At 41.2% G+C, this 128,311-nt stretch overlaps 4 protein-coding genes across 8 annotated transcripts; all 4 read right to left on the reverse strand.

Moving 5' to 3' along the window:
* Window positions 1–30,215: 30,215 nt before the first annotated feature.
* LOC139755408 (uncharacterized) lies at window positions 30,216–93,711 on the reverse strand. 5 transcript variants are annotated; one of them, XM_071673691.1, is made up of 7 exons: window positions 93,582–93,700; window positions 85,493–85,786; window positions 80,832–80,914; window positions 74,979–75,108; window positions 59,832–59,914; window positions 50,335–50,535; window positions 30,216–32,443 (listed from the first exon to the last, which is right to left on the reverse strand). In XM_071673691.1, exons 3-7 carry the CDS (start codon window positions 80,901–80,903, stop codon window positions 32,306–32,308), a joined length of 624 nt encoding a protein of 207 aa, XP_071529792.1. In that variant the 5' UTR covers window positions 80,904–80,914; window positions 85,493–85,786; window positions 93,582–93,700; the 3' UTR covers window positions 30,216–32,305. The 5 variants fall into 5 exon arrangements, with proteins under 5 accessions (XP_071529792.1, XP_071529793.1, XP_071529790.1 ...); XM_071673692.1 differs by having other exon boundaries at window positions 85,493–85,723; window positions 93,582–93,691; XM_071673689.1 differs by lacking the exon at window positions 85,493–85,786 and having other exon boundaries at window positions 93,582–93,711.
* Window positions 93,712–110,107: 16,396 nt separating this feature from the next.
* Window positions 110,108–111,748, reverse strand: LOC139755252 (uncharacterized). The gene is made up of 2 exons (XM_071673372.1): window positions 111,649–111,748; window positions 110,108–111,077 (listed from the first exon to the last, which is right to left on the reverse strand). Exons 1-2 carry the CDS (start codon window positions 111,658–111,660, stop codon window positions 110,520–110,522), a joined length of 570 nt encoding a protein of 189 aa, XP_071529473.1. The 5' UTR covers window positions 111,661–111,748; the 3' UTR covers window positions 110,108–110,519.
* Window positions 111,749–119,847: 8,099 nt separating this feature from the next.
* Window positions 119,848–121,484, reverse strand: LOC139755410 (uncharacterized). The gene is made up of 2 exons (XM_071673694.1): window positions 121,463–121,484; window positions 119,848–120,830 (listed from the first exon to the last, which is right to left on the reverse strand). The coding sequence occupies exons 1-2, from the start codon at window positions 121,472–121,474 to the stop codon at window positions 120,273–120,275; spliced, it is 570 nt and encodes a 189-aa protein (XP_071529795.1). The 5' UTR covers window positions 121,475–121,484; the 3' UTR covers window positions 119,848–120,272.
* A 3,281-nt stretch (window positions 121,485–124,765) lies between these two features.
* LOC139755253 (uncharacterized) lies at window positions 124,766–126,396 on the reverse strand. Its single transcript, XM_071673373.1, has 2 exons — window positions 126,340–126,396; window positions 124,766–125,727 (listed from the first exon to the last, which is right to left on the reverse strand). Exons 1-2 carry the CDS (start codon window positions 126,349–126,351, stop codon window positions 125,209–125,211), a joined length of 531 nt encoding a protein of 176 aa, XP_071529474.1. The 5' UTR covers window positions 126,352–126,396; the 3' UTR covers window positions 124,766–125,208.
* Between the last annotated feature and the right edge of the window lie 1,915 nt (window positions 126,397–128,311).

The following is a 128,311-nucleotide window of genomic DNA, read 5'->3' on the forward strand; positions in this document are numbered from 1 at the left end:
ATCCATAAACAAATTAAACAACCATGGAGACATCACGCACCCCTGCCGCAAACCTACATTCACTGGAAACCAATCACTTTGTTCCTACTCGCACACATGCCTTATATCCTATGTAAAAACGTTTCACTGCCTCTAGCAACTTGCCTTCCACAAAGCATCTCTCAACCCTATCATACGCCTCCTTCAGATCTATAAATGCCACATACAAATCCGTCTGTTTTTCTAAGTATTTCTTACATAGATTCTTCAAAGCAAACACCTGATCCACACATCCTCTACCACTTCTGAAATCACACTGCTCTTCCCCAATATGATGCTGTGTACATGCCTGTACCCTCTCAATCAATACCCTCACATATGATTTCCTAGGAATACTAAAAAACCTTATCCCCCTATAATTTGAACGCTCACCTTTATCCCCTATGCCTTTGTAATGCCCCTGTAATTTGAACGCTCACCTTTATCCCCTTTGCCTTTGTACAATGTCACCATGCATGCATTCAGCCAATCCTCACGCACTTCACTATGATTCGTACATATATTGAATATTCTTAACAACCAGTCAACAACACATTCATCCTCTTTTTTAATAAATTCCACTGCAAAACCATCCAAACGTGCCGCCTTGCCAGCTTTCATCTTCCTCAACGCTTTCACCGCCTCTTCTCTGTTTACCAAACCATTCTCGCTGACCCTCTCACTTCGCACACCACCCTGACCAAAACGCCCTATATCTGCCACTCTAACATCAGACACATTCAACAAACCTTCAAAATACTCACTCCATCTCCTCAATTCATCATTAGTTATTATCTCCCCATTTGCCCCCTCCAACGATGTTCTCATGTGTCCTCTTTTTTGTCTTATGCACGTTATTTACCTCCTCCCAAAACATCTTTGTTTTCCTCCTAAAATTTAATGATACTCTCTCATCCCAACTCTCATTTGCCCTCTTTTTCACCTTTTGCACCTTTCTCTTGACCTGCTGCCGCTTTCTTTTATACATCTCCCAGTCATTTGCACTATTTCCCTGCAAAAATCATCCAAACGCCTCTCTTTTCTTTCACTAACAATCTTACTACTTCATCCCACCACTCACTTCCCTTTGTGATCTGCCCACTTCCCACCTTTCTCATGCCACATGCATCTTTTGCGCACACCATCATTCCTTCCCTAAATACATCCCATTCCTTCCATACTCCCCTTTCATCATTCGCCTTCACCTTTTGCCAATCTACACAATCTCTCCCGGTACTTCCTCACGCAAGCCTCCTTTCCAAGCTCACTTACTCTCACCACTTTCTTCTCCCCATCATTCTCTCTTCTTTTTTGAAAACATGTACAATTCTTCACCTTCGCCTACACAAGATAGTGATCGGACATCCCCTCTCAGCACATTAACATCCAAAAGTGTCTCTTTTAAACACCTGTCAAATAACATGCAATCCAACAAAACCCTCTGACCATCTCTTCTACAGACATATGTATACTTATGTACATCTGTCTTTTCAGACCAGATATTCCCAATCACCAGTCCTTTTCTAGCATATAAATCCACAAGCTCTTCCCAGTTCCATTTACAACACTGAACATCCCATGTACATCAGTTATACCCTCAACTGCCACATCACTAACCTTCGCATTCAAATCACCCATCACTATAACCCGGTCTCGTGCATCAAAGTAGCTAAAACAATTGCTCAGCTGCTCCCAAAACACTTGCCTCATAATCTTTCTTCTCATGACCAGGTGCATAGGCACCAGTGATCACCCATCTCTCTCCATCCACTTTCAGTTTATTCCACATTAATCTAGAATTTACCTTTTTACATTTTATCACATATTCCCACATCTCCTGCTTCAGGAGTAGTGCTAATACATCTGCCAATTCCCGTGTCAGCGATGTAGCGTTAAGAACAGAGGACTGAGCCTAAGAGGGAAAATCCTTACTTGGCCCTCTTTTGTGTTTTTTCTTTTGGAAAAGTCAAAACTGGAGGGGAGGAATTCCCAACCCCCGCTCCCATATATATATATATATATATATATATATATATATATATATATATATATACAGAGAGAGAGAGAGAGAGAGTCTGTGTGTAAACGGAAAAGTCAAAACTGGAGGGGGTGGATTTCCAGAACCCCTCCCCGTCCCATATATATATATATATATATATATATAGGGGAGTGGGGGAGGAATGGGATTTATTTAGGGAAGCAGTGATGGTTTGCGCAAAAGATGCTTGTGGCATGGGAACCATGAGAGGTGGGCAGATTAGAAAGGGTAGTGAATGGTGGGATGAAGATCTAAGATTATTAGTGAAAGAGAAGAGTGAGGCATTTGGACGATTTTTGCAGGGAAATAATGCAAATGAGTGGGAGATGTATAAAAGAAAGAGGCAGGAGGTCAAGAGAAAGGTGCAAGAGGTGAAAAAAAGGGCAAATGAGAGTTGGGGTGAGAGAGTATCATTAAATTTTAGGGAGAATAAAAAGATGCTTTAGAAGGAGGTTAATAAAGTGCGTAAGACAAGGGAACAAATGGGAACCTCAGTGAAGGGGGCTAATGGGGAAGTGATAACAAGGAGTGGTGATGTGAGAAGGAGATGGAATGAGTATTTTGAAGGTTTGCTGAATGTGTTTGATGATAGAGTGGCAGATATAGGGTGTTTTGGTCGAGGTGGTGTGCAAAGTGAGAGGGTTAGGGAAAATGATTTGGTAAACAGAGAAGAGGTAGTAAAAGCTTTGCGGAAGATGAAAGCCGGCAAGGCAGCGGGGTTGGATGGTATTGCTGTGGAATTTATCAAAAAAGAGGGTGACTGTATTGTTGACTGGTTGATAAGGTTATTTAATATATGTATGACTCATGGTGAGGTGCCTGAGGATTGGCGGAATGCCTGCATAGTGCCGCTGTACAAAGGCAAAGGGGACAAAGGAGAGTGCTCGTATTACAGAGGTATAAGTTTGTTGAGTATTCCTGGTAAATTATGTAGGAGGGTATTGATTGAGAGGGTGAAGGCATGTAAAGAGCATCAGATTGGGGAAGAGCAGTGTGGTTTCAGAAGTGGTAGAGGATGTGTGGATTCGGTGTTTGCTTTGAAGAATGTATGTGAGAAATACTTAGAAGAGCAAATGGATTTGTATGTAGCATTTTTGGATCTGGAGAAGGCACATGATAAAGTTGATAGAGATGCTCTGTGGAAGGTATTAAGAATATATGGCGTGGGAGGCAAGTTGTTAGAAGCAGTGAAAAGTTTTTGTTGAGGATGTAAGGCATGTGTACGTGTAGGAAGAGAGGAAAGTGATTGGTTCTCAGTGAATGTAGGTTTGCGGCAGGGGTGTGTGATGTCTCCATGGTTGTTTAATTTGTTTATTTGATGGGGTTGTTAGGGAGGTGAATGCAAAAGTTTTGGAAAGAGGGGCAAGTATGCAGTCTGTTGTGGATGAGAGAGCGTGGGAAGTGAGTCAGTTGTTCGCTGATGATACAGCGCTGGTGGCTGATTCATGTGAGAAACTGCAGAAGCTGGTGACTGAGTTTGGTAAAGTGTGTGAGAGAAGAAAGTTGAGAGTAAATGTGAATAAGAGCAAGGTTATTAGGTGCAGTAGGGTTGAGGGTCAAGTGAATTGGGAGATAAGTTTGAATGGAGAAAGACTGGAGGAAGTGAAGTGTTTTAGATATCTGGGAGTGGATTTGGCAGCGGATGGAACCATGGAAGCGGAAGTGAATCACAGGGTGGGGGAGGGGGCGAAAATTCTGGGAGCGTTGAAGAATGTGTGGAAGTCGAGAACATTATCTTGGAAAGCAAAAATGAGTATGTTTGAAGGAATAGTGGTTCCAACAATGCTGTATGGTTGCGAGGCGTAGGCTATGGATAAAGTTGTGCGCAGGAGGGTGGATGTGCTGGAAATGAGATGTTTGAGGACAATATGTGGTGTGAGGTGGTTTGATCGAGTAAGTAATGTAAGGGTAAGAGAGATGTGTGGTAATAAAGAGTGTGGTTGAGAGAGCAAAGAGGGTGTTTTGAAATGGTTTGGTCACATGGAGAGAATGAGTGAGGAAAGATTGACCAAGAGGATATATGTGTCAGAGGTGGAGGGAACAAGGAGAAGTGGGAGACCAAATTGGAGGTGGAAAGATGGAGTGAAAAAGATTTTGAGTGATCGGGGCCTGAACATGCAGGAGGGTGAAAAGCATGCAAGGAATAGAGTGAATTGGAACGATGTGGTATACCGGGGTCGATGTGCTGTCAATGGATTGAACCAGGGCATGTGAAGCGTCTAGGATAAACCATGGAAAGTTGTGTGGGGCCTGGATGTGGAAAGGGAGCTGTGGTTTCGGTGCATTATTACATGACAGCTAGAGACTGAATGTGAACGATTGGTGCCTTTGTTGTCTTTTCCTAGCACTACCTCGCACACATGAGGGGGGAGAAGGTTGTTATTTCATGTGTGGCGGGGTGGCGATGGGAATGAGTAAGGGCAGACTATGAATTATTTACACGTGTATATATGTATATGTCTGTGTGTGTATATACATTTATACGTTGAGATGTATAGGTATGTATATTTGCGTGTGTGAACGTGTATGTATATACATGTGTATGTGGGTGGGTTGGGCCATTCTTTCGTCTGTTTCCTTGCGCTACCTCGCTAATGCGGGAGACAGCAAGAGAGCAAAATATATAAATAAAACTATATATGAATAAGTACAGGTGAGGATATTCCCTCAAAGGCCCAGTCCTCTGTTCTTAACGCTACCTCGCTAATGCGGGAAATGGCGAATAGTTTGAAAGATATATATATATATATATATATATATATATATATATATATATATATATATATATATATATATATATATATATATATATTTTGTCGCTGTCTCCCGCATTTGCGAGGTAGCGCAAGGAAACAGACGAAAGAAATGGCCCAACCCACCCCCATACACATGTATATACATACGTCCACACACGCAAATATACATACCTACACAGCTTTCCATGGTTTACCCCAGATGCTTCACATGCCCTGATTCAATCCACTGACAGCATGTCAACCCTGGTATACCACATCGATCCAATTCACTCTATTCCTTGCACTCCTTTCACCCTCCTGCATGTTCAGGCCCCGATCACACAAAATCTTTTTCACTCCATCTTTCCACCTCCAATTTGGTCTCCCACTTCTCCTCGTTCCCTCCACCTCCGACACATATATCCTCTTGGTCAATCTTTCCTCACTCATTCTCTCCATGTGCCCAAACCATTTCAAAACACCCTCTTCTGCTCTCTCAACCACGCTCTTTTTATTTCCACACATCTCTCTTCCCCTTACGTTACTTACTCGATCAAACCACCTCACACCACACATTGTCCTCAAACATCTCATTTCCAGCACATCCATCCTCTTGCACACAACTCTATCCATAGCCCACGCCTCGCAACCATACAACATTGTTGGAACCACTATTCCTTCAAACATACCCATTTTCGCTTTCCGAGATAATGTTCTCGACTTCCACACATTCTTCAAGGCTCCCAGAATTTTCGCCCCCTCCCCCACCCTATGATCCACTTCCGCTTCCATGGTTCCATCCGCTGCCAGATCCACTCCCAGATATCTAAAACACTTTACTTCCTCCAGTTTTTCTCCATTCAAACTTACCTCCCAATTGACTTGACCCTCAATCCTACTGTACCTAATAACCTTGCTCTTATTCACATTTACTCTTAACTTTCTTCTTTCACACACTTTACCAAAGTCAGTCACCAGCTTCTGCAGTTTCTCACATGAATCAGCCACCAGCGCTGTATCATCAGCGAACAACAACTGACTCGCTTCCCAAGCTCTCTCATAACCCAACAGACTTCATACTTGCCCCTCTTTCCAAAACTTTTGCATTCACCTCCCTAACAACCCCATCAAATAAACAAATTAAACAACCATGGAGACATCACACACCCCTGCCGCAAACCTACATTAACTGAGAACCAATCACTTTCCTCTCTTCCTACACGTACACATGCCTTACATCCTCGATAAAAACTTTTCACTGCTTCTAACAACTTGCCTACCACATCATATATTCTTAATACCTTCCACAGAGCATCTCTATCAACTCTACCATATCCCTTCTCCAGATCCATAAATGCTACATACAAATCCATTTGCTTTTCTAAGTATTTCTCACATACATTCTTCAAAGCAAACACCTGATCCACACATCCTCTACCACTTCTGAAACCACACTGCTCTTCCCCAATCTGATGCTCTGTACATGCCTTCACCCTCTCAGTCAATACCCTCCCATATAATTTACCAGGAATACTCAACAAACTTATACCTCTGTAATTTGAGAACTCACTCTTATCCCCTTTGCCTTTGTACAATGGCACTATGCACGCATTCCGCCAATCCTCAGGCACCTCACCATGAGTCATACATACATTAAATAACCTTACCAACCAGTCAATAATACAGTCACCCCTTTTTTAATAAATTCCACTGCAATAGCATATATATATATATATATATATATATATATATATATATATATATATATATATGGTTGTTTAATTTGTTTACGGATGGGGTTGTTAGGGAGGTGAATGCAAGAGTTTTGGAAAGAGGGGCAAGTATGCAGTCTGTTGTGGATGAGAGAGCTTGGGAAGTGAGTCAGTTGTTGTTCGCTGATGATACAGCGCTGGTGGCTGATTCATGTAAGAAACTGCAGAAGCTGGTGACTGAGTTTGGTAAAGTGTGTGAAAGAAGAAAGTTAAGAATAAATGTGAATAAGAGCAAGGTTATTAGGTACAGTAGGGTTGAGGGTCAAGTCAATTGGAAGGTAAGTTTGAATGGAGAAAAGCTGGAGGAAGTGAAGTGTTTTAGATATCTGGGAGTGGATCTGGCAGCGGATGGAACCATGGAAGCGGAAGTGGATCATAGGGTGGGGGAGGGGGCGAAAATTCTGGGAGCCTTGAGGAATGTTTGGATGTCGAGAACATTATCTCGGAAAGCAAAAATGGGTATGTTTGAAGGAATAGTGGTTCCAACAATGTTGTATGGTTGCGAGGCGTGGGCTATGGATAGAGTTGTGCGCAGGAGGGTGGATGTGCTGGAAATGAGATGTTTGAGGACAATATGTGGTGTGAGGTGGTTTGATCGAGTAAGTAATGTAAGGGTGAGAGAGAGGTGTGGAAATAAAAAGAGTGTGGTTGAGAGAGCAAAGAGGGTGTTTTGAAATGGTTTGGTCACATGGAGAGAATGAGTGAGGAAAGATTGATCAAGAGGATATATGTGTCAGAGGTGGAGGGAACAAGGAGAAGTGGGAGACCAAATTGGAGGTGGAAAGATGGAGTGAAAAAGATTTTGAGTGATTGGGGCCTGAACATGCAGGAGGGTGAAAAGCATGCAAGGAATAGAGTGAATTGGAGATGTGGTATACCGGGGTCGATGTGCTGTCAATGGATTGAACCAGGGCATGTGAAGCGTCTGGGATAAACCATGGAAACTTCTGTGGGGCCTGGATGTGGAAAGGGAGCTGTGGTTTCGGTGCATTATTACATGACAGCTAGAGACTGAATGTGAACGATTGGGGCCTTTGTTGTCTTTTCCTAGCACTACCTCGCACACATGAGGGGGGAAGGGGGTTGTTATTTCATGTGTGGCGGGGTGGCGATGGGAATGAGTAAGGGCAGACTATGAATTATGTACACGTGTATATATGTATATGTCTGTGTGTGTATATACATTTATACGTTGAGATGTATAGTTATGTATATTTGCGTGTGTGGACGTGTATGTATATACATGTATATGTGGGTGGGTTGGGCCATTCTTTCGTCTGTTTCCTTGTGCTACCTCGCTAATGCGGGAGACAGCAACAAAGCAAATTAAATAAATAAAAGTATATATGAATAAGTACAGGTGAGGATATTCCCTCAAAGGCCCAATCCTCTGTTCTTAACGCTACCTCGCTAATGCGGGAAATGGCGAATAGTTTGAAAGAAAGAAAGATATATATATATATATATATATATATATATATATATATATATATATATATATATATATATATATATATATATATATATATATTTTTTTTTTTTGTTGCTGTCTCCCGCGTTTGCGAGGTAGCGCAAGGAATCAAGACGAAAGAAATGGCCCAACCCACCCCCAAACACATGTATATACATACGTCCACACACGCAAATATACATACCTACACAGCTTTCCATGGTTTACCCCAGACGCTTCACATGCCCTGATTCAATCCACTGACAGCACGTCAACCTCGGTATACCACATCGATCCAATTCACTCTATTCGTTGCCCTCCTTTCACCCTCCTGCATGTTCAGGCCCCGATCACACAAAATCTTTTTCACTCCATCTTTCCACCTCCAATTTGGTCTCCCACTTCTCCTCATTCCCTCCACCTCCGACACATATATCCTCTTGGTTAATCTTTCCTCACTCATTCTCTACATGTGCCCAAACCATTTCAAAACACCCTCTTCTGCTCTCTCAACCACGCTCTTTTTATTTCCACACATCTCTCTTCCCCTTACGTTACTTACTCGATCAAACCACCTCACACCACACATTGTCCTCAAACATCTCATTTCCAGCACATCCATCCTCCTGCGCACAACTCTATCCATAGCCCACACCTCGCAACCATACAACATTGTTGGAACCACTATTCCTTCAAACATACCCATTTTTGCTTTCCGAGATAATGTTCTCGACTTCCACACATTCTTCAAGGCTCCCAGAATTTTCGCCCCCTCCCCCACCCTATGATCCACTTCCGCTTCCATGGTTCCATCCGCTGCCAGATCCACTCCCAGATATCTAAAACACTTTACTTCCTCCAGTTTTTCTCCATTCAAACTTGCCTCCCAATTGACTTGACCCTCAACCCTACTGTACCTAATAACCTTGCTCTTATTCACATTTACTCTTAACTTTCTTCTTTCACACACTTTACCAAACTCAGTCACCAGCTTCTGCAGTTTCTCACATGAATCAGCCACCAGCGCTGTATCATCAGCGAACAACAACTGACTCGCTTCCCAAGCTCTCTCATCCCCAACAGACTTCATACTTGCCCCTCTTTCCAAAACTCTTGCATTCACCTCCCTAACAACCCCATCCATAAACAAATTAAACAACCATGGAGACGTCACACACCCCTGCCGCAAACCTACATTCACTGAGAACCAATCACTTTCCTCTCTTCCTACATGTACACATGCCTTACATCCTCGATAAAAACTTTTCACTGCTTCTAACAACTTTCCTCCCACACCATATATTCTTAATACCTTCCACACAGCATCTCTATCAGCTCTATCATATGCCTTCTCCAGATCCATAAATGCTACATACAAATCCATTTGCTTTTCTAAGTATTTCTCACATACATTCTTCAAAGCAAACACCTGATCCACACATCCTCTACCGCTTCTGAAACCACACTGCTCTTCCCCAATCTGATGCTCTGTACATGCCTTCACCCTCTCAATCAATACCCTCCCATATAATTTACCAGGAATACTCAACAAACTTATACCTCTGTAATTTGAGCACTCACTCTTATCCCCTTTGCCTTTGTACAATGGCACTATGCACGCATTCCGCCAATCCTCAGGCACCTCACCATGAGTCATAAATACATTAAATAACCTTACCAACCAGTCAATAATACAGTCACCCCCTTTTTTAATAAATTCCACTGCAATACCATCCAAACCTGCTGCCTTGCCAGCTTTCATCTTACGCAAAGCTTTTGCTACCTCTTCTCTGTTTACCAAATCATTTTCCCTAACCCTCTCACTTTGCACACCACCTCGACCAAAACACCCTATATCTGCCACTCTATCATCAAACACATTCAACAAACCTTCAAAATACTCACTCCATCTCTTTCTCACATCACCACTACTTGTTATCACCTCCCCATTTGTGCCCTTCACTGAAGTTCCCATTTCCTCCCTTGTCTTCCGCACTATATTTACCTCCTTCCAGAACATCTTTTTATTCTCCCTAAAATTTAATGATACTCTCTCACCCCAACTCTCATTTGCCCTCTTTTTCACCTCTTGCACTTTATATATATATATATATATATATATATATATATATATATATATATATATATATATAAAGTTAAGAGTAAATGTGAATAAGAGCAAGGTTATTAGGTACAGTAGGGTTGAGGGTCAAGTCAATTAGGAGGTAAGTTTGAATGGAGAAAAACTGGAGGAAGTAAAGTGTTTTAGATATCTGGGAGCGGATCTGGCAGCGGATGGAACCATGGAAGCGGAAGCGGATCATAGGGTGGGGGAGGGGGCGAAAATCCTGGGAGCCTTGAAGAATGTGTGGAAGTCGAGAACATTATCTCAGAAAGCAAAAATGGGTATGTTTGAAGGAATAGTGGTTCCAACAATGTTGTATGGTTGCGAGGTGTGGGCTATGGATAGAGTTGTGTGCAGGAGGATGGATGTGCTGGAAATGAGATGTTTGAGGACAATGTGTGGTGTGAGGTGGTTTAATCAAGTAAGTAACGTAAGGGTAAGAGGGATGTGTGGAAATAAAAAGAGCGTGGTTGAGAGAGCAGAAGAGGGTGTTTTGAAATGGTTTGGGCACATGGAGAAAATGAGCGAGGAAAGATTGACCAAGAGGATATATGTGTCGGAGGTGGAGGGAACGAGGAGAAGAGGGAGACCAAATTGGAGGTGGAAAGATGGAGTGAAAAAGATTTTGTGTGATCGGGGCCTGAACATGCAGGACGGTGAAAGGAGGGCAAGGAATAGAGTGAATTGGATCGATGTGGTATACCGGGGTTGACGTGCTGTCAGTGGATTGAATCAGGGCATGTGAAGCGTCTGGGGTAAACCATGGAAAGCTGTGTAGGTATGTATATTTGCGTGTGTGGACGTATGTATATACATGTGTATGGGGGTGGGTTGGGCCATTTCTTTCGTCTGTTTCCTTGCGCTACCTTGCAAACGCGGGAGACAGCGGCAAAAAAAAAAAAAATAAATATATATATATATATATATATATATATATATATATATATATATTTTTTTTTTTTTTTCATACTATTCGCCATTTCCCGCGATAGCGAGGTAGCATTAAGAACAGAGGACTGGGCCTTTGAGGGAATATCCTCACCTGGCCCTCTTCTCTGTTCCTTCTTTTGGAAAATTAAAAAAAAAAAGAGGGGAGGATTTCCAGCCCCCCGCTCCCTTCCCTTTTAGTCCTTCTACGACACGCAGGGAATACGTGGGAAGTATTCTTTCTCCCCTATCCCCAGGGAAAATATATATATATATATATATATATATATATATATATATATATATATATATATATATTTTTTCTTTTAAACTATTCGCCATTTCCCGCGTTAGCGAGGTAGCATTAAGAACAGAGGACTGGGCCTTTGAGGGAATACCCTCACCTGGCCCAATTCTTTGTTCCTTCTTTTGGAAAATTAAAAAAAAACGAGAGGGGAGGATTTCCAGCCCCCCGCTCCCTCCCCTTTTAGTCGCCTTCTACGACACGCAGGGAATACGTGGGAAGTATTCTTAATCCCCTATCCCTAGGGATAATATATATATATATATATATATATATATATATATATATATATATATATATATATATATATATGTATATATGTATATATATATATATATTATCCCTGGGGATAGGGGAGAAAGAATACTTCCCACGTATCCCCTGCGTGTCGTAGAAGGCGACTAAAAGGGGAGGGAGCGGGAGGCTGGAAATCCTCCCCTCTCTTTTTTTTTCCAAAAGAAGAAACAGAGAAGGGGGCCAGGTGAGGATATTCCCTCAAAGGCCCAGTCCTCATCCTCTGTTCTTAACGCTACCTCGCTAATGTGGGGAAATGGCGACTAGTATAAAAAAAATATATATATATATATATATATATATATATATATATATATATATATATAGATTGATATGGATATAACTGAAAGTGGAGGGAGAGAGATGGGTGATTATTGGTGGCTATGCACCGGTCATGAGAAGAAAGATCATGAGAGGCTATTGTTCTGGGAGCAGCTGAGTGAGTGTGTTAGCAGCTTTGATGTGCAAAACCAGGTTATAGTGATGGGTGATTTGAATACAAAGGTGAGTAATGTGGCAGTTGAGGGTATAATTGGTGTACATGGGGTGTTCAGTGTTGTAAGTGGAAATGGTGGAAAGCTTGTAGCTTTGTGTGCTGAAAAAGGACTGGTGATTTGGAATACCTGGTTTAAAAAGATATATACATAAGTATACATATGTAAGTAGGAGAGATGGCCAGAGATCATTATTGGACTACGTGTTACTTGATAGGGGGCTTGAAAGATAGACTTTTGGATGTTAATGTGCTGAGAGGGGCAACTGGAGGGATCTGATCATTATCTTGTGGAGGTGAAGGTGAAGATTTGTAGAGGTTTTCAGAAAAGAAGAGAGAATGTAGGGGTGAAGAGAGTGATGAGAGTAAGTGAACTTGGAAAGGAGACTTGTGTGAGGAAGTACCAGGAGAGACTGAGTGCAGAATGGAAAAAGGTGAGAGCAAATGATGTAAGGGGAGTGGGGTTGGAATGGGATGTAGTGATGGTTTGTGCAAATGGTGCTCTTGGCATGAGAAAGGTGGGAGGTGGGCAGATTAGAAAGGGTAGTGAGTGGTGGGATGAAGAAGTAAGATTGCTAGTAAAGAGAGGAGAGAGGCATTTGGGTGATTTTTGCAAGGAAGTGGTGCAAATGTTGGAGATGTATAAAAGAAAGAGGCAGGAGGTCAAGAGAAAGGTGCAAGAGGCAAAAAAGAGGGCAAATGAGAGTTGGGGTGAGAGAGTATCATTAAACTTTGGGGAAAAAAAAAATTGTTTTAAGGAGGTAAATAAAGTGCGTGAGATGAGAACAAATGGGAACATCGGTGAAAGGGGCTAATGGGGAGGCAGTAACAAGTAGTGGTCAAGTGAGAAGGAGATGGAGTGAGTATTTTAAAGCTTTGTTGAATGTTTGATAATAGAGTGGCAGATATAGTGTGTTTTCGTCGAGGTGGTGTGCGAAGTGAGAGGGTCTGGGAGAATGGTTTGGTAAACAGAGAAGAGGGAATGAAAGCTTTGCAGAAGATGAAAGCTGGCAAGGCATCAGGTTTGGTTGGTATTGCAGTGGACTTTATCAAAAAAGGGGGTGACTGGGTTGTTGACTGGTTGGTAAGGATATTCACTGTATGTATGGTTCATGGTGAAGTGACTGAGGATTGGCAGAATGCATGCATAGTGCCATGGTACAAAGGCAAAGGGAATAAAGGAGTGTGTTCAAATTACAGAGGTATAAGTTTGTTGAGAAGTCCTGGGAAATCATATGGAAGGATATTGATTGAGAGGGTAAAGGCATGCACAGAGCATCAGATTGGGGAGGAGCACTGTGGTTTCAGAAGTGGTAGAGGATGTGTGGATCAGGTGTTTGCTTTGAAGAATTCATGTGAGAAATACTTAGAAAAACAGATGGATTGGTATGTAGCATTTATGGATCTGGAGAAGGCATATGATAGAGTTGATAGAGATGCTCTGTGGAAGGTATTAAGAGAATATGGTGTGGGAGGCAAGTTGCTAGAAGCTAACGTGGGAGACAGCGACTAAGTATAACAAAAATATCTAATAAATATATGGGTGTTAGATAGGAGTTGTGCGGAGGAGGGTGGATGTGTTGGAAACGAGATGTTTGAGTGTATTGATGATAATAACACAAAACTAATTTTTCCACCATGATTATAGTTCACTTTCAAAGCCATAGTCACATGTTATTTATATTGCATTCAGGTTTCATTAGTATATCACTTAAGATGAATGATAAACAATTTTACTACTATTTACTCCTTTCTTAATGAATGTAGTTCTAATTTTCCTTCAACTCTCAAGTGAAAGCTGGAAAGCTGTGTAGGTATGTATATTTGCATGTGTGGACGTATGTATATACATGTGTATGGGGGGGGTTGGGCCATTTCTTTCGTCTGTTTCCTTGCGCTACCTCGCAAACGCGGGAGACAGCGACAAAGTATAAAAAAAAAAAAAAAAAATCTTTTACTAAACTAGTTGCATTATTTGACATATATATTTGCTTTAATGCTTTCACACTTATCATAAGAATAGCAGATATTAACATATACACTGACACACCAACAAAGTAGCTAGGGATATGCATCATGTGCACCTGCATATAGGTTTTTCTGTAATTATAATTCCTGCCACTTCTCAGAATCATCTTAAAAATCGTAATAATTCTAGCAGTGACATAATATATTTTTTTGTGCAAATCTTTGATACACAGTAAGCTTTGAGTATACATTTTTATACAATATAGTTATTTATTTTTCTATACTTGATCACCATTTCTCTGCATCATCAAGGTGGTACCAGAAAACAGACAAAGAATGATCCATCCATTCATACATACACATATATACATACATACATACATATATATATATATATATATATATATATATAAAAGGCGACTAAAAGGGAAGGGAGCAGGGGGCTGAAAATCCTCCCCTCTCGTTTTTTTTTTTTTTTTTTTTAAATTTTCCAAAGGAAGGAACAGAGGAGGCGGCCGGGTGAGAATGTTTCCTCAGAGGCCCAGTCTTCTGTTCTTAACGCGACCTTGCTGATGCGGGAAATGGCAAATAGTATGAAAGAAAGAAAAAAAAGATATATAAGGGGAGTGGGGGAGGAATGGGATGTATTTAGGGAGTCAGTGATGGATTGCACAAAAGATGCTTGTGGCATGAGAAGAGTGGGAGGTGGGTTGATTAGAAAGGGTAGTGAGTGGTGGGATGAAGAAGTAAGAGTATTAGTGAAAGAGAAGAGAGAGGCATTTGGACGATTTTTGCAGGGAAAAAATGCAATTGAGTGGGAGATGTATAAAAGAAAGAGACAGGAGGCCGGGTGAGAATGTTTCCTCAGAGGCCCAGTCTTCTGTTCTTAACGCGACCTTGCTGATGCGGGAAATGGCAAATAGTATGAAAGAAAGAAAAAAAAGATATATAAGGGGAGTGGGGGAGGAATGGGATGTATTTAGGGAGTCAGTGATGGATTGCACAAAAGATGCTTGTGGCATGAGAAGAGTGGGAGGTGGGTTGATTAGAAAGGGTAGTGAGTGGTGGGATGAAGAAGTAAGAGTATTAGTGAAAGAGAAGAGAGAGGCATTTGGACGATTTTTGCAGGGAAAAAATGCAATTGAGTGGGAGATGTATAAAAGAAAGAGACAGGAGGCCAAGAGAAAGGTGCAAGAGGTGAAAAAAAGGGCAAATGAGAGTTAGGGTGAGAGAGTATCATTAAATTTTAGGGAGAATAAAAAGATGTTCTGGAAGGAGGTAAATAAAGTGCGTAAGACAAGGGAGCAAATGGGAACTTCAGGGCACAAATGGGGAGGTGATAACAAGTAGTGGTGATGTGAGAAGGAGGAGTGAGTATTTTGAAGGTTTGTTGAATGTGTTTGATGATAGAGTGGCAGATATAGGGCGTTTTGGTCGAGGTGGTGTGCAAAGTGAGAGGGTTAGGGAAAATGACTTGGTAAACAGAGAAGAGGTAGTGAAAGCTTTGCGGAAGATGAAAGCCGGCAAGGCAGCAGGTTTGGATGGTATTGCAGTGGAATTTATTAAAAAAGGGGGTGACTGTATTGTTGACTGGTTGGTAAGGTTATTTAATGTATGTATGACTCATGGTGAGGTGCCTGAGGATTGGCGGAATGCGTGCATAGTGCCATTGTACAAAGGCAAAGGGGATAAGAGTGAGTGCTCAAATTACAGAGGTATAAGTTTGTTGAGTATTCCTGGTAAATTATATGGGAGGGTATTGATTGAGAGGGTGAAGGCATGAACAGAGCATCAGATTGGGGAAGAGCAGTGTGGTCTCAGAAGTGGTAGAGGATGTGTGGATCAGGTGTTTGCTTTGAAGAATGTATGTGAGAAATACTTAGAAAAGCAAATGGATTTGTATGAAGCATTTATGGATCTGGAGAAGGGATATGGTAGAGTTGATAGAGATGCTCTGTGGAAGGTATTAAGAATATATGGTGTGGGAGGAAAGTTGTTAGAAGCAGTGAAAAGTTTTTATCGAGGATGTAAGGCATGTGTACGTGTAGGAAGAGAGGAAAGTGATTGGTTCTCAGTGAATGTAGGTTTGCGGCAGGGGTGTGTGATGTCTCCATGGTTGTTTAACTTGTTTATGGATGGGGTTGTTAGGGAGGTAAATGCAAGAGTTTTGGAAAGAGGGGCAAGTATGAAGTCTGTTGGGGATGAGAGAGCTTGGGAAGTGAGTCAGTTGTTGTTCGCTGATGATACAGCGCTGGTGGCTGATTCATGTGAGAAACTGCAGAAGCTGGTGACTGAGTTTGGTAAAGTGTGGGGAAGAAGAAAGTTAAGAGTAAATGTGAATAAGAGCAAGGTTATTAGGTACAGTAGGGTTGAGGGTCAAGTCAATTGGGAGGTGAGTTTGAATGGAGAAAAACTGGAGGAAGTAAAGTGTTTTAGATATCTGGGAGTGGATCTGGCAGCGGATGGAACCATGGAAGCAGAAGTGGATCATAGGGTGGGGGAGGGGGCGAAAATTCTGGGGGCCTTGAAGAATGTGTGGAAGTCGAGAACATTATCTCGGAAAGCAAAAATGGGTATGTTTGAAGGAATAGTGGTTCCAACAATGTTGTATGGTTGCGAGGCGTGGGCTATGGATAGAGTTGTGCGCAGGAGGATGGATGTGCTGGAAATGAGATGTTTGAGGACAATGTGTGGTGTGAGGTGGTTTGATCGAGTGAGTAACGTAAGGGTAAGAGAGATGTGTGGAAATAAAAAGAGCGTGGTTGAGAGAGCAGAAGAGGGTGTTTTGAAGTGGTTTGGGCACATGGAGAGAATGAGTGAGGAAAGATTGACCAAGAGGATATATGTGTCGGAGGTGGAGGGAACGAGGAGAAGAGGGAGACCAAATTGGAGGTGGAAAGATGGAGTGAAAAAGATTTTGTGTGATCGGGGCCTGAACATGCAGGAGGGTGAAAGGAGGGCAAGGAATAGAGTGAATTGGAGCGATGTGGTATACCAGGGTTGACGTGCTGTCAGTGGATTGAATCAAGGCATGTGAAGCGTCTGGGGTAAACCATGGAAAGCTGTGTAGGTATGTATATTTGCGTGTGTGGACGTATGTATAAACATGTGTATGGGGGGGGTTGGGCCATTTCTTTCTTCTGTTTCCTTGCGCTACCTCGCAAACGCGGGAGACAGCGACAAAGTATAATAAAAAATAAATAATATATATATATATATTATATACATAGTGGTGATGTGAGGAGATGGAGTGAGTATCTTGAAGGTTTGTTGAATGTGTTTGATGATAGAGTGGCAGATATAGGGTGTTTTGGTCGAGGTGGTGTGCAAAGTGAGAGGGTTAGGGAAAATGATTTGGTAAACAGAGAAGAGGTAGTAAAAGCTTTGCGGAACATGAAAGCCGGCAAGGCAGCAGGTTTGGATGGTATTGCAGTGGAATTTATTAAAAAAGGGGGTGACTATAGTATTGACTGGTTGGTAAGGTTATTTAATGTATGTATGACTCATGGTGAGGTGCCTGAGGATTGACGGAATGCGTGCATAGTGCCATTGTACAAAGGCAAAGGGGATAAGAGTGAGTGCTCAAATTACAGAGGTATAAGTTTGTTGAGTATTCCTGGTAAATTATATGGGAGGGTATTGATTGAGAGGGTGAAGGCATGTACAGAGCATCTGATTGGGGAAGAGCAGTGTGGTTTCAGAAGTGGTAGAGGATGTGTGGATCAGGTGTTTGCTTTGAAGAATGTATGTGAGAAATACTTAGAAAAGCAAATGGATTTGTATGAAGCATTTATGGATCTGGAGAAGGGATATGGTAGAGTTGATAGAGATGCTCTGTGGAAGGTATTAAGAATATATGGTGTGGGAGGAAAGTTGTTAGAAGCAGTGAAAAGTTTTTATCGAGGATGTAAGGCATGTGTACGTGTAGGAAGAGAGGAAAGTGATTGGTTCTCAGTGAATGTAGGTTTGCGGCAGGGGTGTGTGATGTCTCCATGGTTGTTTAACTTGTTTATGGATGGGGTTGTTAGGGAGGTAAATGCAAGAGTTTTGGAAAGAGGGGCAAGTATGAAGTCTGTTGGGGATGAGAGAGCTTGGGAAGTGAGTCAGTTGTTGTTCGCTGATGATACAGCGCTGGTGGCTGATTCATGTGAGAAACTGCAGAAGCTGGTGACTGAGTTTGGTAAAGTGTGGGGAAGAAGAAAGTCAAGAGTAAATGTGAATAAGAGCAAGGTTATTAGGTACAGTAGGGTTGAGGGTCAAGTCAATTGGGAGGTGAGTTTGAATGGAGAAAAACTGGAGGAAGTAAAGTGTTTTAGATATCTGGGAGTGGATCTGGCAGCGGATGGAACCATGGAAGCAGAAGTGGATCATAGGGTGGGGGAGGGGGCGAAAATTCTGGGGGCCTTGAAGAATGTGTGGAAGTCGAGAACATTATCTCGGAAAGCAAAAATGGGTATGTTTGAAGGAATAGTGGTTCCAACAATGTTGTATGGTTGCGAGGCGTGGGCTATGGATAGAGTTGTGCGCAGGAGGATGGATGTGCTGGAAATGAGATGTTTGAGGACAATGTGTGGTGTGAGGTGGTTTGATCGAGTGAGTAACGTAAGGGTAAGAGAGATGTGTGGAAATAAAAAGAGCGTGGTTGAGAGAGCAGAAGAGGGTGTTTTGAAGTGGTTTGGGCACATGGAGAGAATGAGTGAGGAAAGATTGACCAAGAGGATATATGTGTCGGAGGTGGAGGGAACGAGGAGAAGAGGGAGACCAAATTGGAGGTGGAAAGATGGAGTGAAAAATATTTTGTGTGATCGGGGCCTGAACATGCAGGAGGGTGAAAGGAGGGCAAGGAATAGAGTGAATTGGAGCGATGTGGTATACCAGGGTTGACGTGCTGTCAGTGGATTGAATCAAGGCATGTGAAGCGTCTGGGGTAAACCATGGAAAGCTGTGTAGGTATGTATATTTGCGTGTGTGGACGTATGTATAAACATGTGTATGGGGGGGGTTGGGCCATTTCTTTCTTCTGTTTCCTTGCGCTACCTCGCAAACGCGGGAGACAGCGACAAAGTATAATAAAAAATAAATAATATATATATATATATTATATACATAGTGGTGATGTGAGGAGATGGAGTGAGTATCTTGAAGGTTTGTTGAATGTGTTTGATGATAGAGTGGCAGATATCGGGTGTTTTGGTCGAGGTGGTGTGCAAAGTGAGAGGGTTAGGGAAAATGATTTGGTAAACAGAGAAGAGGTAGTAAAAGCTTTGCGGAACATGAAAGCCGGCAAGGCAGCAGGTTTGGATGGTATTGCAGTGGAATTTATTAAAAAAGGGGGTGACTATAGTATTGACTGGTTGGTAAGGTTATTTAATGTATGTATGACTCATGGTGAGGTGCCTGAGGATTGGCGGAATGCGTGCATAGTGCCATTGTACAAAGGCAAAGGGGATAAGAGTGAGTGCTCAAATTACAGAGGTATAAGTTTGTTGAGTATTCCTGGTAAATTATATGGGAGGGTATTGATTGAGAGGGTGAAGGCATGTACAGAGCATCTGATTGGGGAAGAGCAGTGTGGTTTCAGAAGTGGTAGAGGATGTGTGGATCAGGTGTTTGCTTTGAAGAATGTATGTGAGAAATACTTAGAAAAGCAAATGGATTTGTATGTAGCATTTATGGATCCGGAGAAGGCATATGATAGAATTGATAGAGATGCTCTGTGGAAGGTATAAGAATATATGGTGTGGGAGGCAAGTTGTTAGAAGCAGTGAAAAGTTTTTATCGAGGATGTAAGGCATGTGTACGTGTAGGAAGAGAGGAAAGTGATTGGTTCTCAGTGAATGTAGGTTTGCGGCAGGGGTGTGTGATGTCTCTATGGTTGTTTAATTTGTTTATGGATGGGGTTGTTAGGGAGGTGAATGCAAGAGTTTTGGAAAGAGGGGCAAGTATGAAGTCTGTTGGGGATGAGAGAGTTTGGGAAGTGAGTCAATTGTTGTTCGCTGATGATACAGCGCTGGTGGCTGATTCATGTGAGAAACTGCAGAAGCTGGTGACTGAGTTTGGTAAAGTGTGTGAAAGAAGAAAGTTAAGAGTAAATGTGAATAAGAGCAAGGTTATTAGGTACAGAAGGGTTGAGGGTCAAGTCAATTGGGAGGTAAGTTTGAATGGAGAAAAACTGGAGGAAGTAAAGTGTTTTAGATATCTGGGAGTGGATCTGGCAGCGGATGGAACCATGGAAGCGGAAGTGGATCATAGGGTGGGGGAGGGGGCGAAAATTGTGGGAGCCTTGAAGAATGTGTGGAAGTCGAGAATATTATCTCGGAGAGCAATAATGGGTATGTTTGAAGGAATAGTGGTTCCAACAATGTTGTATGGTTGCGAGGCGTGGGCTATGGATAGAGTTGTGTGCAGGAGGATGGATATGCTGGAAATGAGATGTTTGAGGACAATGTGTGGTGTGAGGTGGTTTGATCGAGTTAGCAACATAAGGGTAAGAGAGATGTGTGGAAATAAAAAGAGCGTGGTTGAGAGAGCAGAAGAGGGTGTTTTGAAATGGTTTGGGCACATGGAGAGAATGAGTGAGGAAAGATTGACCAAGAGGATATATGTGTCGGAGGTGGAGGGAACGAGGAGAAGTGGGAGACCAAATTGGAGGTGGAAAGATGGAGTGAAAAAGATTTTGTGTGACCGGGGCCTGAACATGCAGGAGGGTGAAAGGAGGGCAAGGAATAGAGTGAATTGGATCGATGTGGTATACCGGGGTTGACGTGCTGTCAGTGTGTTGATTCAGGGCATGCGAAGTGTCTGGGGTAAACCATGGAAAGCTGTGTAGGTATGTAGGTATGTATATTTGCATGTGTGGACGTATGTATATACATGTGTATGGGGGTGGGTTGGGCCATTTCTTTCGTCTGTTTCCTTGCGCTACCTCACAAACGCGGGAGACAGCGACAAAGCAAAAAAAAATATATATATATATATATATATATATATATATATATATATATATATATATATATATATATATATATATATATATATCAACACAGACACATATACATACAAATACACAGACACACATATAAACACATGCACATATTCATATTTGCTTGCGTTCAATACATTCCTTGTACCACCCTGCCCAACAGGAAACAGCATTGCTGCCCTCTACTTCAGCGAGGTAGTACCAAGAAAGAAACAAAAAAAAGGCCACATTCGTTCACACTCAGTCTTTAGCTGTCATGTGTAATGCATCGAAACCACAGCTCCCTTTCCACATCCAGGCCTCACAGACCTTCCTATGGTTTATCCCAGATGTTTCACATGCCCTAGTTCAGTCCATTGACAGCACCTCGACCCTGGTATACCACATCATTCAAATTCACTCTATTCCTTGCACACCTCTCACCCTCCTGTATGTTCAGGGCCCAATCACTCAAAATCTTTTTCACTCCATCCTTCCACCTCCAATTTGGTCTCCTGCTTTTCCTTGTTTCCTTCACCTCTGACACGTATAATCTATATGTGAACTGTATCTTGCTCATTTTCTCTCCATATGTCCCAGCCATTTCAACACATCCTCTTCTGCTCTCTCACCCACACACTTTTTATTACTACACATGTCTCTTATCCTTTCACTGCTTACTTGATCAAACCACCTCACACCACACATTGTCCTCAAACATTTCATTTCCAGCACATTCCCTAAATACATCCCATTCCTCACCCACTTCCCTTGCATCGTTTGCTCTTACCTTTTACAGTTCTGCTCTCAATCTCTCCTGGTACTTCCTCACACAAGTCTCCTTTCCAAGCTCACTCACTCTCACCACTCTTTTCTCCTCAACATTTTCTCGTCTTTTTTGAAAACATCTACCTTTGCCTCCACAAGATAGTGATCAGACATCCCTTCAGCTGCTCCTCTCAGCACATCAACATCTAAAAGTCTCTCTTTTACACGCCTATCAATTAACTCGTGATCTAATAATGCCCTTTGACCATCTCTCCTACTCACATATGTATACTTATGCATTTCTCTCTTTTTAAACCAGGTATTCCCAGTCACCAGTCTTTTTTCAGCACACACATCCACAAGCTCTTCACCATTTCCATTCACAACACTGGATACCCCTGTACACCAATTATACCCTCAATTACTGTATTGCTCGCCTTCACATTAAAATTACCCATCACTAATACCCAGTCTCATGCATCAAGGCTGTTGACACACTCACTCACCTGCTCCCCAAACACTTGCCTCCCATGATCTTTCTTCTCATGACCAGGTGCATAAGCACCAATAATCACCCCTCTCTCTCCATCTTCTCTCAGTTTTACTCACATTAATCTAGAATTTACTTTCTTACACTATCACACACTCCCACAACTCCAGCTTCCAGAGTACTGTTACTCCTTCCTTAACTCTTGTCCTCTCACCAACCTCTGACTTTACTCCTAAGGCTTCTCCAAACCATTCTTTCCCTTTATCCTTGAGCTTCATTTCACTCAAAGAGCCAGTGCATCCAGGTTTCTTCCCTCAAACATACTACCTGTCTCTCCTTGCTTCTCATCTTGGTTACATCCACACACACATTCCAACACCCCAGTCTGAGACTTTGAGGAGGATGAGCACTCCCCGTTTGACTCCTCCTGTTTCCCTTTTCAGATGAAAGATTGAAGGATGGGAGGGCAGGTGAGGATATTACCTCTAAGGCGCATTCGTCTGTTCTCAGCGCTACCTCGCTGACGTGGGAAATGGCGAATAGTATGAAAAAAAAAATATATATATATATATATAGAGAGAGAGAGAGAGAGAGAGAGAGAGAGAGAGAGAGAGAAGTGAATGCAAGAGTTTTGGAAAGAAGGGCAAGTATGCAGTCTGTTGTGGATGAGAGAGCTTGGGAAGCGAGTCAGTTGTTGTTCGCTGATGATACAACGCTAGTGGCTGATTCGGGTGAGAAATTGCAGAAGCTGGTGACTGAGTTTGGTAAAGTGTGTGAAAGAAGAAAGCTAAGGGTAAATGTGAATAAGAGCAAGGTTATTAGGTACACTAGGGTAGAGGGACAAGTCGATTGGGAGGTAAGTTTGAATGGAGAAAAACTGGAGGAAGTGAAGTGTTTTAGATATCTGGGAGTGGATTTTGGCAGCAGATGTAAGCATGGAAGCGGAAGTGAATCATAGGGTGGGGGAGGGGGCGAAAGTTCTGGGAGCGTTGAAAAATGTGTGGAAGTCGAGAACGTTATCTTGGAAAGCAAAAATGGGTATGTTTGAAGGAATAGTGGTTCCAACACTGTTATATGGTTGCGAGGCATGGGCTTTAGATAGAGTTGTGCGAAGGAGGGTGGAGGTGCTGGAAATGAGATGTTTGAGGACAATATGTGGTTGAGGTGGTTTGATCGAGTAAGTAATGAAAGGGTAAGAGAGATGTGTGGTAATGAAAAGAGTGTGGCTGAGAGAGCAGAAGAGGGCATTTTGAAATGATTTGGTCACATGGAGAGAATGAGTGAGGAAGGATTGACAAAGAGGATATATGTCAGAGGTCGAGGGAATGAGGAGAAGTGGGAGACCAAATTGGAGGTGGAAAGGTGGAGTGAAAAAGATGTTGAGTAATTGGGGCCTGAACATGCAGGAGGGTGAAAGGCATGCAAGGAATAGAGTGAACTGGAACAAAGTGGTATACCAGGGTCGACGTGCTGTCAATGGATTGAACCAGGGCATGTGAAGCGTCTGGGTTAACCATGGAAAGTTTTGTGGGGCGTAGATGTGGAAAGATAGCTGTGGTTTTGGTGCATTACACATGACAGCTAGAGACTGAGTGTAAACAAAAGTGGCCCTTGTTGTCTTTTCCTAGCGCTACCTTGCGCACATGCGGGGGAGGGAGGTTTTCATTTCATATGTGGCAGGATGGCAATGGGAATGAATAAGGGCAGACAGTATGAATTATGTACATATATATATATATATATATGTCTGTGTGTGTATATATATGTATACGTTGAGATGTATAGGTATGTATATGTGCATGTGTATGTGTATATATGTGTATGTGGGTGGGTTGGGCCATTCTTTTGTCTGTTTCCTTGCGCTACCTCACTAACGCGGGAGACTGTGACAAAGTATAATAAATAAATATATATCCAACATCCTACCACTGCACATCTGTCTCAACTTGCCTTTTATCTACCACCTCAGCTTTCAACTTGGTGACAAAGACTGTGAGCCCTTGCCACATCTATGTCTTGGTACATCCTCCCAGACTATTCAGAAATTGACATAATATCAAGCTCTGTATCAGTAGACATTTTTCCATTACTTGAATCATGTGACAACTTGACCTATGCTCTTATCACCAATAGTCAGTGCTCAGGCATTCACTGCATCCTCATTTTACCAGCTCCACTGCGGAGTACTCATTCAAGACTCCTTTCCCAAAGACAAATCTTCGCATTCAAGCGACTGTTCAGTGACTGACCAGCCTTGGTTTTTTTCCACATTTGCCTACATATTGATGCAGAAATTGATCATTATTGAGTTTGATGCCATAGAAATTGTCTTCCTGCACTCATTTTTGATAGTGTAATATTTTTGACCATGTAATATGAAGTGTGTATTTACATTTTATCTAAGTGTATTTCAAACCAAGTTGCTGTTTTTGTTAATACCAATGACCAGTTTTATGCATATAGTTTATAAGTCTAACTAATCACTTGTGCAATTATCATATAGAAATTACTGTGGCTACAATTACTAATTGACATACTATTTACAATTATTAAGCAAATAAGCTAATTCATACTCTGCAATAAGCATCACTATAACATATGTGACAATACCTTAGGATTAAAAAACTATAACGAAAATCATTGCCCTCAATCTAAAACCGAAATGCCTGTCTCATAGGGCTAACGGTTATTCAAGATTCTCCTTCATATTTACGGTATTACATCATCCAGGACCCTTTTCATGGGGCTCCTCCAGCTTCAAGGCTGTATTACAATCAGTCACAGGGATATCATAAACTCCTTTTGAGAAAGGTCTTTGATGTGATTGTATTTCTTTTCATACTTGTGAAAAAACCTTGCCATAGGTAATTCACTTAAAGTGTAACCCCATGCAGGTACGGTCCCGTCACAAAATAATTCTTCATGCAGCATATACGTATTATATTACCAAGTTGCACTGCATATTATATTTCATTGGTTAATATCAACTACCTAAAAAGATATACCTGCTTTAAAAATAACACCAGTTGTTTATGTAAGTAGAAAATCACCTTAAAAGGTATAAAAAAATCATGAACACAATATCAGTTATTTCCTTATTCTTATATCAGGTTATAAGTAACTATAACTGATAAAACATACTAAACTAATATATCTGAAAAAGACACTATCAGGAGCAGCAATTTTTTTAAGCGCCTGTTTTATAATCATCTACAATTCAGAAGTTTCGAAAAGATACAAATGTTTTCAACATAGTATTTTAAAACAAATGTTTTCAACATAAGTTATGAGAATCACAAAAGGAGCCAGTCTTTCAGGATTGCTGTTAATATTTCATAAAAGTACATAGGTACAGTACTGAAACAGACATCTCTTAAGTATGCATATAAGTATACTTTATAAAACTTGTGTGGTATTATAGCTACAAAGTATGAATATGAAAAGAAACATAATGATTAAAAATGATATAGAATGAACATATAAAATAAGGTGCAACATGGGAGTGATGTGCGAGTTATGAGATATATTATGGAACCATGAGTAAAATTTTTTCTCAAAAATTTAACAAAAATAAGAAAGTGAATAAAAGTGGTAGGAGCTGGGGGGGCTGACAATCCTCTCTTTGGGGTTTTTACTTTTCCAAAAGAAGTCAAACAGAAAGACACCAAGTGAGGATTTTCCCTTATGGCTCAGTCCTCTATTCTTGACACCACCTTGCTAATGTGGAAAATGGCAAACATTTATGAAAAAAATAATATATATATATATATATATATATATATATATATATATATATATATATATATATATATATATATATATATATATATATATGTAATTATCCCTGGGGATAGGGGAGAAAGAATACTTCCCACATATTCCCTGCATGTCGTAGAAGGCGACTAAAAGGGAAGGGTGCGGGGGGCTGGAAATCCTCCCCTCTTTTTTTTTTGTTTTTCTCAAAGCAGGAACAGAGAAGGGGGCCAGATGAGGATATTCCCTCAAAGGCCCAGTCCTCTGTTCTTAACGCTACCTCGCTAACGCGGGAAATGGCGAATAGTATGAAAGAAAGATACATATGTAAACCATGGAAAGTTCTGTGGGGCCTGGATATGGAAAGGGAGCTGTGGTTTCGGTGCATTATTACATGGCAGCTAGAGACAGTGTGAATGAATGTGGCCTTTGTTGTCTTTTCCTAGCGCTACCTCGCACACATGAGGGGGGAGGAGGTTGTTATTTCATGTGGGGTGGAGTGGCGATGGGAATAAATAAAGGCAGACTATGAATTATCTACATGTATATATATGTATTTGTCTGTGTGTGTATATATATATGTATACATTGAGATGTATAGGTATGCATACTTGCGTGTGTGGACGTGCATGTATATACATGTGTATGTGGGTGGGTTGGGCCGTTCTTTCGTCTGTTTCCTTGCGCTACCTCGCTGACGCGGGAGACAGTGACAAAGCAAAATAATAATAATAAAATATATATTTTTCTTTCAAACTATTCGCCATTTCCCGCATTAGCGAGGTAGCGTTAAGAACAGAGGACTGGGCCTTTGAGGGAATACCCTCACCTGGCCCAATTCTCTGTTCCTTCTTTTGGGAAAAAAAAAAAAAAAAAAAACGAGAGGGGAGGATTTCCAGCAACCCCGCTCCCTCCCCTTTTAGTCGCCTTCTACGACACGCAGGGAATACGTGGGAAGTACTCTTAATCCCCTATCCCCCAGGGATAAGTTTGGTAAAGTGTGTGGAAGAAGAAAGTTAAGAGTAAATGTGAATAAGAGCAAGGTTATTAGGTACAGTAGGGTTGAGGGTCAAGTCAATTGGGAGGTGAGTTTGAATGGAGAAAAACTGGAGGAAGTGAAGTGTTTTAGATATCTGGGAGTGGATCTGGCAGCGGATGGAACCATGGAAGCGGAAGTGGATCATAGGGTGGGGGAGGGGGCGAAAATTCTGGGGGCCTTGAAGAATGTGTGGAAGTCGAGAACATTATCTCGGAAAGCAAAAATGGGTATGTTTGAAGGAATAGTGGTTCCAACAATGTTGTATGGTTGCGAGGCGTGGGCTATGGATAGAGTTGTGCGCAGGAGGATGGATGTGCTGGAAATGAGATGTTTGAGGACAATGTGTGGTGTGAAGTGGTTTGATCGAGTGAGTAACGTAAGAGTAAGAGAGATGTGTGGAAATAAAAAGAGCGTGGTTGAGAGAGCAGAAGAGGGTGTTTTGAAGTGGTTTGGGCACATGGAGAGGATGAGTGAGGAAAGATTGACCAAGAGGATATATGTGTCGGAGGTGGAGGGAGCAAGGAGAATAGGGAGACCAAATTGGAGGTGGAAAGATGGAGTGAAAAAGATTTTGTGTGATCGGGGCCTGAACATGCAGGAGGGTGAAAGGAGGGCAAGGAATAGAGTGAATTGGAGCGATGTGGTATACCGGGGTTGACATGCTGTCAGTGGATTGAATCAAGGCATGTGAAGCGTCTGGGATAAACCATGGAAAACTGTGTAGGTATGTATATTTGCGTGTGTGGACGTATGTATATACATGTGTATGGGGGGGGGTTGGGCCATTTCTTTCGTCTGTTTCCTTGCGCTACCTCGCAAACGCGGGAGACAGCGACAAAGTATAAAAAAAAATATATATATATATATATATATATATATATATATATATATATATATATATATATATATATATATATATATATATATATATAAAATTCTGGGAGCCTTGAAGAATGTGTGGAAGTCGAGAACATTATCACGGAAAGCAAAAATGGGTATGTTTGAAGGAATAGTGGTTCCAACAATGTTGTATGGTTGCGAGGCGTGGGCTATGGATAGAGTTGTGCGCAGGAGGATGGATGTGCTGGAAATGAGATGTTTGAGGACAATGTGTGGTGTGAGGTGGTTTGATCGAGTAAGTAACGTAAGGGTAAGAGAGATGTGTGGAAATAAAAAGAGTGTGGTTGAGAGAGCAGAAGAGGGTGTTTTGAAATGGTTCGGGCACATGGAGAGAATGAGTGAGGAAAGATTGACCAAGAGAATATATGTGTCGGAGGTGGAGGGAACGAGGAGAAGTGGGAGACCAAATTGGAGGTGGAAAGATGGAGTGAAAAAGATTTTGTGTGATCGGGGCCTGAGCATGCAGGAGGGTGAAAGGAGGGCAAGGAATAGAGTGAATTGGAGCGATGTGGTATACCGGGGTTGACGTGCTGTCAGTGGATTGAATCAAGGCATGTGAAGCGTCTGGGGTAAACCATGGAAAGCTGTGTAGGTATGTATATTTGCGTGTGTGGACGTATGTATATACATGTGTATGGGGGTGGGTTGGGCCATTTCTTTCGTCTGTTCCCTTGCGCTACCTCGCAAACGCGGGAGACAGCAAAAAAAAAAAAAATATATATATATATATTATCCTAGGGATAGGGGATTAAGAATACTTCCCACGTATTCCCTGCGTGTCGTAGAAGGCGACTAAAAGGGGAGGGAGTGGGGGGTTGGAAATCCTCCCCTCTCGTTTTTTTTTTAATTTTCCAAAAGAAGGAACAGAGGGGGCCAGGAGAGGATATTCCAAAAAAGGCCCAGTCCTCTGTTGTTAACGCTACCTAGCTAACGCAGGAAATGGCGAATAGTTTAAAAGAAAGAAAAGATATATATATATATATATATATATATATATATATATATATATATATATATATATATATATATATATATGTTTGAAGGAATAGTGGTTCCAACAATGCTGTATGGTTGCGAGGCGTGGGCTACGAATAGAGTTGTGCGCAGGAGGGTGGATGTGCTGGAAATGAGATGTTTGAGGACAATGTGTGGTGTGAGGTGGTTTGATCAAGTAAGTAATGTAAGAGAGATGTGTGGAAATAAAAAGAGCGTGGTTGAGAGAGCAGAAGAGGGTTTTTTGAAATGGTTTGGGCACATGGAGAGAATGAGTGAGGAAAGATTGACCAAGAGGATATATGTGTCGGAGGTGGAGGGAACGAGGAGAAGTGGGAGACCAAATTGGAGGTGGAAAGATGGAGTGAAAAAGGTTTTGAGTGATCGGGGCCTGAACATGCAGGAGGGTGAAAGGCGGGCAAGGAATAGAGTGAAATAGATCGATGTGGTATACTGGGGTTGACGTGCTGTCAGTGGATTGAATCAGGGCATGTAAAGCGTCTGGGGTAATGTGTGAACGAATGGGGCCTTTGTTATCTTTTCCTAGCGCTACCTCCCACACATGAGGGGGAAGGGGGATGGTATTCCATGTGTGGCGAGGTGGTGATGGGAATGAATAAAGGCAGACAGTGTGAATTGTGTGCATGGGTATATATGTATGTGTCTGTGTGTGTATATATATGTGTACATTGAGATGTATAGGTACGTATATTTGCATGTGTGGACGTGTGTATATACATGTGTATGGGGGTGGGTTGGGCCATTTCTTTCGTCTGTTTCCTTGCGCTACGTCGCAAACGCGGGAGACAGCGACAAAGCAAAAAAAAATAAATATATATATATATATATATATATATATATATATATATATATATATATATATATATATATATATATATATATATATATTTATTCATATTAATTTTTCTTTGTCACTGTCTCCCGCATCAGCGAGGTAGCACACGGAAACAGACGAAAGAATGGCCCAACCCACCCACATACACATGTATATACATACATGTGTATGTGGGTGTGTCCATTACGAAAGTTGCACCTTTGGTGTAAGAAGTTTTGTTATTTGTTTAATCAATGTTCATAGTGTGGCAGAGATGAACGAGTTTCAGAACCCACAAGAAAGCATATTTCACACAAGTTTGAGAAACGGTCTGGTGAAATGAAATTTATATATGGGTTGCTAGTTTAGAATTATGTTGCATCATTACAGAGCATACACAATTTGTCTGTCTTGTTTGTTGGTGAAGAGGATCTACGAGTACAAGTTCCTGTATCATTACATATATTACAAACATAATATTTTAAATCAGTCAAATTAAGAGTAAAATAGTCTTTATAATTTAATTCTAAATAACCTATATATTCTTCCATATTATTTTGTAACAATTTATACAGTACTCTATGATGCTACACAAAGTAAAAACATCAAAATGTCACCTCACACATACAGAAAAAGTAGTGTTTTCAACCTCGCCTGTATGAGGTTACATCACCTTTGGTGGGTTGTATCATTGTCACTGCAAAACCTAGTACAAATCTATTTGTTGAACTTCAGACCCTAAAGGGTTCCATTATTATTCTGCCACTGATCATATGAAAAATTACACAAAAATTTTCAATTCTCCTGATTCATATGGTCAAGTAAGACTGAAGCTGTAGCTTTACAGGTAATTTCTTTGAATATTGTGCACCCACATCAACAGTTGAAAACCATAAGCTGCTGTTCCAACCACTCCATTGTTGTTATTACTGTTGCAGCTGCATACCTGTTGCTTGTTTTGCTGCTGCTTGTTATGGCATTGTCTTATGTATCAAACTTAAAGTCATTAGCATAATTATAGCAAAAATTTGAATCTGGAATTGTCATAGCACTAAGGGGCCATCTCCACATTTCAGTACTTCATATAGAGTATTGAACAAGACAAAGATGGGATTCTGGTGTCTTCATATTCTTAAATATGATGCCATAATGGATGAGTCTGCTCAGTGGAAGTATAAGGACATCAACATTAGTAGCAGCACTAACAATAGCTCTCCCACATCCACTGGAATAACCTTAAAAGTCTCCAGAACTTAACTGGAGTCATCCATATCACCATCAACCAATCCAAAACCATGGTCAACTATGTAATTGCTTCCATCCATCCCCAACCCCATTTTCCTTCAGTCTCACTAGGCACCATTACACTTCTGTTGATCTGGCCACAAGGCTTCTCAATGTACCTTTGCATGATAACAAAGTGGAACATGCTAGTATCATCCTCATATCCTTCAGCTATAATCTCTGGTCTTCAACTACTCAAGACACTTGAAATCTCTACAACTGAACTCACAAATACCCCCACAATTTTCATATTTTCTGAGTTCATCTATGCCTTTCCAACTTGGTTTTCCTCCTTACCTTCCAAAGAAAAATTTCTACAAAATTTTTTGCAGAAAAAGGCATGCAAAATAATCCTTGGTCACTCTTACACCAGAAGGGACTCGATACATTGATCCTCCCAGTGCTCTCCAGTCATCATCTGACCTTTATCTGACAGATGAGAAATAAGTTTTCTTAACACTGTCAGCCCCAGTCTACTAAGATCTCTCCTCCCTGGGTTGCAGTTTAGAGAAACAACCACACTAAGTCCCACTACAAGAAAAGTCACTTTTTGTTGAAAACATCATCGGCAATCAGCAGATTATACGTTCGCTTCCAGGCTAGATTCCATGCAATGAATGTTTAAAAATGACCCTCCAGCCCTATTATGTATGTTGCACATTTTTTCTAATATCAATTATGTCTTTGGCTACAGTGAAAAGAGCATTTATAATTCATTCTTTATATCATACTTAATCTCATTTTCACAATGACTTAGAATAAACTCTATTATGCATGACAGTTCCCACACAAGGGAATAAAATCATATGCATTGTCTGATACACTGTATTTCACCTTCACATTAATTTTGCATAAAATATCAGACTGTAAAGAACCTATGAAACTAAACAACTCTTATAGAGAATTCTGACTGTAAAGTTACAGAGTAATATATTCTATTTCTAAGCTGTTAAAAGGTTCCACTCAAAACAAGTAAGGTGGATTACTCACAGCCTCGTAGACTCTAAAAATTCTTTCTTATTACAAGACTGCCAACAACATTTTACTTCTCGATTCCAGATTTAATTACTACCCTTCTAAGTACCTTGCTTTCCAGTTGTGCTCTAACACACAAGTTAACAATGCTACCAACAATACATTATGAAAATTTTAATAATTTTAGCACTGGTTAGGCTTTTCAAGAGCATTATATGTAACTGCTGTATTCTGAATAGGATAGATAGCTGAATATGGGATGGGTGTCTCCTTAGATTCTTCCTCCCAAAGCATGCGTGCTTGTGTTTTTCCTCGCCTGATCTGGAACAGTACAATTCCTTTAGAATCCAAGCTTTGATGATGACACATAATAGTTCCCAGAGAGTTGTTTCATACACAAATAACACATAAGAAGGAAATGAATGGCATTGAATATGGTCTTAAAAAATAAGTTGGTCTGGAAATTTGAAGACTTCTTTCTGTACTTGGAAAACATCAGTTATGCATAGTCATATATATGATTATTATGTCTAAGTAAGCACTGTAACTCCATTAAGTGCCCTAATTCATCTCGCTAAAAAGTATGATCGTATAAATGCTTTAATCTACTTGAGATTTTTATCCAACCTCGATAATTATGTACTACCACGTCAACTGAGGGTAAATAAAGGAAAAATTAACACTATAAAAAGTTGCATCTTGAAACTGCTATTCCTTATTTACATTACAAGCTTAAATAATATTCATGGGCCATTTATTTTTAAAAAGCTTCTCCTTCAAAAATAAATATGTATATATAGTTACACCACCGATTTTCCCGCATTCTTGGTTCCAATGCCTTGCTGGATTAACCATTTTGCTAGACTAACTGTGGTCACATAATAATAATTCATCAACACACCTCTAACCCACTAATTAATACATCTCCCATGTGTCTAAAGCATACCATGGACTGCTAGAAATTTAAATTAAGCAAATATTAAATGTCTGAGCACCCTAAGATGGTAAGTCTGTCTTTAAATTGTTTGAATCCTGTGGGGTCTTCTTCGTTTTCTGTTGTTAGTGTTTTCGTAGGTGTGCATCGCCAGAATAATGCAGTTTCATCCGCATTATACATTTGCTCAGGACTGAGGTGCTCGTCAGCTACAAGTTTTGTAAATTCATCCACATACTCGGCAGCTCCTTCTTGGTTTGCAGACCACTTTTCTCCACATACTTTATTCATGGAAATTTCATGACGCTTCTTGAATCTTTGAAGCCAGCCTTCATTATAGTCATGCTCATGTTGTAATTAAGTTCTTTATGGAACAACTAAGCCCGGTCCATTATCATGCTACCTGACAAGTCCACTCCGACTGTCAAAACCATTCCATCATCACTTGATCATGCTCAGTACTCTTATCATCTTTCCAGTGGCGTATCTAGGGTACGGCAGGTAGGGCAGGTGCCCTGGGTGCCACTTGAAGGTGGGTGCCACTCAACAGGTCTGTTTTTTGACATATGCTATGCTACCCATGAGATAAAAAAGAAACTCGCCTACTCTTCAACTATAGTTATATTTTGCTAGTAACAGTTGCATTGATGCTTCTACATTACAATTTTGATCCAATAAGTCTTTAACTTTAAGTCTTTAAGAGATTATATAAATTTAAGTTTGGCCTAACTCTTCAACACAGTGTATAATTACACTTTATAATAATGTTTTTCTATACATCTACTGTATGTACATTTTTACTACAATCAAGCCATGGGCACAATTTCAGTGCTTGCCATAAAAGCAATTTCCTCTAGATACGCCCTGCAACTTTCATAGATTTTCTAATTGTCATTTCCTTCTTGGAATTGCTGTCTGCATAGAATTTCAATATTTTCTCCCTTTGCTTCTACATATCATAAACAGTTGATGAACCAATACTGTAGATGTCAAACAGCTTACACACCGAAACACCACGGTCCATTTTTTCCAGCAGTTCTACTTTATCTTGGATCAATATGGACTGATGTTTACGTTTGACACCATGACTGACACTCCCATATGTCTTAGAAGCCATAGCTAGGGTTAAACTTAAGCAAAAGAAGCTAAGAATCTCACAGAATTGCAGTATCACCACCAAGTGCAGTGTAAAGAATGTAAATAAGCATGCCCTTCACACAATGCCATCTGTGGCAACCCAGTAAACTAGTCTGGTGGCCGCAATAATTTCAAGTTCCCTCATGTAATTTTGTCTGGACTAAAGGAAACCATGGAAAGTTTTGTGGGGCCTGGATGTGGAAAGGGAGCTATGATTTCGGTGCATTACATATGACAGCTCCAATTTGGTCTCCCACTTCTCGCTCCCTCTACCTCTGACACATATATCCTCTTTGTCAATCTTTCCTCACTCATTCTCTCCATGTGACCACACCATTTCAAAACACCCTCTTCTTCTCTCTCAAACACACTCTTTTTATTACCTCACATCTCTATTACCCTTTCATTACTTAATCGATCAAAGCACCTTACACTACATACTGTCCTCAAACATCTCATTTCCAACACATCCACCCTCCTCCCCACAACTCTACATATACCCCATGCCTCGCAACCATATAACATTGTCAGAACCACTATTCCTTCAAACATACACATTTTTGCTTTCCGAGATAACGTTCTCGCCATCCACACATTTTTCAATGCTCCTAGACTTTCGCCCCCTCCCCCACCCCATATATATATTTTTATATATTTTTTTTTTATTATACTTTGTCGGTCTCCTGCGTTACCGAAGTAGCACAAGGAAACATACAAAAGAATGGCCAAACCCACCCACATACACAAGTATATACATAAATGCCCACACACACACACATATGCATACCTATACATTTCAACGTATACATACAAATACATGCACAGACATTATTTATTTGCTTTGTCGCTGTCTCCCACATGAGAGAGGTAGCGCAAGGAAACAGACAAAAGAATGGCCCAACCCACCCACATACACATATATACATACATGTCCACACACGCAAATATACATACCTATACATCTCAAAGTACACATATATATATACACACACAGACATATACATATATACACATGCACATATTTCATACTGTCTGCCTTTATTCATTGCCAACGCCACCCCCCCCACACATGAAATAACAACCCCCACCTCCCTCATGTGCACAAGGTAGCGCTAGGAAAAGACAACCACTTTCGTTCACACTCAATCTCTAGCTGTCATGTAATAATGCACCGAAAACACAGCTCCTTTTCCACATCCAGGCCCTACAGAACTTTCCATGGTTTTCCCCAGACACTTCACATGCCCTGGTTCAATCCACTGACAGCACGTCCACCCCAGTATACTACATCGTTCCAATTCACTCTATTCCTTGCACGCCTTTCACCCTCCTGCATGTTCAGGTCCCGATCACTCAAAATCTTTTTCACTCCATCTTTCCACCTCCAATTTGGTCTCCCACTTCTCCTCGTTCCCTCCACCTCTGACACATATATCCTCTTGGTCAATCTTTCCTCACTCATTCGCTCCTTGTGACCAAGCCATTTCAAAACACCCTCTTCTGCTCTCTCAACCACACTCTATTTATTACCACACATCTCTTTTACTCTATTATTACTTACTCAATCAAACCACCTCACACCACATATTGTCCTCAAACATCTCATTTCCAGCACATCCACCATCCTCCGCACAACTCTATCTATAGCCCACGCCTCGCAACCATATAACATTGTTGGAACCACTATTCCTTCAATCATACCCATTTTTGCTTTCCGAGATAATGTTCTCGACTTCCACACATTCTTCAACACTCCCAGAATTTTCGCCCCCCCCCCCACTCTATGATTCACTTCCACTTCCATGGTTCCATCCTCTGCCAAATCCACTCCCACATTTCTAAAACACTTCACTTCCTCCAGTTTTTCTCCATTCAAACTTACCTCCCAGTTGCCTTGACCTTCAACCCTACTGTACCTAATAACCTTGCCCTTATTCACATTTACTCTCAGCTTTCTTCTTTCACATACTTTACCAAACTCAGTCACCAGCTTCTGCAGTTTCTCACAAGAATCACCCGCCAGCGCTGTATCATCAGCAAACAACAACTGACTCACTTCCCAAGCTCTCTCATCCACAACAGACTGCATACTTGCCCCTCTTTCCAAAACTCTTGCATTTAACTCCCTAACAACCCCATCCATAAACAAATTAAACAACCATGGAGACATCACACATCCCTGCCGCAAAACTACATTCAATGAGAACCAATCACTTTCCTCTCTTCCTAGTCGTACACATGCCTTACATCCTCGATAAAAACTTTTCACTGCTTCTAACAACTTGCCTCCCACACCATATATTCTTAATACCTTCCACAGAGCATCTCTATCAACTTTATCATATGCCTTCTCCAGATCCATAAATGCTACATACAAATCCATTTGTTTTTCTAAGTATTTCTCACATACATTCTTCAAAGCAGACACCTGATCCACACATCCTCTACCACTTCTGAAACCACACTGCTCTTCCCTAATCTGATGCTCTGTACATGCCTTCACCCTCTCAATCAATACACTCCCATATAATTTACCAGGAATATTCAACAAACTTATACCTCTGTAATTTGAGCACTCATTTTTATCCCCTTTGCCTTTATAGAATGGCACTATGCAAGCATTCTGCCAATCCTCAGGCACCTCACCATGAGTCATACATACATTAAATAACCTTATCAACAAGTCAACAATACAGTCACCCCCTTTTAATAAATTCCACTGCAATACCATCCAAACCCGCTGCCTTGCCGGCTTTCATCTTCCGCAAAGCTTTTACTACTTCTTCTCTGTTTACCAAATCATTTTCCCTAACCCTCTCACTTTGCACACCACCTCGACCAAAACACCCTATATCTGCTACTCTATCATCAAACACATTCCTCAAACCTTCAAAATACTCACTCCATATCCTTCTCACATCACCACTACTTGTTATCACTTCCCCATTAGCCCCTTTCACTGAAGTTCCCATTTGTTCCCTTGTCTTACGCACTTTATTTACCTCCTTCCAAAACATCTCTTTATTCTCCCTAAAATTTAATGATACTCTCTCACCCCAACTCTCACTTGCCCTCTTTTTCACATCTTGCACCTTTCTCTTGACCTCCTGCCTCTTTCTTTTATACATCTCCCACTCATTTGCATTATTTCCCTATAAAAATCGTCCAAATGCCTCTCTCTTCTCTTTCACTAATAATCTTACTTCTTCATCCCACCACTCACTACCCTTTCTAATCTGCCCACCTCCCACACTTCTCATGCCACAAGCATCCCTTGCGCAAGCCATCACTGCTTCCCTAAAATACATCCCATTCCTTCCCCACTCCCCTTACCTCCTTTGTTCTCACCTTTTTCCATTCTGTACTCAGTCTCTCCTGGTACTTCCTCACACAAGTCTCCTTCCCAAGCTCACTTACTCTCACCACTCTTTTCATCCCAACATTCTCAGTTCTTTTCTGAAAACCTCTACAAATCTTCACCTTAACCTCCACAAGATAATGATCAGACATCCCTCCAGTTGCACCTCTCAGCACATCAACATCCAAAAGTATCTCTTTCGCGCGCCTATATATTAACAAGTAATCCAATAACGCTCTCTAGCCATCTCTCCTACTTACATAGGTTATTTTTATTATTTTTTATTTTGCTTTGTCGCTGTCTCCCGCGTTTGCAAGGTAGCGCAAGGAAACAGACGAGAGAAATGGCACAACCCACCCCCATAGACAATGTACACACACACACGCCCACACACGCAAATATACATACCTATACATCTCAATGTTCACATATATATACACACACAGACACATACATATATACCCATGCACACAATTCACACTGCCTGCCCCTATTCATTCCCATCGCCACCTCGCCACACATGGAATACCATCCCCCTCCCCCCTCGTGTGTGCGAGGTAGCACTAGGGAAAGACAACAAAGGCCCCATTTGTTCACACTCAGTCTCCAGCTGTCACGCAATAATGCCCGAAACCATAGCTCCCTTTCCACATCCAGGCCCCACACAACTTTCCATGGTTTACCCCAGACGCTTCACATGCCCTGATTCAATCCACTGACAGCACGTCAACCCCGGTATACCACATCGATCCAATTCACTCTATTCCTTGCCCGCCTTTCACCCTCCTGCATGTTCAGGCCCCAATCACACAAAATTTTTTTCACTCCATCTTTCCACCTCCAATTTGGTCTCCCACTTCTCCTCGTTCCCTCCACCTCCGACACATATATCCTCTTGGTCAATCTTTCCTCACTCATTCTCTCCATGTGCCCAAACCATTTCAAAACACCCTCTTCTGCTCTCTCAACTACGCTCTTTTTATTTCCACACATCTCTCTTACCCTTACATTACTTACTCGATCAAACCACCTCACACCACACATTGTCCTCAAACATCTCATTTCCAGCACATCCACCCTCCTGCGCACAACTCTATCCATAGCCCACGCCTCGCAACCATACAACATTGTTGGAACCACTATTCCTTCAAACATACCCATTTTTGCTTTCCGAGATAATGTTCTCGACTTCCACACATTCTTCAAGGCTCACAGGATTTTCGCCCCTCCCCCACCCTATGATTCACTTCCGCTTCCATGGTTCCATCCGCTGCCAGATCCACTCCCAGATATCTAAAACACTTTACTTCCTCCAGTTTTTCTCCATTCAAACTTACCTCACAATTGACTTGATCCTCAACCCTACTGTACCTAATAACCTTGCTCTTATTCACATTTACTCTTAACTTTCTTCTTTCACACACTTTACCAAACTCAGTCACCAGCTTCTGCAGTTTCTCACATGAATCAGCCACCAGCGCTGTATCATCAGCGAACAACAACTGACTCATTTCCCAAGCTCTCTCATCCACAACAGACTTCATACTTGCCCCTCTTTCCAAAACTCTTGCATTCACCTCCCCAACAACCCCATCCATAAACAAATTAAACAGCCATGGAGACATCACACACCCCTGCCGCAAACCTACATTCACTGAGAACCAATCACTTTCCTCTTTTCCTACACGCACACATGCCTTACATCCTCGATAAAAACTTTTCACTGCTTCTAACAACTTGCCTCCCACACCATATATTCTTAATACCTTCCACATAGCATCTCTATCAACTCTATCATATGCCTTCTCCAGATCCATAAATGCTACATACAAATCCATTTGCTTTTCTAAGTATTTCTCACATACATTCTTCAAAGCAAACACCTGATCCACACATAGGTATACTTATGTATATCTCTCTTTTTAAACCAGGTATTCCCAATCACCAGCCCTTTTTCAACACATTAGTCTACAAGCTCTTCACCATTTCCATTTACAACACTGGACATCCCATGTACGCCAATTATTCCCTCAACTGCCACATTACTCACCTTTGCATTCAAATCACCAATCACTATAACCCAGTCTCGTGCATCAAAACTACTAACACACTCACTCAGCTGCTCCCAAAACACTTGTCTCTCATGATCTTTCTTCTCATGCCCAGGTGCATATGTACCAATGATCACCCATCTCTCTCCATCCACTTTCAGTTTTACCCATATGGATCTAGAGTTTACTTTCTTACACTATCACATACTCCCACCACTCCTGTTTCAGGAGTAGTGCTACTCCTTCCCTTGCTCTTGTCCTCTCACTAACCCCTGACTTTACTCCCAAGACATTCCCAAACCACTCTTCCCCTTTACCCTTGAGCTTCATTTCACTCAGAGCCAAAACATCCAGGTTCCTTTCCTCAAACATACTACCTATCTCTCCTTTTTTCTCATCTTGGTTACATCCACACACACTTAGACACCCGACACCCCAATCTGAGCCTTCGAGGTGGATAAGCACTCCCCGCGTGACTTCTTCTTCTGTTTCCCCTTTCAGAAAGTTAAAATATAGGGAGGGAGGGTTTCCAGCCCCCCGCTCCCATCCCTTTTAGTTGCCTTCTACAACACGTGAGGAATGCGTGGGAAGTATTCTTTCTCCCCTATCCCCAGGGATAAAATGGCACAGACATATATATATATATATATATATATATATATATATATATATATGTATGTATGAAGTCTGTTGGGGATGAGAGAGCTTGGGAAGTGAGTCAGTTGTTGTTCGCTGATGATACAGTGCTGGTGGCTGATTCATGTGAGAAACTGCAGAAGCTGGTGACTGAGTTTGGTAAAGTGTGTGAAAGAAGAAAATTAAGAGTAAATGTGAATAAGAGCAAGGTTATTAGGTACAGTAGGGTTGAGGGTCAATTAATTGGGAGGTGAGTTTGAATGGAGAAAAACTGGAGGAAGTGAAGTGTTTTAGATATCTGGGAGTGGATCTGGCAGCGGATGGAACCATGGAAGCGGAAGTGGATCATAGGGTGGGGGAGGGGGCGAAAATTCTGGGAGCCTTGAAGAATGTGTGGAAGTCGAGAACATTATCTCGGAAAGCAAAAATGGGTATGTTTGAAGGAATAGTGGTTCCAACAATGTTGTATGGTTGCGAGGCGTGGACTATGGATAGAGTTGTGCGCAGGAGGATGGATGTGCTGGAAATGAGATGTTTGAGGACAATGTGTGGTGTGAGGTGGTTTGATCGAGTAAGTAACGTAAGGGTAAGAGAGATGTGTGGAAATAAAAAGAGCGTGGTTGAGAGAGCAGAAGAGGGTGTTTTGAAATGGTTTGGTCACATGGAGAGAATGAGTGAGGAAAGATTGACCAAGAGGATATATGTGTCAGAGGTGGAGGGAACGAGGAGAAGAGGGAGACCAAATTGGAGGTGGAAAGATGGAGTGAAAAAGATTTTGTGTGATCGGGGCCTGAACATGCAGGAGGGTGAAAGGAGGGCAAAGAATAGAGTGAATTGGAGCGATGTGGTATACCGGGGTTGACGTGCTGTCAGTGGATTGAATCAAGGCATGTGTATGGGGGTGGGTTGGGCCATTTCTTTCGTCTGTTTCCTTGTGCTACCTCGCAAACGCGGGAGACAGCGACAAAGCAAAAAAAAAAAAAAAAAAAAAAAAAAAAAAATATATATATATATATATATATATATATATATATATATATATATATATATATATATATATATATATAAATTGTACATTTCCTTTTCCATAGCCAGAGGTTGAACCATTATGTGACGTTCATTTTTTCATTCATTTCAAGCTAAAAGTTTGTTTTCTAAATTGTTTCTTACATTTTTCATATGTATATATATGTATGTGTGTGTGTGTGTGTGCGTGTGTGTGTGTGTGTGTGTGTGTGTGTATATATATATGTATATTATCCCTGGGGATAGGGGTGAAAGAATACTTCCCACGTATTCCTCGCGTGTCGTAGAAAGCGACTAGAGGGGACGGGAGCGGGGGGCCGGAAATCCTCCCCTCCTTGTATTAACTTTCTAAAATGGGAAACAGAAGAAGGAGTCACGCGGGGAGTGCTCATCCTCCTCGAAGGCTCAGAGTGGGGTGCCTAAATGTGTGTGGATGTAACCAAGATGTGAAAAAAGGAGAGACAGGTAGTATGTTTGAGGAAAGGAACCTGGATGTTTTGGCTCTGAGTGAAACGAAGCTCAAGGGTAAAGGGGAAGAGTGGTTTGGAAATGTCTGGGGAGTGAAGTCAGGGGTTAGTGAGAGGACAAGAGCAAGGGAAGGAGTAGCAATACTCCTGAAACAGGAGTTGTGGGAGTATGTGATAGAATGTAAGAAAGTAAATTCTCGATTAATATGGGTAAAATTGAAAGTTGATGGAGAGAGGTGGGTGATTATTGGTGCATATGCACCTGGGCATGAGAAGAAAGATCATGAGAGGCTAGTGTTTTGGGAGCAGCTAAATGAGTGTGTTAGCGGTTTTGATGCACGAGACCGGGTTATAGTGATGGGTGATTTGAATGCAAAGGTGAGTAATGTGGCAGTTGAGGGAATAATTGGTATGCATGGGGTGTTCAGTGTTGTAAATGGAAATGGTGAAGAGCTTGTAGATTTATGTGCTGAAAAAGGACTGATGATTGGGAATACCTGGTTTAAAAAGCGAGATATACATAAGTATACTTATGTAAGTAGGAGAGATGGCCAGAGAGCGTTATTGGATTACGTGTTAATTGACAGGCGTGCGAAAGAGAGACTTTTGGATGTCAATGTGCTGAGAGGTGCAACTGGAGGGATGTCTGATCATTATCTTGTGGAGGCTAAGGTGAAGATTAGTATGGGTTTTCAGAAAAGAAGAGTGAATGTTGGGGTGAAGAAGGTGGTGAGAGTAAGTGAGCTTGGGAAGGAGACCTGTGTGAAGAAGTATCAGGAGAGACTGTGTACAGAATGGAAAAATGTGAGAACAATGGAAGTAAGGGGAGTGGGGGAGGAATGGGATGTATTTAGGGAATCAGTGATGGATTGCGCAAAAGATGCTTGTGGCATGAGAAGAGTGGGAGGTGGGCTGTTTAGAAAGGGTAGTGAGTGGTGGGATGAAGAAGTAAGAGTATTAGTGAAAGAGAAGAGAGAGGCATTTGGACGATTTTTGCAGGGAAAAAATGCAATTGAGTGGGAAAAGTATAAAAGAAAGAGACAGGAGGTCAAGAGAGAGGTGCAAGAGGTGAAAAAAAGGGCAAATGAGAGTTGGGGTGAGAGACTATCAGTAAATTTTAGGGAGAATAAAAAGATGTTCTGGAAGGAGGTAAATAGGGTGCGTAAGACAAGGGAGCAAATGGGAACTTCAGTGAAGGGCGTAAATGGGGAGGTGATAACAAGTAGTGGTGATGTGAGAAGGAGATGGAATGAGTATTTTGAAGGTTTGTTGAATGTGTCTGATGACAGAGTGGCAGATATAGGGTGTTTGGGTCGAGGTGGTGTGCAAAGTGAGAGGGTTAGGGAAAATGATTTGGTAAACAGAGAAGAGGTAGTAAAAGCTTTGCGGAAGATGAAAGCCGGCAAGGCAGCAGGTTTGGATGGTATTGCAGTGGAATTTATTAAAAAAGGGGGTGACTGTATTGTTGACTGGTTGGTAAGGTTATTTAATGTATGTATGACTCATGGTGAGGTGCCTGAGGATTGGCGGAATGCGTGCATAGTGCCATTGTACAAAGGCAAAGGGGATAAGAGTGAGTGCTCAAATTACAGAGGTATAAGTTTGTTGAGTATTCCTGGTAAATTATATGGGAGGGTATTGATTGAGAGAGTGAAGGCATGTACAGAGCATCAGATTGGGGAAGAGCAGTGTGGTTTCAGAAGTGGTAGAGGATGTGTGGATCAGGTGTTTGCTTTGAAGAATGTATGTGAGAAATACTTAGAAAAGCAAATGGATTTGTATGTAGCATTTATGGATCTGGAGAAGGCATATGATAGAGTTGATAGAGATGCTCTGTGGAAGGTATTAAGAATATATGGTGTGGGAGGCAAGTTGTTAGAAGCAGTGAAAAGTTTTTATCGAGGATGTAAGGCATGTGTATGTGTAGGAAGAGAGGAAAGTGATTGGTTCTCAGTGAATGTAGGTTTGTGGCAGGGGTGTGTGATGTCTCCATGGTTGTTTAATTTGTTTATGGATGGGGTTGTTAGGGAGGTAAATGCAAGAGTCTTGGAAAGAGGGGCAAGTATGAAGTCTGTTGGGGATGAGAGAGCTTGGGAAGTGAGTCAGTTGTTGTTCGCTGATGATACAGCGCTGGTGGCGGATTCATGTGAGAAACTGCAGAAGCTGGTGACGGAGTTTGGTAAAGTGTGTGGAAGAAGAAAGTTAAGAGTAAATGTGAATAAGAGCAAGGTTATTAGGTACAGTAGGGTTGAGGGTCAAGTCAATTGGGAGGTGAGTTTGAATGGAGAAAAACTGGAGGAAGTGAAGTGTTTTAGATATCTGGGAGTGGATCTGTCAGTGGATGGAACCATGGAAGCGGAAGTGGATCATAGGGTGGGGGAGGGGGCGAAAATTTTGGGAGCCTTGAAAAATGTGTGGAAGTCGAGAACATTATCCCGGAAAGCAAAAATGGGTATGTTTGAAGGAATAGTAGTTCCAACAATGTTGTATGGTTGCGAGGCGTGGGCTATGGATAGAGTTGTGCGCAGGAGGATGGATGTGCTGGAAATGAGATGTTTGAGGACAATGTGTGGTGTGAGGTGGTTTGATCGAGTAAGTAACGTAAGGGTAAGAGAGATGTGTGGAAATAAAAAGAGCGTGGTTGAGAGAGCAGAAGAGGGTGTTTTGAAATGGTTTGGGCACATGGAGAGAATGAGTGAGGAAAGATTGACCAAGAGGATATATGTGTCGGAGGTGGAGGGAACAAGGAGAAGAGGGAGACCAAATTGGAGGTGGAAAGATGGAGTGAAAAGGATTTTGTGTGATCGGGGCCTGAACATGCAGGAGGGTGAAAGGAGGGCAAGGAATAGAGTGAATTGGAGCGATGTGGTATACAGGGGTTGACGTGCTGTCAGTGGATTGAATCAAGGCATGTGAAGCGTCCGGGGTAAGCCATGGAAAGCTGTGTAGGTATGTATATTTGCGTGTGTGGACGTGTGTATGTACATGTGTATGGGGAGGGTTGGGCCATTTCTTTCGTCTGTTTCCTTGCGCTACCTCGCAAACGCGGGAGACAGCGACAAAGTATAAAAAAAAAAAAAAATATATATATATATATATATATATATGGATCTGGAGAAGGCATATGATAGACTTGATAGAGATGCTCTGTGGAAGATATTAAGAATATATGGTGTGGGAGGCAAGTTGTTAGAAGCAGTGAAAAGTTTTTATCGAGGATGTAAGGCATGTGTACATGTAGGAAGAGAGGAAAGTGATTGGTTCTCAGTGAATGTAGGTTTGCGGCAGGGGTGTGTGACGTCTCCATGGTTGTTTAATTTGTTTATGGATGGGGTTGTTAGGGAGGTGAATGCAAGAGTTTTGGAAAGAGGGGCAAGTATGAAGTCTGTTGGGGATGAGAGAGCTTGGGAAGTGAGTCAGTTGTTGTTCGCTGATGATACAGCGCTGGTGGCTGATTCATGTGAGAAACTGCAGAAGCTGGTGACTGAGTTTGGTAAAGTGTGTGAGAGAAGAAAGTTAAGAGTAAATGTGAATAAGAGCAAGGTTATTAGGTACAGTAGGGTTGAGGGTCAATTCAATTGGGAGGTGAGTTTGAATGGAGAAAAACTGGAGGAAGTGAAGTGTTTTAGATATCTGGGAGTGGATCTGGCAGCAGATGGAACCATGGAAGCGGAAGTGGATCATAGGGTGGGGGAGGGGGCGAAAATCCTGGGAGCCTTGAAGAATGTGTGGAAGTCGAGAACATTATCTCGGAAAGCAAAAATGGGTATGTTTGAAGGAATAGTGGTTCCAACAATGTTGTATGGTTGAGAGGCGTGGGCTATGGATAGAGTTGTGCGCAGGAGGATGGATGTGCTGGAAATGAGATGTTTGAGGACAATGTGTGGTGTGAGGTGGTTTGATCGAGTAAGTAACGTAAGGGTAAGAGAGATGTGTGGAAATAAAAAGAGCGTGGTTCAGAGGGTGTTTTGAAATGGTTTGGGCACATGGAGAGAATGAGTGAGGAAAGATTGACCAAGAGGATATATGTGTTGGAGGTGGAGGGAACGAGGAGAAGTGGGAGACCAAATTGGAGGTGGAAAGATGGAGTGAAAAAGATTTTGTGTGATAGGGGCCTGAACATGCAGGAGGGTGAAAGGAGGGCAAGGAATAGAGTGAATTGGATCGATGTGGTATACCTGGGTTGACGTGCTGTCAGTGGATTGAATCAGGGCATGTGAAGCGTCTGGGGTAAACCATGGAAAGCTGGGTAGGTATGTATATTTGCGTGTGTGGACGTATGTATATACATGTGTATGGGGGTGGGTTGAGCCATTTCTTTCGTCTGTTTCCTTGCGCTACCTTGCAAACGCGGGAGACAGCGACAAAGCAAAAAAAAAAAAATATATATATATATATATATATATATATATATATATCCCTGGGGATAGGGGAGAAAGAATACTTCCCACGTATTCCCTGCGTGTCGTAGAAGGCGACTAAAAGGGGAGGGAGCGGGGGGCTGGAAATCCTCCCCTCTCGTTTTTTTTTTTTCTTTTTTTTTCCAAAAGAAGGAACAGAGAAGGGGGCCAGGTGAGGATATTCCCTCAGAGGCCCAGTCCTCTGTTCTTAAAGCTACCTTGCTAACGCGGGAAATGGCGAATAGTTTGAAAGAAAGAAAGAATATATATATACAACCCCCTTCCCCCACGTGCATGCGAGGTTAAGATAGGAAAGGACATCAAAGGCCACATTCATCCACACCCAGACTCTAGCTGTCATGTATAATGCACTGAAACCACATCTCCCTTTCCACACCCAGGCCCCACAAAACTTTCCATGGTTTACCCCAGATGCTTCAAATGCCCTGGTTCAATCCATTGACAGCATGTCAACCCTGATATACCACATCGTTCCTATTCACCCTATTCCTTGTCTGTACATGCATGTGTATGTGGGTGGGTTGGGCCATTCTCTCATCTGTTTCCTTGTGCTACCTCGCTAACACGGGAGACAGCAACAAAGTACAATAATAATAATATGTTTATATTTATTTTATTATATTTCATCGCTGTCTCCCGCGTTAACGAGGTAGCACACGGAAACAAATGAAAGAATGGCCCAACCCACCCACATACACATGTATATACATACACGTCCACACATGCACATATACATACCTATACATCTCAACATATACATATATATCCACACTGAGACATATACATATATACACATGTACATAATTCATACTGTCTGCCCTTATTCATTTCAATTGCCACCCCACCACACATGAAATGACAGCCCCCTCCCCCTGCATGTGTGCAAGGTAGCGCTAGGAAAAGACAACAAATGCCACATTCGTTCACACTCAGTCTCTAGCTGTCTCTAGCACTGAAACCACAGCTCCCTTTCCACATCAAGGCCCCACAAAACTTTCCATGGTTTACCCTAGACGCTTCACAGCCCTGGTTCAATTCACTGACAGAACGTCAACCCCAGTATACCACATCGTCCCAATTCACTCTATTCTTTGCAAGTCTTTCACCCTCCTGCATGTTCAGGCCCCGATCGCTCAAAATCTTTTTCACTCCATCTTTCCACCTCCAATTTGGTCTCCCACTTCTCGTTCCCTCCACCTCTGACACATAATTTTCATATTCTTCCCATGTATGAAATGTATTTTTGTAGAGCACTGGGAATCAAAAGGTAAATCAATCCAAAATATGTCTTAAAAATTCTGCAAGCAATACAAAAGAACATGTAAGATTATAAAACTTAAAAATATTTAGAAAAATGATAAAACTGAAATACAACCAATGGAGTTTTAGAAATTCCACAGTCAGAAACCAATTTTCCACAAAAAATTATGCTAATTTTTGGGACTCCATCATACCATGATTTAATTCTCTTAAAAACAAGTGTGTAAACAGAAAACAACTCAAGCTATCATAGGCCCTTCCATGCGTCCACAGAAAAAAGTTATGGAGATCCTTCCCTGTGCCCTTAGAAATCAACAACTAAAGCTACAAAGCTCTTTTCACAGCTCACAAGGCTTGTGATACAGTGAACCCTTACTACAAAGAAAAATACTTCTGAAGAAATGAACAAATATATGAGACTTGGGGTAGCTAACATGCCAAACCTATGGGAAGGTTCAGGTAAAATTAGTCCCCTAAATCTGATACACATCTTTCATGCCTACATCCAGAGTGCAAGTGAAATAAAATTTTCCAAAGTTAAATAAATACTTCCCATTCTTTTACTTTGCTCACTAAGGTGAGATTAAGATCTCCAATCAGACCAGTTTTAAAGACAAAATGATTCCATACTATTTGCCATTTCCCGCGTTAGCGAGGTAGCATTAAGAACAGAGAACTGGGCCTTAGAGGGAATATCCTCACCTGACCCCCTTCTCTGTTCCTTCTTTGGAAAAAAAAAAAACAAGAGAGGGGAGGATTTCCAGCCACCCGCTCCCTCCCCTTTTAGTCACCTTCTACGACACACAGGGAATACGTGGGAAGTATTCTTTCTCCCCTATCACCAGGGATAACAAAATGATTCCACTGCATCTAATTCCAAATCATTCCTTAAGCATCCTCAACTGAAATATCTCTAGCTCTAATAGATTTTTTCATTATCCACTATCCACCTCCTCCATGGGATAACTCTCTACCTGTACTTTTAACTGTACAGCTACACATCTTTCTGGCCAATGTATCATATGTCATACATTCTACATGACAAAATCATCCTAAAAGACTTTTAAATATTTTCTTACCATTTTCTAAACACCGCATACCTTTCTCACATCATTCTTTATTCTATTCATCCTTCAAGTTCCAGCTACACTCTGCATGTTATCCAACATTAACATTTGTATCTAATACCTTTTTATTTTTGCCAGACTAAACTCAGGCTTCACATCCATACAGTATGGTTGGTACATGCATTCCATGTAAGCTTCTTATGCACTCTACACTTAGTTTATCTATTTTCAGTTCACTAAAGCTGTCATTGCACTTCGTTTTTCTCCCTTGCATGATTACTCTCAGCATCAGCTCTCCAGCTTCCAGTTCTTCATCATTCAATTTGAAATTCTATACTGACATCACATGTTTCAAAAACTAAAATATCCCTTTTCCTTGTACAGAATACACTTTCATTATCATCCTCTTGAAATACATTACAAAAATGATCACCATTCTATTCAGTTCCTCCTCTGATTCAGCAAACAGCACAATGGAAGAAATTGCTGACTGCTTCCCTTTTGGTTCATTATGATGTACCAATACACTGTCATTATCCCACCTGGCTATCATCCCACATAAAGCTTCATCCATAAAATCATTAAACTATCATGGTATTAACACATACACCTGATGTACTTAATTCATATTTCAAATCACTACTTCTGCTGACACATGCCATAACTCAATATTTAAGCTCTTCACAACATTCAAAAGTTTCTCTACAAAGCAAATGGTCAGAAATTCCTACAGAGCTGTCCTCTTCAGCTTATTTTGAGCTTTTCCTAAATACTTTGATGCTGTATTCACTTCCTGTTTCTAGAGAACTTTCTCCACTATCTTACAGCAAAACTCTGGTTTGTACACCCTTTTCCTTCCTAAATCACCTTGATCTTCACCTGTAAGGTTCATTAATCCTTTTCAATGACATCAATAACGATGTTGTTCTTACCATACATCTTGCCAGTTATGCTTAGAATTATTCCTTTATAATTCTTACAATCTCCATTACCTTCTTTTCCTCCCACTATGAGCTAATCCATGTTGTTCTTACCTTACATCTTGCCAATTATGCTTAGAATTATTCCTTTATAATTCTTACAATCTCCATTACCTTCTTTTCCTCCCACTATGAGCTAATCCAGTCTTCACTTACATAACTCTTCCATGCTTCCATACATGCTTTCAACATCTATTCAATGAAGGTTTAATCATCACCCTCCACCATCTCTCTCTTCCACTCTGCACTGACTCAGTCATTGCTCCATCTAAATTTCCCCATCTTTTCTTTTCCTCTAGGAGCAATACTGCTCTTCATAGTGCATCAGTTCTCTCCACTAATCTCCTAAAATCTGCTTGATTCTCTCTTAAAAAGTATCATTGATTTTCCTTCCAAGATGCTCATTTGCTTTCCTGTTAATCACACACCTCTTATAAAGTATCACAGATTCTTCTTCCAAGATGCTCAATTGCTTTCCTGTTAATCACATACACCATCTTTTTACAGCTCGTCCATTCAGAACATTGCATTCTATGCACTTTACCTTCTATTCAATACTATTTTCTTTAAAAAAAATTTGCTTTTCCTTCCAAAATACTTTTCTCTTCAACCACTTTTCTTGAATTTTAATTTCATCACTGCGTAGCTTTTTATCAAAGCTTTTACTTACAGTGCTGTTGCACACCTCAATGGCTGCCTCCAATAAGATACACTTAACCTGCCTCCACATCATTTCAACCTCATACCACACATTTTAATTCTCTACTTTTCACTTAATATTCCATTCCACAGCTTATCTACTTTCTCTATACTAAAAAAATTTACATCTGCAATACTAGTTTTACAAATTATGAGTTAGAATTAATTCCACTTACCTCCAAGTAGTTGGCTCGTACAACCAGGAGGAAGTACGTCTCTAAGAAAATGTAAAGACCACCAATAAAGATGAAGAAAAACATTCCCAGCCAAATCCGATTGAAAGCAAGTAGTCCCATTAAAATCAAGACGAGGAGCATGGCCATAATGATATAGATAAGATACATGATCATGAAAGGAACTTGCATACATGTCTTTTTCTGAAAAGAAAAATAATATCAGTTAGTTTCTGTATTAAGATAGCTTAAATCATTTAAGACATAATATACTTGGTACAAGTATAAATTTAAATTCATTCAGAAAACTAAAAATAAAGGTGTGCAAATGAGTGGATGAGACTTTCTTCGTCTGTTTCCTGGCACTACCTCACTGATGTAGGAAATGGTTATCAATAATAATAATAATAATAATGATAATAATAATAATAATAATAATAATAATAATAATAATAATAATAATGGGGATAGGGGAGAAAGAATACTTCCCACGTATCCCCTGCGTGTCATAGAAGGTGACTAAAAGGGGAGGGAGCGGGTGGATGGAAATCCTCCCCTCTCGTTTTTTTTTTTTTTTTATTTTCCAAAAGAAGGAACAGAGAAGGGGGCCAGGTAAGGATATTCCCTCTAAGGCCCAGTCCTCTGTTCTTAATGATACCTCGCTAATGCGGGAAATGGCGAATAGTATGAAAGAAAGAATAATAATAATAATAATAATAATAATAATAATAATAATAATAATAATAATAATAATTATGTGTGGAAGTCGAGAACATTATCTCGGAAAGCAAAAATGGGTATGTTTGAAGGAATAGTGGTTCCAACAATGTTGTATGGTTGCGAGGCGTGGGCTATGGATAGAGTTGTGCGCAGGAGGATGGATGTGCTGGAAATGAGATGTTTGAGGACAATGTGTGGTGTGAGGTGGTTTGATCGAGTAAGTAATGTAAGGGTAAGAGAGATGTGTGGAAATAAAAAGAGCGTGGTTGAGAGAGCAGAAGAGGGTGTTTTGAAATGGTTTGGGCACATGGAGAGAATGAGTGAGGAAAGATTGACCAAGAGGATATATGTGTCGGAGGTGGAGGGAACGAGGAGAAGAGGGAGACCAAATTGGAGGTGGAAAGATGGAGTGAAAAGGATTTTGTGTGATCGGGGCCTGAACATGCAGGAGGGTGAAAGGAGGGCAAGGAATAGAGTGAATTGGAGCGATGTGGTATACAGGGGTTGACGTGCTGCCAGTGGATTGAATCAAGGCATGTGAAGCGTCCGGGGTAAACCATGGAAAGCTGTGTAGGTATGTATATTTGCGTGTGTGGACGTGTGTATGTACATGTGTATGGGGGGGGGTTGGGCCATTTCTTTCGTCTGTTTCCTTGCGCTACCTCGCAACCGCGGGAGACAGCGACGAGGTATAAAAAAAAAAAAAAAAAAAAAAAAAAATAATAATTTATCCCTGGGATAGGGAAGAAAGAATACTTCCCACACATTCCTTGGGTGTTGTACAAGGTGACTAAAGGGAATGGGAGTGGGGGGCTAGAAACCCTCCCCTCCTTGTATTTTAACTTTCTAAAAGGGGAACAGAAGGAGTCATGTGGGGAGTGCTCATCCTCCTCGAAGGCTCAGATTGGGGTGTCTAAATGTGTTTGGATTTGACCAAGATAAGAAAAAAGGAGAGATAGGTAGTATGTTTGAGGAAAGGAAACTGGATGTTTTGGCTCTGAGTGAAACGAAGCTCAAGGGTAAAGGTGAAGAGTGGTTTGCAAATGTTTTGGGAGTAAAGAGAGGGGTTGGTGAGAGGACAAGAGCAAAGGAAGGAGTAGCACTACTCCTGAAACAGGAGTTGTGGGAGTATGTGGCAGAGTGTAAGAAAGTAAACTCTAGATTGATATGGGTAAAACTGAAAGTGGATGGAGAGAGATGGGTGATTACTGGGGCCTATGCACCTGGGCATGAGAAGAAAGATCATGAGAGGCAAGTGTTTTGGGAGCAGCTGAGTGAGTGTGTTAGCAGTTTTAATGCATGAGACTGGGTTATAGTGATGGGTGTTTTGAATGCAAAGGTGAGTATTGTGGCAGTTGAGGGAATAACAGGTGCACATGGGGTGTTCAGTGTTGTAAATGAAAATGGTGAAGAGCTTGTAGATTTGTGTGCTGAAAAAGGACTGGCGACTGGGAATACCTGGTTTAAAAAGAGAATATACACAAGTATACATACGTAAGTAGGAGAGATGGCCAGAGAGTGTTATTGGATTATGTGTTAATTGATAGGTGCATGAGAGAGAGACTTTTGGAAGTTAATGTGCTGAGAGGTGCAAATGGAGGGAGGGAGGTGCAAATGGAGGCGAAGGTGAGGATTTGTAGAGGTTTTCAGAAAAGAAGAGAGAATGTTGGGGTGAAGAGATTGGTGAGAGTAAGTGAGCTTGGAAAGGAGACTAGTGTGAGGAAGTACCTAGAGAGACTGAGTGCAGAATGGAAAAAGGTGAGAGCAAAGGACGTAAGAGGAGTGGGAGAGGAATGGGATGTAATTAGGGAAGCAGTGATGGCTTGCGCAAAAGATGCTTGTGGCATGGGAAGGCGTGGAGGTGGGCAGATTAGAAAGGGTAGAGAGTGGTGGGATGAAGAAGTAAGATTATTACTGAAAGAGAAGAGACAGGCATTTGGACGATTTTTGCAGGGAAATAGAGTAAATGACTGGGAGATGTATAAAAGAAAGAGGCAGAAGGTCAAGAAAAAAGGTGCAAGAGGTGAAAAAGATGGCAAATGAGAGTTGGGGTGAGAGAGTATCATTACATTTTAGGGAGAATAAAAAGATGTTTTGGAAGGAGGTAAAGTGTGTAAGACAAGAGAAGAAAAGGGAACATCGATGAAGGGGGCTAATAGGGAAGTAATAAAAAGTAGTAGTGATGTGAGTAGGAGATGGAGTGAGTATTTTTGAAGGATTGTTGAGTGTATTAGATGATAGAGTGGCAGATATAGGGTCTTTTGGTCGAGGTGGTGTGCGAAGTGAGAGCTCTGGTCAGGGAGAATGATTTGGTAAACAGAGAAGAGGTAGTGAAAGCTTTGCAGAAGATGAGACCTGGCAAGACTTAGTATTGCAGTGGAATTTATCAAAAAAGGGGGTGACTGTGTTGTTGACCAAATGGTGAGGATATTCAATGTATGTATGGCTCATGGTTAAGTACCTGAGGATTGGCGGAATGCATGCATAGTGCCATTGTACAAAGGCAAAGGGAATAAAGGCGAGTGTTCAAATTAAAGAGGTATAAGTTTGTTGAGTATTCCTGGGAAATCATTTGGGAGGGTATTGATTGAGAGGGTCAAGGCATGTACAGAACATCAGATTAAGGAAGAGCAGTGTGGTTTCACAAGTGGTAGAGGATGTGTGGATCAGGTGTCTGCTTTGAAGAATGAATGTAAGAAATACTTAGAAAAACAATTGGATTTGTATGTAGCATTTATGGATCTGGAGAAGGCATATGATAGAGTTGATAGAGATGCTCTGTGGAAGGTTTTTTTTTTTCTTTTTTTTTTTTTTTGCCGCTGTCTCCCGCGTTTGCGAGGTAGCGCAAGGAAACAGACAAAAGAAATGGCCCAACCCACCCCCATGCACATGCCTTGATTCAATCCACTGACAGCACGTCAACCCCGGTATACCACCTCGATCCAATTCACTCTATTCTTTGCCCTCCTTTCACCCTCCTGCATGTTCAGGCCCCGATCATACAAAATCTTTTTCACTCCATCTTTCCACCTCCAATTTGGTCTCCCTTTTCTCCTCGTTCCCTCCACCTCCGACACATATATCCTCTTGTTCAATCTGTCCTCACTCATTCTCTCCATGTGACCAAACCATTTCAAAACACCCTCTTCTGCTCTCTCAACCACGCTCTTTTTATTTCCCCACATCTCTCTTACCCTTACGTTACTTACTCGATCAAACCACCTCACACCACACATTGTCCTCAAACATCTCATTTCCAGCACATCCATCCTCCTGCGCACAACTCTATCCATAGTCCACGCCTCGCAAACATACAACATTGTTGGAACCACTATTCCTTCAAACATACCCATTTTTGCTTTCCGAGATAATGTTCTCGACTTCCACACATTCTTCAAGGCTCCCAGAATTTTCGCCCCCTCCCCCACCCTATGATCCACTTCCGCTTCCATGGTTCCATCCGCTGCCAGATCCACTCCCAGATATCTAAAATACTTCACTTCCTCCAGTTTTTCTCCATTCAAACTCACCTCCCAATTGACTTGACCCTCAACCCTACTGTACCTAATAACCTTGCTCTTATTCACATTTACTCTTAACTTTCTCCTTCCACACACTTTACCAAACTCAGTCACCAGCTTCTGCAGTTTCTCACATGAATCAGCCACCAGCGCTGTATCATCAGCGAACAACAACTGACTCACTTCCCAAGCTCTCTCATCCCCAACAGACTTCATACTTGCCCCTCTTTCCAAAACTCTTGCATTTACCTCCCTAACAACCCCATCCATAAACAAATTAAACAACCATGGAGACATCACACACCCCTGCCGCAAACCTACATTCACTGAGAACCAATCACTTTCCTCTCTTCCTACACGTACACATGCCTTACATCCTCGATAAAAACTTTTCACTGCTTCTAACAACTTGCCTCCCACACCATATATTCTTAATACCTTCCACAGAGCATCTCTATCAACTCTATCATATGCCTTCTCCAGATCCATAAATGCTACATACAAATCCATTTGCTTTTCTAAGTATTTCTCACATACATTCTTCAAAGCAAACACCTGATCCACACATCCTCTACCACTTCTGAAACCACACTGCTCTTCCCCAATCTGATGCTCTGTACATGCCTTCACCCTCTCAATCAATACCCTCCCATATAATTTGCCAGGAATACTCAACAAACTTATACCTCTGTAATTTGAGCACTCACTCTTATCCCCTTTGCCTTTATACAATGGCACTATGCATGCATTCCGCCAATCCTCAGGCACCTCACCATGAGTCATACATACATTAAATAACCTTACCAACCAGTCAACAATACAGTCACCCCCTTTTTTAATAAATTCCACTGCAATACCATCCAAACCTGCTGCCTTGCCGGCTTTCATCTTCCGCAAAGCTTTTACTACCTCTTCTCTGTTTACCAACTCATTTTCCCTAACCCTCGCACTTTGCACACCACCTCGAACAAAACGCCCTATATCTGCCACTCTATCATCAAACACATTCAACAAACTTTCAAAATACCCACTCCATCTCCTTCTCACATCACCACTACTTGTTATCACCTCCCCATTTGCGCCCTTCACTGAAGTTCCCATTTGCTCCCATGTCTTACGCACTTTATTTACCTCCTTCCAGAACATCTTTTTATTCTCCCTAAAATTTAATGATACTCTCTCACCCCAACTCTCATTTGCCCTCTTTTTCACCTCTTGCACCTTTCTCTTGACCTCCTGTCTCTTTCTTTTATACATCTCCCACTCACTTGCACTTTTTCCCTGCAAAAATCTTCCAAATGCCTCTCTCTTCTCTTTCACTAATAATCTTACTTCTTCATCCCACCACTCACTACCCTTTCTAATCAACCCACCTCCCACTCTTCTCATGCCACAAGCATCTTTTGTGCAATCCATCACTGATTCCCTAAATACATCCCATTCCTCCCCCACTCCCCTTACTTCCATTGTTCTCAACTTTTTCCATTCTGTACTCAGTCTCTCCTGGTACTTCCTCACACAAGTCTCCTTCCCAAGCTCACTTACTCTCACCACCCTCTTCACCCCAACATTCACTCTTCTTTTCTGAAAACCTATACAAATCTTCACCTTAGCCTCCACAAGATAATGATCAGACATCCCTCCACTTGCACCTCTCAGCACATTAACATCCAAAAGTCTCTCTTTCGCGCGCCTGTCAACACGTAATCCAATAACGCTCTCTGGCCATCTCTCCTCTTACATACGTATACTTATGTATATCTCACTTTTTAAACCAGGTATTCCCAATCACCAGTCCTTTTTCAGCACATAAATCTACAAGCTCTTCACCATTTCCATTTACAACACTGAACACCCCATGTATACCAATTATTCCCTCAACTGCCACATTACTCACCTTTGCATTCAAATCACCCATCACTATAACCCGGTCTCGTGCATCAAAGCCACTAACACACTCATTCAGCTGCTCCCAAAACACTTGCCTCTCATCATCTTTCATCTCATGCCCAGGAGCATATGCACCAATAATCACCCATCTCTCTCCATCAACTTTCAGTTTTACCCATATTAATCGAGAATTTACTTTCTTACATTCTATCACATACTCCCACAACTCCTGTTTCAGGAGTACTGCTACTCCTTCCCTTGCTCTTGTCCTCTCACTAACCCCTGACTTTACTCCCAAGACATTCCCAAACCACTCTTCCCCTTTACCCTATACTATTCGCTATTTCCCGCGATAGCGAGGTAGCGTTAAGAACAGAGGACTGGGCCTTTGAGGGAATATCCTCACCTGGCCCTCTTCTCTGTTCCTTCTTTTGGAAAATTAAAAAAAAAAAAAAAAATCGAGAGGGGAGGATTTCCAGCCCCCCGCTCCCTTCCCTTTTAGTCGCCTTCTACGACAAGCAGGGAATACGTGGGAAGTATTCTTTCTCCCCTATCCCCAGGGAATATATATATATATATATATATATATATATATATATATATATATATATATATATATATATATATTTTTTTTTTTTTTTTTTTTGATTTTCCAAAGGAAGGAACAGCGAAGGGGGCTGGGTGAGGATGTTTCCTCAGAGGCCCAGTCCTCTGTTCTTAACGCTACCTCGCTGAGGCGGGAAATGGTGAATAGTATGAAAGAAAAGAAAAAGATATATATATATATGTATGTATGTGTAAATATATGTATATGTATGGATACCAGGGGTCAATGTGCTGTCACTGGACTGAACCAGGGCATGTGAAACATCTGGAGTAAACCATGGAAAGGTCTGTTGGGCATGGATGTGGATAAGGAACTGTGGTTTCAGTTCATTACACATTACAGCTATAGACTGAGTGTGAGAGAATGTGGCCTTTTTTGTCAGTTTTCCCGGCACTACCTTACTGATGCAGGAGATAGCAATACTGTTTCCTGTGGGGTGGGGTGGTGCTGGGAATGGATGAAAGCAAGCAAGTATGAATATGTACATGTGTATATATGTATATGTCTGCATATGTGTATATCCCTGGGGATAGGGGAGAAAGAATACTTCCCACATATTCCCTGCGTGTCCTAGAAGGCGACTAAAAGGGAAGGGAGCGGGTGGCTGGAAATCCTCCCCTCTCATTTTTATTTAATTTTCCAAAAGAAGGAACAGAGAAGGGGGCCAGGTAAGGATATTCCCTCAAAGGCCCAGTCCTCTGTTCTTATCGCTAATGCGGGAAATGGCGAATAGTATAAAAGAAAAAAAATGTGTATGTTGATATGTATATGTGCATGTATGTATATGTGGTGTATGGGTGTTTATGTACATATATGTGTATAAGAGCGGGGGGCTGGAAATCCTCTCCCTTTTTTTTTCCCAAAAAGAAGGAACAGAGAATGGGGCCAGGTGAGGATATTCCCTCAAAGGCCCAGTCCTCTGTTCTTAACGCTACCTCGCTAATGCGGGAAATGGCGAATAGTATGAAAGATGTGTATAAGAGTGGATGGGCCATTCTTTGTTTCCAGGTGCTACCTCACTGATGCAGGAAATGGCAATCAAGTATAATGATAATAAAAAATTTATATTTATGTGTATGTCCATATACGTGTAAATATGTGTATGAAAGTGGACAGGTCTTTCTTCATCTGTTTCCTGGCGCTATGTCACTAACAGGGAAATGACAATGAAGCATGATAAAATAATAAATATATGTGGAGATGTCAAGGATGCCTGTACAAGCTCATGTTATGCAATAATTTTTGAAACCATCACTTTTCCAAGGTGAAAGTTATTACTGATAAAAATCATTAGTAATCTTAACTGTTTGTGATAAAAATACTTACGGTAACACCACACATCCACTCAGTACACTTGAAAGTCCTTTTAGAGTCTCATCATATGCCTAACAGTGATGTACAACAAGTTATAAGATGCTTGCCACTCATATGCAATGTCTCATAATGTTAAGTTGTACACCAATTTATTTAGAAAATTAAGTTTTTTCTAATCATAAGAACAAATGTGAGAGCATCTTTTCATAATATTATAAGATATGTCTTTACTGAGCATGGGAAATTATTGCAACTGCCTCATTGATGGGTTACTTTTGTTATTACACTTAACTACAACATATTGTTCTCAATAAAATGACATACAATCCATCCGTTTACATGTGCTATGAATGCTTTAATTCATGATGCTCTGCAGTTAGGCATGTGAGGTATTCCAGGAGTATTTTCAGGTGAGATGTGAGGTATTGTGTGTATTTTTGTTACTAATAACTATCAATGATCTTGTAAGAGTGACAGAGCTTTAAAAATTCTTACACAATAAGAGGGCGTATGCCTCATAAGTGCTCTGTTGACATATCCCCATATAATGACCAGTGTATGAAACATACAGTGGCGTCAGTATATAAAAAACAATTAACAGAAGGCTACAACAACCCGTAAATATATGCCTTAGGAGTAGTGATGAGATCAAATTTTACCAGGAAATACATAACCCATTTGCAGTGTACAGATTGATACTGATAACAGCAGTCTTACAAACTGGTCATATAAATGAGAGGGCAGCATACAGAATGACTTCTGTTCATGAATAAACTGATGTAACAACTTTTGATGACATAAATTCAAGTAAGGAATGCATAAAAGCAATCAAAAAGGTGAACAAAATTCTCCGATTCATAGGTAGGGCATTCAGTAAGTCTTAGAAATCAATCCTAAATCTGCAATTCTCTGGTGCATCCTCACTTAAGTACTATGTTCAGTTTTGGTCATCCTACTAAAAAAAGGATACAGACAAAATTGAAAATAGGAAGCAGCGAGCAACGAAGATGGTTCCAGGAATAAGCAACAAATTCTATGAGAGCTGATCATATCAATGAAGAACAGAATAAATACTTTGCTCAAGTCTCTGAATGGCACAAAGGACCCAGTGGCCTATTGCTGTTTGAATGTCTTTGTATAGTTTTACTATAAGCAAAGCCCTATGAACATCTATTTATTGTCCAATTGCTTCCTTTCCCTCTCTTATCATTTTAACAAAAAAATGTATCCAATGGTCAGTGAGTGGCAGCTTTTGCCACCTCACCATCCCTCAATGAGGTCACAGACTGAGCAGATTACTGTATGTTGCTAACAGGTAAAAGCTTAGAAGCATTTGCAAGGTCTTCATGAAAAAAGAAAACCTAACTTTTACTTCTAAAAATGTAATTATTTTTCTATTTCACTGTTACCATGTAATTTTTTCTATTTTCCTGTTACCAGGTACTTACATTTAAAATTCCATATATGAGCATACTGCTGAATACAACTTGAACTGTGTTCACAATGAAAAAGGTGACGTAGGTTCCAATCACTGAAAATTACAAGAGAAAAAATCAATGAAAATTCTTATTACTGTACATTTAAAATATATTTTATTTATCTTATTTATTTTATTAAACTTTGTCATTGTCTCACGCATTAGCGAGGTAGCGCAAGGAAATGGACGAAAGAATGGCCCAATCCACCCACATACACATTTACATATATACACATCCACACACGCACATATACATACCTATACATTACAACGTATACATATATATACATACATAGACATATACATATATACACATGTACATAATTTATACTTGCTGCCTTTATTCATTCCCACTGCCATCCCGCCACACATGTAATGACACCCCCCTCCCCCCACACGTGCGCAAGGTAGCGCTACGAAAAGACAACAAAGGCCATATTCGTTCAAACTCAGACTCAAGCTGTCATGTATAATGCACCGAAACCACAGCTCCCTTTCCACATCCAGGCATTACAAAACTTACCATGGTTTACCTCAGACACTTCACATACCCTAGTTCAATCCATTGACAGCACGTCGACCCCAGTATACCACACTGTTCTAATTCACTCTATTCCTTACATGCCTTTCACCCTCCTGCATGTTCAGGCCCCGATCACACAAAATCTTTTTCACTCCATCCTTCCACCTCCAATTTGGTCTCCCACTTCTCCATGTTCCCTCCACCTCTGACACATATATCCTCTTTGTCAATCTTTCCTCACTCATTCTCTCCATGTGACCAAACCATTTCAATACACCCTCTTCTCATATCTCAATCACACTCTTTTTATTACCACACATCTCTCTTACCCTTTCATTACTTACTCGATCAAACCATCTCACACCACATACTGTCTTCAAACATCTCATTTCCAACACATCCACCCTCCTCCGAACAACCCTATCTATAGCCCACACCTCGCAACCATATAACATTGTTGGAACCACTATTCCTTCAAACATACCCATTTTTGCTTTCCGAGATAATGTTCTCACTTTCCACACATTTTTCAACACTCCGAGAACTTTCATCCCCTCCCCCACCCTGTGACTCACTTCCGTTTCCATGGTTCTATCAACTACCAAATCCACTCCCGGATATCTAAAACACTTCACTTCCTCCAGTTTTTCTTCATTCAAATGTACCTCCCAACTGGCTTGTCCCTCAACCCTACTGTACCTAATAACCTTGCTCCTATTCACATTTACTCTTAGCTTTCTTCTCTCACACACTTTACCAAACTCGGTCACCAGCTTTTACAGTTCCTCACCCGAATCAGCCATAAGCACTGTATCATCAGCAAACAACAACTGACTCGCTTCTAGAGCCCTCTCATCCACAACAGACTGCATACTTGCCCCTCTCTCTAAAACTCTTGCATTCACCTCCCTAACAACCTCATTAATAAACAAATTAAACAACCATGGAGACATCATGCACCCCTGCCACAAACCTACATTCACTGAGAATCAATCACTTCCCTCTCTTCCTACTAAAACACATGCCTTACATCCTCGATAAAAACTTCTCAATGCTTCTAGCAACTTGCCTCCCACACCATATACTCTGCATACCTACCACACAGCATGTCTATCAACTCTATCATATGCCTTCTCCAGATCCATAAATGCTACATACAAATCCATTTGTTTTTCTAAGTATTTCTCACATACATTCTTCAAAGCAAACACCTGATCTACACATCCTCTACCACTTCTGAAACCACACTGCTCTTCCCCAATCTGATGCTCTGTACATGCCTTGGCCCTCTCAATCAATACCCTCCCATAAATTTCCCAGGATACTCAACAAACTTATACCTCTTTAACTTGAACACTCGCCTTTATCCTCTTTGCCTTTGTACAATGGCACCATGCATGCATTCATCCAATCCTCAGGCACTTCACCATGAGCCATACGTACACTGAATATCCTCACCAACCAGTCAACAACACAGTCACACCCTTTTTCAATAAACTCCACTGCAATACCATCCAAACCCATCGCCTTGCCGGCTTTCATCTTCTGCAAAGCTTTCACTACCTCTTCTCTGTTTAACAAATCATTCTCCCTGACCCTCTCACTTTGCACACCACCTTGACCAAAACACCTTATATCTGCCACTCCATCATCAAACACATTCAACAAACCTTCAAAATACTCACCCCATCTCTTTCTCACATCACCACTACTTGTTATTACCTCCCCATTAACCCCCTTCACCGATGTTCCCATTTGTTCTCTTGTCTTGTGCACTTTATTTACCTCCTTCCAAAATATCTTTTTATCCTCCCTAAAATTTAATGATACTCTCTCACTCCAACTATCATTTGCCCTCTTTTTCACCTCTTGCACCTCTCTCTTGACCTCCTGCCTCTTTCTTTTATACATCTCCCAATCATTTGCACTATTTCCCGGCAAAAATTGACCAAATGCCTCTCTCTTTCTTTCATTAATAATCTTACTTCTTCATCCCACCACTCACTACCCTTTCCAATCTGCCCACCTCCCACCTTTCTCATGCCACATGCATCTTTTGCACAAGCCATCACTGCTTCCCTAAACACATCCCATTCCTCCCCCACTCCCTTTACGTCCTATCCTCTCACCCTTTTCCATTCTGCATTCATCTCACCTGGTACTACCTCACATAAGTCTCCTTCCCAAGCTAACTTACTTTCACCACTCTCTTCACCCCAACATTCTCTCTTCTTTTCTGAAAACCTCTACAAATCTTCACCTTCACCTCCACAAGATAATGATCAGACATCCCTTCAGCTGCACCTCTCAGCACATTAACATCCAAAAGTCTCTTTCACGTGCCTATCAATTAACACGTAATCCAATAACACTCTCTGGCCATCTTTCCTACTTACATACATATACATATACGTATACATATACAAACGCGGGAGACAGCGACAAAGTAAAAAAAAAAAAAAAAAAAAAAAAAAAAAAAAAAAAAACATACATATATCTTATGTATAAAATATATAGGCAAAAGTCTACTACTTGCATACCTCTGTACCATATCCTACATGAATACTTTAAATGTATCTACAAAGCTTCCATGGTTCCATTTGCTGCCATATCCACTTCTAGGTATCTAGAGAACTTTACTTTCACAAAGTTTTCACCATTCAAACTCACAATACAAGAAAATACATACATACTGTATAAATATCCATAAATTATTATCTATTATACTTTGTCGCTGTCTCCCACGTTAGCGAGGTAGCGCATGGAAACAAACAAAAGAATGGCCCAACCAACCCACATATACATGTATATATATAAAAGCCCGCACACACACATATACATATCTATACATTTCAATGTATACATATATATACATACACTGGCATATACATACATACAATGTACATATTCATACATTCTGCCTTTATCCATTCCCACCACCACCCCGCCACACATGAAATGGCACCCCCCTCCCCCCACACGCATGTGAGGTAGCACTATAAAAAGACAACATAGGCCACATTTGTTCACGCTCAGTCTCTAGCTGTCATGTGTAATGCACCGAAACCACAGCTCCCTTTCCACATCTAGGCCCCACAAAACTTTCCATGGTTTACCCCAGATGCTTCACATACCCAGGTTCAATCCAGTGAGAGCACGTCGACCCCAGTACACCACATCTTTCCAGTTCACTCTATTCCTTGCAAGCCTTTCACCCTCCTGTATGTCCAGGCCCCGATTGCTCAAAATCTTTTTCACTCCATCCTTCCACCTCCAGTTTGGTCTCCCACTTCTCCTCGTTCCCTCCACTTCTGACACATATATCCTCTTTGTCAATCTTTCCTCACTCATTCTCTCCATGTGACCAAATCATTTCAATACACCCTCTTCTCTCTCAACCACACTCTTTTTATTACCACACATTTCTCTTACCCTTTCATTTCTTACTCGATCAAACCACCTCACACCACATATTGTCCTCAAACATCTTATTTCCAACACATCCACCCTCCGCACAACCCTATCTATAGCCCATGCCTCAACCATATAAAATTGTTGGAACCAACATTCCTTCAAACATACCCATTTTTGCTCTCTGAGATAATGTTCTTGCCATCCACACATTCTTCAATGCTCCTAGAACCTTGTGACTCACTTCCACTTCCATGGTTCCCTCTGCGGCCAAACCCACTCCCAGATATCTAAAATACTTCACTTCCTCAAGTTTTTCTCCATTCAAACTTACCTCCCAATTTACTTGTCCCTCAATCATACTGTACCTAATAACCTTGCTCTTATTCACATTTACTCTCAGCTTTCTTCTTACACACTTTACCAATCTCAGTCACCAACTATTGCAGTATGTTACCCAAATCAGCCACCAGTGCTGTATCATCAGCAAACAACAACTGACTCACTTCCCAAGCCCTCTAATCCACAACATACTGCATATTTGCCCCTCTCTCCAAAACTCTTGCATTCACCCCCTAACAACCCCATCCATAAACAAACTAAACAACCATGGAGCACCCCTGCCACAAACAGACATTCACTGGAAACCAATCACTTTTCCCTCTTCCTACTCATACACATGGCTTACATCCTTGATAAAGGGGAAGAGTGGTTTGGGAATGTCTTGGGAGTAAAGTCAGGGGTTAGTGAAAGGACAAGAGCAAGGGAAGGAGTAGCACTACTCCTGAAACAGGAGTGGTGGGAGTCTGTGATACAGTGTAAGAAAGTAAACTCTAAATTGATATGGGTAAAACTGAAAATGGATGGAAAGAGATGTGTGATTATTGGTGCATATGCACCTGGGCATGAGAAGAAAGATCATGAGAGGCAAGTGTTTTGGGAGCAGCTGAGAGAGTGTGTTAGTAGCTTTGATGCACGAGACCAGGTTATAGTGATGTGTGATTTGAATGAAAAGGTGAGTTATGTGGCAGTTGAGGGAATTATTGGTGTACATGGGGTGTTCAGTGTTGTAAATGGTGAAGAGCTTGTAGATTTATGTGCTGAAAAAGAACTGGTGATTGGGAATACCTGGTTTAAAAAGAGAGATATACATAAGTATACATATGTTAGTAAGAGAAATGGCCAGAGAGCGTTATTGGATTACGTGTTAATAGGCGCACAAAAGAGAGACTTTTGGATGTTAATGTGCTGAGAGGTGCAAGTGGAGGGATGTCTGATCATTATCTCGTGGAGGAGAAGGTGAAGATTTGTAGAAGTTTTCTAAGAAGAGAGAATGTTGGGGTGAAGAGAGTGGTGAGAGTAAGTGAGCTTGGAAAGGAGATTTGTGTGAGGAAGTACCAGGAGAGACTGAGTACAGAATGGAAAAAAGTGAGAGCAAAGGACGTAAGGGGAGTGGGGGAGGAATGGGATGCATTTAGGGAAGCAGTGATGGCTTGCGCAAAAGATGCTTGTGGCATGAGAAGCGTGGGAGGTGGGCAAATTAGAAAGGGTCGTGAGTGGTGGGATGAAGAATTATGATTATTAGTGAAAGAGAAGAGAGAGGCATTTGGACGATTTTTGCAGGGAAATAATGCAAATGACTGGGAGATGTATAAAAGAAAGAGGCAGGAGGTCAAGAGAAAGGTGCAAGAGGCGAAAAAGAGGACAAATGAGAGTTGGGGTGAGGGAGTATCATTAAATTTTAGGGAGAATAAAAAGATGTTTTGGAATGATGTAAATAAAGTGCGTAAGACAAGGGAACAAATGGGAACTTCAGTGAAGGGGGCAAATGGCGAGGTGATAACAAGTAGTGGTGATGTGAGAAGAAGATGGCAGTATTTTGAAGGTTTGTTGAATGTGTTTGATGATAGAGTGAAAGTGTTTTGGGAGCAGCTGAGTGAGTGTGTTAGTAGCTTTGATGCACAAGACCGAGTTATAGTGATGGGTGATTTGAATGCAAAGTTGAGTAATGTGGCAGTTGAGGGTATAACTGGTGTACATGGGGTGTTCAGTGTTGTAAATGGAAATGATGAAAAGCTTGTTGATTTATGTGCTGAATAAGGACTGGTGATTGGGATTACCTGGTTTAAAAAGAGAGATATACATAAGTGTACCTATGTAAGTAGGAGAGATGGCCGAGAGCGTTATTGGATTATGTGTTAATTGATAGGCGCACGGAAGAGAGACTTTTGGATGTTAATGTGCTGAGAGGGGCAACTTGAGGGATGTCTGATCATTATCTTGTGGAGGCGAAGGTGAAAATATGTAGAGGTTTTCAGAAAAGAAGAGAATGTTGGGGTGAAGACAGTGGTGAGAGTAAGTGACCTTGAAAATGAGACTTGTGTGAAGAAGTACCAAGAGAGATTGAGTGCAGAATGGAAAAAGGTGAAAGCAAATGACATAAGGGAAGTGGGGAAGCAGTGATGGCTTGCCCAAAAGATGCCTGTGGCATGAGAAAGATGGGAGGTGGGCAGATTAAAAGGGTAATGAGTGGTGGCAAGAAGAAGTAAGATTGTTAGTGAAAGAGAAGAGAGAGGCATTTGAACGATTCTTGCAGGGAAATAGTGCAAATGACTGGGAGATGTATAAAAGAAAGAGGCAGAAGGCCAAGAGAGAGGTGCAAGAGGTGAAAAAGAGGGCAAATGAGAGTTAGGGTGAGAGAATATCATTACATTTTAGGGAGAATAAAAAGGTGTTTTGGAAGGAGTTAAATAAAGTGCATAAGACAAGAGAACAAATGGAAACATTGGTGAAGGGGGATAATGGATAATTAATAACAAGTAGTGCTGAAGTGAGAAGGAGATGGAGTGAGTATTATGGTTTGCTGAATGTGTCTGATGATAGAGTGGGAGATATAGGATGTTTTGGTCGAGGTGGTGTGCGAAGTGAGAGGGTAAGGGAGAATGGTTTGGTTAACAGAGATGAGCTAGTGAAAGCTTTGCAGAAGATGAAAGCTGGCAAGGCAGTGGGTTTGGATGGTACTGCTGTGGAATTTATAAGAAAAAAAAAAGGGGGGTGACTGTGTTGTTGACTGGTTGGTGAGGATATTCAATGCATGTATGGTTCATGGTGAAGTGCCTGAGGATTGGCAGAATGCATGCATAGTGTCACTGTACAAGGGCAAGGGGGATAAATGTGAGTGTTCAAATTACAGAGGTATAAGTTTGTTGAGTATTCCTGGGAAAGTATATGGGAGAGTATTGACTGAGAGGGTTAAGGCACGTACAGAGCATCAGATTGGGGAAGAGAAGTACGATTTCAGAAGTGGTAGAGGATGTGTGGATCAGGTGTTTGCTTTGAAGAATGTATGTGAGAAATACTTAGAAAAACAAATGGATTTGTATGTAGCATTTATGGATCTGGAGAAGGCATATGATAGAGTTGATAGAGATGCTCTGTGGAAGGTATTAAGAGTATATGGTGTGGGAGGTAAGTTGCTAAAAGCAGTGAAAAGTTTTCATCGAGGATGTAAGGCATGTGTACCAGTAAGAAGAGAGGAAAGTGATTGGTTTCCAGCGAATGTCGGTTTGCGGCAGGGGTGCGTGATGTCTCCATGGTTGTTTAATTTGTTTATGGATGAGCGTGGTTGCGAGAGCAGAGGATGGTGTTTTGAAATGGTTTGGGCACATGGAAAGAATGAGTGAGGAAAGATTGACCAAGAGGATATATGTGTCGGAGGTGGAGGGAATGAGGAGAAGTGGGAGACCAAATTGGAGGTGGAAAGATGGAGTGAAAAATATTTTGTGTGATCGGGGCCTGAACATGCAGGAAGGTGAAAGGAGGGCAAGGAATAGAGTGAATTGGAACGATGTGGTATACCGGGGTTGACGTGCTGTCAGTGGATTGAATCAGGGCATGTGAAGAGTCTGGGGTAAACCATGGAAAGCTGTGTAGGTATGTATATTTGCGTGTGTGGATGTATGTATATACATGTGTATGGGGGTGGGTTGGGCCATTTCTTTCATCTGTTTCCTTGCACTACCTCGCAAACGCGGGAGACAGCGACAAAGCAAGAAAAAAAAATAAAAATAAAAAAAATATATGTTATCCCTGGGGATAGGGGTGAAAGAATACTTCCCACACATTCCTCGTATGTCGTAGAAGGCGACTAGAGGGGACGGGAGCAGGGGGCCAGAAATCCTCCCCTCCTTGTATTTTTAACTTTCTAAAATGGGAAACATAAGGAGTCACGCGGGGAGTGCTCATCCTCCTCGAAGGCTCAGACTGGGGTGTCTAAATGTGTGTAGATGTAACCAAGATGTGAAAAAAGGAGAGATAGGTAGTATGTTTGAGGAAAGGAACCTGGATGTTTTGGCTCTGAGTGAAACGAAGCTCAAGGGTAAAGGGGAAGAGTGGTTTGGGAATGTCTTGGGAGTAAAGTCAGGGGTTAGTGAGAGGACAAGAGCAAGGGAAGGAGTAGCAGTACTCCTGAAACAGGAGTTGTGGGAGTATGTGATACAATGTAAGAAAGTAAATTCTCGATTAATATAGGTAAAACTGAAAGTTGATGGAGAGAGATGGGTGATCATTGGTGAATATGCACCTGGGCATGAGAAGAAAGATCATGAGAGGCAAGTGTTTTGGGAGCAGCTGAATGAGTGTGTTAGTGGTTTTGATGCCGAGACCGGGTTATAGTGATGGGTAATTTGAATGCAAAGGTGAGTAATGTGGCAGTTGAGGGAATAATTGGTATACATGGGGTGTTCAGTGTTGTAAATGGAAATGGTGAAGAGCTTGTAGATTTATGTGCTGAAAAAGGACTGGTGATTGGAAATACCTGGTTTAAAAAGCGAGATATACATAAGTATACGTATGTAAGCAGGAGAGATGGCCAGAGAGCGTTATTGGATTACGTGTTAATTGATAGGCGCGCGAAAGAGAGACTTTTAGATGTTAATGTGCTGAGAGGTGCAACTGGAGGGATGTCTGATCATTATCTTGTGGAGGCTAAGGTGAAGATTTGTATGGGTTTTCAGAAAAGAAGAGTGAATGTTGGGGTGAAGAGGGTGGCGAGAGTAAGTGAGCTTGGGAAGGAGACTTGTGTGAGGAAGTACCAGGAGAGACTGAGTACAGAATGGAAAAAGGTGAGAACAATGGAAGTAAGGGGAGTGGGGGAGGAATGGGATGTATTTAGGGAATCAGTGATGGATTGCACAAAAGATGCTTGTGGCATGAGAAGAGTGGGAGGTGGGTTGATTAGAAAGGGTAGTGAGTGGTGGGATGAAGAAGTAAGATTATTAATGAAAGAGAAGAGAGAGGCATTTGGACGATTTTTGCAGGGAAAAATGCAATTGAGTGGGAGATGTATAAAAGAAAGAGACAGGAGGTCAAGAGAAAGGTGCAAGAGGTGAAAAAGAGGGCAAATGAGAGTTGGGGTGAGAGAGTATCATTAAATTTTAGGGAGAATAAAAAGATGTTCTGGAAGGAGGTAAATAAAGTGCGTAAGACAAGGGAGCAAATGGAAACTTCAGTGAAGGGCGCAAATGGGGAGGTGATAACAAGTAGTGGTGATGTGAGAAGGAGATGGAGTGAGTATTTTGAAGGTTTGTTGAATGCGTTTGATGATAGAGTGGCAGATATAGGGTGTTTTGGTCGAGGTGGTGTGCAAAGTGAGAGGGTTAGGGAAAATGATTTGGTAAACAGAGAAGAGGTAGTAAAAGCTTTGCGGAAGATGAAAGTCGGCAAGGCAGCAGGTTTGGATGGTATTGCAGTGGAATTTATTAAAAAAGGGGGTGACTGTATTGTTGACTGGTTGGTAAGGTTATTTAATGTATGTATGACTCATGGTGAGGTGCCTGAGGATTGGCGAAATGCGTGCATAGTGCCATTGCACAAAGGCAAAGGGGATAAGAGTGAGTGCTCAAATTACAGAGGTATAAGTTTGTTGAGTATTCCCGGTAAATTATATGGGAGGGTATTGATTGATAGGGTGAAGGCATGTACAGAGCATCAGATTGGGGAAGAGCAGTGTGGTTTCAGAAGTGGTAGAGGATGTGTGGATCAGGTGTTTGCTTTGAAGAATGTATGTGAGAAATACTTAGAAAAGCAAATGGATTTGTATGTAGCATTTATGGATCTGGAGAAGGCATATGATAGAGTTGATAGAGATGCTCTGTGGAAGGTATTAAGAATATATGGTGTGGGAGGCAAGTTGTTAGAAGCAGTGAAAAGTTTTTATCGAGGATGTAAGGCATGTGTACGTGTAGGAAGAGAGGAAAGTGATTGGTTTTCAGTGAATGTAGGTTTGCGGCAGGGGTGTGTGATGTCTCCATGGTTGTTTAATTTGTTTATGGATGGGGTTGTTAGGGAGGTGAATGCAAGAGTTTTGGAAAGAGGGGCAAGTATGAAGTCTGTTGCGAATGAGAGAGCTTGGGAAGTGAGTCAGTTGTTGTTCACTGATGATACAGCGCTGGTGGCTGATTCATGTGAGAAACTGCAGAATCTGGTGACTGAGTTTGGTAAAGTGTGAAAGAAGAAAGTTAAGAGTAAATGTGAATAAGAGCAAGGTTATTAGGTACAGTAGGGTTGAGGGTCAAGTCAATTGGGAGGTAAGTTTGAATGGAGAAAAACTGGAGGAAGTAAAGTGTTTTAGATATCTGGGAGTGGATCCGGCAGCAGATGGAACCATGGAAGTGGAAGTGAATCATAGGGTGGGGGAGGGGGCAAAACCCCTGGGAGCCTTGAAGAATGTGTGGAAGTCGAGAACATTATCTCGGAATGCAAAAATGGGTATGTTTGAAGGAATAGTGGTTCCAACAATGTTGTATGGTTGCGAGGCGTGGGCTATGGATAGAGTTGTGCGCAAGAGGGTGGATGTGCTGGAAATGAGATGTTTGAGGACAATGTGTGGTGTGAGGTTGTTTGATCGAGTAAGTAATGTAAGGGTAAGAGAGATGTGTGGAAATAAAAAGAGCGTGGTTGAGAGAGCAGAAGAGGGTGTTTTGAAATGGTTTGGGCACATGGAGAGAATGAGTGAGGAAAGATTGACCAAGAGGATATATGTGTCGGAGGTGGAGGGAACGAGGAGAAATGGGAGTCCAAATTGGAGGTGGAAATATGGAGTGAAAAAGATTTTGTGTGATTGGGGCCTGAACATGCAGGGGGGTGAAAGGAGGGCAAGGAATAGAGTGAATTGGATCGATGTGGTATACCGGGGTTGACGTGCTGTCAGTGGATTGAATCAGGGCATGTGAAGCGTCTGGGGTAAACCATGGAAAGTTGTGTGGGGCCTGGATGTGGAAAGGGAGCTGTGGTTTCGGGCATTATTGCATGACAGCTAGAGACCGAGTGTGAACGAATGGGGCCTTTGTTGTCTTTTCCTAGTGCTACCTCGCACACATGAGGGGGGAGGGGGATGGTATTCCATGTGTGGCGAGGTGGCGATGGGAATGAATAAAGGCAGACAGTGTGAATTTTGTGCATGGGTATATATGTATGTGTCTGTGTGTGTATATATATGTGTACAATGAGATGTATAGGTATGTATATTTGCGTGTATGGACGTGTATGTATATACATTGTGTATGGGGGTGGGTTGGGCCATTTCTTTCGTCTGTTTCCTTGCGCTAAATAATAATAAAAATATATATATATATATATATATATATATATATATATATATATATATATATATATATATATATATATCCCTGGGGATAGGGGAGAAAGAATATTTCCCACGTATTCCCTGCGTGTCGTAGAAGGCGACTGAAAAGGAAGGGAGCGGGGGGCTGGAAATCCTCCCCTCTCTTTTTTAATTTTCCAAAAGAAGGGACAGAGAAGGGGGCCAAGTGAGGATATTCCCTCAAAGGCTCAGTCCTCTCTTCTTAACGCTACCTCGCTGACGCGGGAAATGGCAAGTAGTATGAACGAACAAGATATATATATATATATATATATATATATATATATATATATATATATATATATATATATATATCTTTCTTCTTTTCTTTTAAACTATTCGCCATTTCCCGCATTAGCGAGGTAGCGTAAGAACAGAGGACTAGGCCTTTTTTTGGAATATCCTCACCTGGCCTTCTCTGTTCCTTCTTTTGGAAAATTAAAAAAAACAAAAAACGAGATGGGAGGATATATATATATATATATATATATATATATATATATATATATATATATATATATATATATATATATACACATATATATATATTTTTTTTTTTTTTTTTTTTTTTTTTTTTTTTTTTATACTTTGTCGCTGTCTCCCGCGTTTGCGAGGTAGCGCAAGGAAACAGACGAAAGAAATGGCCCAACCCCCCCCCATACACATGTACATACGTCCACACACGCAAATATACATACCTACACAGCTTTCCATGGTTTACCCCAGACGCTTCACATGCCTTGATTCAATCCACTGACAGCACGTCAACCCCTGTATACCACATCGCTCCAATTCACTCTATTCCTTGCCCTCCTTTCACCCTCCTGCATGTTCAGGCCCCGATCACACAAAATCTTTTTCACTCCATCTTTCCACCTCCAATTTGGTCTCCCTCTTCTCCTCGTTCCCTCCACCTCCGACACATATATCCTCTTGGTCAATCTTTCCTCACTCATTCTCTCCATGTGCCCAAACCATTTCAAAACACCCTCTTCTGCTCTCTCAACCACGCTCTTTTTATTTCCACACATCTCTCTTACCCTTACGTTACTCACTCGCTCAAACCACCTCACACCACACATTGTCCTCAAACATCTCATTTCCAGCACATCCATCCTCCTGCGCACATCTCTATCCATAGCCCACGCCTCGCAACCATACAACATTGTTGGAACCACTATTCCTTCAAACATACCCATTTTTGCTTTCCGAGATAATGTTCTCGACTTCCACACATTTTTCAAGGCTCCCAAAATTTTCGCCCCCTCCCCCACCCTATGATCCACTTCCGCTTCCATGGTTCCATCCGCTGACAGATCCACTCCCAGATATCTAAAACACTTCACTTCCTCCAGTTTTTCTCCATTCAAACTCACCTCCCAATTGACTTGACCCTCACCCCTACTGTACCTAATAACCTTGCTCTTATTCACATTTACTCTTAACTTTCTTCTTCCACACACTTTACCAAACTCAGTCACCAGCTTCTGCAGTTTTTCACATGAATCAGCCACCAGCGCTGTATCATCAGCGAACAACAACTGACTCACTTCCCAAGCTCTCTCATCCCCAACAGACTTCATACTTGCCCCTCTTTCCAGGACTCTTGCATTTACCTCCCTAACAACCCCATCCATAAACAAATTAAACAACCATGGAGACATCACACACCCCTGCCGCAAACCTACATTCACTGAGAACCAATCACTTTCCTCTCTTCCTACACGTACACATATATATATATATATATATATATATATATATATATTTATTTATTTATTTATTATCATTATTTTGCTTTGTCGCTTTGTCCCGCGTTTGCGAGGTAGCGCAAGGAAACAGACGAAAGAAATGGCCCAACCCTCCCCCATACACATGTATATACATACACGTCCCCACACGCAAATATACATACCCATACATCTCAATGTACACATATATATACACATACAGACATATACATATATACACATGCACACAATTCACACTGTCTGCCTTTACTCATTCCCATCGCCACCTCGCCACACATGGAATAACATACCCCTCCCCCCTCATGTGTGCGAGGTAGCGCTAGGAAAAGACAACAAAGGCCCCATTCGTTCACACTCAGTCTCTAGCTGTCATGCAATAATGCCCGAAACCACAGCTCCCTTTCCACATCCAGGCCCTACACAACTTTCCATGGTTTACCCCAGACGCTTCACATGCCCTGATTCAATCCATTGACATCACGTCGACCCCGGTATACCACATCGATCCAATTCACTCTATTCCTTGCCCGCCTTTCACCCTCCTGCATGTTCAGGCCCCGATCATTCAAAATCTTTTTCACTCCATCTTTCCACCTCCAATTTGGTCTCCCACTTCTCCTCGTTCCCTCTACCTCCGACACATATATCCTCTTGATCAATCTTTCCTCACTCATTCTCTCCATGTGCCCAAACCATTTCAAAACACCCTCTTCTGCTCTCTCAACCACGCTCTTCTTATTTCCACACATCTCTCTTACCCTTACATTACTTACTCGATCAAACCACCTCACACCACATACTGTCCTCAAACATCTCATTTCCATCACATCCACCCTCCTGCGCACTACTCTATCCATAGCCAACGCCTCGCAACCATACAATATATATATATATATATATATATATATATATATATATATATATATATATATATATATATATATATATATATATATATATATATATATATATATTCTTTTTCTTTCATACTATTCGCCATTTCCCGCCTCAGCGAGGTAGCGTTAAGAACAGAGGACTGGGCCTCTGAGGAAACATCCTCACCCGGCCCCCTTCTCTGCTCCTTCCTTTGGAAAAAAAAAAAAAAAATGAGAGGGGAGGATTTACAGCACCCCGCTCCCTTCCCTTTTAGTCGCCTTCTACGACATGCAGGGAATACGTGGGCAGTATTCTTTCTCCCCTAACCCCAGAGATAATATATATATATATATATATATATATATATATATATATATATATATATATATATATATATATATATATTTTTATTTTTAAACTATTCGCCATTTCCCGCGTTAGCGAGGTAGCGCTAAGAACAGAGGACTGGGCCTTTTTTGGAATATCCTCAACTGGCCCCCTCTGTTCCTTCTTTTGGAAAATTTAAAAAAAAAAAACGAGAGGGGAGGATTTCCAACCCCCCGCTCCCTCCCCTTTTAGTCGCCTTCTACGACACGCAGGGAATACGTGGGAAGTATTCTTAATCCCCTATCCCCAGGGATATATATATATATATATATATATATATATATATATATATATATATATACATTTTGACAGTAGACAACTGCTTGTTTCAAAATATTTTGACAAAACTATGCAAACATTTTTGTTTAGCTACAGTAGCAAAGTTAAATTATATGAAAATGTACTTTATGGCTAATCCTGTTCTGAAAATCATGTCTATGTTGAAGGGATTTCTAATTATCTAAAAATGAATCAGCGATCAGAGGAAAACAAAGTTGAGACACATACCAGCTTTCTTTACTATTTCATTACAGTTCTCAGGTTCCTTCTCTTCAGCACAAACTTCCTCTATTATCTGGTTAGTATCACTACTTATAACGGAAAGTAAGAAGCCCAAGAGCTTGATGGAGGCAAAAACCTGTAAGATTCATATGAATTATTAAAACAAAAACAAAAATTAAGAGAAAATTCTCCAAGATCACAATAATTGCTCTATGCTTGGAAGACAAAATATAAGCAAAGAAAATTTTAACTACTTTAAGTATGTCTTTTAGGAATCATGCATACACATACATTAAAAAAACGTGGTGACGACTCACAAACTGAGAACCATTAAATCTAAACTCTCGAGAAACTTTGCAACTATGATAAATTTTTAAGGTATTTCCGGCAGGAGCTAAGCATAAACACATCATGAAAACAAAATTTGGTGAATAACAAATTGATAACTTTGCAACTCCTTAAGTTATTCAAGAGTCGGATGAAAATTTCCTACAAATACATGGACTTGTGTAAGGAAAACAGATTCAGGTACATTGTCCTGTGTATGAAAACTAATTCCTCGAGGAATTTTCATCCTTACATTATTTCTTTTATTGAGTAGCATGTTTCAAGAAACTGTGATATAAAGTTCCAAAGATACAAAAAAAATTAAGTGCTAATACTAGATTGATTGATGGACTTTATTCAGGGACCCTCGTACATTATGATAGGTATACGCATGTGCCATACACCACAATAAGGAACATATTACCTTCCACCAGGATAAACTACTAAAGTTTTACAAACTTATTTCAGTAGGGTCCTTGCAGCAAGATGGAGCAGCCAACAAAGGAGCCACCGCACCCCATACAAGCCATATATCCACAAAATAATAATAAAATACTAGTAATAATCATAATAATAATAATAATAATAATAATAATAATGATAATAATAATAATAACAATAATAATACTCTTCATGCTTATTTGTTATTTTCCCCGTTTGAGAGGTAGCATCAAGAATAGATGGCAGGCTTAGCGGGAAATTCTCACTTGAGTTTTCCCTCTGATCCTATCTAAAAAGAAAGAAAAAAAAAGGACTTCTAACAGCACTTCCACCCATCTTACTCTTCTTCGAACTGCAAAAGATACGTGGATAACAGTCCTTTTCCTCTATCCGCAGGAGTAATAATAATAATAATAATAATAATAATAATAATAATAATATAATAACAATAGTAATAATTATCATTATTATAAACAAGCTTCGAATTCATGAAAGGTTATCTATTTCCCAATCTGAAGTCATCGAACACAGATCTTTGAGACCTGCACCCTTTGAGAACTGCACAGCAGCAACCCATGCTATTCCATGGGTGAACCCATCATCACAGCGTGCTGCCCCTATGCACGTCTCACCCACGACTACAGACTGACTGCTGCCCCCTTGCGGGCCTCTCTGTCCATCACCGCTTCCCAGTGTTCCCATCCCTTGCGGGCCTCACCTACGACCACACCCTCTACCCATTGAGCGTTTTACCCACCACTACAACAGCCTTCTGTCCCCCATGACCACGGCGTGTCATTTGTTAACTCTCTTTATGACTGTAAACGATCCGCAACTTATGACAGTTCGCACTTACATACGGTTTAGTAGTGAAGCAGCCAGTCTCCTTGGGGAGGTGATCCCAAATACGCTTTGTCAGGTTTATACCGAATGCAGGAGATGAAGGTTCTCTAAGGAAACTCCTACAAATGACAATAGTGTAAATAACCTTGTTCTTGTCCTGATAAAGCCTAAGAACTCCACACAAGGCCCCAGTCACGCTCCATATATCCGAGTCTCCAAGGAAAGACTGAAAGGTTTTCCCAAGTCGAATGCTACTGTCTTTGAGTAGAGGGGGCGATTGTTATGTAAAAGTTCATCTCTCCCGTGTTCTTCAAACGTCTCCCTGCAGACATGTTTGAAAAATAATCTATACGTCTAAATTCCGGAATACAGGTCTTTGAAATCTGGGTCCAACCAAAGTGATTTCTTCATGAAAAAAGAATCCAGAAGTGACGGTCAAAATCTTATAAACAAGACAACCAGGTTTCTAAAACTGTTACCACTGAAACTATCTCGTTATACGAAGCTTCACGTCACACTCGAAGTCATCCAACATATAGGGCAAGCAAGGCTCACTTGGACTTCGCAGAGGCTTTCCATAGAAGGGAGCCCTGATAATTCCACTTAAAGATGGAGGAGAGTGGAACGTTAAGGAGAAGCCCGCAGCTGTGGTGAGGGATCCTTAGATCTACGCTTCTTAAAGTGTACTGGATCTGAATGGGCCTCTTTTTCCTTTAGAAAGAGGAGCTCTAACAGGAGGAGGATTGTTATAAGTCTGTAAGGGGGAGATGGTAAGCCTGTACGCAAACTGGAGCAGGCTCAGGAGCACCCTCAACAGATGACGCACCCGAGTTCAAAACCCAAGATCTTGCATTAAATATCGGTCAGGCCTGTTTCATAGGGCTAGCTACCACGAGGTCTACCCTTTTCTTTAAATAGGCAAACTGGAGGAGTAATAATGTTTAAAAGGTATACGAGCAACAGCAAGTGCCAAACTCCTCTTCCGATACACGGAACACCTCAAAGAGGCAAAGTAGAGCTTCCATACTAAACACACTTCAGACGGTCATCAGTTTTAATGCGACCATCACAGCTGGCAATCCTACTCACTGATCTTCGTTACCAACAAAGTTTAACCCAGAAGGAATACCAAGATCCTCTGGTATGGGAGACTGGTAACAGCGCAGATCATACAACATAACAGAAAGGTAATCCATCCTCTCCATAATCCAGTATGAGATCACCATTGGCTACCTATATCCTTACTTAGCCAGTGGGCAGGTTTCTCTCTCGCTCTCTCTCTCTCTCTCTCTCTCTCTCTCTCTCTCTCTCTCTCTCTCTCTATATATATATATATATATATATATATATATATATATATATATATATATATATATATATATATATATATATATAAAACAACAGAAAAAAAACAACAATGTAGCCCCCAAAAAACCTGCCTGAATTAGGTGATGACAACCGAATAATTCTCATGGGAAATAGTAGCAGAGTTCCAGGCGCAGGCCTCTTTTAACACTCTCGGTGGGGTTCTTTCCTCCTCATGTATATTTAATGCTAGGCTAACCGGAGACGAACTGGGAGACAGTAAATGTTAAATAATTTCCCCATCAGTACCCTACCGTATCACCGGAAGGTTTATTGTGACATGAAACTGAAGGGAAGTTGGATCATTAGATCATCTCCACGCGATAGCTCAGGGACGGAAAATTTGGTGAGGCCTGGATGTGGAAAGGCTGTGGTTTCGGTGCATTACACATAAAAGCTAGAGACTGAGTGTGAACGAATGTGGCCTTTGTTGTCTTTTCCTAGCGCTACCTCGCGCGCGCGGGGGAGGGGATGGTGTGGGGTGGCTACGAAATGGATGAAGGCAGCAAGTATGAATATGCAAATGTGTATGTCTGTGTATGTATATACATGTGTATGTGGGTGGGTTGGGCCTTTCTTTCGTCTGTTTCCTTGCTCGGAAAGCAAAAATGGGTATGTTTGAAGGAATAGTGGTTCCAACAATGTTAATGGTTGCGGGCGTGGGCTATGGATTGGGTTGTGCGGAGGAGGGTGTATGTGTTGGAAATGAGATTTTTGAGGACAATATGTGGTGTGAGGTGGTTTGATCGAGTAAGTTATGAAAGGGTTCATATATATATATATATATATATATATATATATATATATATATATATATATATATATATATATATATATATATATATATATATATGAAGTGTTTTAGATATCTGGGAGTGGACTTGGCAGCGGATGGAACCATGGAAGCGGAAGTGAATCATAGGGTGGGGGAGGGGGCGAAAATTCTGGGAGCCTTGAGGAATGTGTGGAAGTCGAGAACATTATCTCGGAAAGCAAAAATGGGTATGTTTGAAGGAACAGAGGTTCTAACAATGTTGTATGGTTGCGAGGCGTGGGCTATGGATAGAGTTGTGCGCAGGAGGGTGGATGTGCTGGAAATGTGATGTTTGAGGACAATATGTGGTGTGAGGTGGTTTGATCGAGTAAGTAATAATAGGGTAAGAGAGATGTGTGGTAATAAAAAGAGTGTGGTTGAGAGAGCAGAAGAGGGTGTTTTGAAATGGTTTGGTCACATGGAGAAAATGAGTGAGGAAAGATTGACCAAGAGGATATATGTGTCGGAGGTGGAGGGAACGAAGACAAGTGGGAGACCAAATTGGAGGTGGAAAGATGGAGTGAAAAAGATTCTGAGTGATCGGGGCCTAAACATGCAGGAGGGTGAAAGGCGTGCAAGAAATAGAGTGAATTGGAACGATGTGGTATACCGGGGTCGACGTGTTGTCAATGAATTGAAGCAGGGCATGTGAAGCGTCTGGGGGAAACCATGGAAAGTTCTGTGGGGCCTGGATGTGGAAAGGGAGCTGTGGTTTCGGTGCATTATTACATGACAGCCAGAGAATGAGTGTGAACGAATGGGGCCTTTGTGTCTTTTCCTAGCGCTACCTCGCTCACATGAAGGGGGAGGGGGTTGTTATTCCATGTGTGGCGAGGTGGCGATGGGAATGAATAAAGGCAGACAGTATTAATTAAATACATGTGTATATATGTATTTAATTTAAAGCTGTGGTTTCGGTGCATTATTACATGACAGCTAGAGACTGAGTGTGAACGAATGGGGCCTTTGGTGTCTTTTCCTAGCGCTACCTCGCACACATGAGGGGGGAGGGGGTTGTTATTCCATGTGTGGCGAGGTGGCGATGGGAACAAATAAAGGCAGTCAGTATGAATTATGTACATGTGTATATATGTATATGTCTGTGTGTATATATATATATATATATATATATATATATATATATATGTACATTGAGATGTATAGGTATGTATATTTGCGTGTGTGGACGTGTATGTATATACATATGTATGTGGGTGGGTTGGGCCATTCTTTCGTCTGTTTCCTTGCGCTACCTCGCTAACGCGGGAGACAGCGACAAAGCAAAACAAATAAAATAAATAAATAATATATATATATATATATATATATATATATATATATATATATATATATATATATATATATATATATTCACAGAATTCGGCAGAATGGAAGAAGTTTGGCCACCTGAAATCATATCTGCTTTATTCCCTAAACATCAGAAAACAGTGAGGTGTCCGTTAAGTAAATCAGTACCCCAGTTCACGTACTCACCCTCTGAGTCTGCTGCACAAAGCACCTTTGAAATACGCAATGGGATGTGACGATACAGTCAGTACCCTACGATAATTTCAAGTCACATCACCCCCTACGACCAAACAAATGTGAAACACTTTAGGGTAATTTGTGCTCACTAAACCAGTCAAACACTAAACCTTAAAATAAATCAGTAGTACTGCATAACACGGTTGGGCAAATGTTCTGGGTTACCAAGTTTGCTGCCAACATTTCCCAATCAAGTGTACTTTAGACTGTAACATTTCAATATATATATATATATATATATATATATATATATATATATATATATATATATATATATATATATATATATGAGGTATGTAGTACATCTTAAATATTGAGGTCTAATCCCTCTAACATTCTCCAATCATTAATGCATTAATGTGTTTATCTTCAACATAATACTATACAATTCTGCAACACAAAAAATAAAACATGGAATCCAATCAGTTTTAAGATAAAATCGTATGAAAAAATGGACTGGGGGAAAAAAAAAGTTCACGCAGGAAAAACAAAAAATGCCTATCAAACTACAAGGTATTTCTTACCAAGAGCATTGTGCCAAGGATCAGACTCCCAGTCCGGCGGCTGAAGCAACAGCAAGTAGTTGGTTCCCACATCTTGAAGTTTGCTGGAAAGAGAGAGAAAAAAAAAGGTGAAAACTATTGTTCTGAAAGATATATCAAGTATCATAATATCAACTTAAGGGAGGGGGAGTGCATGTGGAATGGCGAGTACAGATGGGGAGGTGGTGCAAGTGGCATAGCGGGGATAGGTGGGCTAGTGAGTGCATGCAAGATATTCATGTAAGATAGTGGGCTCAGTCCCTTTGGTAGGTGCAGAGAGAATGGTGGGTGTAGGTGTAGTAAGTGTAAGTGAGGTGTAGGTACAGGTGTGGCAGTGAATGCAGGTGGGTTAAAGGAAGCAGGTGGGATAGTGGAAGCAAGTGGGATAAAGGGTGCAGGTGGGGTATTGGATGCAGGTGGAGTAGTGGGTGCAGAAGGGGCGAATATTTCAAGTAGCACTGATGGCTCTGGTAGTGGTGAGTGCAGGTGGTGAATGGAGTGGAGGCGTAGTATTTGGTGCAGGTGCAGGAAAGAAGGGTGTAAGTGGATAAGTAGGTGCTGGTGGAGTAGTATGTGAACGTAGGGATATGGGTGTAGATGGAGTAATAGGGGCAAGAAGGATGTATATTAAAAGTGGCACAGTAGGTCCAGATGGAGTCGTGTGTACGGATGGGAAAATGGATGTAGGTGGTGAAGTAGTGTAGGCTACGCAGTCGGAGCAGATGGAGTGGTGTGCGCAGGTGGAGAAGTGTGCGCAGATGCGGAGTGTGTGCAGGTGCGGAAGTGTGCGCAGGTAAGGCTGTGGCTGCGAGGGAAAGTGGACGCAGTTGGAGTAATGGGTTAAGGAGGGGTGCATATTCAAGTCTGCATGATGCCTTCACGTGGAGTGGTGGGAAATGGCTGTAGGTGGAGAAAAGGATAAATGTCGAGTGGTGGGTGCAAAAGGGAAAGTAGGTTTAGGTGGAGTAGTGGGTGCAGGTGGAGTGGTGGGTGCAAGTGGAATGGTTGGGAGTATGTGTGGTGGTGGAAGCAGGTGGCGTAAAGGGTGCAGGTGGAGAAGTGGATGAAGCTACACCGGTGTGGTGGCTGCAGGTGGGGTAGGTGACGTGATGAGTAATGGCTGTAGGACGGGTGTATAGTACAAGTGACGCAGCGAGTTCAGGTAGGTGTAAAGAATGGGTGCAAGTGGGTGTAATGAGTGGGTGCAGGTGGGTGAAGTGAGTGGGTATGGGAGACGAAATGGGCGCAGGTGAAACAGTGGGTGCATGTCAAGTGGTGAGTACAGGAGGGAACTAGTGCGCAGGTGGAGAGTAGGTATAGGTGGGATATAAATTGTAGGTGGCATTGTGGTCACAGGTGGGAAAGTGTGACTGGGTGGAGTTGTGGGTGCAGAAGTGCATATTGCAGGTTGCCTGGCGAGATCAGGTTAAGTGGTGGGTTCAGGTTACGCGGTGGGTTCAGGTGAAGTGGTGGGCGCATGTGCTGTGAGTGCTGGTGGGATAGTGGATGAAGATGGTAAGATGGATGTAGGTGGGGGTAGTGGCTGTAGATGGGGTGGTGGGTGCATTTTGGGTTTTGGGTGCAGATAGAGAAATGGGTTTTGGCGAAGTATAATGAGTACAGGTGGGCTAGTGCGTGCAGACGGTGGAGGGTGCAGGATGCGGTGCCCTCTGGGTCATGAGGGAAATAAGGGTGCTGAGGACTACATCAACTTACAACTGGGCCTAGACAACTTCCGAAGTTAAGCTGATACACGTTAGATGAAATTCAACCCGTGTAAATACAAAAGAAAGGAAACAGTGAAACCCCTCTTATGGAGAACTAAGAACAAGACAAACTTTCTGCTAGTAGGGATTAGAATCGCAATCACGGTCACAGACATGGAAATATGCATAAAACTGTTCACAACGTAACATTAATTAGTCAAAATTAGAATACGTCTCATGTTCCGTTACCACACTTGCAGATGAGCAAAGATGTGATCAAAAATGCCCATGGGACAGCAACAAAGGTAGTGCCACAATCAAGAGAGCCTAAATCTACTGCTGGTGATAGGGAGGGTTCAGACACCTCTCACGACCTTTCGCTCTGCGTTTGACCTTCCTCTTTTTCTGTTCACTATAACATCCGTGGTGTCTTTAGTAACCTCTCTTCTGCTGTAAATCTGTCTAAGCACCTCTCCAAATATCTTACTTCTCTCTGAGACACATATCCGGCTATAATCTCCAACTACGATTTCGTTTAAAAGGTGGTGGTGTTTGAGATTACTCCAACATAAACCCACCTGCCGCACGACTCAATGACCTTGAGTCCCCAAACTCTGCAATGTGGCTCAAGGTCAGTCTCCCAACTACCACACTTTCCCTCTGTTTCGCCTATTACTCTCCTAATTTTACAGTTTTTATATCCTTCTTCGGCTATCTATACTCCTGTCATGAGACTGTGTCATCCTCTCACCCGCAAGCCGAGATCTACAAAGGGAATTTCATCGTTCACCCTTAAGAAGTGGTTGAATTCCTCCCTTACGGATGATGGAAGGATTTGAAGCCATCGCGTTCTTCATTCTCAAAGATTTAGAGGAAAATTATCTCCCATCCTACCCATATTCATAACCGTTGTGACCACTCTCCTAATATACTAGATCTGTTTTTCATCTCTAGACCAACCCGCTGTATCTACAATCTCGCCCCCAACTGTTTCATCTGATCACACTAAAAAATGTATCTATTCTAACGCCACCTCTCTCTCCAGCAACTCCTCCTAAGCGAAAATATTGGCAACTAAGCTGACTGGAATAAATTACGTATTCTTTCCTGACTTTCCTTGAGTAAATTACTGCCTCATAGTGATGCTTCTGTCTCCGCCAAACGCAAAGCAGAGGTTATATAGAAGCATTTATCTCCTCTTCCTCCAAGACGACATCTTCCCATCCATAGTTCAACCGTTCCTGCTCTGAAGCCATTCAGGGAAGGCAACAGGCATATCGGGTTTGGAAAAACTCTCTTTCCGACTCCCATTCAGCTATTATCAAGGCCCGTAATCATTGCAACTTCGTTATCCATGAGGAAAAGCGTTCCTTTACTCAAAATGAAGTGCGATAACCCCCTACTCGTCATCCACTGATAGATTTTTCTGGTCTTCAGCTAAGGTTATCGCAATCAACTTTTGTCGCTCTAACTTTCCTTCACTTTTCCGTTTACTATAGCTGTCTCTCCCGTAGACAAAACAACTCTGGTTCCCGATTATCCTCTAGCTCCACCTTGGATGATTCTAACAATCCTTCACCCCCTTATGTCCCTCTTACCAGACCTATGCCCCTCCCCGTAATCTCTTTTCCGACTGTCCGAAAATCGCTTCTATCTATGGACGCAAGCAACGGTTATGGTCCTGATGGCATCCATCCCAATGTACAGAGATTGTACCTCTGAACTTGCACCTGTGCTTTCTCGTCCGTTCCGTTCTGGCTACAAACCAGAACTTTCCCTTCTTGGAAGCATACGTTGATGTATCCCACCTTTTAAGAAGGGTGACCGCTTTGACTCCCAACTTTCGTCCTATTGCTTTGACAGCTGCCATTTCCAATATCTTTGGATCCCTTCTCAACTCTCATATCCTCAGATACCTTGAATCTCACAGATATTCTTTCCTATCTTACAAATATCCGGTCATCATCCGTGAAAGATTTTGCGGAGTCGTATGTAGTTGCCCTTGACATAACTAAACCTTTTGACATGGTGTGGCATCGGGGTCTCATCTCTTAAGCTTCTCTCTTTTGGCTTCCCTCCCTCACCTAATTAGTTCCCTCATATCTACCTTACTCTTCTGCCGATCTACCTCTGTGGTTGTTGATGGCACGGCCTCCCCCCTCACCTTTATCAGCAGCCGTGTCCCTCAAGGTTCTGTCCTGTCCCCTACACTTTATCTCCCTTCTAGAAACGATTTCCTTCCTCTCCACATATAACCAAAAGCACTCATACGCTGACGACTCAACAGTGCATTCGTTTACATCCTTCAATTCTGCTCCTCTCACTTGATCTGTATCTCGTGTGTTACAACTCTCTCAATAAAAGGATTTGCATCTCGTGTTGTTACAACTCTCTCAATAAACGGTCTTGCATCTCGTGTTGTTACAACTCTCTCAATAAACAGTCTTGGAAAGGATATCTCAGTGGAGTAGACGACATCTAGTTAAGTTTAATGCCTCAAAGACCCAGTTTCTACGCATCTCCATCGAAAACATCACAACTTTCGTCTCTCCTTTGTTAGTTCTGTAATTCCATCTCTCAACTCAATGAACCTACTTGGTATTACTGTAACATCTACTCTTTCTTGGAAACCCCAAATAACGGAAATTGTCAAGTCTGCCTGTAAGAAACTGAGAAACTTTTCTTCTGAACAGTTGCATCGTTTACTCAAAGGGTTGCTTACATCTCAGACGACACACACACAAAGACACCGACATACCATGCATACAAACCAGGGAACGGGCCGCCAATAGGCAAAGGCCCGTGTCAGACCAAGCAGAGGTTGGACGATCTTAAAACCTACATATAAAAGGATTGATCCGTCCTTGTATGGAATGCTGGGGGTGCGGTCCAACTTATAAACTCTCCCGGGCTAACTTCAAACCTTGATCCGCTTACCTTTCAAAGTAATACTGGTTCACTTGTCCTCTTCTATAATTACTGTAGTTTCTGCTTTCGTAAGGTTGCTGCTTGTGTGCCCCCACCACTAAGTAGGCTATGCGATACTCGGCAAGCTGCTGCGTTACGTGATTACTGAGTGGCCGTTGGCAACTCAAGGGTGGACCGTAAAAGTCTTTCTTTTAACTTCCTCTATAATTCGTAAATACTTTCCCTTGTTTCTTCTTTTTCCTGTTCAGAGTCCTCACTACATTACAATCAATGTGGACTCTTGTCCGTGACTGGAGCTTTCAACTTGAAAAAAATGAAACCCCCTCCCCGTACAGTTGAATATGTAACTGAATACACAGTAAAGTACACTTTGCAGTCATTGATCTAAACTACGTATCTATAGAACACAGCGAATAAACAGCGAAATAAAACGGTTAGGTATAATACAAATAATTCTGCTACTGCAATGAGAAAGAGAAAGGAGGCAGTGAAAGGAAGTGGTAAGCTCCAGCACACAGAAAAACACTTGCGTAGACCTGCCAGACGTAAGACTAATGCCCCCCCCCCTCCCCACTCTTGTCACTTTCACAAATGTGAACATTTAACACTATCTTATTACTTTGAAAAAGTCTAAGTATTTTACACGAAGATGAACTAAAATATATTCAGAAACCTGAGCTCTCGGTGTACATAAAGGTCAGACACACACACACACACACAAATAACATGCACAGTTTTTTGTTTATGTGCTTTGAGACTGGTTCTCCGAGAAGGAGTGCTATCACTTATTCACACAGATTTTATTATACTCATAATACATTAATCTAAACGTTTGTCTGTGTACACTCGACGTTTCCAGGTCATATTCTATACACAGACACAGCACCGAGGGGGGAAGACTGGAGTAGGGTGTAGGGAAAACGCTATTAATAATAACACGAGAATTCAAGTGATGATGTGTTCTGCTGGGTCAACACACTGGCCTCACATTTCCGGATACTGACATAAGATTCTTCAGAGTTCCATGTCCACCCTGCATTACTGGCAAATCTACTGCTTCTGATAATGTTAGCACCGGACCGTAACAATGAACGGTTAGAGGATCATTTTCTCTGTCACAGAATCATCTAACATTAGAAAATCTCCAAAGTAATCTAACCTAATACAAGGTTTCAGACAATGCCCAATGAGAGATGTGAGTGGGTTTGTGATGAAGTGAGGACTTTCTTACCTGAGGTTATCGTATGTCCCAACTGTTTGCATACGGGGATATATATACATATATATATATATATATATATATATATATATATATATATATATATATATATATATATATTTATATATATATATATATTATATATATAGAATATATATATATATATATATATATATATATATATATATATATATATATATATATATATATAAGGCGACTAAAAGAGGAGGGAGCGGGGGGCTGGAAATCCTCCCCTCTCATTATTTTTTTTTAATTTTCCAAAAGAAGGAACTGAGAAGGGGGCCAGGTGAGGATATTCCCTCAAAGGCCAAGTTCTCTGTTCTTAACGCTACCTCGCTAATGCGGGAAATGGCGAATAGTTTGAAAGAAAGAAAAGAATATATATATATATATATATATATATATATATATATATATATATACATATATATATATTCCAAAAGAAGGAACAGAGAAGGGGGCCAGGTGAGGATATTCCCTCAAAGGCCCAGTCCTCTGATATTAACGCTACCTCGCTAACGTGGGAAATGGCGAGTATACAAAAAAATATTTACCAAATGGGGTCCTAGCTTCGTCTCTTCGATGTATATCAACTGACTTTTATTTCTCTCTTGTCTCCCCTGATGATGTGATTATTACACGAAAGTGCACTTGGGAACTTATCGTGTTTCATTTTCCCCTTGGACTCATAGGAATATATATATATATATATATATATATATATATATATATATATATATATATATATATATATATACATAAAGTATATATAGGTACAGTAGGGTTGAGGGTCAAGTCAATTGGGAGGTGAGTTTGAATGGAGAAAAACTGGAGGAAGTGAAGTGTTTTAGATATCTGGGAGTGGATCTGGCAGCGGATGGAACCATGGAAGCGGAAGTGGATCATAGGGTGGGGGAGGGGGCGAAAATTCTGGGAGCCTTGAAGAATGTGTGGAAGTCGAGAACATTATCTCGGAAAGCAAAAATGGGTATGTTTGAAGGAATAGTGGTTCCAACAATGTTGTATGGTTGCGAGGCGTGGGCTATGGATAGAGTGGTGCGCAGGAGGATGGATGTGCTGGAAATGAGATGTTTGAGGACAATGTGTGGTGTGAGGTGGTTTGATCGAGTAAGTAACGTAAGGGTAAGAGAGATGTGTGGAAATAAAAAGAGCGTGGTTGAGAGAGCAGAAGAGGGTGTTTTGAAATGGTTTGGGCACATGGAGAGAATGAGTGAGGAAAGATTGACCAAGAGGATATATGTGTCGGAGATGGAAGGAACGAGGAGAAGAGGGAGACCAAATTGGAGGTGGAAAGATGGAGTGAAAAAGATTTTGTGTGATCGGGGCCTGAACATGCAGGAGGGTGAAAGGAGGGCAAGGAATAGAGTGAATTGGAGCGATGTGGTATACCGGGGTTGACGTGCTGTCAGTGGATTGAATCAGGGCATGTGAAGCGTCTGGGGTAAACCATGGAAAGCTGTGTAGGTATGTATATTTGCGTGTGTGGACGTATGTATATACATGTGTATGGGGGTGGGTTGGGCCATTTCTTTCGTCTGTTTCCTTGCGCTACCTCGCAAACGCGGGAGACAGCGACAAAGCAAAAAAAAAAAAAAAAAATATATATATACATACATATATATATATATATATATATATATATATATATATATATATATATATATATATATATATTATATAACAGCTATTTGGTCTTTTAGAAAGGCTAGATTAGTCACAAACATTCGTCTTTTATCGCGCGCTATTACCTCCTAAATACATCTAGATAATACAGAATGATACAGCTGCAAACATTTCCACATTACTTAAACTATAAGTAATTAAAAATTAATAACTATCATTTTCCTGATGTGAAGGGACAACGCATATACAAACAATCATCGCTGTTAGGTACCGATTTGTACGCAGGTTAGAGAGAACTTCACACTCTCACGTACCACGTCTTGAAACCCCTCACTACTATTATACAGCTTTTTAAACTTTTGTGCGCCATCCATATCAACTATTTCATCTTTCAGTTTTACAGTCGTCCACAACTCGTTAAAATACTTGTTCACATTTTTTTTTTTATAACATGTCTCTTGCTTAATTTTTCATGTTAAGTCCTACGGTTGTTCTGTCGCTATAACTTTCGAAGAACATATTACTAGTTATCGACCTGGTCAAAAAAAGAAAAAAAATTCTCCCACGGTGGGTGGGCAAATTTAAGGCCTCTAGCCTCTGTTCATTTATCATACTTGATCGCCGTTTCCCGCGTTATGAGGTGCGCCATGAAACAAACGAAAACCTAACCTAACCCAATAACCTTGCTTTTATTCACATTCACCTTAAACTTTCTCCTTTAACACACTCTTCCAAACTCGGTAAAATCAAATGAGAAGAGAGCTGAACTTTGTGGCAAGAAGTCAAATCTCTAAAGAGTTGTATAGAGTCTAGTGGACTAAATGGGGGGGGGGGGGGGGTTAAAGAAGAAAAAAAAAGAGCAAGAAAAATCTGGTAGAGAGATTTCAAGCCAGATGGCATGAAATTTAGAAGACAAAGCTCCACGACGCGAGCAATAGTTTTTATACTGCACTGGGCACCGAAATGATAAGAGATTATACTGGAGATCTGCTGACCAGACAAAGAACCCACTTTGGAGGTTGGATTTCAGACAAACAAAAGATCTGGGGAGGAAGTACTCTGATGGTATTTAACAAACGGAAGGTTAGAATTAATAACACGAATGTTGCAGAAATGGATAGAAAGAGAGCCAGGTTTAGGGGATTGATTCCAGTCGCATGATGGTATTCAAGTGGGTCGCCGGCCGTAAAACCCAACAAGAACCCCTCTCACCGTTGATGTTGCTCCGAATCGGCGCCGGAGAGTTTTGCTTTCAATTCTGAAGCCATAAATTTCGTGTTAGAAAAATAGACAAAAAATGAAGATGTGTGCGAGTTATTTGTTGTCAAGAGTTGTGGGGTTGTTGTTGGGTACCGGCAACCCCCATGTGACCGAGGCAGATTAAAAAAAAAAAAGAAAAAAAGACGACTCTGAACCTGGATGGGGTTACGTAACAAAAGCAGCCCTCCTGATTCTCTGCGCCGCAGCCACTAACCCTTCCGAGGTCCAAGCGGTAGTACCCACCTGTTTGGTGGTTACATGCCACCCACTCGTACTAACAGAAGAGGGTCCCACCTACTACCTACAATTTAATGCAAAATACTCATTCTTCATATATAACTGTACATTTTACATTCAAGGTACGACACGTTGGGCACAGGAGGGAAGGCAGGGTGAAGGCAGCCACCCGTGGGTTCGTGACCCGAGATTGTCAATGGACAGGAACACCCTAGGCACTTTTATGTGTTTGGTCCACAACAAAGTCAGGGAGTATGGTTTGCCCATTAAGTCTTTTAAAAAAGTAACTGGTGGGCTCTGCCGATTGGATGTTTTACTGACTCAAGTGAGCTCTGTCTGTTGTGCCTTTTTCTAAATAAAGTTGGAGTAAAGCTCCAGCAGAAATCGCCGACCTGGCAAACAAGAAACAAAGGCCTATGTCGTACTCCATTTCGACCACCTTTGTTCATACATATATATACAGAAGTGGCGAAGGTTACTAGAGGAAGTCCAGGGGTATGGCAATGAATGGTGTTGCCGGCATCCAACTTCCAACACCCACGAGCAATGTGTGGAAAAGCAAATATATCTTGTCCTCAGATTATATTTCGCTTCTTACAGGGAAAATTTTTAAAATGAAAAGGTGGATCTAAACCTACCTTTGCATTTTTTTTTTCAAAGTTTAATCCTAAAATGTAGTACTTGTTAATGACAATCTGAAGTGTTGGCAACACTTTCAAATAGATGCCACTGAGATACCACACACTATAACAGCCATAAAATGTAATAATTGATATAATTGCAAAAAGATCAATAATCTTTAAAGTATTTTTAAATGCTTTGAAATAGATGAATAAAAAGTACGAAGAACTTTACTTTGGTTAGCCCTTTAAAAGCGAAAGCACCGTTAAAAATTTACTTTCACTTGTGTCACTAACAGATTCTTTAATTCCGCCATAATCAATGCCTTCGTAATCGTCGTCTCTACCCATTTGTGAAATCATACTAGTGAAGAAATGGCCTACTAGGGATAGTATACATTGCGTATGCTGCCATCTATTGACAGAAAACGTTACCAACATGTGATTATGGGCTATAGAAAGAACGCTTGCAATTCTAGTTTAGTACGGACTTTATAATTGTATAATTCTAAAACTATACATTTGAGATACGAGGCAAGTAGTCAAATAAGCAGAAAGAATGAATAAAGTTCAGAGAAGGGCATGAAAAAAAAGAATACCAAATTTAACCCGAGTTACAGTAAGTGATTAGGGGTCATATAATCATTTATTCACCCATGATAAGGAAAGGGTAAAAAAAATAACCTCATCAGAACCCTCTAAGTTTTCCATCAGTTTGGTGAAAGGTGCAAAAATTGAACGACCAACAGCGATAATTTGAACTTAAGAAATTTGTAAGAAAACATGTGAAGTACTTCAGTATGACTTGGATGAAGGCCATCAACGGGGTAATGATACTGTGAATCTACACAGTATACACAAGTTTAATAAGATATTTGACAGAGACAGCATACACAAGTTCGAGTTCAAGACACCTGAACCACACAAAGTCTTGAACTTCCCATACAGTATAATCAGTTATACAGTCAGTTGCACGACAATCACAGCAAGAGCAGTACGTAATTCCTAATGAAAAACTCTACAATTACTTTGTAAGTACTATATGATAAATATTGCAGCAAGACGGACTAGTCATCAACGCGGAGGCAAGTTAAACTAGAGCCAGAGTCAGTTATTTATGGGTTGCTGGCGGAACGAGAATGGGTCTCCTCCCTGGCGCAGTGATACACAAACGCTCACTCCCATACAAATGTACATAAGTTAAAAACCAAAAAGGATAAATTGCATATATTCACACACAGATGATGTCCTCAACGATTGTAAACCCTCCTCCCCTACAGGAGAAATATGTATAAAAAAACAAACAAAAAACACAGCTGTGGACCCAAGGCCAAGTCGATACATGGGTAGGCTTAAGAAGGGTGGTTGGGAGCGAGTCAGGACTGGATGGGTAAGTTCAGGCACCCCTACTTACAAAGTTACGAGACTGGCAACAAGAATGTGAAACCCTTCCCCGCAACACAAAATGAGTAATCACAAAAACTTTTAGAAAAGGTTTCATCAGTGGTTGAATAGTAAAGGTAGAATACAAGAATAGACATTCCCATGCATGAAAAACGCACATAGAGCACCAACCTATGAGTACATACATGATATTGGCCATGATGGTATGGCTAACGCATAGAGCATAATGCATGCACGTATTGCTTGCAGAATAACACTTTCAGTCGCTATGCATCTACCATAACTGGTACTCGGGGATCAACATGAGTTTATACAGTTCTCTACTAAATGTTTCTGTAGATGACCCGTTTTATTAATCTTCTGGTATAACTCAGAGAAATCTCTCCTATTTCTTTATTGTAACGAGGGTAATTAAGAGTGCCAACGACAAGAGTTTGTCAAAATGTATGGCTACTGCGTGGCGCTCACCATGGGAAAATGAGTAAAATGTGGTCAAGAGTTATGTGTGAGATGGTGAAATTATAGGCTGGATGCTAGCAGTTCATGTGTGGATAATGCTGCAAGGAAAGACAGCTCCCTAGGCGAAAGTAGAGACACTTGACAGCCACTTACATATTTGCTGGCTCAGAGAGAGAGAGAGAGAGAGAGAGAGAGAGAGAGAGAGAGAGAAATGCACGGAGTGGCGACTGATTAAAGGAGGCAAACTCACGTACACATTTATTATAGGTTCCTATTCATACATTCGCGTGAACTTCTAATCATCAGATGCACATCCAGAATGCCATACAAGTAAAACCATGAATATCAACATGATGATATAACTGCGGTCACACATTCACGGTATTACGATTTTTTCATGCTAAGTAAACTGTATGTACACAGACACAAGCGGTGGTGTAACATATCAGACGTGATTAACAAGAAAATAAAGACATGATAAGGTAACCAGAGATCTTTTCAATCTTGTTTCATTCTGATTTAACTTGATGAGCTTCAACAAAAGAATGCTTTAAACATATATACAGGGGCTCTTTTTTTTTTATCACAAAGAAAACGATGTTAATGCGTAATATTGATTAACAATTCGAGTCTCAAAACATAATCACACTACAAATAACGATGCCATATGGAAGCTACTGGTAACAACCGTCTTGAACAGCTGAGAGTCGGGCCCATTTGGATGACTTGGATGACTTTCACGTAGTAGCAAGGTCCAAACACAGTAATAGTAATATGATGTCCCTCTCCATCCTATTATAGAATATATACATACTTATCACGTGTGGCTGAAGTTGGTTAGCTTGTTGACTTTCCACCCACACAACAAATGGCATCAATGGCTGACACATCTTTACATCCAGTTCATTTTGTGCTGCCATGAGTATACACCATTAATGTTCCATGTTCAGAGGCACATGCTATGAAATACTGTTCAATCTACAAGGCTTTCCTTAAGCTCTTACACACTTCGTCATCCACTACGAAACACCTTTTGACTTCAAAACTTGATAACTAGGTAACTTGTGCGATTACCTTGTATCACCACACAAGAATGCATCTGCTATTCTACAGGGCATCTTCTACGTAGTTCTCAGCTCCCCGTTAAAACGAATACTTTTCTGTAGTACAGTTTACGCGTTCAAACCAGAGATAAATCTTGTTCCAATAAAACCTGAAACTTGTATAAACTCACCAGGCTATTCTAACAAACACACACAACACTAGCAAGTAAGTTTGGGATATTTTCCCGCGAGTAACCACTAAAGACAAGAGTGCCGCTGTAGCAATGGTCGAGATGGCACTAAAGACCTGTATGGTGTGTAGACCGGTTTATACGCCGAGGCTCCACAGAGCTGACCAATCAGTGGTTTGCTCGTCTTTACGTCACGCAAGGTGCGCGCTATATCCACATGAGCATTTATTAGTGTTGTTTTTTCACGTAGATGTGATAGATATTACGAGAATGACTAGCTTTTCAGAGACCCCATCAAAATGCTAAAGTACGTTCCACCCTATAAACAGTTATCAAAGAATTCTCGGCAATCTAATAGATATATTTTGTAAGCAGCTTACTAAACAAATTTCTCCAGTTTAGCGAGGAATACATTATAGATATGTGTAATGTAGGTGGTATCTCTAGATCTTGATTAGATATAGCGTACATATATTTTCGTATCGACTATAAATTTCCAGAGTACACTACATATTAAAGGCAGACGAAACTAAGTTAGACTCTACTCTCTTATAGTTAGATCTAATACTCAACTGAGACGTGTTGTAGTTCATAACAACTGTGTTTTTAGTAGAAATTAAAGATAAATCGTGTAAGACAATAACAGCAGCATCAGTCAAAAAAAAAAAAAAAGAATAAGTCCCTGCGCAGACACCAGAGTTAGATTTTATGATCAACTACCAGTAATCGATATTGATCATGGATCGATTAAACAGGTAAATATCAACATCTCAGCTCGAAGTGGAGAACGCCGAACTAGTAGCTCCGGTGTGGACTTATTAGCGACATGATGTTACACTTAGCCTTAAATTCAAATAGGGATCTTGTCTAATATTTGGTCTGAATATGAATGATCACTGACATAGCACTTTCGAGGTAGCTTTCGCAACAGCAATGCAAACGTCACCTACGAAATTCAGTAGAAGTAATACCAAGCATGATCAACTAACGTAAATTCATGTTGTAAACTTAGAATAACTCATACGTCAGCATAAATGTCAATACGATCCATATGATTCTGAAAATAGCAAAAGACTACCCAGAGAATTTATTGTTAGATGCAGGAGAGTAATTGTTCTGTCGATTGGTCCAGAAGAACGGTGATCAAAGACTCTGAAGCCACAGCATAGGTCTTATCTATTGTGTCCATGATCACCACTGAAGACAATTCATGTTTAAGACCCAGTCCCACTGCTGGTAGAGGAGGACATTGTGCAGTACGTTAAAACATCTGTTCATGATATACCACCAGTATTTGTTAGAATGATAGTAAATGATACGCCAGATCGTGGTAAGTTTTATCTGTAAACAATGAGAGAAGCTATAAATGAGGTAGTGACGCACTTAACTTCTATTTCTGTAAGTCACATGTTGCGAAAAACTCAAGTTTGCCATTGCGACATCGATAAAGTTATTGAAATCATCAGTCAAGACAGTTGTAAGTAATTTAAAGGATCACCGCTTATATTAACGATTTGCTTAATGGTAGTAGATCTGCTTGATTTCCTTTATGACAGAGTCAGCTTAATGGATACTTACCATATGAAAGATATTCACAAAACATTTGGTCAAAGTCTCACATCAGAGACTACTAACTGATCTTATGCGGTGATCATGCGTTTATATTTCGATGGTGAGAAAGTTGGTTGAATGCTTTCATCAACGAGTACTGATTGATAATCAAGCTTCAATATATCGCAGGTGCTTAATCTTAGTACCAAGTTTCTTTCTCATATACATAAGATGTAAGGATTCGCTGACGATGCTAAGCAGGGAAATAATAATGCTCTGACTGGTACTAATCATCTACAGCTGCAAACTGATATAGATGAAATAACAGAATGGGATCCCAGGAGGCAAAATGAATTTTGATTTCATGAAGTGCAAAGTTTAAAACGTCGACAGTACATACGAGAAGGTAAATATTGATTCTGCTGAGCTACAAGTGATTGAAGAACATAAAGAATCACGTATGGTAATCACATTAGAACTATAGCCGGGTAAGCAGTGCATGCATACTAATGAATACAACTCATCGGCAAACAAATTATTGGCCAAATTGGGCAAAAACCTTTTTCTTGGGTAGGATTGTCAACATGTGAATTGATTGACCAATACGAGTGCTCAATGACAACACCACAGATAAATTCAAGAATATACTTGACTAATATCAAGCTTCAAGTTTACGCCGGGCGTTATTTGCCGTCTTCGGAAACACAGAAAAATTTACAAGCATTTCTCCATACCCATTTGCTTTTCCACTCGTACCAAACAAAGGACAATATGATCATAAAGTCTTTCACTATCACGAACATCCTCAAGGATACAGTGGTCTATTGCCCCTTGCTTTCATTCAAATTATTTTTCCATTTGTAAAATCTTGTGAGCCTATTTGAGATAAGTTTTACATTTTTTACAGAGAGATGCGAAGAAAAGACACAAAATATTCACAGTAATACTAAGAAATATCAAAAGAAACTCCAATGAAATCTTTGAGTGTAAGTTCAATCATAACATCAAAAATATGTACAGTACAGAAACTGACAAATCTACTGCAAATAGTAAAGACTGAGAATCAGATTTTAACCCGTCTTGGTGACGAGGGCCATTATATAGGATATAAAATGATAACAACAACAAGAGGACATAATGGGTACAGGTAGATGACGTTGAAAAGGCAAACACTTTCAATAGAATATCTCTACAATATGTTTTTTCCCCCGTATCTAACAATGCATCATTGGTCCAAGCATACTGGGAAATGTCTAGCACAGAGTGTAACTAGGATCTGTGGTGTTTTAGGAAGGTGGTGTGACACGGATGCTCTTGTTTCGTGTAATATTTTTGTTGTTGTTGTTGTTGTTTTCGAGGGGCTAAATAGGTTGGGATTATTGCATTAACGTATGAATCATCATAATTACCATCATCATTATATGTTCACTGTGTAATATATTGGACAAGGGGTTTCAGACGCCGAAGTCCGGCCTTTCCCCCATCCGGTCGACTTGCATCACGTTTCATCACACCTTGCTTTGTACGTTCGGCTAAGTTTACCCAGCTTTTTCCTCCCTTCGAAAATCACACCGACGCTCTGAGGGTGACACGTAGGCCAAGAAGCTTAGAGGTTTCTCGTCCAGACGATAGATAAAAAGAAAGAGGGTGAAAGGGAACATTATTAACAGCACTGGCGTAATTTATAGGACGATCAGTGTACCTTTCAACACAAGACGTATACGTAAAGGGTATCAGAATGCTACCAAATACGAGACTGGTATTCAAGATACTTCACTGGCGTTGATAAGAAATACAAAAGAGGGTTAAGCACGCCATGTATGAGGTATCCAAAATATAAAATGTACCAGATGACGTTCAGAATACATCCAGGAATAAGGTAAATAATCTACAGGATACATAGGGATACTGACCGTTTCATGAGACAAACTATATGATACAAGGTATTACTCAAAGCATACCAGGCTTTGTGTATAGTATAAGGACATCCTTAAGGGAGCCAAATTGAAAAAAAGTTAACATAAATTCTGAAATCTTAGGTCACTCAACAGTATGATATCCAAATATATGTCTATCAGGTACAGACTGCAGAGATGACATTTGGAACGCTGAATATCATAGATTTCTGTAACTTACCTAAGATACCAGTAACCTACACATATTCTGGCAGTGACAATATCACACTGCCTGCGACAGTGTCGATGTTTTCGATGATAGCATTTCTTATGCACAGATTGATCATAATATTAAATACCACACTAGCCAGGTCCTTCAGCATCTCTCAGGTTTAAGTCCTCGCGGGCTACAGCAGCGAGGGCGGTGCGAACTATGGTTATAATTAGGCCAAGTCTGGTGGGAGGGGCCGAGAACACAGTCTATTTTCAGCAAGGTCAACAACGTTGTCATTGATATAGGATACCTTGAGCTTCCACGAACGAGGAGTGAAAAGGGGGAAGGACAGCATCACAAAGCAAATCAACTGCAATGCAATATCTCTTGAGAGCATTGCAAGAGTTGATGTGAGAGGATTTCAGCAGGACATAGTTCAGAGAGTATGAACCTACAGCTTTGGAACAGCGCTCTAGCACTGACAACCATGTCGATAAACATTTCTTATTGTTCACATAGGAACCTATGGAGGGTAGGAGGAGTGAACTGGGGGGTATGACAACACACATAACCAATATTGAGAGGGATGATGCTCCATAATTGCGAGGACGCAGGTCTTCCGTATATTTTATAAGATATCATTCGCGGAAAGAATTTCACACCAAACTTAGGTCTTAAATTGAAACAATGAAAGGGGTTAACGTGAGGGTGACATAAGATGAAAAAATATATATTCTGTACTTTTGGACGAACTGGAAATTCTCCCTTATAAAAAGAAATGGGACAAGTTTTAGTTGCAATGAAAGACATGAAGGGATAAAGAGCTTCGGAGTGTAGGGAATGCAACAGGTGTTACAACGGCGGCTGAACGGCCCAGTTTTAAGTTTCCAACGGCCACTAGGTAAACATGTGGCGCAGTAGCTTGCTTGGCATTGCGTAGTCAACTAGGCTAATGGCTGAGACAAACAACCAGCTCTCGGGAGCAGAGGCTAAGGTCATGCATCTGGAGCAGGAATTCAACTTACACTGCAAAGAAGGGTAAGCGTGTCAAGTTTCGAGACTAGTCTTGATGAACAGATAACTCTGAATGCTCTGGCCTTGATTATACCTAGAAACATAAACTCGCTAGATGTGAGAAAACTTCATAAATGGACGGATCAATCCTTTATATTATTTGAACAACTGTTCAGAGGAAAAGAGCTTACATTTGAAGAGGACCCCAGGTTTTTTGAATGAAGACGTTTAAATTTGGTTTCGAAAATGATTCTCACAACGATACGATATGTTCATTGTGATGAATTGTGGGATTACAGGCCTGTCAAAAGAGAAAGAAAAAGTAGGGTTTTAGAAATATCTAACTTATAATGGGCGATTAACTCACTGGGTATTCCCAGCCGAGCGTACAAAGGAAGACTGACGAAACGTGGTTCAAGCCGATATGATAATAGAAGGGTTTGACGTCGGCGTCTGAAACCACTTGAGCACTATATTGCATAATAAATATATTCAACAATGTTAATAATGATTCATACGTTTCTACAATAATCCCAACTTATTTAGCCCCTCGAAAACAATAAAAAAAAACTATATATCACACGAAACAAGAGCATCCGTGTCACACCACCTTTCTAAAACACAGACCCAACTTAATGATACACAAATCTATTGCCTAGATAAACAAGATTTATGTCAATGTACTGTATTTTTGTATGAACGGCTAAGGCACTTCAATGACCTAAACAGGAAGGTTTTCTAACATCTCAGAGTCTGTTTAATGTCACATATTTGTACAAGGTCACAGAATACCCGCGCACCGCTGATGGAAACAGCGTACGCGTGGAAGGGTTCACGGAATGGCGTCCCTTCTGTTATGTTGCCACATTCAAACGGAAAACTTATTTTGGTATGGATAAATCAAGTGGTGATCTTTGATTACTTCTCCTGTCATCCTTTCACTATTGATATACTGCACTTCAGAAGAAAACATGTAAGATAGTTTCAGTGAAGAAGAATATATATGAAAGTACTTCGGTAAAATGTAAGAAAAAAAGTCAATAGAAGTTACCGGTTTTGTCTTTAGATTTTTTTTCAGTCTCTGATAGTATATTGTTGATAATCACTGATATTTTATATGGAAAAAGATGATGTTTTCAATAACTACTTTTTCATCTTTTATTACAATCGTAACCTTATTATTTTCAGCAGTGACGAGTTTCCTAGCCATGGCAACGATATTACCCTCTCTTCCCCACAAGGACAAGGACCCCTTCAAGACAATCCTGTCTTGGACTATCGCATGTCTACCAAATGGCGTCCTAGCTATGTCTCTTCGATGTATATCAACTGACTGTTATATTTCTCTCTTGTGTTCACCCTTGATGATGTGATTATTACACGAAAGTGCACTTGGGAACTTATCGTGTTTCATTTTCCCCGTGGACTCATAGGAATATCTTGATCACGCGCAAAATTCTGATCCTTTCCAATATATCTTTCTTTCTTTCATACTATTCGCCATTACCCGCATTAGCGAGGTAGCGTTAAGAACAGAGGACTGGGCCTTTGAGGGAATATCCTCACCTGGCCCCGTTCTCTGTTCCTTCTTTTGGAAAATTAAAATATATATATATATATATATATATATATATATATATATATATATATATATATATATTATTTTTTTATACTTTGTCGCTGTCTCCCGCGTTTGCGAGGTAGCGCAAGGAAACAGACGAAAGAAATAGCCCAACCCCCCCCCATACACATGTATATACATACGTCCACACACGCAAATATACATACCTACACAGCTTTCCATGGTTTACCCCAGACGCTTCACATGCCTTGATTCAATCCACTGACAGCACGTCAACCCCGGTATACCATATCGCTCCAATTCACTCTATTCCTTGCCCTCCTTTCACCCTCCTGCATGTTCAGGCCCCGATCACACAAAATCTTTTTCACTCCTTCTTTCCACCTCCAATTTGGTCTCCCTCTTCTCCTCGTTCCCTCCACCTCCGACACATATATCCTCTTGGTCAATCTTTCCTCACTCATTCTCTCCATGTGCCCAGACCACTTCAAAACACCCACTTCTGCTCTCTCAACCACGCTCTTTTTATTTCCACACATCTCTCTTACCCTTACGTTACTCACTCGATCAAACCACCTCACACCACACATTGTCCTCAAACATCTCATTTCCAGCACATCCATCCTCCTGCGCACAACTCTATCCATAGCCCACGCCTCGCAACCATACAACTTTGTTGACCAAAAATATTTATTTTTTTTTTATTATTATACTTTGTCGCTGTCTCCCGCGTTTGCGAGGTAGCGCAAGGAAACAGACGAAAGAAATGCCCCCCCCCCCATACACATGTATATACATACGTCCACACACGCAAATATACATACCTACACAGCTTTCCATGGTTTACCCCAGACGCTTCACATGCCTTGATTCAATCCACTGACAGCACGTCAACCCCGGTATACCACATCGCTCCAATTCACTCTATTCTTTGCCCTCCTTTCCCCCTCCTGCATGTTTAGGCCCCGATCACACAAAATCTTTTTCACTCCATCTTTCCACCTCCAATTTGGTCTCCCTCTTCTCCTCGTTCCCTCCACCTCCGACACATATATCCTCTTGGTCAATCTTTCCTCACTCATTCTTTCCATGTGCCCAAACCATTTCAAAACACCCTCTTCTGCTCTCTCAACCACGCTCTTTTTATTTCCACACATCTCTCTTACCCTTACGTTACTTACTCGATCAAACCACCTCACACCACACATTGTCCCCAAACATCTCATTTCCAGCACATCCATCCTCCTGCCCACAACTCTATCCATAGCCCACGCCTCGCAACCATACAACATTGTTGGAACCACTATTCCTTCAAACATACCCATTTTTGCTTTCCGAGATAATGCTCTCGACTTCCACACATTCTTCAAGGCTCCCAGAATTTTCGCCCCCTCCCCCACCCTATGATCCACTTCCGCTTCCATGGTTCCATCCGCTGCCAGATCCACTCCCAGATATCTAAAACACTTCACTTCCTCCAGTTTTTCTCCATTCAAACTCACCTCCCAATTGACTTGACCCTCAACCCTACTGTACCTAATAACCTTGCTCTTATTCACATTTACTCTTAACTTTCTTCTTTCACACACTTTACCAAACTCAGTCACCAGCTTCTGCAGTTTCTCACATGAATCAGCCACCAGCGCTGTATCATCACCGAACAACAACTGACTCACTTCCCAAGCTCTCTCATCCCCAACAGACTTCATACTTGCCCCTCTTTCCAAAACTCTTGCATTCACCTCCCTAACAACCCCATCCATAAACAAATTAAACAACCATGGAGACATCACACACCCCTGCCGCAAACCTACATTCACTGAGAACCAATCACTTTCCTTTCTTCCTACACGTACACATGCCTTACATCCTCCATAAAAACTTTTCACTGCTTCTAACAACTTGCCTCCCACACCATATATTCTTAATACCTTCCACAGAGCATCTCTATCAACTCTATCATATGCCTTCTCCAGATCCATAAATGCTACATACAAATCCATTTGCTTTTCTAAGTATTTCTCACATACATTCTTCAAAGCAAACACCTGATCCACACATCCTCTACCACTTCTGAAACCACACTGCTCTTCCCCAGTCTGATGCTCTGTACATGCCTTCACCCTCTCAATCAATACCCTCCCATATAATTTACCAGGAATACTTAACAAACTTATACCTCTGTAATTTGAGCACTCACTCTTATCCCCTTTGCCTTTGTACAATGGCACTATGCACGCATTCCGCCAATCCTCAGGCACCTCATCATGAGTCATACGTATATACATTAAATAACCTTACCAACCAGTCAACAATACAGTCACCCCCTTTTTTAATAAATTCCACTGCAATACCATCCAAACCTGCTGCCTTGCCGGCTTTCATCTTCCGCAAAGCTTTTACTACCTCTTCTCTGTTTACCAAATCATTTTCCCTAACCCTCTCACTTTGCACACCACCTCGACCAAAACACCCTATATCTGCCACTCTATCATCAAACACATTCAACAAACCTTCAAAATACTCACTCCATCTCCTTCTCACATCACCACTACTTGTTATCACCTCCCCATTTGCGCCCTTCACTGAAGTTCCCATTTGCTCCCTTGTCTTACGCACTTTATTTACCTCCTTCCACAACATCTTTTTATTCTCCCTAAAATCTAATGATACTCTCTCACCCCAACTCTCATTTGCCCTTTTTTTCACCTCTTGCACCTTTCTCTTGACCTCCTGTCTCTTTCTTTTATGCGTCTCCCACTCAATTGCATTTTTTCCCTGCAAAAATCGTCCAAATGCCTCTCTCTTCTCTTTCACTAATACATGTGTATGGGGGGGGGGGTTGGGCCATTTCTTTCGTCTGTTTCCTTGCGCTACCTCGCAAACGCGGGAGACAGCGACAAAGTATAATAATAATAATATAATAATAAATAAATATATATATATATATATATATATATATATATATATATATATATATATATATATATATATATATATATATATATATGGGACGGTATTGATTGAGAGGGTGAAGGCATGTACAGAGCATCAGATTGGGGAAGAGCAGTGTGGTTTCAGAAGTGGTAGAGGATGTGTGGATCAGGTGTTTGCTTTGAAGAATGTATGTGAGAAATACTTAGAAAAGCAAATGGATTTGTATGTAGCATTTATGGATCTGGAGAAGGCTTATGATAAAGTTGATAGAGATGCTCTGTGGAAGGTATTAAGAATATGTGGTGTGGGAGGCAAGGTGTTAGAAGCAGTGAAAAGTTTTTATCGAGGATGTAAAGCATGTGTACGTGTAGGAAGAGAGGAAAGTGATTGGTTCTCAGTGAATGTAGGTTTGCGGCAGGGGTGTGTGATGTCTCCATGGTTGTTTAATTTGTTTATGGATGGGGTTGTTAGGGAGGTGAATGCAAGAGTTTTGGAAAGAGGGGCAAGTATGAAGTCTGTTGTGGATGAGAGAGCTTGGGAAGTGAGTCAGTTGTTGTTCGGTGATGATACAGCGCTGGTGGCTGATTCATGTGAGAAACTGCAGAAGCTGGTGACTGAGTTTGGTAAAGTGTGTGAAGGAAGAAAGTTAAGAGTAAATGTGAATAAGAGCAAGGTTATTAGGTACAGTAGGGTTGAGGGTCAATTCAATTGGGAGGTGAGTTTGAATGGAGAAAAACTGGAGGAAGTGAAGTGTCTTAGATATCTGGGAGTGGATCTGGCAGCGGATGGAACCATGGAAGCGGAAGTGGATCATAGGGTGGGGGAGGGGGCGAAAATTCTGGGAGCCTTGAAGAATGTGTGGAAGTCGAGAACATTATCTCGGAAAGCAAAAATGGGTATGTTTGAAGGAATAGTGGTTCCAACAATGTTGTATGGTTGCGAGGCGTGGACTATGGATAGAGTTGTGCGCAGGAGGATGGATGTGCTGGAAATGAGATGTTTGAGGACAATGTGTGGTGTGAGGTGGTTTGATCGAGTAAGTAACGTAAGGGTAAGAGAGATATGTGGAAATAAAAAGAGCGTGGTTGAGAGAGCAGAAGAGGGTGTTTTGAAGTGGTTTGGGCACATGGAGAGGATGAGTGAGGAAAGATTGACCAAGAGGATATATGTGTCGGAGGTGGAGGGAACAAGGAGAAGAGGGAGACCAAATTGGAGGTGGAAAGATGGAGTGAAAGAAATTTTGTGTGATCGGGGCCTGAACATGCAGGAGGATGAAAGGAGGGCAAGGAATAGAGTGAATTGGAGCGATGTGGTATACCGGGGTTGACGTGCTGTCAGTGGATTGAATCAGGGCATGTGAAGCGTCTGGGGTAAGCCATGGAAAGCTGTGTAGGTATGTATATTTGCGTGTGTGGACGTATGTATATACATGTGTATGTGGGGGGTTGGGCCATTTCTTTCGTCTGTTTCCTTGCGCTACCTCGCAAACGCAATCTACCTCTTCTCTGTTTACCAAATCATTTTCCCTAACCCTCTCACTTTGCACACCACCTCGACCAAAACACCCTATATCTGCCACTCTATCATCAAACACATTCAACAAACCTTCAAAATACTCACTCCATCTCCTTCTCACATCACCACTACTTGTTATCACCTCCCCATTTGCGCCCTTCACTGAAGTTCCCATTTGCTCCCTTGTCTTACGCACTTTATTTACCTCCTTCCACAACATCTTTTTATTCTCCCTAAAATCTAATGATACTCTCTCACCCCAACTCTCATTTGCCCTTTTTTTCACCTCTTGCACCTTTCTCTTGACCTCCTGTCTCTTTCTTTTATACATCTCCCACTCAATTGCATTTTTTCCCTGCAAAAATTGTCCAAATGCCTCTCTCTTCTCTTTCACTAATACTCTTACTTCTTCATCCCACCACTCACTACCCTTTCTAATCAACCCACCTCCCACTCTTCTCATGCCACAAGCATCTTTTGCGCAATCCATCACTGATTCCCTAAATACATCCCATTCCTCCTCCACTCCCCTTACTTCCATTGTTCTCACCTTTTTCCATTCTGTACTCAGTCTCTCCTGGTACTTCCTCACACAAATCTCCTTCCCAAGCTCACTTACTCTCACCACCCTCTTCACCCCAACATTCACTCTTCTTTTCTGAAAACCCATACAAATCTTCACCTTAGCCTCCACAAGATAATGATCAGACATCCCTCCAGTTGCACCTCTCAGCACATTAACATCCAAAAGTCTCTCTTTCGCGCGCCTGTCAATTAACACGTAATCCAATAACGCTCTTTGGCCATCTCTCCTACTTACATAAGTATACTTATGTATATCTCGCTTTTTAAACCAGGTATTCCCAATCATCAGTCCTTTTTCAGCACATAAATCTACAAGCTCTTCACCATTTCCATTTACAACACTGAACACCCCATGTATACCAATTATTCCCTCAACTGCCACATTACTCACCTTTGCATTCAAATCACCCATCACTATAACCCGGTCTCGTGCATCAAAACCACTAACACACTCATTCAGCTGCTCCCAAAACACTTGCCTCTCATGATCTTTCTTCTCATGCCCAGGTGCATATGCACCAATAATCACCCATCTCTCTCCATCAACTTTCAGTTTTACCCATATTAATCGAGAATTTACTTTCTTACATTCTATCACATACTCCCACAACTCCTGTTTCAGGAGTACTGCTACTCCTTCCCTTGCTCTTGTCCTCTCACTAACCCCTGACTTTACTCCCAAGACATTCCCAAACCACTCTTCCCCTTTACCCTTGAGCTTCGTTTCACTCAGAGCCAAAACATCCAGGTTCCTTTCCTCAAACATACTACCTATCTCTCCTTTTTTCACATCTTGGTTACATCCACACACATTTAGGCACCCCAATCTGAGCCTTCGAGGAGGATGAGCACTCCCCGCGTGACTCCTTCTTCTGTTTCCCATTTTAGAAAGTTAAAAAAAATACAAGGAGAGAGAGAGAGAGAGAGAGAGAGAGAGAGAGAGAGAGAGAGAGAGAGAGAGAGAGAGAGAGAGAGAGAGAGAGAGAGAGAGAGAGAGAGAGAGAGAGAGAGAGAGAGAGAGAGAGAGAGAGAGAGAGAGAGAGAGAGAGAGAGAGAGAGAGAGAGGACACGGGGCAACATGCGTGAAACTCCCCATGATACATTTATAATGACTCCAAATATTCATCACAAACATAGGTGGAGAAGTCTGTATAGGTCACTAGCCATGAATGCTGACACATACAATCTAAATTGTTTATGGTTTACATCAACAAAAGCATACTCTCGGAATAGTTGGCACACAACGATTAGGTTTCAACAGCATACTAATATTCGTAATTATCAACCAGAGCTTCAGTGCACGAAAACAATGCTATCTCTGGTTAGCTTGAATAATTCAATTAGATTTTATTTCATCATTGTCATCAATTTGACGGCATTCACTTTAAGACGCTTTGTGTGAGGTTTGTCATTTTCGGTAGATACGCAGGTAGAATTTTGTTAAACACATCCTCATACGAGATGAAAAGATAAATAACAAAGGTCGCTCTGCCCACAGTCCTCATTGTAGGAAAAAAGTGAAGTAATCTGAGCTCGCGACATCTACCCTGGACAAGGTGGCGCCTATGTACTAACAGACAAGGTGGAGTCAATGAAGGAAGTGTCTGTGTCTTATTTACGATGGATGTTAAGTCCGTCACGGCTTAGACTGCATTTTAACTTTTCTCCTCTTTACCATAGCAAATAATTACATATACAGTATCCGATATACCTCACTGAGTATCATCCGGTCAAGGTCAAGTAACGGATAGGCTACGGGATATAATAAAGAACTTACGGGAGATACACATGCTCGTTATGACCAATTAACGAGCTACTATATGTGTAATAGGTCAACACTAAAATAGCGGAGGAGTTACTAATTAGGGGCAAGGGTTGGTCACGTAAACCTACCTAGGCGAGGGCTGAGGTCTCCGCTTCTTACCCGGATATATGGTGAATGACCCTCACCCTGCACTCGCTAACTCCTCGTTACATAATAAAGTTTCTTAGGTCATGAACTGTAACTTTCGCTAAAATAGTAGTACTTTTTCATATAATCTGATCCTGGTAATAGTTTTCATATACTTTTAACATCAAAATGAGAATATTATTTTTTTCTTATGTATACTGGGAAATGATATTTTTCCAATTGATTCAGTCATACCGGTACAGAATCGACGGCATCACAATATCTCTACTTTCACAAGGTGTTTTATGGTAGTTATGAGAATTGTTTTTCGTGACGCTGAAGGCATGCTGATAGGTAGTGTGATTCAAATTATGTCGTTGTCTTATATTTTCGTAAATAAGGTTAATGAGGAAAGAATTAGGTGTAATGATTTCATGTGACCTAAAGTTACGTAAGCAGTGCAAGGAAGCAGTAACTAAGACGAACAACAACAACAACAACAAATTCCGATTCATAGGTAGGGCATTCTTAATGAAGCCTTAAGACACTGATTCTCACTCTATACAATTCTCCGGTGCGTTCTCACCTTGAATATTGTTTTCAGTTTTCGTTACACTAATTGAAATAAAAGTCAGAGTACAGCGGCGAGACACCAACATGATTCCCGCACTGAGATGCAAATTCTAAAAGGATCTAACACACACACACACACACACACACACACACACACACACTCACACAAATAAGACTGAATAAAAAACATACGTATAAAAAAGCGGAGCTTCGATATGTGCTTCGATATATGCCAACAGCCAGCATTTGGAAGGTAATAAGAAAGCAAGGAACAAACATAGCAGGACAAGAATGGAGGAACAAAGAAATGTTGTATGTCTTGGACAATCGCATGTTTACCAAATGGCGTCCTAGCTTCGTCTCTTCGATGTATATCAACTGACTTATATTTCTCTCTTGTGTCTCCCCTGATGATGTGATTATTACACGAAAGTGCACTTGGGAACTTAAAGTGTTTCATTTTCCCCGTGGACTCATAGGAATTTCTTGATCACGCGCAAAATTGTGATCCTTTCCAATATATATATATATATATATATATATATATATATATATATATATATATTCTTTCTTCTTTCTTTCAAACTATTCGCCATTTCCCGCATTAGCGAGGTAGCGTTAAGAACAGAGGACTGGGCCTTGAGGGAATACCCTCACCTGGCCCAATTCTCTGTTCCTTCTTTTGGAAAACTAAAAAAAAAACGAGAGGGGGAGGATTTCCAGCCCCCCGCTCCCTCCCCTTTTAGTCGCCTTCTACGACACGCAGGGAATACGTGGGAAGTATTCTTTCTCCCCTATCCCCAGGGATAATATATATATATATATATATATATATATATATATATATATATATATATATATGTGTGTGTGTGTGTGTGTGTGTGTGTGTGTGTGTGTGTGTGTGTGTGTGTGTGTATAAAGAGAGAGAGAGAGAGAGAGAGAGAGAGAGAGAGAGAGAGAGAGAGAGAGAGAGAGAGAGAGAGAGAGAGAGAGAGAGAGGAATCAAGATAGAAACTATGTACAAGTACTTCCTAAATTCTATTCAGATGTTATATATTACAAACAATAAAGTTACTGGGAGCAGTAATATCTTTCTGGTTTCGTATAAAGAGATCTAATGTGTGATACAGATTGACTAGTAAATATCTTCAAGGATCCCATTAAATCTTAGGACATGATTTACGTTTTCTATAAATAATTAGAGACATGAAAGAAAATTTTAAGGCGTAACTTATATAAAGTATCATACATTATGCCGAAAATGATATATTTGTTTTTCAGAACCTTTCCCTGTACTTTATTTCCCCAACGACCAAACAGAAATTTTTTCTATAATATGTGCTATTTTGGGTTAGAATACGAGGATTCTCTTGGTCTAAGACGGAGAGGACAAATTTGAATATATATGGGAACCTGGGTGAACCTCAGCGGGTGTACCCCTTTATACATATTTCCATACTCACACCCGCCGTTTTAAGAATGTATCAAATTTGAATGAGTATGTCATTTATTTGAAAACAATGCTATGTGTAAATCTGCATACATTGTGGCCGGCAATTGTTTGAATGATGTCTGTGTAGTTAAAGATTTTGTGTGATCAATGAGGAATTCATTGATGTAGGATTTGTGAGACGACTTTAGGCATGAATCATATGCACAGTGAGGGTGTTTTTGGTCTTAGGATTATTTTTGAATACCGGAAGGTGTTCAATATTGTCTGGTTCATCATATGTTGCCGTTGATGGCCTTAACGACCATGGCAATTGATAGATCATATACCCAAAAAGCCAACCTACCAACTTCCGTTGCAAGTTTTTAATCACCTTCACTTTCCAAAGGAATTGTTCACGGAAACAGTTACTTAATCATTAGCTTGACACAGTACCCAGTATTCTCAAAATAAGAAAGAATTGCTTACTGTATAAGTGTTTAATGGATTCAAATATTTTTTCTTTTGAAAAGAATCTAGATTCAAGAATGAATGTGCTACGTTGTCAGCATGATGTCACTTGACACAGATAGTGCAAGAAGGAATCAAATAGATAGTATAAGAGGGAATAGAATGAATTAGATAGTACAAGAGGGAATAGAATAAATTAGATAGTACAAGAGGGAATAGAATAAATTAGATATTACAAGAGGGAATAGAATAAATTAGATATTGCAAGAGGGAATAGAATAAGTTAGATATTACAAGAGGGAACCAAATAAACCAGAACTTCTAAGCCACTTTCCCTTGCTCGTGTGGGCCCTGGCAAGTGCTGTGAAGACGACAGACAGGAAACATGCTCATATGGATCTCGATGTTACACCACATAAGGCCATTAATGTGCGAGAGTCACACGTCAAGTAATGAGGTTAGCTGTTGAGGGGGAGAGGATGGTTTTTGGTTAGTTTTTGAAGTGACGTTGTATTTATTTGATGGATATTCTTTTTGAAAACATTGCATCCTTATTGTTCACTATGGAGGCAGGAGTGAGGTTCACTGTATTACTATGTATGGGAAGAAGAAAATGAATTTTGAAGGTGTTATGGCGGCTGATAGACAATTGGTAAACCGTCTTGTGTCACTTACTGTGGTTGTCTTATGTTCAAGCTTATCTTGATATCAGTGTGGTTGCTGGCATTTTGTACATCACTGTTAGCATGTGTGTTTATCTGTGTAACAGTAATGTTCGTAATGATGTCAGATGAAGACCACTGTCTGGAGCAATAAGGTTTCCTTCCGGACTCATTATCAAACACTGAGGAATGGTTTTAAAACTTCAGTTTATGCTCAGTTTATTTATCCATTTCTTTCTCTGCGGTAACCTACGCAGTGTAACGTGAATAACTCAATTCTCCTGACAAGTCTGCCAGAGTAATTAAAATACCCGATGTAATATGACCAAATCTGCAAAAGATATGACTGTGAAGAAAGTGATTTGTTTAGGATTCAAATTTTGACTGAAATGATTGAAATGGTCTCTTTGCTTTCCTTTCACTCCCTTGTGGAACGGTTGCTTGCAGTAGATTTCACCATGATATGGACACAAAACATCTCAAGAACTAAAAGTGTTTTATGTGTTATTACTTGCCGGGAACAAAGATGTCACATCCCACAAGAACTGGTTATGATCGTACAAAACACAGACAACTAATGTAATTTTTTTTGACATGGGAGCCAGAGGGAGAAGTGAAGTTATTCACTCATCTTGACGATAGGGGCGGCAGCAAGTGGGTAAGGCATGGCAGGGAAACCAGGGTGGAAAGGCATGGAGGCAGGGGAGATGGCAGTGTACTTGACAGGTTTGTAGTTGACGAAGGGCTGCATGTACCTGACGGCAGGGATGGTGAGCTCGTGTTCCTTGGTGGTTAGTTCGAGCTTGGTGGTGTCGGCGGGAGTGTCGGCTTCAACTGGCTCCAGTTGCTTGCTCTCGACAGTGGTCTTGGCCAGAGTAGGCATGGGGTGCATGTGCAGGAGAGGGAGCGACACGTCGCGGCGACGACGAGAAGCCTCTTTTGTGGCTTCCGCGGCCATAGGCTGCTGCCACATGAAGGGGAACTGACCAGGGTTGACGAAGTAAGGGTTAACGAGGGGGTGACCGAAAGGGTGCATGTATGGGGTGGCCAGGGCTAATGGGTTAACTTCTTCCTTCATATCAGGGGTTGTGATGAGCTTCGCGGAAGGCAGCGCCCAGGGGGCCATGTAAGGCCACACCTGCTGTGCTGAGCAAGCGGAGACTGCGAACAGAATCACCTGTGAGGAAAGAAAACATCAATGTTGGAATTCTCATAAACGTTTTCATACATTTTGAAAAAATACTTACGCATAAAATGTCATATATCTGGTATATAGGATACCTGGTGGTAACTGCAAAACATGTGTGGGTCGTTTACACTGTCCACTGTAATCAGAAAAGTATTGGCTTCTATGAAAATATCTGTGATTTAAAACATTGACAAAAATGCTGAAGATTTCTGTTTCGTAAATATACTGTGGACTTTCGAAGGTGTTCTTTGGTACTGGGATAAGAAGAACAGCTCCATCAGATACAGCTCAAAATTGTGTATTATAATGAGTGTCGATGGACGCAGATATTCAAAGATTACAACTTACAGCGATAAAAGCAACAGTTGTGCTGAAGACGTGAGCTGAATTCCTAATCACAATTGGCAACAGACATTTACAAGCAGAATACTTTGATAATTATCACCACTCTGAGCTTCTACTGATGGCACTGGACATGATCACGATGATGTCCATCATACATGAGTACCGTCCCAGCCCTAAAATTGGCGACCTTATTCCACTCCTGTCGAAGACTTACCAGAGCCCTCATGGTTGTAGTTAGTATCAAGGTGCATCTGCCTTGCTGCACGTAGTTTCTCCCTTTATATACCCTGGGAGTATGACGTCACCAAACCTCGTCCATCCTCACAGCCTTCAGGTTCAGCAAGGTTCGGGCGGGTTGTCTACCCTGGACGGTGTGACGCTGACCCGTTGTGTAGGTAGTCGTAGATCTTGCAGCGAAGTATGAAACCTGGCGACGCAACCTTCGATATCTTACGGTGCAGGCTTGTGAAGAGTTACCAGAAATTATGACGTGAAAAACATTATCTCTTAATTTTTCTTCCTTTCATTTCTATTTTTTTTTTTTCAAATTGTACTTCGCTTTTCGCAGCTTACAAGAACAAATCTCGATTTAGTTTACTCCACTGAGCTCTTTATTTGATATCATATGATAAGCAGCTGGCATGGTTTTGTGCAGCATTCCAAAATACCGTCAGTAATGTACGTCATGCAGTTTCAACACCAAAGATTCACTTCATACAGAGACACACAAACAGCAACAGAACTTTGGACCACATCCAAGCTGTGAAAGCAGGGGATATCAAAGATCACAAACGTGGAAAGAGTGGCAAAGCAAGTAGATGACTAACGGGAGAAATGCGTTTGAATCTTTTAGAAAATGGAGACGTAAATGACGTCCGCCCTTGGATGTAAAGCGAAGAGTTTGTCTAGTCTGTATCTGAAACACATCCTGTGGCAGACGATGCAAATGGTTGACGTGTTGCTCAGAGGGAGAGATGCTTACACTAATTTCATACTGAAGGTGTTTCTTTCAGCTACTCTTACTCGTTCATAATGATATATGTTATCAGTCTTTGTGAAGAATGAGTAATGTCCCTCCCTCACTCTAAACATAATCCTTACCTACGAGTCAATACTATGGGTAGAATCAGAATGAACATATCATGAATAACCGATCAAATCAACATTATCGGAACCTTTAACCATTTTGAATACCTGTATCTGATATTCATCCGAATCTCTTTTTTCTTTTCTCTAGATTAGATAAGATCAACTAGACGACTCAGAGAATTTATTTCCCAGTCATGTAATCATTCAAAGAACACGTCGCTTAACTCAGCGTCATCTTTTACAGGTGGGGTAACTCAAACTGACCACAATATTCAAGGTGGAGACGCACCAGAGAACTGTAAAGCATGAGGATTCGTTTCTAAGACATGAAGTCGAATGTCCTTTCATGACTCGTGTTACATGTTTGTCTAGTCTATTGCCTAGACTTACTGTTTACTTGGCAAGTGCGCTTCACGAATGCACGCCACTAATCTTGGCTAATGTACCCGTTCGTGTCATTCTGTTTTTCCTCTTCCAATGTTGTACTTTCTGAAAGCGCTCATACGGGCCTTTGTATACTGGTGCCATGTATGCGAATTTATGTATACATGCAATGATAGACTGCTCTTTGTCTTGCTTCAGTAATATCAAAGAGAAATTTCGTTATTTTCGTCTTTCTCTATTTTCTATTATCAGAAATAGAGCTGGAATTCTCTAAGGTTGTGGGGATATGTTCTCTTCTCTGTACCGAATAATCGCTTTAAGAGAGAGAGAGAGAGAGAGAGAGAGAGAGAGAGAGAGAGAGAGAGAGAGAGAGAGAGAGAGAGAGAGAGAGAGAGAACATCATCATCCCGACATGCAGTGAGAGAGACTGAGAAGAGAGAGGGAGGAGGTGTGTGGCAGCCATCCTACCACTGATCGTCCTGCACCCGTGCCTCGACATGCCCACTGAGCCGCTGCCCGCGACCCAGGGACATCTTGTCTCTCATATATCTTTGTCACATAAGCCCTACCCATCTTACCGCTAGCATGACCAGCCCAGGACATGGTGTGGCACTTGTCCCGTCTTTAACCCATACTTGTTTTTGTCCTGCCCTCATCCCCCCAGCATAACCTTGTCAACTTCATCGAATGATTCCGGGGTAAAATCATCCTTACGTCTCACAAACCGTCGACGTAAGTTGGCAGGCTTGAGAAATGAGGACCTACTTCGCATAACTTGAAAAAAAGAAAATAAACCTAACATTAAAAACAAATGGCAATGTCTTAAGTGGTACTCCCGTGTGTGTGTGTGTGTGTGTGTGTGTGTGTGTGTGTGTCATTCATAACAGAGGAGGTGGATTTATACAAGTAACCAGCGTATGAATCAAGAACTTGGCGAGCATTATACAAGATCAACACTTCGCTGGAGTACGTTTTTAACGTCTACCATGATCTTGTCAGATCTGATTCTAAAGCAGTTCTCAAGTCTCTCAAATCTGCAACGTCACTGTAAAGAGAGTGCAAAGCCTACTTATCTCCACAGTTCTTTTTAGCATGGCATACCTTTGCATTGCCTATCACATCGCGTTCAGCAATCATGGTTATGTTGATGAAAAGGCCAAACAGGTCTGTGGTAAGCTTGGAGACAGATCTCAACCAGAGTATAACGAGTAATTCTCTTAATTTCGTATTAATTCGTAATCACTTTCACCATCTAACTCAATTTAGATGATAAGAACCCAAGTAGTAGAGCCTTTCAAGTATCATAACAGGCGCTGCGTTAAAATCAGGTTTAGAATGTTAGGATGCGACCGTAAATTGGACACGATGTGTGATGCGTTAAGTATGAACTAGGTTACTACTGGACACAAATCCCTGTTATCACGGTCATAGATCAGGAAGATTGATTACCTCGGTAACTACCTTGTTAACATTGACGTACTTCAGATCGTCCTGCTTCCATACACCTACGATGCCGGTGATTTGTTGGAGTTAGTTCTTATACCACACTCTATGCTACTAACCCTTGATATCTCACGGCTCTCAGCCAGCCTCTGCAGCTTGTCTTGCACGGCATTTCACAGTTAGCATATTTGGGCTCTGACTCAACCTGTAACGTACGTGTGTATGTGTGTGTGTGTGTGTGTGTGTGTGTGTGTGTGTGTGTGTAATCACCTATCTTTACACTCTTTTGAACCCATCTGTGGAATATTTTCTAAAACTTTATGACCCGTTTTCTGTCAGCATTCATATATATATATATTATATATTATTTTATATATATATATATATATATATTATATATATATTATATATATATATATATATATATATCACTTTCATGTGCTATGCCGGACTTTCGGAGCAATTGTTTGTCAAACCTTTATGGGGTATTCCTCATATTTTTCATGCTACTTTTATAACATAACATTAGGTTAGACCTGAACAATACAATGGTCTCTATTTGTCATGCCAGTTAATCATACATCATCGATTTTTGGGTTAATGCTCCAAGAGGATTTTAAAAGTCAATGTCAGATCAATATATTTATTTCTAAGATTTTCTCTGTACGTAATTTCAAGAGGAAATATAGAAAGGAATGAGAATGATCTCAGTGCCATTGAGAAAAGTACAAATATAATACTGTTTGAGGAACTTTGATGGAAAAGATTTTTTCTTTTTTTTTTGCCTTTACAACAGTCAGGACTTCCTGGGTTTTGCTATGTCTGTTAATTTTTCCTTGTAAACAATTGTTTCTGTATACTTGGTTGTGAACAAGACAAAAAGCTTTTCTCAGATGATTAGAAATGTTATGTTTTCCATTATTTTCGATGAGGGAAGTCATGAAAAGTATCAGAGTTGTTAAAGACTTCAGGGAGTTGGACCTGATTGTCCTGCATCCATTTATCATGCATCTCATCTTGTGTGGGCGGGGGGACCAGAGGGAGAAGTGAAGTTATTCACTCATCTTGACGATAGGGGCGGCAGCAAGTGGGTAAAAGGGATGGCAGGGAAACCAGGGTGGAAAGGGCATGGAGGCAGGGGAGATGGCAGTGTACTTGAAGGTTTGTAGTTGACGAAGGGCTGCATGTACCTGACGGCAGGGATGGTGAGCTCGTGTTCCTTGGTGGTTAGTTCGAGCTTGGTGGTGTCGGCGGGAGTGTCGGTTCAACTGGCTCCAGTTGCTTGGTCTCGACAGTGGTCTTGGGGCCCGAGCAGGCATGGGGTTTCATGTGCAGGAGAGGAGCGACACGTCGCGGCGACGACGAGAAGCCTCTTTTGTGGCTTCCGCGGCCATAGGCTGCTGCCACATGAAGGGGAACTGACCAGGGTTGACGAAGTAAGGGTTAACGAGGGGGTGACCGAAAGGGTGCATGTATGGGGTGGCCAGGGCTAATGGGTTAACTTCTTCCTTCATATCAGGGGTTGTGATGAGCTTCGCGGAAGGCAGCGCCCAGGGGGCCATGTAAGGCCACACCTGCTGTGCTGAGCAAGCGGAGACTGCGAACAGAATCACCTGTGAGGAAAGAAAACATCAATGTTGGAATTCTCATAAACGTTTTCATACATTTTGAAAAAATACTTACGCATAAAATGTCATATATCTGGTATATAGGATACCTGGTGGTAACTGCAAAACATGTGTGGGTCGTTTACACTGTCCACTGTAATCAGAAAAGTATTGGCTTCTATGAAAATATCTGTGATTTAAAACATTGACAAAAATGCTGAAGATTTCTGTTTCGTAAATATACTGTGGACTTTCGAAGGTGTTCTTTGGTACTGGGATAAGAAGAACAGCTCCATCAGATACAGCTCAAAATTGTGTATTATAATGAGTGTCGATGGACGCAGATATTCAAAGATTACAACTTACAGCGATAAAAGCAACAGTTGTGCTGAAGACGTGAGCTGAATTCCTAATCACAATTGGCAAGAGACATTTACAAGCAGAATACTTTGATAATTATCACCACTCTGAGCTTCTACTGATGGCACTGGACATGATCACGATGATGTCCATCATACATGAGTACCGTCCCAGCCCTAAAATTGGCGACCTTATTCCACTCCCGTCGAAGACTTACCAGAGCCCTCATGGTTGTAGTTAGTATCAAGGTGCATCTGCCTTGCTGCACGTAGTTTCTCCCTTTATATACCCTGGGAGTATGACGTCACCAAACCTCGCCCATCCTCACAGCCTTCAGGTTCAGCAAGGTTCGGGCGGGTTGTCTACCCTGGACGGTGTGACGCTGACCCGTTGTGTAGGTAGTCGTAGATCTTGCAGCGAAGTATGAAACCTGGCGACGCAACCTTCGATATCTTACGGTGCAGGCTTGTGAAGAGTTACCAGAAATTATGACGTGAAAAACATTATCTCTTAATTTTTCTTCCTTTCATTTCTATTTTTTTTTTCAAATTGTACTTCGCTTTTCGCAGCTTACAAGAACAAATCTCGATTTAGTTTACTCCACTGAGCTCTTTATTTGATATCATATGATAAGCAGCTGGCATGGTTTTGTGCAGCATTCCAAAATACCGTCAGTAATGTACGTCATGCAGTTTCAACACCAAAGATTCACTTCATACAGAGACACACAAACAGCAACAGAACTTTGGACCACATCCAAGCTGTGAAAGCAGGGGATATCAAAGATCACAAACGTGGAAAGAGTGGCAAAGCAAGTAGATGACTAACGGGAGAAATGCGTTTGAATCTTTTAGAAAATGGAGACGTAAATGACGTCCGCCCTTGGATGTAAAGCGAAGAGTTTGTCTAGTCTGTATCTGAAACACATCCCGTGGCAGACGATGCAAATGGTTGACGTGTTGCTCAGAGGGAGAGATGCTTACACTAATTTCATACTGAAGGTGTTTCTTTCAGCTACTCTTACTCGTTCATAATGATATATGTTATCAGTCTTTGTGAAGAATGAGTAATGTCCCTCCCTCACTCTAAACATAATCCTTACCTACGAGTCAATACTATGGGTAGAATCAGAATGAACATATCATGAATAACCGATCAAATCAACATTATCGGAACCTTTAACCATTTTGAATACCTGTATCTGATATTCATCCGAATCTCTTTTTTCTTTTCTCTAGATTAGATAAGATCAACTAGACGACTCAGAGAATTTATTTCCCAGTCATGTAATCATTCAAAGAACACGTCGCTTAACTCAGCGTCATCTTTTACAGGTGGGGTAACTCAAACTGACCACAATATTCAAGGTGGAGACGCACCAGAGAACTGTAAAGCATGAGGATTCGTTTCTAAGACATGAAGTCGAATGTCCTTTCATGACTCGTGTTACATGTTTGTCTAGTCTATTGCCTAGACTTACTGTTTACTTGGCAAGTGCGCTTCACGAATGCACGCCACTAATCTTGGCTAATGTACCCGTTCGTGTCATTCTGTTTTTCCTCTTCCAATGTTGTACTTTCTGAAAGCGCTCATACGGGCCTTTGTATACTGGTGCCATGTATGCGAATTTATGTATACATGCAATGATAGACTGCTCTTTGTCTTGCTTCAGTAATATCAAAGAGAAATTTCGTTATTTTCGTCTTTCTCTATTTTCTATTATCAGAAATAGAGCTGGAATTCTCTAAGGTTGTGGGGATATGTTCTCTTCTCTGTACCGAATAATCGCTTTAAGAGAGAGAGAGAGAGAGAGAGAGAGAGAGAGAGAGAGAGAGAGAGAGAGAGAGAGAGAGAGAGAGAGAGAGAGAGAGAGAACATCATCATCCCGACATGCAGTGAGAGAGACTGAGAAGAGAGAGGGAGGAGGTGTGTGGCAGCCATCCTACCACTGATCGTCCTGCACCCGTGCCTCGACATGCCCACTGAGCCGCTGCCCGCGACCCAGGGACATCTTGTCTCTCATATATCTTTGTCACATAAGCCCTACCCATCTTACCGCTAGCATGACCAGCCCAGGACATGGTGTGGCACTTGTCCCGTCTTTAACCCATACTTGTTTTTGTCCTGCCCTCATCCCCCCAGCATAACCTTGTCAACTTCATCGAATGATTCCGGGGTAAAATCATCCTTACGTCTCACAAACCGTCGACGTAAGTTGGCAGGCTTGAGAAATGAGGACCTACTTCGCATAACTTGAAAAAAAGAAAATAAACCTAACATTAAAAACAAATGGCAATGTCTTAAGTGGTACTCCCGTGTGTGTGTGTGTGTGTGTGTGTGTGTGTGTCATTCATAACAGAGGAGGTGGATTTATACAAGTAACCAGCGTATGAATCAAGAACTTGGCGAGCATTATACAAGATCAACACTTCGCTGGAGTACGTTTTTAACGTCTACCATGATCTTGTCAGATCTGATTCTAAAGCAGTTCTCAAGTCTCTCAAATCTGCAACGTCACTGTAAAGAGAGTGCAAAGCCTACTTATCTCCACAGTTCTTTTTAGCATGGCATACCTTTGCATTGCCTATCACATCGCGTTCAGCAATCATGGTTATGTTGATGAAAAGGCCAAACAGGTCTGTGGTAAGCTTGGAGACAGATCTCAACCAGAGTATAACGAGTAATTCTCTTAATTTCGTATTAATTCGTAATCACTTTCACCATCTAACTCAATTTAGATGATAAGAACCCAAGTAGTAGAGCCTTTCAAGTATCATAACAGGCGCTGCGTTAAAATCAGGTTTAGAATGTTAGGATGCGACCGTAAATTGGACACGATGTGTGATGCGTTAAGTATGAACTAGGTTACTACTGGACACAAATCCCTGTTATCACGGTCATAGATCAGGAAGATTGATTACCTCGGTAACTACCTTGTTAACATTGACGTACTTCAGATCGTCCTGCTTCCATACACCTACGATGCCGGTGATTTGTTGGAGTTAGTTCTTATACCACACTCTATGCTACTAACCCTTGATATCTCACGGCTCTCAGCCAGCCTCTGCAGCTTGTCTTGCACGGCATTTCACAGTTGGCATATTTGGGCTCTGACTCAACCTGTAACGTACGTGCGTGTGTGTGTGTGTGTGTGTGTGTGTGTGTGTGTGTAATCACCTATCTTTACACTCTTTTGAACCCATCTGTGGAATATTTTCTAAAACTTTATGACCCGTTTTCTGTCAGCATTCATATATATATATATATATATATATATATATATATATATATATATATATATATATATATATATATATATATATATATATATCACTTTCATGTGCTATGCCGGACTTTCGGAGCAATTGTTTGTCAAACCTTTGTGGGGTATTCCTCATATTTTTCATGCTACTTTTATAACATAACATAGGTTAGACCTGAACAAATGCAATGGTCTCTATTTGTCATGCCAGTTAATCATAATCATCGATTTTTGGGTTAATGCTCCAAGAGGATTTTAAAAGTCAATGTCAGATCAATATATTTATTTCTAAGATTTTCTCTAGTACGTAATTTCAAGAGGAAATATAGAAAGGAATGAGAATGATCTCAGTGCCATTGAGAAAAGTACAAATATAATACTGTTTGAGGAACTTTGATGGAAAAAGATTTTCTTCTTTTCTTTTTGCCTTTACAACAGTCAGGACTTCCTGGGTTTTGCTATGTCTGTTAAATCTCCTGTAAACAATTGTTTTCTGTATACTTGGTTATGATACAAGACAAAAGCTTTTCTCAGATGATAGAAATGTTATGTTTTCCATTATTTTCGATGAGGGAAGTCATGAAAAGTATCAGAGTCTGTTCATGACTTCAGGAGTTGACCATGATTGTCACTGCATCCATTTATCATGCATCTCATCTCTGTGTGACGGGTGGACCAGAGGGAGAAGTGAAGTTATTCACTCATCTTGACGATAGGGGCGGCAGCAAGTGGGTAAGGCATGGCAGGGAAACCAGGGTGGAAAGGCATGGAGGCAGGGGAGATGGCAGTGTACTTGACAGGTTTGTAGTTGACGAAGGGCTGCATGTACCTGACGGCAGGGATGGTGAGCTCGTGTTCCTTGGTGGTTAGTTCGAGCTTGGTGGTGTCGGCGGGAGTGTCGGCTTCAACTGGCTCCAGTTGCTTGGTCTCGACAGTGGTCTTGGCCAGAGCAGGCATGGGGTGCATGTGCAGGAGAGGGAGCGACACGTCGCGGCGACGACGAGAAGCCTCTTTTGTGGCTTCCGCGGCCATAGGCTGCTGCCACATGAAGGGGAACTGACCAGGGTTGACGAAGTAGGGGTTAACGAGGGGGTGACCGAAAGGGTGCATGTATGGGGTGGCCAGGGCTAATGGGTTAACTTCTTCCTTCATATCAGGGGTTGTGATGAGCTTCGCGGAAGGCAGCGCCCAAGGGGCCATGTAAGGCCACACCTGCTGTGCTGAGCAAGCGGAGACTGCGAACAGAATCACCTGTGAGGAGAGAAAACATCAATATCGTAATTGTAATAAAGTTTTCTAATAAACTTATTTTCCATAAGGTTAGTAAACTAAAGAAGCCTAAAGAATTGATTGCCTTGTACAGAAGACGCCTTACGGCAGCTCTGCACAACTTGTATGGGTTATTTACATTGTCCACTGTGATCACAAGACAGTAGTATCTGCTGAATATTTGTGATGGTAAACACTGTAAAGAATCCTCAAAAAATCTGGGTTGTAGATAAGTTATGAAACGGGAAATAGTCTCTGTAGGATACTCTGCTAAATCATACACCTTGACGCTCTGAGTTAGCGGAAGTGTGAAACTTCTAGCATAGAACACAGTATTGAAAATACCTCAACCCAAATTGTTTATATCGTCCAGTACTCTCGGGATTCCTTAAAACAAATATATCGTAATTACAGTATGAAGTGACGCGATCAACAGAGGTACTTGATACATCAATTCTGTCAACGGGAATTTTCCAATGATATTTCTTCGGGAGAGAAAATGTTTGATAGATATGATTAAACTCTGATGATGCTATTTGCCATAATCATTGTGATTTTCGTTTCATAGATATCCTCGATATTTGCTTCCTACTTCCCTCTTTCTATTGACTTACCAGAACCTTCATGGCTGTAGCGAGAGTGATGTTTCTGGATGCTGTACGACAGTTACCCTCTTTATATATACTGTGGGGGTGTGACGTCACTAAACCTCACCCATCCTCACGGCCTTCGGGTTCAGCAAGGTTTGGGCGGGTCGTCTACCCTGGATACTGGAAAATGAAGAAAACCCAAAGAAAATGAGAAAACTGGATTTTGATGCATTTCGCTTCGGGATGATGATTTGTTCTTAAAGATTAACCAGGATGTCGAGAAATAACACGAAATCTTAATAACAGACAGACTTTTTCTTTTTCATGCTCTATATCACTTCTTTTTGATGTATTTGCGTTTCTTGGCAAATTATAACACAAGCTGAGGATATGATTTGATTCACATAGCTGGATACGTCAACAACATTTCAGACACAGCTATTTTCTTTTCTAGTGTTAGGCTCCTATGTTGTTGAGAAGTGAGTTCGTCCTTTTCACTCACCTGAACTTGGTGTATGTTATCTTCAGTGGTCTAACATAGTTGATCTTAAAGTGGGGAGGAAGATCTGAACCTATGGGAGAGTTAGCACCCCTGAGGTTAAGGTGTATTGTGTTGTATTATGTACAGTATCGTCTGTATTTACTCATTCAAGCGCCTAGCACTGTGAGGTGGAAGAGGAAGGGCTGTTTCTGGGTCACGTGTGAGTTGGGAAGGTGAAGGGGTCTCGGGGGTTCGGCAAGGTTAGGTGTTTTAAAGCACTTGGTTCCTTTAGTAGTTATAAGGCTCCCGCGCCTGTCTGTGATGGTGGGGAACGTATATATTCTCATTGTCATAGGAGGACTTAGGATGAGCCTCAGGACATCATTTTCTTTGTCTTCAAGTTGACATAGGAGGTAATTATCACTGTTAGGTAATGGATAACAGCTATGATGCACAGAATATACAAGGTCTTGACTATGTCCTAACTCCATTTCTTTTTTACCCACAAAGGCTTCATGACAGTGTCTGATGTTGTCCTCTAAGATATAGATATAAAGATATAGCTGCTGCACTGTCTGTATATGTCATCTAAGGACCTGTTACTTTGACAGTGTTCATCTTTATTATCTCAGATGTCTAATGGGTCACATACAACATCAACTTGTTCATTGTTAGTGAGTACCTTAATCAATTAAGTTATAGTGATTACTCAACACCATAGCTGGGGCTCGGTAACCTCTCCCGGCGAGTTGCTTATGACAAAAAGCAGATATCGTCTGCATCAACATTAACTCTTCTGTGAGTTTCTGCATCACTAACACTGAGGAGAGCGAGGATGAGTACTCCATCCTGTGGAGCACCAGGTTCGTTGGATGTGGTATTACTTACTAGGGCCATAAATAGGACGTTAGAAAATCTACTTGCGAGGAAACATCGTGTCCAGCCGAGGAGTTCCCCATGGCTAAGGAAGCTAGCAACGGTAAACGTAACCTTGAGGTGTATGAAGGTGGTACAGCTCTGGTCACTCGTATGCATAGAGGACTCAGCCAAGTAGCGTTGGATGCTCCTGCCTGGTACGGATCCATACAGGCGTGGAGACAGTGTCCCTGAGATGCGACACTCAAGTATGGCAGGAAGGAAGCGTTTAAAACTATACAGAAGCAAGAGGTTAAAGAAAGACCTAAACTTTAGGTTTAGAGGTGGATATGGCGATAGTATCTGTCAAGTTGCAGGTAGAGTACCGCTATCAAGATACGTCATCTTTGGAGATGGGATCTACCTTCGAAGACCCATGATGTGATTTTTCCCATATGGCAGGAAGGTAGAAAACGAGAAAAGGAAAAAATTATTATACGACAGGATGCCATCATTCTTTTATCGTTCCAGAGAGAAACAGACGTTAAATCTAAATGCTAGAGACTATGGGATACAGAGGTGGGAATGAGAGTAAGGGATATCGACATCCCTAGTGGTGGTGTGAAGTCCTTCAGAGGTGGTTGGGATTACATCCGCTAGACCTGCCTCATCACAAACTATGTCGGAATAAGATTGTCTGTCAGCGAGACTAATCCATCTGTAAGTTTTGAATCTCTCTTCTTAGTGAATGTTTTGCCTGGGATGACCACTGGTGTAAAAGATTACATGGCCAATAGGAAACTTTGTGTGTGTATATATATATATATATATATATATATATATATATATATATATATATATATATATATATATATATACATATATATATATATATTATCCCTGGGGATAGGGGAGAAAGAATACTTACCACGTATTCCCTGCGTGTCGGAGAAGGCGACTAAAAAGGGAAGGGAGCGGGGGCTGGAAATCCTCCCCTCTTGGTTTTTTTCCCAAAGAAGGAACAGAGAAGGGGGCCAGATGAGGATATTCCCTCAAAGGCCCAGTCCTCTGTTCTTAACGCTACCTCGCTAACGCGGGAAATGGCGAATAGTATGAAAGAAAGATATATATATATATATATATATATATATATATATATATATATATATATATATATATATATATATATATATATATATTATCCCTAGGGATAGGGGATGAAGAATACTTCCCACGTATTCCCTGCGTGTCGTAGAAGGCGACTAAAAGGGGAGGGAGCAGGAGGCTGGAAATCCTCCCCTCTCATTTTTTTTTTCTTTTCTTTAATTTTCCAAAAGAAGGAACAGAGGGGGGCCAGGTGAGGATATTCCACAAAGGCCCAGTCCTCTGTTCTTAATGCTACCTCGCTAATGCGGGAAATGGCGGATAGTTTAAAAGAAAGAAAGATATATATATATACATATATATATATATATATATATATATATATATATATATATATATATATATATATATACATATATATGTATATATATATATATATATATATATATATATATATATATATATATATATATATATATATATATATATATATATATATATATATATATATATATATATATATATATATATATATATATATATATATATATATATATATATATATATATATGCTGAGCTATCTTTTGTTTTGAGAAGCACTCCTGCAGAGGTTTGGTAATGGTTTTTTGTAATACATTTAAAAAAACAACACAGGTATTCGTCATATGCGTCCTACTTTCTGCATGAAATATGGTCTTGTAATGGGTCATAACATAGATTACCTGTTAACTCTTCATCATACGGTTATATATAGGCAGTGTTGCTTTTGTTTCTTCATTAGAATAAGTGAATTATATCATCATATTATTAAGTGAACATTTTTGTGTATCAGGTATTTACTGATGTATCACGAGTCAAACACTATTCATTGCAGGAGGATTGTAAAGTTCTATCTTAAAGACAAATGTGTTTAATTGTAATTTTCACGGCATGTAGTTACAGAATATACAAGATAATGTCATAAAATACAATATTAATGAATTTACAGGAACGATTATAATGTATGATGACATTATATATACATTATATTCCACTCCTTTCAAAGCTAATAAGCTTACATAGTTTTGTCTTCCTGAGTCAGCTTACTGTATATTTGCTTACGATACACACCAAAAACCTTTCTCAAAATGCTACAAATGTTATGGATTTTCATCTGTGGTGAGGGAGTCGTCGTCCTGAAGAGTATCATACACATCATGACCCACACGAGTGTTGACCATCATGATCGTGTACTCCTCAGACTGTTATCTCTCAAACCTTTTGACGGGTGTTGCACCAGGGGAAGTCGGCTTCTTCGTTCATCTGGACGACTTGGGTGAGAGTGAGAGGATCAAGCGCTAACAGGGAAGCCGGTGTAGATGGGCAAGGGAGCTGGGGAGATGGCAGTGTACTTGACGGGTTTGTAGTTGACGTAGGGCTGCACGTACTTAACGGCAGGGATGGTGAGCTCGTGTTCCTTGGTGGTCAGTTCGAGCTTGGTGGTGTCGGCGGGGGTCTCGGCCTCAACTGGCTCGAACTGTTTGGTCTCGTAGGTGGTCTTGGCCACAGCAGGCACGGCGTGGATGTAAGGGAGAGGGAGTGACACGTCGCGACGACGACGAGCGGACTCCTTTGCAGCTTCTGCTGCCTTAGGCTCCTGCATGATGAAGGGGAACTGAGCAGGGTTGATGAAGTAGGGGTTAACAAGAGGATGACCAAAAGGCTGGATGTATGGGCTGGCCAAAGTCAGTGGCTTAACTTCTCCCTTGATCTCAGAGGTTGTGATGAGCTCCGTGGGCAGTATCCCTAAAGGAGCCATGTAAGGCAGCACCTGCTGTGCTGAGCAAGCGGAGACCGCGACCAGAATGACCTGTGAGGAGGAGGAGGAGAAAACAGTGATATTGGAATTCTGATAAACTTCAAAGCTACAATAAACTACAGAAACCTAGAAAGTTATGTATGGTACAGTGGATACTTTGCGGGTGACCAAAACGTGTGGTGCTCTTGTACAGCATCTACTGTAATTATAGCAGTACATGCGTATAGTGATTAACGTTGCGAAAGATGCTATAGAAAGCTGGTACATGAATGAATCACAAAATGCAAAACCTCGCCATGGCACTCTATAAAGTCACTCAGCTCAACACTACATATTTTTTGGATATTTTCTGTATAACCCATATTGTGTTACAGCATAACATTAACCGCAGGTAAATACAGTGCTCATACATTTAGTCTAGCGACCACAGTATTAAAGAAAGTATATAAGAACACATTTACGTAGAAATATATCTAATGACTTTTACTGAAGACACGAAGCTACTGGCTCTAAAGATGTCTTTTCCCCGAATAAGATGATCTTAACACGAATCGCAACCTTCAAATCTAAATTCTACTGCAGACACTTGACGTGGTCACTGTGGATGTCGTCCATTATCCCCCCTACGTTCTAGCCACCCTAGATCCATTACTGTAGACTCACCAGAGCTCTCATGGTTGTAGCGAAAACGGAGATCCTCTACCTGCCATAGACAGTTGCCTTCTTTATATACACTACGAGGTATGACGTCACTTTGCCTCGCCCCTCCATCACGACCTTGAGGATCAGTTCTTTGGGGAGGGGGGTGGAGGTGTAGGGGGGGGGGGAGAGGTTCGTCTGCTCCTAGAATAACAAAAGAAAAAAAAAAGTCTGTTGTCTGGAGGACAGAACACCCGGCGGCGGTAAGACGCATTTGACTGAGTTGTGGCGTTTCTTCGCTTTATTCACAGCTGATTACAGATTCCGTCGCTGAATGTGAGACAGATTCAACCTCTCATTTCTTGGGACATAGATATGCGATAATACTAATACAATCTTTATAATCTTATAATCCATTCTTCTGCAACGACATTTTCCACTCATAAAAGAAATTATTTCAAGTCATTGAACATTTACTTCAGTCTCTTAAACTTCTCAAATGAACTGTCAACTTCGAGTGTTCGCTAGACTTACGGTTGCGCCAACATCTGAAGTTAACAACGAGCCGCCTGCGTTACACTTTGCCAACATTCAATACAACTTGGTGTGCCATCACCCGAAGTTAGCAGGAGATCTACAGAAATATTGATAAGAATATCATAACGTAGGTGGATCTCATCATGGCAATATTCACCGTCCCTTATCAACACACACTAAAATGTGACAAATACAAAGAGTTCTTCACTGTTGTATTTGGATAAGGAAAGACCAATTAATATTGGGGAGACACTCCTCCCCATAGTATCCTATAACATTCTGCAGACCAGTGTTGCATTCTCCCAGTCCCCAGGATTTTCTCTTCATCCTTCCACGGGTCTTGCAGCGTCCCACAACCCCGGTGGCAATTATATAATGTCCTCCTCCCTGGCTTGACTCAACCCTTCTCTCCTCTCCCTATCAGATACTGCAACATAGCGACACACACACCCAGTGATCTTGTGATTTAGCCGTTTGCCTAGAGCTGTGGGTCTAGTCAATAGCGTTGGCGTGCTAACACCCAGCTCTTGGGAGCAGACGCCGAATAGCACAAGAAAAATGGTGCAGATTTTGAAGTCATTCTGGGAGAGCTGGTAAGTGGCTTTTAGACTGCTTTGGATTCGACTCTTCCGAGTAAGCATGTAGGATCGGAACCTCCTCAGATACGAGAGTAGCATTCCAAATAAGGACGCATCGGTCTTTTATATAATCTGAGCAGCTGCTTAGAAAAGAAGCCTCTGTTGTCTGGACAAGACTGTGTTTAAGAGACAGACATGGATATCTATGTAATGTGGAGTATCCATGATAGGTTATATGTTACTGCGATACCATGTTCGTTTCCTGTGGTGCATGGTAGAATTAGAGAGCCATCAAAGAAAATGGAGAAGTTGTAATGTAGCAGGAGACGAAAAAAAGGGAGGTTTTTGATGTGGTTATTAATCCATCAAGAATTACGGAAACAAAGCGACAAGAAAGTTGCCTGGATATAAGAGAAACGAGCGAGGGAGGGATGCCAAAAGAGAGGAGCATGGAGATCAGACGTCTATACTATATCCAACCAAGAGATTTTGAGATATTAAGGGTTGCCATGTAAGTCTCCCCAAAGTCTCTCAGACGATGACCAGACATAAGGACCATATAAAAAGGTATTACTGGTGGCTTTCGCCTTACGAATCCCATACCTTTTGATCAAACAGAATAACTAGATCGATCATGTTTTAGGAAATGAGAGACGAAGACATAGGACGATGGTTGGAATGGTTGCACAGGTCACCCTTCTTTGGGATGGACTGTGCCAAAGCATGCTTTCCCAGACTAGGGGGAAAAATTTGGCATTTAGGTTAAACTTAAACTAGGCGTAAGAACGAACGAATGTTTAGTGGTACACTTCTTAAAACGGGAAGGATACCAACCGGTTGTTTGTGTCCAAAGAAACAAGTGGTATTTCAACTGTGCGATA

This window comes from Panulirus ornatus, chromosome 19 (genome assembly GCF_036320965.1).
Source record: "Panulirus ornatus isolate Po-2019 chromosome 19, ASM3632096v1, whole genome shotgun sequence".
NCBI classification, from domain to species: domain Eukaryota; kingdom Metazoa; phylum Arthropoda; class Malacostraca; order Decapoda; family Palinuridae; genus Panulirus; species Panulirus ornatus.

What these genes read in the sequence shown, in the direction of transcription:
- LOC139755408 (XM_071673687.1), bottom strand. Translation starts at nt 93,267, where the DNA reads ATGGCAGCACAAAATGAACTGGATGTAAAGATGTGTCAGCCATTGATG. An exon ending in ACTTCAGCCACACGTGATAA is followed by an intron (nt 80,915 to 93,161) that starts GTATGTATATAT and finishes CTCTCTTTCCAG; the next exon opens with CAAACTTCAAGATGTGGGAA. An exon ending in TGAAATAGTAAAGAAAGCTG is followed by an intron (nt 59,915 to 74,978) that starts GTATGTGTCTCA and finishes TGTAATTTTCAG; the next exon opens with TGATTGGAACCTACGTCACC.